Raw genomic sequence first — 144,179 nt, forward strand, 5'->3', positions numbered from 1 at the left:
GAGATGTTACCAGTGATGTCATGAGTGATGTCACTGAACATATCATGAGTGATGTAATATGTCACGTCATCGGCAGTGCATTGCGGGCGCGCAAGTTATAGTTAGCTGAACTAACTATAACGGGGGAGTTTCAATGGTTTTGTATGAGTGAAATGTCCAGCTAACTATAACGCCCCTGAAACCTATGGTTTTTTTCAGTGAATTTCTAAGGTTTTTTAAATGCTAAGTCCTAACTATAACGTGCCTGACACCTATGGCTTTTTCAGTGAATTTCATAGTTTTTGTTTTTTAATGTTTTTATTGGAAAAAAAACAGCGGCAGTTATGGCATTAATTATACAGTAATGTTAAGTTTCGATTATCCATGTTCATGCAATCTGATAACATTTAAGGCATCAGTTACGTACTACATTTCACATTTGTCTAGACAGGACCATTTGTGTACAGTCTTACTCGATCTCATCATTTTCTTCATCAGAACTATCAATATCATTCTCCGGCAGCAATTCGCATATATCCCCCCTGAAAGTATTCCAAAGTGTCCAGATTTTATTCCACTTACGCGGACTCCCCCTTGACGCATACACTGTTCGCTCTGTTACCATAATCAGGTCCATATTCCTGCACCGCAACGCTAGCGTGAGGGGATCTGCCGCACCCCTTTTTCTGTGCTATGTCTCTTTTTGCAATCATGAGGCCAAGTGTACCCCAGAGTTGACCATGACGAGTGAGATCAGTGGGGTCCCATATATTCAGAATACATTTACGGGGTTCAGGCAGGATGGAGATCTCCAGGATCTGTGAAATAGTGCGCAGGACCCGACGCCAGTATTCTACTATAACTGGACATTGCCACAGTGTATGGAAAAGTGTGCCCTCCTTCCCACAGCCCCTAAGGCAGAAGGGATGCGGTGCCCGTTGCATCTTGTGTAAGGAGGTTCTTATATAATATACACAATGTAGTATTTTAAGTTGGACCAGTCGGAATTTGGCAGATATGCCCACTTCTCTAGGGGAGGCCAGGGCCGTTAACCAATCCGTATCATCCATGTCTCCTATTTCATCTATCCATTTTCCCGGAGTCTAAGTGTGGAGTCGGGCATGTTGTTAATTAGCTTTCGGTACGTGAGGGATGTTGCACATTGTTGCATGAAGTCTGTGAGTAGACGGTCCTCTAGTGGCGAGGCTTCTGGGATGTCAGTGTCAGCTGGGAGTGCCGTTAATAAAGCATGTCTGATTTGCATGTATCTGTATGTTTCAGTCTGACCCAGGTCATATTGTTGTTGAAGTTGAGTAAAGGAAATCACTGTTCCCTTATCCCATAAGTCACCCACCGTGGAGATTCCAATATTGTCCCACTGCGTAAAACCTTTGCTATTTCTCAATTGTCCCAATGCCTTGGTGTCCCAGAGTGGGGTGAGTTTGGTGATAGTACCCTGCCACCCTAATTTCGCCTGTGCTTTATACCACAGCGCAACTGTTTGTTTTGTGGGCCCTATCAGTTTTGCAGCCAGACTTCTATCATATAGCGCCGGCAGCAAGTTATTTATGCCCAGTTGCCACCTATCGGCTTTGTATGCTGGATCATCTTGGGGTGCGTGAATCCAGTGATTGATGGTCCTGAGTTGTGCCGCCCAATAGTATAACTGCAGGTTCGGCAATGCAATCCCAACATCATACCAACTCCTATTAAGCTTAACTTGCGCTATACACGCCGGCAGGTTGCTCCAAAGGAGAGTCGAGACCTGCGCTGCGATTTGTCTAAAATATTGTGGCGGTATTGGGTATGGTGTGTTGTCAAGGGCATAAAGGAATCTCGGCAGGGCCATCATTTTATATAGTGCTGCTCTCCCCAACAGCGTTAGGGGCAGGGTCGCCCAGTGTTTAACATTGTGTTTCAGTCGCTCTAAAGGGGGCGCTAGATTTGTATCAAAGAAGTCTGTCGCGTCTCTTGTGATATGTATTCCCAAATACTTAAAGGAGTCTCCCGTAATTACAATCGGACAATCGGAGGGGAGTGACGGTTCTGGACCTTTTAGGATGTATAGAACCGATTTGGACCAGTTTAATGTGTATCCTGAAGTCCTCTCGTCTGTATTGCGAATCTGAAGGAGCTCTGGTACACTATTATCAGGGTCTGTAAGATATAGTAACATGTCGTCGGCATAGAGTGAGATGCGATCTTCCTATCCTGCCTTCCAGGTTATGCCTTTTAGCAACGGGGTCGCCCTTATTAAGGTCGCCAACGGTTCCAACGCCAATGCAAAAAGCAATGGCGATAACGGACAGCCCTGGCGTGTCCCTCTTCAAAGGTTTTTTAAATGCTAATTCCTAACTATAACTTGTCTGAAACCTATGGTTTTTCAGTGAATTTCAAAGGTTTTTTAAATGCTAATTCCTAACTATAACATGTCTGAAATCTATGTTTTTTTTCAGTGAGTTTCAAAGGTTTTGTAAATGACAATTTTTAAATGTATTAGTTGTTATTTTTATTTTTTTATACTGATTTTCTACATTTTTTATACAATTTATTTTTAGGGATTTTACTTTTATAAATTACATTATAATTACATTATACATTACATTACAAAATATACTTTCTCAAAATGAATTACTTTACTTAAACACTTTGCAAATAGGCAATCGTCTTCTAAGTACAGTAGTCGGTGGGGGCGTGGCTACGCAGGCGAACGAAATGGCCGCCTGACTGTAGAGCTCCGCCGGGCGAGAGAGGAACGGGGCCGTTCGCAAGAGATCCGGCGCTGCGCTGGGGTCGAAATATGCCTGCAACTGACCCCTAACGCCACCTGATGCAGCCTGCCTAGTCTGGAGGACAGGGGACAGCGAGAACGGGCGGAACAGCTGAGGGGTGCTGAGGCCGGCTGTGCCTCGCGGGCCGTTACTTCGCAGCGCCGGAGCGCCTGGTGAGTCCGCTTGTTTGCCTCCTCGTTGACCCCTTCGGCCTTGGGGTCGCTATTGTGCCCTCCCGGGTCCGCTGCTCGGCCCCGGTGGTGCCCGTTGGTAGGGGTGCGGCCCCTCGGTGCGCGACCGGCACTTGCGGCCTGGTCCGGCCTTGGGAGCCGGGGCCTCGATTTTCGGGGGCTGCCTGGGAAGTGCGGCGGCGAGCGGAGGGTGCGGACGGCGGGCTCCGGGGTTGGGGGAGGATTGGCGGGGGGTGTGTCCGGCGGGCTCCTAGGTGCTCTATGGACGGCAACACATCGCTGCATCCGGTGGGGGCCTGTCTCCTTTGCCCCCACCGTTAACGTGCACCCCAGACCCGCGTCTGTCCCCCTGCAGACCCAGGACTACATTCTCCTGATCTCCTGCTGCTGCGATTGGCCAGACATATCGGACGCCTGTGCACTTTACAATGCTGGCGCTGGCTGCATGACCTGCGAGCCTCTGCCCATCTGTGCTGCTGATACCTCGAGGCCCTGACTACCTGGTCCCCACACTGCGCCACCATTTGCTGCCTGCCTCGGCGAGGCCCTGGACCTGTCAGCTGCTGCTGTGTGATCGCCGCGTCCATTTGCTGACCCTACGTATTGCGCAGGGCCTCTGACGTTTGGCTCCAGCCAGTTTGATATCCCGATGACCTGTGTGCTTCTACCTTGGCGACTCTGAGGCTCCTGCGGTTCGTCTCAGCCCTGGTGCGGGGCAACATCGAGTACCCCTGATCCTCTGGTCCCGACCTGACCGCCTTGCTGTCGGGGTGCCCTGTCGCTGTGCTCGACTCTTTGGCTATCGCAGTTGTCGTGGGGTCCTGTGACACTGGTGATTTGCCCGCCATTACTTCCACCATGGTGAAAAAGGATGTTTCCCAGAAGAGACTTACCTTCAGCTCGGCGCCCCTCCGTACGTCTGCGGGTTCGCCAGCAGCTGAGGCGGACACCGGGGGCCAGGCGGCGGCGAAAGACACCGCTGGTATGGTCGCTGAAATGATGGGTGAGATGCGGGCTGGATTCAAGGCCCTGGACTCCCGCTTTGATACCCTCGAAAAGAAAATGGCGGACATGGGCGCGACGATTCAGCTGCACGATAGGCGTCTGGACCTGGCGGAATCCAGAGTTTCCGACATCGAGGATGGAGCTGCGTCGACGTTGAAAAGGTTGGAACGTGTGGAGAAGATCCTTAAAGACGTCGCAATCAAGAACGAGGATTTAGAAGCGCGCAGTAGGCGCAATAATACCCGAATAATTGGTGTGGCGGAGACGACAGCTACCGGACGCTTTGACACTTTTGTGGAACACCTCCTAATCGAACTATTTGGCCGAGACACGTTTACATCTGGCTTCGTGGTGGAACGCGCGCACAGATCACTGGGGCCCCGGCCTAACCCGGGCCTGCCGCCCCGACCCATTATAGCCAGGCTCATGAACTTCAGGGACAGAGACGCGGCACTGAAAGCTGCCAGGGAGGCGGGTGAAGTTCGGTGGCAGGGGGACGTGCTCTCTTTCTACCCAGACTTCACAGTCATGGTCCAAGATGCGCGCCGTAAGTACACTGGTGTCAAGGCTGCTTTGCGTAAACTGGGGCTCCGCTATGGGATGCTGTATCCTGCCAGGCTCCGAGTGGACGTGGATGGCCGGTTTCGCATTTTTGATTCCCCTGCGGAGGCACAGGAATTTTGTCGATCCTACAAAAACAGAGGGTCGCCTCGTACATCGGATGATGCACGACGGTCTCCGCCACACACTGACTCGCAGGCTAGTGCTGACCTGTTTACTGAAACCGGACAGGGTTGACTTATCTCCACCCCATCTTTTTCATTGCAGGCTATTTACCTCAGTATTCTGCATCTGTCAATGCTGTTACCTCTTTTTTGCAGTGCTTTCCATAATTGCTGAGAATTGAACGTTGCCCCGATTGTGGTTCTCGCATGGCGGAGCGTTGCCTACCCCCATGGCGCGAGCCGTACTGTACTTTTCTCTAACGTTGTCTTTATTTTACAGGTACATTGTTGGACAACTGTTATTGTATGTTGCTCTAGGTTATCTCCGTAAGGGTGGGAGAAGCCTCCTGGGACTTGAGGAGTGGCTGGGTGGTGGGTGGTTGGGATGGGTTGGTTTATGCTTTGGTTCTGTTGTTTGTGCACACGCACTGTTTTGCTATTTTGATGATGCCTGTTTTGCGGGAGAGTGGCGGCGGCTCTGCACGCACATGTTTTATTGTGATTACATCGAGTCTGAATGGCTAAGATAGGTCAGCAGTCTGGTCCTTCCAGACTTACCTTCATGTCTTGGAATGTCCGGGGTTTGAACGACACGAGGAAAAGACGGCAAGTTCTAAACTACGCAGCGCGACACGGGGTGGATGTATTGTTTCTGCAGGAGACGCACCTGGTGGGAGCTGACTCGTCCTCCTTTGCAAAGGGCTGGGGCACACACAGATTTTTTTCTAGCTATAGCAGATATGCGAGGGGGGTGGCGATCTTGATACACAGACGCGTCCCATTTGTGCTCTCAGATACTGTATTTGATGTAGATGGCAGGTATGTTGTGGTTATAGGGGTACTTCTGGGCTTCAAGGTCACCTTTGTTGGACTATATGGCCCCAATTCTGACTCCCCTACCTTCTTCCAGGGTCTCCAGGATGTTCTGCTGCGATTAGACACTGATATGATGATAATGGGGGGGGGCTTTAACCTGCTGATGTGCCCTGCCAGGGATAGCACCTCCTCTTCCCCAGATTGTAAGCCCCGTTCACGCGCTGTGCTGGCGGATATGTGCGCGCACTACCCACTGATTGACATTGAGGCCCGTTTGCACTCCAACACACCCACCTACACCCACCACTCGGGATATCACAACACTAGTACCCGAATAGACTATTGGCTCCTTTCCCCAGGGGTGGCCGGTTGGGTGAGAGACCATTCGACACTCCCACGCACGCTGTCTGATCACTCTCCCATAGTGCTGACCCTACTGATCCCCAGGTTGGGAGGGTATGAGAGGCAATGGCGCTTTCCTGGCAAGGCGTTATCTGATCCGGTTTTCAAGGAGGACGTTCGTACTGCCATAGAGGAATATTTTGAGTTAAACGAGGGCTCGGTGGACACTTGGGCTACATTGTGGGAGGGGTTCAAGGCCACTATTAGAGGGGTTTGCATCAACAAACATGTAGGGGCTTTGCGCGAGATCCGTGCTTCCCTGACCCGTATTGAGACGGACATTGCCGCACTGGACATGGACACGCTCACTGACACAGACGGTAGAGTGGAGGCGAAGAGGCTCGAACTGCTGCAAGAGTTCAGGGACACTGCAGACAGGGAACTGACATATCTCTGCACACAACACTCAGCTAGGCAATATGGCGAAGGTGACAGGCCTGGCAAGCTCCTGGCCCACTTGCTCCGTCCCCCCCGCCAGGCTTCATACATCTCTGACCTGGTAGATGATTTAGGTGTTCGTCATCAGACCACCCCTGACATTTGCGATGCCTTCCTATCCTACTACAAGGAATTGTACACCTCAGGCCTGACGGCTGACTGTCGCGACCCGGGCCCCTATATTAACGAAATCTCTATGGTGTTCCTAGAGAAACATATGCAGGAATTTTTGGCGATGCCTATCGAGCCGGACTGCGTTGTGGAAGCCATTGATGCATTAAAGGGCTCCTCGGCGCCGGGTCTGGATGGCTTTTCGGCCGACTTTTATAAGGCGTACAAGGAGGAACTGGTTCCTCGCCTCATCGAGGTGTATGCGGAGGCGCTCGAGACGGGGATTCTGCCGCCCACGCTGCGGGAGGCAGTTATCATCTTACTTCCTAAACCGGGTCGGGACCCCACTAGGTGTGGATCCTACAGGCCCCTTTCCCTACTTAATCTTGACTATAAGATTTTGGCGAAAGTCCTAGCCACTCGACTGTCTTTACTTATGGAATCTATCATTTCACCAGCCCAGTCTGGATTCGTCCCTCATAGATCCACCTCCTTCAATCTGCGGACACTGTTCTCTATACTTCACAGGATTGAGCCAGATACTCCGGCGGCTGCGGTGTTTTTGGACGCCGAGAAGGCATTTGACTCCTTAGAATGGTCGTTTTTTCTGTCCGTCATGCACCGAATGGGCATGCCGTCCCTGTTTGTCTCCACGGTCGAGCTGCTTTATACTGCCCCCAGAGCACGGCTACGCCTTAACGGCACGCTCTCTGATAGCTTCCCTCTTTCCCGGGGAACCCGACAGGGATGCCCCCTGTCCCCACTATTGTATATTCTGGCCATGGACCCCTTGGTACGACACTTTCAGGAGCGCCACTTGCATCGCGGGCTCCAGTTCCGGACGGGTCCGTTACTCATCTCCCTCTACGCAGATGACACCATCCTGTATGTCAGGTCTCCGGAGACCAACCTGTCGCCCTTGCTGCTTGAGGTGGAGCGCTTTGGGAAATATTCTGGCCTTCGCATTAATTGGCACAAGTCTGACATCTTCCCGCTCACCCCCTCCACTGCTCGCTGGGACTGCCCGTTCCCGCTTGAGTGGAATACTGATTCGGTGAAATATCTGGGTATCCACATTCATCTAGACACGGTATCCATGATACGTCTCAATTACGGACAGGCGTTGGACTTTCTGGAGGATAATATTACGCGCTGGATTCGCCTCCCTCTCTCGATGGCCGGCCGTATCGCCATAATCAAAATGATTATACTTCCCCGTTTTTTGTATTTATTTAATAACATACCGATCCCGCTCACTCAAATCTTTTTCGCCCAACTACGCTCTCTGTTGTTGCGATTAGTGTGGGGGGATAAGAACCCTCGAGTTTCTTGGCGCATTCTCACGCTGCCTTATGAACGGGGTGGCTTTGGAGTGCCAGACTTTTATATTTATTACCTAGTCGCGCAGTGCGCCTATGCGCATCCTTGGTTCCATCCGGACGCTCGGATCCCATATTTGAGACCTGAAGCGGACTTGGTCCTACCACTTACCCTTAACTCGATATTGCCCAAAGGCTTGCCCCGGGACCCACTTGACATACAAACTGTGTCCACTACATCGTGGGCCTGGATGCAGTTGCGTAGGCTGCTTCGGTTGGACGTGCTGTACTCCCCGGCTCTTCCATTACCTAACCCGCACTGGCTCCCCATCACCGCGGAAGCGGTGGTCCGCAGAACGTTGTCCAAATACCAACTCGCCACGATAGGGGATCTGTTCCCGGACGGTCATGTTTTTTCGGTGTCCGAGGATCCGCGATTTACGGACCGGACGTTTATGGATTCCTTTGTCCTGACTAGGGTGAGGTCCATGCTTAGAGCGCAGTTTCCCTCGTTCCCACTGCCGCCGGACGACATGGCAGCATTGACTTTCCTACTACAGTCACAAACAGGAGCCCACATGGTCTCCAGGTTGTATGGAATCTGTGTGGCGGCCCTTCCTGCTTCGGATGCGAAAGTTCGTGCGGCGTGGGAACTTGATCTGGGCGGCCCTATCACGGACGCCCAATGGGATGCCTGTTGCCGCTCCACTAAAGAAGTGTCTGTCAACAGTAGACATAAGCTAATACATTTAAAATTTTTGAGGCGCCTATACTTCACCCCGGCGCTGGCCCACAAAATCGACCCGGCCAGGCCTCATCACTGCCCTAAATGCAAGGCTCCACATGCCGATTTTGCACATCTCACATGGACCTGTCCAAAACTGCACACCTACTGGCTGCAGGTACACCACATCCTGGGCGACATTTTAGAATGCGAATTGCAACACAGGCCGGAAATTGCACTGCTTGGCTATGTCGCTGAGTTCCCCCGGACCACGCGCAGGCTTGCTGCAATCGGTTTCTTGCTGGCGAAAAGGGAAATTGCTTTACTTTGGGGGTCCAGGCGAATCCCTGATTCTAAGACTTGGATGCGCAGCCTTGCCCAATGCAACACCAATAGTGTGGAATATTCCACGCAGATCCCGACAGCTTCACGCCCGATCGACATCTGGGGCCCATATCGGCAGTATATTGGCAAGATTACACGGGCTACACACTCCCAAGCTGCTAGCTCTATTGTCCCAGAAGGGGTGGGTTAGGTGGTCTTGGTCAAACTGGCATGCGCTGCCTATTGCGTTCTACAAGGCTTAGCATATACACACTATTGGGATGGGGTGTGCGTGTGCTGCTGATTTTAGATAGTGTGCTGGTTGGGACCGAGTAGTTTCCCTCATCCGTTTCCTTGCACACTTTGCCTCGGCTGGAGTGGTTGCCTCACCCTGGTCTTTTCGTTTGTCGTTTTACCTGGCCTTGTCTGCCTATGCCAATGATACTGCCGTCATGCTTGTAAATGGATGTGTTGCTTGCCGCTCTCTCTATCACGCAGGCTCATTCGTTTTCGTTATGTTTGAAAATGATTATATCTCTTTGTGTCATCTTTCCACGTGTGCAATATTCCTTTAGAATTGGAAAAGTGAAAATAAGACTCTAGAATGTGTTCCAATGCTTGTAATGTCATTGGTCTAGTCCTCCATTTACTTCCTTTGTATAATGACCATTACTGTTTTCTTTGTACACAGTTTAATGTGTAATTGTATGCTTGCACGGACCAATCTGATGCTAATAAAGAGATTTAAAAAAAAAGTACAGTAGTCACAGTTGTTGTAATGCTCAACACAATTTCAGACACAATACAACATTGAGGTCAATGTGAATTTCTAGTTAAATGCAAATAGTTACTTTTTGGATTACTCTTTCCACAGGACTGGATCCTAGATTTAGTCCTGGGACATCTCCTGTAAAGAGTTGAGTAAAAGCGTTTTGGTTACATTAGTGATTTTTAAGGAATATTATTCTATTTTAAAAGTTGACACTTAAAAACTTTTTCACACAGAAACAACAATGTTATCCTATGGGAGGAAATTCACTTAGCAGGTAAGTAGTGTTAACGTTACCTTTTCTTACTCAGTGGTGGTTCCTGGATCCAGCACGGGTGCATCTCCTGTAAACAGTTGAAAGAATGCGTTTAAGTCAAACAGGCGATTTTTAAAGAATATTTTTAGTTTGTGAAAATAGACACTTAGAAACTTTTCTGGTGAAAACCAGAAAATAGATTCCCATGGAAGGAAATACAAGTTACTGGTAAGTATGGTTAGAATTACTTTTCAGGATCAGTAGTGGGCTGAAACATGCAGCACTGAGGTCTCTCCTGATAACAGGTGAGTAAATCGGAATTCGTAGTTCGGCTGATTTTAGAGGAATTTTTTAAAGTTCCAAAACTCCACACTTAAAAGAATTTCCAAGTGAAACCAGTCAATGTTAACCTATGGAAGGAAATTCAAGTTACTGTAAGTATGGTTAGAACTACTTATCAGGATAAGTAGTGAGCTGAAAGATGCAGCACTGAGGTATCTCCTGATAACAGGTGGGTAAATCAGAATTCGTAGTTCAACTGATTTTAGAGGAATTTTTTAAAGTTCAAAAACTCCACACTTAAAAGAATTTCCAAGTGAAACCAGTCAATGTTAGCCGATGGAAGGAAATTCAAGTTACTGTAAGTACGGTTAGAATGACTTTTCAGGATCAGTACTGGGCTATTTGGCCCTCAGGGACCATCAGTATTAAAAAAAAAATAATTCCCCAACTTAAAACATGCCACGGGGCGCGTTTGCACAGTGGTGAAGGAAAGGGGCGTGGCCGGAGGTGACATGTCTGCAAACACGCCCTGTGGCGCATTTAAAGTTGGGGAATTCATTCCTCCTCAATCCCGAGGGTCCCTGGGGGCCAACTAGCCCACCAGGTACCTCCAGTATGCGCCAGGGGGCTGCGTTGCAGAGAGGTGTTCAGAGGTCACGCCCCTTTTTACAACACTCTGCAACGCAGCTGCATGGCGCGTACTGGAGGTACCTGGTGGGCTAGTTGGCCCCCAGGGAACCTCAGGATTGACAAGGAATTAATTCCCCAACTTAAACCACGCCACAGGGTGTGTTTGCACACATGTGCACTCAGGCCCCGCCCCCTCCCTTCACCACTGTGCAAACACGCCCTGTGGCACGTTTTAAGTTGGGGGATTAACTCCCCTTGAATCTTGAGGGTGCCTGGGGCGCAACTAGCTCACCAGCTACCTCTAGTAAGCGCCACAGAGCTGCGTTGCAGAGTGTTGTAAAAAGGGGCGTGGCCTCAGAACACCACTCTGCAACGCAGACCCCATGCGCATTCTGGAGGTTCCTATTGGGCTAGTTGGCCCCCAGGGACCCACAGTATTCAAGGGGAATTCATTCCCCCTCTGCAAACGCACCAGGGGGCGCGTTTGCAGAGTGCTGCATGTAGGGGGCGTGGCCTCCGGCACGATGCCGGTGTTTTTCTTTTTAAGAAGGGGGTCTCTGTAGCTCCCCTTCTTTTTCTATTTTTTTGTGCCCTGGAGACCCCATCCCCCAGGGCTTGCCCCCTAAATTTTCCTCATGAGGCTTCTTTTAGCTCCGGGGACCCCATCCCCCGGGGCTCTGCCTCATTTTTAAAAAAACATTACTTGTGGAGGGGGCAGAGTGGCCCCCCTCCTGTGGCCACTTATGGCCCCGGGGAACCCATCCCCCGGGGCCAGCCTTTTTTTTTTTTTTTTCAATTTGGGGAGGGGGGGCACTTGGCCCCCTTCCCGGGCCACATCTGGCCCCGGGGACCCCATCCCCCGGGGCCTGGCCTCTCGTTGGGGACCGTGGGGGGAGCCAAATCCCCCCACGGTCCCTGCCGGCTCCCCGTGTCTTGTGGGAGCCGGCATTGCTTTTCTACATGGGGAGCAGCTAACATGCTGCTCCCCATGTAGAAAAGCAATAGTCCTTGGTAGAGAGAGCAGTTTGCTATGGTAGGGCGGGAGCCCCCAGGCTTCCGCCCTACCATAGTCAACTACAGTGTCCCGGGGGTGGGCACCCCGGGACACTGCAGGAGCCGGCCCTGAGGGGTGGCGGTCCCCAGGGCCAAAACAAGGCTCCAGGAGGGGGGCCACGCGGCCCCCCTCCCAACATTTAAAAGCCCCTGGGGCTGGGGGGGTCCATCACGGACCCCCCAATTTAAACATTTAGTGCCCCGGGAGGTGGCGGTCCCCGGGGCGTGTGGGGGGCTTGAGCCCCCCACACATGTTTTTTAATTTAATTTTTTTTTAAAAGAAGCCCCGGGGGGTGGCAGTCCCCTCTGGGCCCCCCATTATAAATAAATACATTGCCCCCGGGCTAATTGAAAAAAAAGCAGGCTTTGTTTATTTTTTCCCACAGGATACTTGTATCCTACGCGCATCCCACGATTTAAAAAAATAAAATATTTTTTTTGGGGCCTTGGGGGTCCTTGTGGGACCCCCTGAGCAGGCCTAGGGGGTCAGGGTGTTTTTACCCTGCCCCCTATGCGTCTTTTGCGCACTTGTTTTTAAGTTTTCTTTTGCCTCGGTTCTACCGAGACACAAGATGGCTGCCAACACTTCCTGGTTTGGAGTGTTGACAGACAGTTAACAGCCAATTAGCATGCAGCTTGTGCTAATAATGGTACTCGCATGATCCTCGGAGGATACGCGTACCATACGCGCCTATAGATATATCTATGATTTTACTTTTGATTTTCTCAGGAACTACTGCACGGATTTACACCATTTAACAAAAAGCGTGAATTGTGAACCAAACTCTACCTTTTTGCCAAATTTGGTGTAATTCCGTTCAGCAGTTCGGGCTGTAGCCGTGGCTAAATGTCCCTATGGAAAATTGCATGGGTAAAACACGTTTTGGGACCCCCCTTTTTTCTTGGGCCCCACATTTGACGAATCACCCCGAAACTTGCAGGATAGGAGAAGAGCAGAGCGCACCATATTCTTGGAGAATTTCGCAAAGATTCGTCAACCAAAGTTATTCCAAATAGAATGTTGCGGATTTCCTATGGAAACTAGGTCCTAACTATAACTACCTACTGGTGACCGCCAGTAGGTAATATATATACATATATACATATATACATACACACACATATACATATATACACACACATATACATATATACACACGTCGGGATTTCCCGAGGGACAGAATGGCGGCAGGATGATGGCTTATGGGAAAGGTAGTACTGTGCGCAAAGAAGTTGTGCCACTGGCGGGAACGAAGGCGCCACCCACACAAGGGGAAGGTACTTACCTGGGCTGCCGAATCCATGCCGCTCCCACCATGTTCTGCTCGCCGATCAGAGCGAAGCTGGCGTTACAAAGATCTGGACACAGACAGCACTGGTTGTTTCAAAAGGCATCCGAAGAAGGCTATTATTCCGAAATGCATCATGCCTGGTCAATAAAGCTGCAGTTTCCCTGCAAGCCTGTGTGTGTGCCTGTTTCTCCTGAATGAGGGGACTTGGTCGAGATAGATATATATATATACATCTCTATGTATGTATTACCTACTGGCGGCCGCCGTTAGGTAGTTATAGTTAGGAGCTTGTTTCTATTCCAAAAACATTTTTTCTTTTCCCCATAACTTTGGCGCCGGTTGATGAATCTTCGCGAAATTTTCAAAACTAGTGTGGTGGTCTGGTCAGCTCCTATCTTGAAAGTTTCGGGGTGATTCGGCAAGCAAGGGCCGAGTAAAAAGGGGGGGTCCCAAACTGAGTTTTCTCCATGTTAATTCCCGTAGGAAACGTTAGACACGGCTACAGCCCGTACTGCTGAACGGAATTACACCAAATTTGGCAGAAAGGTAGCCCTTATTTCAGAAAGAACTCTTTATGTTAAATGGTGTACATCCATTCAGTAGTTCCTGAGTAATTAAAAAAATAAAAGCCAAAAAATCAATTTCCCATAGGATACAGTTATAGCCGAAACTGCTGAACTGATTGACACCAAATTTGGAAAAAAGGTAGTGCTTGCTTCAGAAAGCATCCTTTTTTTTTTTAAATAGTGTCAATCCGTACAGTAGTTGCTGAGACAATCAAAAATAAAAGTGTTGATATTTAGAGGCACTGAAGATCTGCGCACCCTCCCGACCACAAGCTTTATGCTAATTGGCTGTCAACACTCCAAACCAGAAAGTGTTGGTAGTCATCTTATGACCTAGGTAGAACCGAAAACAGTAAAACAGACGCGCAAAACAAGAAAAGGGGGCAGGGTAGAAACACCCTTGGCCTGCTCAGGGGGTCCCACAAGGACCCCCAAGGCCCAAAAATGCATTTCTTTTTTTACAAATCGTCTGAATTTGAGTGCGCAAATCCGGCCGAGAAAAAAAAAACTAAGCGTGGCCTCCCGTGCTTTGTTGTATTAAAGCCCCCGGGTGGGCCAGGTCCCCGGGGCCATTAAAAAATATGTGGGAGGCCCCCAATCCACCCCACACTGTCCGGGGGACCGCCACTCCACGGGGCTTTTCCGAAATATTTGCGAGGGCACACGGCCCCCCACATCCCCGGGGACTGCCACCCCCGGGGCTTGTTTTATAATCTGGGGGGGGCTTGGAGGCCCCCCAAACCCCAGGGACCACCACCCCCGGGGCTTTTATTAATTGATTAGCAGGAGAACACGGCCCTTCTCCCCAAAGTAAAAAAAAAAACACAATTAAAAAAAAGGCTGGCCCCAGGGGATGGGGTCCCCGGGACCAATAGAGGCCTCAGGAGGGGGGCCACGAAGCCCCCCTCCTCGTATTTCTTTTTTTTTAAGTGGCCATGCCCCGGGGGATGGGGTCTCCGGGGCCTGAATTGGCCATGAGAGGGGGGCCACGTGGCCCCCTTCCAGTTCATTTTTTTTTAAATAGGGGTCAGGCCCTGGGGATGGGGTCCCCATGAGCCCACGGAAAAGGAAAAGGGGACCATGCAGCTCCCTTCTAAAAAAAAAAAAAAAAAGGACGGCGATCGTGCCAGAGGCCCTGCCTCCTCCCAGCAACACTCTGCAAACACGCCCTGTGGCGTGTTTTAAGTTGGGGAGTTAATTCACCTTCAATCATGTGGGCCCCTGGTGGCCAACTAGTCCACCAGGTACCTCCAGTAAGCTCCACAGGTCTGCGTTCAGAGAGGTGGTCCAGGCCACGCCCCTTTTCCCACCTCTCTACAATGCAGCTCTGTGGCGCTTACTGGAGGTACCTGGTTGGCGAGTTGAACCCCAGGGACCATCAGGATTGAAGGGGACCTTATCTCTCAACGTAAAACGGCCAGAGGGTGTGTTTGCACACGTCACCTCAGGTCCCCCCTTCCTTCACCACTGTGCAAATGCGCCCCGTAGAGCGTTTTAAGAGGTAGTTTTAATCCCCCTGCCCTATTATGTACTAGGGCCTTACAGAGGAGGTCAAGCTAATCACACTGGTACCCCAACGCATAGTGTTCCCTAGTGTATGTAGGTGTTTTCACTGTATTCTAAGTGTTTTTTAGCATAGCACTGGCTCTAGGCCTGGTTAGTCAGAGTCAGTTACCACCAGTACCCGTCTGAAAAAGTAGGATGATTTTGCAACAAGGCCTCTTTCCGCTCCTCTGTTGGTTCTTTCTGCACGTCTTGCTTCTTCCTGCACTGTTCTTCGTCTTTGTAGACTTCTGTTGCTTCTTTCTGCATTTCTCTTGCTTCTTTCTGTGCGTTTTTTCTTCTTTCTTCACATGTCCTACCTCTGTAGGCCTAGTTAGAAACTAGCATTTAAAAAACCTTTGAAATTCACTGAAAAAACCATAGGTAAAAGGCAGGTTATAGTTAGAAATTAGCATTTAAAAAATCTTTGAAATTCACTGAAAAAACCCTAGGTTTTAGGGAAAGTTATAGTTAGTTGGAAATTTCACTTGTACAAAACCATAGAAATTCCTCTGTTATAGTTAGTTCAGCTAACTATAACTCACGCCCCGCAAGGCACTGCTGATGACGTCACATATTACATCACTCATGACATGGTCAGTGACATTACGGATGACATCACTGATGACATCATCCATGTGGCAATTTGATGCAGCTTCTCACACCTTAATATAACCTTTAATACACCCACTCTAAATTATAGACCATTCTCAAAACCATAGACACTCCAACACCAATAACTACATACACACTCACTAATTCTCAGGTTTACATACACATCCACTCACTCACCCGTACAGTCACTCATACTTATGGTCACTGTTAGATCTGGGGGTCTCCAGTTGGCAATGGTATTCACCTTTGTCCAAATAGGGACCCTTACTTCTAAGTCAGCATAAGGGGATTACACTCCTTAATAACCCCTGCTCACCCCCTTGGTAGCTTGGCACGAGCAGACAGGCTTATCTCAGAGGCAGTGTGTTAAGCATTTGTGAATATACCCAGTAGTACAGTGAAAACACTACAGAAGGACACAACACAGTTTTTATAAAAATAAGTATTCTTTATATAGACTTAACACAAGACCACAAATGACAAAAATCCACAATGCTATACTTAAGATTGCTTAACGGTGATAAAATGTTGCTTAGTTCAAGTTGATGATAAATGCGACACAGTTCTCAACAAAGTACCTGGATGCGTAACACAAAGTGAACAAAAGGCTCGCAAAAGGGGAGATGTGTCGGTTCCGTTCTCCGGGGGAAATGATGTGTCCAGCCTCAATGCGTGCGCAGAGTAGGGGATGCATCATGATCCTTACCGGTGCTGGGTTGATGCGTAGGTTCTCTGCCTGCGGGCCCGTTGCGGTGCGCAAGATGGCGCCTCGATGCGATGCGATGATCCGGTTGCGATGTGAGAAGATGGCGCCCTTGACCCAGCGACGCAATGATTAGATGCCCTGGCAGGCTTGCGACAACTCTGAACTTTGAAGCCGTGGCAGGCCCTGCGACACGCTTCTCCGGTGATGCGATGGCGACTCTCTCAATGGCGTCACGCTTCTCCGGCGATGCGACAGTAGGCAGCTTTCACGAAGACACGCTTTCTGGGAGATGCGGCGGTGGCACGCTTCTCTGGCGGTGCGACGATTTCAGCTGTGACGGCGACACCCTTCTTCTCGATGTGTTGCGCTTCCAGCTCCCAGCGACACGTAAATGTCTGTAGATGGAATTCCCAGCAAGGAAATTCAGAGCGGAGCTGAGACTTCAGCAGGAGGCAAGCACAGTTCAACCCCGTGGAGAATATTCTGTAGATGATGAAAGTCCTTAAAAAGTTCCTTCTCCTTTTCTTGGCAATGAAGCAACCGATGCAGGCCAACCCAGCAAACAGCCCACTGGCAGAGGGGCAGTAAAACTCCTGCAGCTTCCTTGGGTCTTCTTCTTGGCAATCAGCGTACGTCCTACCTTATACTTACAATGCAACCTGCCCTTGGGCCTACCATAGGGGTGTCTAATATGAAGCAAAGGGAAGGTTTAGGGACTGGCAAGTGGATGCACTTGCCAAGTCGACATGGCAGTACTAGACTGTACACAGGCATTGCAATGGCAGGCCTGAGACACACTTTATAAGCTGCTTCTGTGGGTGGCACAACCAGTGCTGCAAGCCCACCCGCAGCATTTACTTTACAAGCCCTGGGCGCACATGGTGCACTGTACTAGGGGCTGGCAGGTAAATCAAATAACCCAATCATGGAATCACAAATTAGTACATCAATTGAACATAGGGCGCACTTGCACTGTGGCACTGAATACCAGTGGCACAGAGCCCAAAGCATATAACCAGCAAAAACATATCAAAACAGAGGAGGCAATCCGTCAAAAATGGAAGGGAGACTCACGCCAATGATGCCAGGTCTAACACGTGTCCCCTCCAGCTAAAATGTGGGGAGAACTACCCTTCCCCTTGGGAGTTCTCTTCACTAAGGTGGAGAAATCTGGACAGACCATCAGCATTGGCGTGTTCTGTACCAGGGCGGTGCTCCACCGTAAAGTCCATACCCTGTAGGGAAACAGACCACCTCAACAACTTTGGGTTCTCACCCCTCATCTGCATCAGCCATCTGAGGGGCCTGTGGTCGGTCTGAACCAGGAAGTGAGTCCCAAACCCGTATGGTCTCAACTTCTTCAGTGCCCAGACCACAGCAAATGCCGCACGCTCAATTGCACTCCACCTCTGTTCACGTGGAAGTAACCTCCTACTGATGAAGGGTATAGGTTGGTATAGGCCCTCTTCATTAATCTGTGCTAGAACAGCCCCCACACCATGCTCTGAAGCGTCTGTCTGAACAATGAATTCTTTCGAGAAGTTGGGCGCCTGAAGCACTGGTGCTGTGCACATGGCAGTCTTCAGGGCGTCAAAAGCCTTCTGACAGGTGTCAGTCCAGTTCACTTTCTTGGGCTGCTTCCTGGAAGTCAGGTCAGTCAAGGGTGCAACAATGTTGCCACACCCCTTGACAAACCTCCTGTAGTACCCCATGAGTCCTAAAAAGGCTCTCACCTGTGTCTGAGTCTTTGGGGGTTCCCATGCCAGGATGGTATCAATCTTAGGTTGTGGGGGCGCCACCTGGCCGCTCCCTACCTGGTGACCAAAGTACACCACAGAATCCTGCCCGATCTGGCACTTACTCGCCTTGATCGTGAGGCCTGCCTTGCGCAGTGCCATCAACACTTCCCAGAGGTGGTGCAGATGTTCTTCCCAACTGGCGCTGAACACTACAATGTCATCCAGGTAGGCGGCACTGAAATCCTCCAGTCCAGCCAACACCTGGTTGACCAACCTCTGAAAGGTGGCAGGGGCATTCTTCATCTCAAAAGGCATAACCCAAAATTGGTATTGCCCATCTGGTGTGGAGAATGCTGACCTCTCCTTAGCCCCATCAGTCAAGGCGATCTGCCAGTACCCAGACGTCAAATCAAACGTGCTGAGGTACCGTGCAGCCCCTAAGCGGCCAATGAGCTCAGAACTGAATCAGCTATGGAGATGGGGTGCACGTCAGTCCTTGTGACTGAATTGAGCCCTCGGTAGTCCACACAGAACCGGAGTTCAGGTGTGGCACTAGGCGCTGCAGCCTTTGGGACCAAAACCACTGGGCTGGCCCAAGGACTGCTAGAGGACTCAATCACCCCTAAAGAAAAATCTTGGAGACTTCCTCCTTGATGAAAGCCCTGACCTTGTCAGTCACTCTGTACGCCTTGTGCTTCACAGGAGGACTGTCTCCAGTGTCCACCTCATAGACGCACTACTCTGTGACACCAGGAACCAAGGAAAATAGATCAGAGAATTGCCCCAACAGTTGGTGACAATCTTGCTGCTGACCAGGGGTCAGTTTGGCAGAGAGACTGACACCATCCACTGACCCATCTTGCTCTGTTGCAGACCGGAGGTCAGGAAGAAAGCTTTGTCTCCTCCTCCATCCCATCAACTGTCGCTAGGAGCGCGCCCACTTCGACCTTTCTAAGTGGGGCTTTAGGCGGTTAGCATGCAGGACCCTCAAGGGGTTCCTGGGAGACTGCAAGTTCACCAGATAGGTGACATCACTCTTGCGCTCCACCACCTCATAGGGACCGGTCCACCTGTCCTGGAGCGCACCAGGCTCTACAGGGGCCATGACCCAAACTTTCTGTCCAGGTTGAAGCTCAATCAGAGTGGCATTCTGATCGTACAAACGCTTCATCTCTTCCTGGCTGGCTTCCAAATTCGCCTGAGCGAGATCTCTGAATCGCATAGTCTGGTTCCTGAAGGCCAGCATGTAACTATATACATCCTGGGGAGGTTTCCTGGGAGATTTCTCCCAGCCTTCCTGACCAGACTCAAAGGTCCTCTTACCGGATGGCCATACAAAAGTTCAAAGGGGCTGAACCCTAGGGACTTTTGTGGCACCTCACAGTAAGCAAACAGAAGGGATGGCAAGAGGACGTCTCACTTTCGCCTCATTGGTTCTTCAAGACCCATGATCATGCCTTTAAGGGTCCGGTTGAATCTTTCAACCAGCCTATTACCTTGTGGGTGGTAAGGAGTGATGAACTTGTAGGTAACACCACACTCCTTCCACAGAGACTTCATATAATTGGAAATGAAGTTTGTACCTCGGTCAGACACCACCTCTCTGGGGAACCCCACACGGGAGAAAATCCCTATCAGTGCACGTCCCACCATGGGTGCCGTCACTGTCCTGAGCGGAATGGCTTCCGGGTACCGAGTAACATGGTCCACCAAGAACAGGATAAACCTGTTGCCCATGGCTGTCTTGGGGTCCAGTGGCCCCACAATGTCAATGCCCACCCGTTTAAAGGGGGTACTGACTACAGGGAAAGGTTGGAGAGGGGCCTTGTGCCTCCTTCCACTTAAGTTTGACAGGTCCTACAATGAGTATCTGAACTCTTCCGTATCTGGGGCCAATAAAAGTGGGAGACAAGCCTTTCAAAGGTCTTGTTCTGCCCCAGATGTCCAGCTAAAGGAACGTCATGAGCCAAACCCAGTAGGAAGGCTCTGAAGCACTGGGGTACCACCAACACACAGGCTGACCCAGGCTCAGCAACCTTAGGCTCGCTATACAGGAGACCGTTCTCCCAGTAGATCCAATGTGATCCTGACTGATCACCTGCTGCATGGTTTGTGGCCTGTTGCCTCAAACCCACAAGAGAAGGGCACTTCTGCTGCTCTTCACGAAATTCCTCCCTGGAGGGACACCCTTCTTGCTGCCAATGGGTCAGCTCAGGTAGGTTCCCCAGTTCAGAAACTTGCTCCCCTGTAGGTTCCAGGGCATCCCCCTCAAGGTCTGCCTCCTCCGGGACCGTGGGAACAATCGGGGCTGGTTTCCCGCGCCCCTACCTCTTCTCTTTAAGGCAGGTCCTTGGGCTATGCTTTCAGGCTCCAGGGTCTCTTGAACACCCTTAGCTGCCATAGACCGAGTGGTCACACACACCCTCTCAGGCAGACCCAACATCTCTAAATAAGCCTTCTTCTCCACCTTCTCCCAAGGGGAGCTTTCCAAATCATTGCCTAACAGACATTCAACAGGCATTGCTGGCCTCACAGCTACTTGAAGAGTACCAGAGACCCCCCACTCAAAGGGAACTTGAGCCACCTTGCAATTACTCTCTTGTGTTGTCAGCGGCAACAACTGGGAAGAATGCATTGGGGACCACCTGCTCTTCAGACACGAAGTGACACTTGACAGCTGTCACACTGGCTCCGGTGTCTCTTAGAGTCTCCACTCTATGGCCATTGATGGTCACCCACTGCCTGTACTTCTTAGTGTTATCAGGCAGCTGAGGTTTGGTACCATCTCAGTCTCCGAATGAGACAAGGGACATTTCTGCAGGACCCCACCAACCTTGGGCACCCATCTCCTCCCCACCCAAGGCTACACTGGCCATCTGAGGGGGTGGTGCACGGGGTGGAACATACTGAACCTTTTGAGGGAACTGGGGATCATACCAACGGTGTCCCACCTGCTTACACTGAAAGCAGGTAAACGGCCCCCTATGAACAGGTTTACCCGTCGGGGTCCTGACTTCTTCTCAGGCGGAGGCTGGGAACCCTTACCTTGGTTCCCTTGGGAATTACTTTGGGGCCCTTTCTGGAACTCCCTCTGTTTACCCTTGTCCCCCCCCACCCTTCTGCTGAGGACCCTGCCCACCTTTGGCGGAGTCTCCCACAAGACCCTTGTGGACCCTGGTACTGACCCAGCAGTCCGCCTCTTTAGCAAGCTTTCTAGGGTTAGTTAACTTGCTTTCAATAAGGTGCTGGTGTAGCTCTGGAAAACAATTAGCAGACAAGTGCTCACTGGCAATCAAATCATAGAGCGCTTGAAAATTATCCACATTGCCTCCCCTAACCCAACCATCCATAGCTCTGCAAAAGAAAGATGCATATTCTACCCAAGTGGTTCCCTCCAGCTTCTTACAATTCCTGAACCACTGTCCATAGGGTTCTGGCGTCAATCCATACCTTGTCAACAGTGCTTCCTTCATGTGGGCATAAGACATCCTATTCTCACTGGGCAGGTCTAACAAAGTATCCCTCCCCTCAGTCACAAATCGGCCCCACAACCCAGCTCCCCAATCCTTCTTAGGGACCCTATGGGCCAAAATTGCTATCTTATAGGCTGCAAACCACTGCCCAATATATTCACTTTTATAGAAATCCTTGATGACATCCTTGGGAATATATACCCTGCCTTCTGAAGGCACAGATGGTGCGCTGCCACCAAAGGGATTGATTTCTAAGCCCTTGGCCTTGATCTCCAACTCCCTCAACATCCTCTCATGTTCCATTCTCATTCTCTCTCTTTCCAAGGACAACCTGTTATTCTCTGCTTCCCTCTGACTCTCCATCCTAAGTGTTGCCAACTCCAGCTTGAGTGCCCTATTTCTCTCCCTGTCTTCCAACTCTCTAGGGGACAGGTCTTTGGAAGAGATACTGCTGCCAGGTGGGGACGGTCCCCCTCCCCTGGCTGGAAACACTGGCCTATCCAGTTGCCCATTTGCATCCCCAACTGCCTCCACCACAAGATCAAGGGCATTTCTTGCTTCTACCCAGGTCCTCAGCGCCTTTTGGTAGTCATCCTTTTTTAGAAATGCCTGGTGTAGCAACTTTCAATTTCTTGCAGAGATGCTTGAGCTGTTTCAAAGTGTAGGTTTCCAAACTCTCTTCCTCAAATTCAAGGTCCATAGTTACAACAGATGCTGGTCTACTCATGGTAGTAAGAATTGGGAGTTTTCAGGAAAAAAAATAACATTCCAAGAAAAAAAAAGAAATTTGAGCAAAAAAGTATGTGGTCGTGTTTGGTCTGCACTCACTAGTAGTGTACACCAATCACTGTATATGAAGCACAAATGCAGGTCCAAATCCTCACCGCTGACCACCACTGTTCGATCTTGGGGTCTCCAGTTGGCAATGGGATTCACCTTTGTCCAAATAGGGACCCTTACTTCTAAGTCAGGATAAGGGGATTACACTCCTTAATAACCCCTGATCACCCCCTTGGTGGCTTGGCACAAGCAGACAGGCTTATCTCAGGGGCACTGTGTTAAGCATTTGTGAATATACACAGTAATACAGTGAAAACACTACAGATGGACAACACAGGTTTTATAAAAAAAATAAGTATTCTTTACATAGAATTAACACAAGACCACAAATGACAAAAATCCACAATACTATACTTAAGATTGCTTAACGGTGATAAAATGTTGATTAGTTCAAGTTGATGATAAATGCGACACAGTTCTCAAACAAAGTACCTGGATGCGTAACGCAAATTTATCAAAAGGCTTGCAAAAGGGGAGATGCGTCGGTTCCGTGATCCGGGGGAAATGATGCATCGTTCCTCAATGCTTGCACAGAGTAGAGGATGCGTTGTGATCCTTACCGGGGTGGGGTTGATGCGTAGGTTCTCGGCCTGCAGGCCCGTTGCGGTGTGCAAGATGGCGCCGCGATGCGATGATCCGGTTGTGATGTGTGAAGATGGCGCCGTTGACGCGGCGATGCGATGACGATGCATAGACGCCCTAACAGCCGTGCGTTGACTCTGTACTTTGGAGCAGCGACAGATCCTGCGACACGCTGCTCCGGTGATGCGAAGGCGACTCTCTCGATGGCGTCACACTTCTTCGGCGATGGGACAGCAGGCAGCTTTCACGAAGACACACTTTCTGGGAGATGCGGCAGCGGCACGCTTCTCCGGCGGTGCAACGATTTCAGCTGCGGTGGTGACACGCTTCTTCTCGATGCGTTGCGCTTCCAGCGACACGCAAATGTCTGTAGATGGAATTGCCAGCAAGGAAATTCAGAGGCGAGCTGGCGATGAAGTCTTTTGTCCCTGAGACTTCAGCAGGACGCAAGCACATTTCAAGCCCTTGGAGAATATTCTGTTGATGATGAAAGTCCTTAAAAAGATCCTTCTCCTTTCCTTGGCAATGAAACAACCACTGCAGGCCAACCCAGCAAACAGCCACTAGCAGAGGGGCAGTAAAACTCCTGCAGCTTCGTTGGTTCTTCTCCTTGGCAAAAGGTTTCTTGTTCCATAAGTGATCTAAAGTTCTTGGGAATAGGTCCCAATATTTATACCCCAAAATCCTTTGTTCTATGAAGGCAGAGAGGCCTCTGCCAAGACCAAACCAGTTCCTAAGCACTTTGTTTGCATGACTCCTTCCTTCCATTCACTGTGCAGGACAGAGACATCAGACGCCCCACAGGGGGTGGAGCCAGCACAGGGGAGGGAAGGCACAGCTCTGTAGCACTTTGTTGACAAGATTCCTTCTTTCCTTTCACAGTGCAGGGTAGAGACATTAGACAAGCCACAGGAGATGGAGCCAGCATTGTAGAGGGAAGGCCCAGCCCTATTTAGGTCCCAGGTGCAACTCCTCCCTCCCATCTAGATGCATATCTCTCTATTCACCACTGGGCTGCCCCAGCCTGTCTCCTGGAATCCCCCAGCCCTGTCACTCACAAACCCAGACAAGGAATACAAAACCTAGCTGAGGCAGGCCTGGACAGTTAGGCAAGAAAATACCTACTTCCTAAAAGTGGTATTTTCAAACACAGGATAATAAAACCAACTTTACTAAAAGATGTATTTTATCATTCTGATTTCAGGCATATTAAATTCGAAATTCTACCATGTTCCCTGAGCCAGTTAGGATTATAAGAATGTAATAATCTAACTGCCCATTCTAGCCTTTGGAGAACAAGTAGCCTTGCAATAGTGAAAAACGAAAATGGCTGTAATTCACTATTAGGACATGCTACACACATCAGAGTATGTCCTCACTTATACTTACAATGCACCCTGCCCTTGGGCCTACCATAGGGGTGTCTAAAATGAAGCAAAGGGAAAGTTTAGAGACTGAAAAGTGGGTGCACTTGCCAAGTCGACATGGCAGTACTAGACTATACACAGGCCATGCAATGGCAGTCCTGAGACACACTTTACAAGGTGCTTCTGTGTGTGGCACAACCAGTGCTGCAAGCCCACCAGCAGCATGTGATTTACAAGCCCTAGGCACACATGGTACACTGTACTAGGGACTGACAGGTATATCAAATAACCCAATTATGGAATCACCAATTAGTACATCAATTTAACATAGAGAGCACTTGCACTGTGGCACTGAATCGCAGTGGCACAGTGCCCAAAGCATATAACCAGCAAAAACATATCAAAACAGAGGAGGCAATCCGTCAAAAATGGAAGGGAGACTCACGCCAATGATGCCAGGTCTAACAGTCACTCAGTACAGGACTATCATATGCACTCATACACCTATATAGACACTCACACACCACCACTCATCCATAGAGGTACTCACACACCTAGTCAGTCAAGCAAATAATTAATCACGCTGCCATTTACTCACCTATACAGTTATACACACACCAGCTCAATTACTCATACAAATACTAGCACATTCTTACGCTCTTATACAATCTCTGATACAAGCACACACTCATCCACACAGCCAATCTCATTATCAGACACTCTCACTTATAGCCATTTATGTACTCCCAACACACATATATACTGCCTTTTACACATGTAGTTACTCACACATGGACCACTGAGATAAACATTCACTCACTAACACACCCATACACACACTCACCCACCCATACAGTCCATCACAGATGTACTCTTGAAACCATGCACCCAGTGAATCACCCACTCACACATCTATGCACAGTCACACACACCCCACCCACACAAACACTCAGGCAGCCATACAGATACTCAGACAACCAATCAATAACCCATATCGACACTCATGCAGCAATTCGCAAACCCATGCAGCCGCTTACACACCAACAGACAGATGGATACAGACATTCACACAGTTTAGTCACTAACCCATGCATTTAGTAAGAAACATTTAATCACTCACTTATAGAGTCAGTCACGCACCTACTAAATCATCCATTTAGACACTTATACATCCACTCATTCTTTAATATGCCGCTCCCTAAATATATTAAACATATTTAAACTTTACAGAAGCACATAGTCACTGGATGATGTCATTTGAGATGTCATCAGTGATGTCACTGACCATGTCATGAGTGATGTAATATGTGACGTCATTAGCAGTGCATTGCGGGGGCGCAAGTTATAGTTAGTTCAGCTAACTATAAGGGGGGGAATTTCTATGGTTTTGTACGAGTGAAATTTCCAACTAACTATAACTTTCCCTAAAACCTATGGTTTTTTCAGTGAACACACAAACACACGAACACACAAACAAACGAACACACACACACAAACACACAAACAAACGAACACACACACACACACACAGACACACACACACACAAAATGTGGGGGTGGGAGTCCAGGGGGGTATGACTTGCATGGATTAGATAAAGCTTTCTTACCCACAGTGCAATGCAAACCTCAAAATGTGCCTAAAATTGCACATTTCCCTTGCATTACTGTGACGTAATTTGTGAGCCTGGAGGGAGAGGCCAATCCCATCAAAATGGTTAGTGCCTATGCCCCTCCTGCACTGGTCTGCTCCACAATGACATGCCTTAGGGATCTGGTACAAGCCCTACCACACGGGACAACAACTATAGGGGAAATTTCAATTACATTATGGCAGACCAGAACTGGCAGGGGATTGTTGGGGCCGCGCAGAGGGCAGGGAGAAGTCTGCCGGGGTGGTCCTCTGGGTTGGGGCTCATTGACGCTTGGAGGTCATGGCACCCCTCGCGCTGGAAAGACACTTCGGCAGCGCATGGATCTTTATCCTGCATGGACTACCTCTTTCTCCTGGCACCCGATTTTCTACACACCACGGAGTCACATATATTGCCGCATGGGATATCTGACCACGCCCCAGTTATCCTGCAACTGGGTGCTCCGCCGGAGGGAGATAGGCTTGTCTGGCGCCTCAACACCTGGCTCCTTACAAAAGAGGCTTTCTTCTCCTATCTGTCAGATAAGCTGAAGGCATTTCTGGTCATCAGCTAAGGGACCGTGGCCTCTGAGGGGGGCGAGCAAGGCATCTATGCGGGGTCTAGCACACTCATACTCGGGCCAAGAACACAAGAAACTCGCAAGGATTGCGGCACTTGAATCCTCTCTATTATCCTTAGAACAGGGGGTACCTAACCAGCAGACTGAGGACGTGCGACACCACCTAGCACTTAAGAGGGCATCCTTGTGCCAATTATGCCTGAACGAGGCTCAGAAGTGCTGGATGGCCTCCACCCAAAGAGTATATGAGTGGGGAGACAAGTCTGGAAAGCTGCTTTATTGGCTAGCCACCAAAGATAATGCAACTAGAATAGTCCTCAGCATTCATGATGGAAGCAGGACAGTGCCAGAAAAGTCCCCCACAACTGCTTCTGCCCATTTTTAGGAGGATCTCAATGGGGAGCAGCCTAGCTGGGAGTGTGAATCAGACCCCTCCTCAAAAGTTCCCCCAAGTGACAGAGATCTCCTTGCCTAGACTATCAAAGGAGGACAGGATGGCTTGGACCAGCCCCTTAATATTGGAGGTAGTGGGTAGGGCGTTATCCGACCTCAACCTCAACTCAGGCAAAACATCGGGACTCAACGGCCTCCCAGTGGAGCACTACCGCAGCCTTCGAGCAGGAATCCTGCCCACCCCCCCATGCTAGACATGTATGCAGAGGCAGTTGCTAACGGATGCTTCCACCCAGATGTGAACATCATCGTCCTGGTGGGCTTGCATAATCTGGGCCGTCCTCAGGAGCCGTGTGCCTCATATCGCCCTATCTCCCCTATTAAAACTTAGGTGAAAATATGTGCTTGATTTGGTTCACCCGGACCAATGCGGATTCATTCCCCACTACAATACGCACCACTGCATTCAGAAAGTTCCAACTAGCTCTGGTGCGGGTGAAATACACAAGAAGAGTCACTGGTGCTTATGCTGCTCGATTTTGAGAAAGCATTTGACACCCTGCACTGGGTGTTCCTAGAGGAAACGCTGGCAAGGCTGGTGCTGGGCCCCCGGTTCAAGGCCGATGTCAAGGTAATATACAGAGCCCCAGATGCACAGGTGAAAATAAATGGAATAGTCTTCCACAGATACTCCATTAGAAGAGGCATACACCAGGGCTACCCATTATCACCCTTCCTCTTGGCATTTGCGCTTGAGCCCTAGGAACCTGGATCCGGTAAGGCGCCCAGATCTGGGGCCTTGATTGGGGAGGAGACAATGGAAGATGGGAGTGCACTATACGCAGACGTCCATCTGTTCCTCTCACGGGCCGCTGAAACGAGACCCCGGCTGATTAACATCCTGTCCGTTTTTGCCTCGGTTTAAGGATCAGCTGGGACAAATCCCTCTTGGTGCCCATCAGGGGAGACTGACTGGACGATATCTGGCATCCGGAAATTCCCATACGTCGCCTTAGCTTCTCGTATCTAGGAGTACACCTATCTTGGGTACCAAAGTTCACGTGAGACCTCAACCACAGCCCCTTGAAGCAGTGGCACAGGGAAGACATGACCTGGTAGAGCAAAATACCACTCAATCTGATGGGCAGGATCGCCTTATTTAAAATAATGAAACTCCCTTGGATGCTTTAAGTGCTACAAAATGTCCCCCTTCAGATTCCACAGATCTGGTTCACTGCACTGACTTCACTAGTGTCTCAATTCCTTTGGGCTCGCAGGCAACCTAGGGTTGCATTCAACAAGTCTGTCCGGGCCTCATACGATGGAGGTTTAGCCATGGCGGACATTCACCTGTTTTACTGGGCAACACAATAAACAACTGGCTCCAAGGTGGCCTTTCTGGCTTGGAGGGCAGCGCTGAACTGGACGGCCTGGGATCACAAACTTACCCTAGAGACTCCCCTGTGGGCAGACAGGTGGCCGGCATGGGTAGAATGGAAGGAGGGATTCCACAGCTGGGATCGCATTGGAATATCACATTTCGGTGATGTCTGGGCCAGGTCCGGTAGAAACGCATACTGAGTTCAATATGCATAAATCCCATTTTTTTTACCCTCAATATCTGCAGCTCCGTCATGCCAATGGCACATAGCAGGAAGCCCTTGGGGAAGTTCTTTTCATTGTCAGCCCTCAAACTTATCCTTATGGCGATGGTCCTTTCATGTTTAGATTATGGCAATGCACTATATAATGGTATCCCTAATTATGCTTTGCGCCGACTCCAGCTTGTACAAAACCAAGCGGCCCGTCTGGTCTTTGGTTTACCCAGATCCCAGCACATTACCCCTGCTCTGTGTTCCCTCCACTGGCTCCCAATTAAAGAGAGAGCTCTGTTTAAACTTGGCTGTCTCACCTTTCAAGCTCTGGCTGGAACAGCCCCGGCCTTTATGACATCTCTCATTCACCCTTATGTTCCCAGCAGACATTTGCGATCCGCCGCCCTCTCTCTCCTGGTGGTCCCCCGCTTTAGGAGGAAGAGGTCGGGAGGATGCAAGTTTGCTGTTCTTGCCCCGTCCTTTTGGAACTCCCTACCCTTACCCATTCGTTCCTCAGCTTCCTATATGGAGTTCCGAGGGAGACTTAAAACTTTTCTCTTCTTGCAGGCATTTCCAGCCTGAGCTAGTTTTGAGTGTGTAATCTGAATTTGAGCCACCCCACAGCGCCATGAAACCGCCCGGTATACGTGCGCTATACAAATATGTTTAAATTCAAATTCAAATTCAAGTTCTGGAATATAGTCCTCTTGAGACCTGGGTGGTCATAGGCCACTTGGGTAAAGAAGTCATCTCCCAGATCTAGAAGACCATAGTCACGCACTCAAACCCTCAATTGGACACTGAGCGAACAATGGAAAGAGTGAACTGGCCCTTTGGTTGAGGAGGATTGGCAAGATGCATGTATGGCTGTTTGTACCTTGGCAATCTCTTAGCAGCCCGCCTCATCCAATTTCAATACCTACACCAGGCCTACCTATCGCCTCTGGAAGGCTCTGGTTAGCCCATCATCCACTTGTCTATGCTGCCCAGAATCTAAGGGGGACTTCTACCACATGGTCTGGTCCTGTCCGATCCAGCACTTTTGGGCATGGATCTTCTCCATACTGTCTGTGGTGGTGGGTCAACGGCTCAAGTTTACCTCCAAGATCGCCCTACTAGATAACCTGAACAATATGGGTGGCCCTCAAGAAGACAGGGCATTGGTGGGCTGGGGACATTATTGGACAAAAGAGACACATAGCAACATTGGAGGTCCCCCACTGCACTCCCTATGACCAACTGGAGGAAGGGCATGGACTAGTGCCCAAAATTCGAGGAAATGATCTATGAGGCACATGGCTGACCCTGCAATGATGAACAAGTATGGGGCAAATGGAGGCCTACTATGGGCTGGACAGTACAGAGGAGTAGAGTGCTGGAGGCCAGGCTGGACACCGTAACATAGCGTCGGGCCAGAATGGGGGCCAATGAGGGTATGTGATTACGTTGTTGATCTGTTGAGAGGAAAGAATGCTTTGAAAAATTGTTCTTATCATTTTTTTTAAACTTCCGGAATCAGCAGAAATCCACAAAATTTCTAATACCCAGCAATCCCCCACTTGTCCCAAAAAAAGTTCTACCCCACTTGTGTAACTTGGCCTACTGCCCCCGACAGGCACAAATCAAACCATGGTCAAGGAGTCGCTCCGCGAGACTCCCATTGACCTGGTTTGATGCTTGCTGGTTATGTGCACTAGGCCCAGCCACACAAGTGGGGTAGTATTTTTATTGGAACAAGTGGGGAAATGGTAGGTGGTAGGCAATTTGTGGCTCCCTGCAGATTCCAGAACTTTCCATCACAGAAATGTGAGGAAATAGGTTTTTTAGTCAAAGTTTGAGGTTTACAAGACATTCTGGTGACAGCCACACAAATCACCCCATCCACGACTCCCCTAGGCGTCTACTTTTCAAAAACATACAGGTTTGTTAGATTTCCCTTGGTGCTGGCTCAGCTGGGTCCCAAAAATCCACAGCTACCCACTTTGCAAAACTCGGGTCATTTTGGAGTGGAGAAATGGGATGTATCAATTTTGCATTTTGGGCCGTGACCTGTCGCGGGCACCAGTTCTACCCACACAAGTGAGGTACCATTTTTATCATAAGACATGTGGGAGCATAGAATAGTAGGATATGTATTATTACCAATTGGATTTCACTTCCTTTGTGCCTTTCAAATGTAAGCCAGTTTGTAATAAATTAGACATTTTGAAAAATACCCTCTAAATCATATGCTCGCACTGGTACCCAAAAATATCAACTCTTTAGAATCAATCATTTTGCCAAAGTATGCCAGTCGACAAGGACCAAGGTATTAACACAGGATATTTAGATAATGGCTGAGAACTATTACCACAAGCTATATCACAACTCTTCTTTGTAAAATAGACATGAGCCAATTAAGTGTATGGTCTCTAACACCCATCAGTCACCACTCGGAACCGCCCATCATCATTTGGGGTTCTGTGGACCCACACACCACATTGTCTCCAACAGGACAGGGCCTAATGGATGATAACCGGTCCCTCCTGTGGGCAGGGTGGGGTCACCTTTTGTCAAAAGTAGTTGGTTATATGAGAGTGGCGTGGCTGACGGGGTGACTAGAAAAAATGCAGTGCAGAAAAAATGTGATACCAAATAGTGAGGATAAAGTAAATAAAATTGGCTAAGGAAGTTGAAAAACTAGTTTAATGGGGTACAGCTTCCAATGCCAATATTAAAAATAGCCAAGACAGAGATAAATTTATTACCTGTCTAGTAGTGGAACGTGGTCAACATGTTTCAGCAATTAGCAGCCAAGTGGCCTTGCTTTCTTCAGGACCTTGACATAACGACTACTGCTACTGCAAACAGAACCAAAGTGTAAAGGAATAGTGTTCTAAAAAAGTGAAACAACATTAGATACTGATATACAAGTCACCTGGACCTCCTAGGTGTACTGTCCCGTATCTTCTTACAGATTCGGTTGTTCACTAGAAAGAGTTTAAAAAGAATAGCATGAGTACATCACACACAGCCTGTCTCCAAACATCCCTGTTCAAATTATCATGAGTAAACTCCATCATTAATAAGGCCTGTAACGGAATTAAGGCCAATTGCACTGTTTATACTCGTGCCTCCCAGTGTTCATAGAACTTGAAGGTTTTCAAATTTCATATGGTACATCTTACCCGATTTGTAAGATGTGAAGACCTCACCCCACCTGGCTGTGGCTCAGTACATAAGTGAAGCACCACTCTGTTGAGGTGAATAAATGCAAGAATGAATCACCCACTACAAGCGTGTTGACACACAACATAGATTTCGCTCAAGATCTCCGTTTATAGATGGTGGAGATCACTACCTTCTATTCATTATGGTAATACGATGATGGTAACCGCAAGTATCGTTCTGAAAATCTCATGATCCTCCTCATTCGTATGAACTAGCCTGATGGAAAGAGCGGTACTAATATGCCTGTGTCAGCTCTCCGAGATGTAATTCTTTGAACCTTAATAATCGTATACTGCGCCTGGAAGCACCGGAGCACTTATACTGATGCATCATGACATCGACAGGGAGAATAATGCTATCATAGCTATGTAGGCCCATCGTATCTCCCTTTGTGTGCCCAGGATAACTACGCGCTTATACCAAATCGCTAGGATATCAGCAAAACCCTACCTGTCCGTCGGTACTCCAACGCGGCATCTGTGCCATCTGGGGAGGTGACGCCGGCTCACTAGATGTGAGTTTAAGTTAGAGTGTCCCTGATAGGCTGGATGCATCACATGGTAAGCGGCCTAGCCTAGCCATAGGTCGTGTATCAACCGGCAAAGGATCGAGTGCTGTGATTGGATGAGCACTCGATGCATTGCCCAATCAAAACCCGGTTGCTCGTGGCCATGGTTGCAATGGTAAACAAACACCGGCGAAATACTGGACAGGTGTAAACAAACACCGGCGAATTACTGGACCAGAACCTGCTCGACCGCAGGGTGATGTGGGGTCCTTAGTTCTTATAAAGGTCAACAATGGACAGCCTTGGTATGTCAAACCAAAGCGATCATTACCCCTTAATAAGTACGCTTGTTAAGGTAGAGTATGATGCTCCTAACAAAAGGTTACAGTGACCAGAGGAATCATATTGATCAACAGGACCAAATTGGTCATGCAGAAGAGTACTACTATACAACATATCGTCAAATAGCCGGGTTCTGACCTCACAACGAGGACCAGGGTATGTCGTCATTAAGCCCTCTGAGGTCAGTGCCAAGTTTCAGAACCCATTTCTGTTCCTTCACTAACAGATAATTACTCACATTGGTCACATGTGATGGAATGAACGGTTTCTCTAGAACCGTCAAATGAAAAGAAGTGGGTGAGTGATTTAAGTTAATGAAATGGGTAGTGAGTTTTGTAGCCTGCCGTTTACAGTTGATGGTACTCCTGTGTTCAGACAGCCTCACCTTGATTTTGCGAGTTGTCATCCCCACGTATCTGAGTCCGCAGGGGCAAGTGATCAAATAAATCAGTTTGTCACTGTTACAGTTGGTGAATTTTGTTTGTCTCCAAGGCCTAGATGTGCCGATGTCTATTTCAGTGGTTTTAGATGTCTGTGCACTTGATTGACAGGTACCACATGGATGGTGGCCAGACACCGGAGGCAAGTCCCACAGGGTGCCTACCAACCTGGGTGATTCCTCTCGCGGTCTGGTGTGGACCATTCTGTCCCTTAGGTTGGGTCCTCTCTTGAAGGCAAACAGCGGCTGTTGAATGGAATGGGGTCCCGAATTTAAAATAGACCAACGTCTCTTCACAGCTTTTTTGATGTTATTGGATAGTGTACCAAAAGTATGTACAAACGTGAGCCTCTCCAAGGGTTCCTTTGGAGTGGAGGGTTCCAGTAGTGCTGCTCGATTATTGTTACTCGCACGTTTCATAGCGCGGCGTACCAGACGGGGGGGATATCTTCTTTCCACTAGTTGATTTTTCAGGGCGGCTGAATGTGCTTCAAAGGCCGGACCGGTGGAGCAATTTCTTTGTACCCGTAGAAATTGCCCAAAGGGCAAGTTGTCCCATAACGACTTAGGATGATGGCTGTCGTACATCAGAAGGGAATTTCTAGACATGGGCTTCCTATACAGTTCAGACTGTAACCCGTCAGCAGTAGCTTTAATCAGGAGGTCGAGGAAAGCCAGACTGTCTCCACCAATCTCTATGGTGAAACGCAAGAAAGCATTTCTGCTGTTTAACCATCCAAGAAACTCCTGGCAACTAGATCTTGAGCCCCGCCACACCACCAATATATCATCGATGTATCGTTTCCAGGTTTTTATCTGGTCAATGTATGGGTTGGACTCATTCAGGATGTGTTGTTGCTCGAAGGAGTGTACATACAGGTTCGCCAGGCTGGGAGCATAAACGCTCCCCATGCTGGTGCCTGACACCTGTAAGTATGTACTTCCCTCGAACTTGAAAAAATTCTTCTTCATAGCCAAAGTGGCACAGGCCATGATAAAGTGAACCGGAGTGATGGTGTCCACCTCATTAGTATCAAGCAGTGAGTGGATAACTTCCAAGGTTTCATCCTGCGGAATGGAGGTGTATAAAGCCTCTACATCAAATGAGACCAAAAGGTCGGTCGTGGCATCAAAATCCAGGTTTGGTAGTAGACGTAAGACGTCGGTGGTGTCTTTTAAATACGTAGGCATCATCTGATGATGCCTACGTATTTAAAAGACACCACCGACGTCTTACGTCTTACGTCTAGTAGTCAAGTGTCATCGTAATCAGGGCCTGCATCATCTTTCTCCCAGCAGACTCTTATAGAAGAGGTAGAATTTTTTTTTCATGCGGAGCATGCTGTAACAGGAACCAGCAAGGGCCTGAATCTGCCGTTGGAAGGAGAGTGAGCAGTCAATTTTAATCTTCAAGTTCTTTACACAAGTTTGGGGGGAGCCTGGGTGCGGTATATCGCTCGGTCAGCAGGTTTCCACTAAATTATGAGTGACATCTAGGAAAATCACAATTTCGGTTTTAAAGGGATTGTACCTCAGATGGTGCACGTCCAGCAAATGGAACACCCTGGTGAGACACAGAGAGATAAGCTTCCCATCTAAGTCACTTCCCTTCTCAAGCTGTACATTATCTTAAGCAAAAGTCAAAGCAGCGATCTCTAGCTGGAAGAAAGGGCACAGGAACCACTGTCAGTGCTACGTTGATGAATTGATACTGTCAGCTACAGCCCCCACAATGTCTTTTAGCAACCAAGGCAAGGAGTCGCTCTAATCTCACTGAAGTACAACTGAGTGCCACTGTAATGATCGCCACGAAACATTAATAGTATTTTTTATTCCAATACTCTGTTCACTAAATATGTTCTTTCCTTTTTGCAATTATTTTCTATTCTTTCCAAACATACTGCCTAACTTTTCTGTTCACCTTTTGTACACCACGTTTTGCACCATAATATAAATTGTTCTTATTATACGATATCAAATTACGTTCTATGCAGTTATTGGCTAGTTGAGAAAATAAACTGCTTGATTCCTGAAAACGTCAAGAAATTCAGTTTCAGAAAATTTAAACTGCACACCAGTGTTCGTGAAAATAATTGCTGGAAATCCTTCTCTCGAAAATACATGGTGTACAAATCCAATGCTACTTCTAGTGTCCACCATATCAACCACGCGCATCTCAACACACGTTAAAAACATACCCACCAATGCTACGATGCACTTACTAATGCCATTTTCCCACGTGACGGTCCCTATAATGTATAAAGGGCATTTATGCAAGGAAAATTTGAATACCCCAATGAAGTTAACAGAGGTGTTAAAGCCTTCTGTGAATTCTGTGTCAGGACCAGAGGCGAGGATTATGCTTTACTTTCTTTATTCCTTTTTCCAGCAGTAACTTCAACTTTCAAAACAAAAAACTAAAGTTCCCATGATGCACTCCACAAGGGTCATGTCCAATCCACCAATAGGCAGCTTCAGAGGGATCCAAAGGTATGCACTTCCTTTCCAACCTCCTCTTTCCTTCCTGCTTTCCAGCAGATAAGTACATGTTAACTTTCTTTCTCTCCATTGCTTCACTAAGGTATTGGATTTATTGTGACCTCTTGTTAATGTTTGTGTTTATCTGTAGCGCTTTATCTGCGCGCTGTATTTTGGCTGTACCCAGGCCCGGTTCTAGCGGGTGGGCCGGGTAGGCCGGGCCCACCCAAACTTTGGCCTGGCCCACCCAAACATAAACCTTGGCCCTGGCAGTGACGTCAGCAAGGCCAGCAGAATATGGCCACTGCAAGTTAAAACTTCTTCGAACGTTATCTTTCTTTAGGAGTTGCGTGATTGGGCCTGGGCTCGCACCCCCAATCACGCATCTCCTATTAGGCAGGTGGGCTGTGTCCCCGCCCACTCGTGCAGGTACATTAGGGGCACGGCGAAAGGGACAAATCCTTTCTTGGAACTGGATTTGTGTACCGTCCTTCTGCGTGGATAATTAATTCTTTTCAGCTGGTGAAGAGGAGTTTGTTTTGCCGATTCGTTTTCCTGACCTCCCTGACCCCTTGAGCTGTTTGTTTATCCGATCCGGCTGTGACAGAGCTCGTAAGGAGCACTTAAGAGAATGTGTGGCTATTGTGTTTTTTAAATCTGTGAGAAAGACATTCTTAGAACGCCATGTATATTTCATTTACATGTGTGTTTAAATCGTTGGTATAATTCATAGGTGGTTCTGCAAGGATGCACGACAACTAAATGTCCAGATAACCTTGGGGATTGTTGATCTTGCTGGAGAGCGTTCTTTTTTTGGTTTGTAGTATTTAAATGCAATAGAACTGTAGTTAACGTGGATAGCTCAGTGGGTTACTGCCTTTGTCACAGAGATCCTTTGATTCAGAAGATACAATCCTAACATAAAACCGTGTGATCAAAGACGTGTATACAAACCAGAAAGGTATAATTAGATATTTTTTTTTGTATTGCTAGTTAGTTCGAATTTTCCCAGTATTTCATTATTCTAATGTTGCAATTCAGAGTTTGGGCAGATATAATTTCTAATCAGTAGAGCCAACCACTGGGGTATGCTTTAAATCCTGTGTTTGTGGTTCTCCATTCCCAACCTTCTTAATACATATTGCCCAGCAGCATGGATGAGATGTGATTCCTACACCTGGTAATCCTCATTAGCTTATGTGACATTCCCTATAGGCTGATTTGGATACTTTTATGAATCATTGTGTCTGCATAATGTGTGTGTGATGTACAGTACTGTGATACCCTACACTACGAGTAGCGCTATACAAGAAATAAAATGCATATGAGAGAGGGGCTATGGAATGATGATGGGCTCTGTTGGAGGGTGGCAATGAGGGAATGGGAGGGGGACATCATGAGGGGTGGAGATACGGAGAGATGGGAGGCACTGGTGGAGGTTGTTTGTGAGGGAGTCTGAAGAGGAGGTAATGGGGGAGGGGCTTTGGAGTGATGAGAGGCACTGGTGGAGGGTGGTAGGAAGGGCGTCTGAGGAGGAGGTCATAAGGGGGAGTTGCTTTGGAGTGATGAGGGGCACTGGTGGAGGGTATTTGTGTGGGAGTCTGAGGAGGTGGTCATGGGGAGGGGCTTTGGAGTGATGAGGGGCACTGGTGAAGGGTGGTAGGGAGGGAGTCTGAGGTGGAGGTCATGGGGAGGGGCTTTGGAGTGATGAGGGACACTGGTGGAGGGTGGTAGGGAGGGAGTCTGATGAGGAGGTCATGACTGAAAGGGGCTAAGGAGAGATGAAGTGCACTGTTGGAGGGTGGTAGTAAAGGTGTCTACCGAGTAAGAGGTCAGTGGTGGGACACCAATAAATTGGTCTTACTTTCAAATAAAGCTCCATGTACACACAGAAGCAATCCGTTGTATCATGCTGCCTGTTTGCAAGTACATATGATGTAATCTAGGGCTTGTAGGCTACATCCAGAAGCGACACATTGAGCCCGCAGTGGCCCACCCAAATGCGCCCTTGGCCCACCCAAACAAAAATTCCTGGAGCCGGGCCTGGCTGTACCACTCTTTCTATTACAGTTTCGGGTCCGCAGGAATGTTTGTCACGCTCCGCTCGCGGTCCTCCATTCCAGGCAGCGGTGCGGTGTTCTGTCAGATTCCTGAGGGGCGCGTGTCTGCGTCTTGTTGAGCCGTACTATCCGGTGGGATCAACGAGCGCTCGATATTTCTCCGTGCCCACACCAACTGTCTGGATCTCGCCTGGAAGCCCCGACGCCCGCACGATCAACGGGTCTGTATTTTTTTTGCTGCCTCATCTTGTGACGCCTGAGTTGCTGCAGGTCAGTATTCCATTGTTTCAACGCCCGTTCGGTAGGTCTGTACTGAAAGCGCAGTACGCGCGAGTACCAGCCGTGCGCAGGAGGCTTAGGGGGTGGGCCCAGGCGCGAGATACCCGGTTGAGACAAGAATGGTGAGTCGCCCCTTGAGGATTGGGAGTATCCTTAGCTCCTGGGGAGCACCCAAATTAGTGACCTTTGTCACGCCAAAAGTACTGGCCTTCACGGGCTGCATTTATTACAGGAAGTGCATAGAGCGCTTAGTGAGGTTTTTCACTAGGTGGAGCCAGTTGTCTACGTTGTACTGCACTTTCTCACCTATACCTTAAAACAATACTTCCTTGGTTAGCGCTGAGCGCCTTGGTTTTTCCTTTGGGAGCGCTGCAGCACCTTACTGTGCATTTTATCCTTGCCCAGTGGTAGTGCTCGCTTCATCTTCATGGAGGAGGACTATACAGAGGAGGAGTCTCTGCAGGTGCTGAATTTTGCGATGCTGTGGATGCCTCCATCCATCAGGCAGTGGCAGCTGCCATGGGTCACTTTGAGCGGTGTATAATGCAATGTGCATACGCCTGTCAGGCAAACTAGTCTCAGCGCGCACAGAAGCACAAAGGCACCCCAGGTATGGACACGGGGGCTTTTGAGAGCCTAAAAAAAGTCTTTCCTTGCTAGGACGGACGTAGGCCCGCAAGTCCCACTCCCAGAGTCCCTGGAGATTCCCAGCCCACAGGATGTTGGAAAGGAATCTTAGGGGGAGTCTGCAGACGAAGCAGGTCCCTCCAGGCCTTGGCGTCCTATTGGATCTCCCTCTGTTGACACGCCTGCTGGCACTGAGGTATCCTCAGTCATGTTAGTTCCAGAGGTCCTAATACACCCCAGGTCCTCAGAGTGTGAACCTTCTCCCAAGGTCTTTGCGTTTGTGGCCGGGCATCTCCGAAAACTCCTGGAGAAGAAGGGGAGGGCTTGCCTCAAGGCAGAATGCCCCCGTCCCGCCCTACCGGGCAAGGTGACAGTGACGCCTGAGGTGTATCCAAGGATGGCCACTTTCCTCCACAAATACATCAGGGATGTTATGTTATGTTATAGTTTTTGGTAAAGAGCAAACAGCTGCCCCAGCGAAGAGGCGTCCCGGCGCTAGAGGAAGACCACAGACCCTAGCCTAAGAGAAGAAGAAAAAGGGGAGAAAGATGGTCTAGAGAGAGGGGAACAGGTGAGTCTTAATGGCCTTCCGGAAGGTGGGTAGGCTTTCTAAGGAACGGATATTTTGTGGCAGGGCGTTCCAAAGCTTGGCTCCCAGAACCCTAAAGGAACGACCGCCAATGCGGCAGAGCTTTATGCGGGGGATGCTCAGATAGTGCTGGTTTGAGGATCGCAGATCCCGTCATGGCACGTAGGGAGAGAGGAGAGGTCGTAGCAGTGTTGGGCTTCCGAGTTTAAGGATTTTGAAGGTCATGATGAGGGCTTTGAACTGAATTGTGGAGTCGACGGGTAGCCAGTGCAATTTGCGAATAGTAGCTCTAACCGAGCATCTGCGGGGAAGGCCGACTAAGGCTCTTGCCGCAGAGTTTTGCACGCGTTGCAGTCGTGCTATCTCTCCTTTATTGGCACCCAGGAGGAGAACGTTGGCGTAGTCCAGGCGAGAGAGGATTGTCGCTTGGATAATGATTTGGCGGACCGTAGCATCAAAAAAGCCAAGTATGGGGCTAAGACTCCTCAGTAAGCCAACACAGGTGGCAGCCACTTTTTTGGTGTGGGTCTGATAGCTGAGTGAGGCATCCATCCAGACTCCTAGATTTTTGACTAGGGATTTGGGAGGTGGAATGGTCCCTAGAGACGAAGGCCACCAGTGCTCATTCTAGTGGCTGGTGTTTTTACCAAGGAGCAGCACTTCCGTTTTACCCGCGTTCAGCTGCAGGCAGTTGTCCGTCATCCATTGGGCAACAGCAGCAAGACCATCTCGGAATTTTGAGGCCGCGATGGAAGGGCCTTCCGTGAGAGTGATGGCCAGCTGTGGGTCATCAGCATACGACACCAGCGTCAGGTCCCACTCTTTGGCCACTGCTGCAAGTGGCTGCACGTACAGATTAAAAAGGGATCCCAAGAAGGGGATAGATAGATCATGGCGGTCCTGCCAAGATAAGTTATTAGACATTTCAGGACCACTTACTAAGATCCTGAAGCCAGCGGAAGAGGCCATTCTTGTGGGAACTCCTCTTTCCGCGGAGAGGGTTTCGAATTGGGCCCAACGTGCAATAGTGTTTTTTGGTAATGCCAATTGTAGCAGTCCTGCCAAGATTAGTTATTAGACATAATAGGACCACTTACTAAGATTTTGAAGCCAGCGGAAGAGGCCATTCTTGCGGGCACTCCTCTTTCCCCGGAGAGGGTTTCAAATTGGGCCCAACATGCAATAGTGGTTTTGCCAATTGTGCCCTCTCTACAGAGAGGAGCCACTCCTTCCTACTGAAGGAGGACCTTAAATTAGGGGATTTCGCTTCCTCAGAAGTGGGCGTGGTAGCACATTGGGGGCTCTTCGGAGAGCCCTTTGTCAAAGAGCTCTCCAAGATCCTAGCCACTTTCACCTCATTTGATAAAGCACAAGCCTCCTTTAAGGTGGTGTTTCACCCCAGAATTTTTGTCTGGTCCGGCCGTGGCAGAGCGTGCTCGACCGGACACTTCTATACCCAAGGCCCTCAGCGAGGAGGCAAGAAGGCCCTAGATCCAGGCAGATAGGAATTCTTCCAGTTGTGCAGAGGCTACCGAGGCGGGGTGGCAGAGGAGCTTCAAGAAGCCAGAACCTGGCCAATTCAGGTGAGCCTTTTCCTCACTTAAATGTTGGCGGCAGGTTAGCGGTTTTCGTTGACAATTGGAGATCTATCACCTCCGACGCATGGGTGTTGCAGACCATTCAAGGTTTCCCAGTAGAATTTTATGGCTCCCCTTTTCAAGAGTTTCGCCCCCGTCCGCTGGATTTTTGCACAGGATCAGGCTTCCCTCATAGATCAGGAGGTGGCAGATCTGCTGAAAAAAGGAGCGATTGTTCTGTAAAGCCTTCACCCGAGGGGTTTCCTCAGCAACATTTTCCTGGTGGACAAGACAGACGGAGGGCAGCGTCCGGTGATAAATCTAAGTGAGTTCAATAAGTGGTTGGTTTACCGCCTATTCAAGATCGTGGGCATCCATCTTTTGAGGGACCTCCTTCTATCCAACGACTGGATGGCCAGGTTGGATCTGAAGGACACGTACCTAGCGGTTCCTATTTTTTCACCGTATTGACAGTTCCTGCAATTTCAGTGGAGGGAGCAGGTTTACGAGTTTGCGTCCCTCCCTTCGGACTTTCTTCGGCTCGTGGTGCTACACCAGGGTCCTCAAACCAGTGGTGGAGACACTGAGGGCGAAAGGGCATCGTCTCATTATTTATCTGGATGATATTCTGCTCTTGGAACAATGTCCTATCCGCCTCTTGCGCTTGTTACAGGATACAGTGGATCTTCTTAAAAACCTTGGGTTTGTCATCAACGCCAAGAAGTCAATGTTGGAACCTTCCAGAAAGGGGACTTTCTTTGAGTTAGTCATAGATGCTGTAGACCCCACCCTGAGTCTACCCGGGAGGAAGCTGACCAACTTTTGCAGGGAACTCAGGAGAATGCAAGCTCGTCCCTCCACCTCGTTGAGGCAAATAGCTCTGTTGGTAGGGCTCCTCTCCTCGTTGATCCAGGCAATCTTTCCAGGGCCGCTTCACTACAGGGTGCTGCAATGCCTGAAAGCCACTCACCTGCGCAGAGGCCTTCAATATTCGGATCAGGTGCCGGTTACGGAAAAGGTGCGCACAGAGATGAGGTGGTGGCTAGAACACATGGAGGCCTGGAACAGGAGGCCATATTCGGCTGCAATCCAGACTTGGTAATAGAATTAGACGCCAGCAAGTCTGGATGGGGAGCGCGATGCGGGTACTCCTTTACAGGAGGAAAGTGGTCCGCCACAGAAAGCAACCTTCATATCAACTACCTGGAGTTGATGGAGGGTTCCTTCGCAATCTAATGTTGGACGAAGGACAAAATAGCTTGCAATGTCCTCCTGAAGATGGACAATGTCTCGGCGGTCCGTTACATCAATCATCTGGGGGGAACAAAGTCCAAGGCGCTAGCGGATCTAGCCAAAGATCTTTGGACTTTTTGCTTATCACACAACATTTCAGTGACAGCGGAATATCTCCCAGGGGCTTCCAATGTGATTTCAGATTGGGGCTCCAGAAGCTGGTCAGACATGAGCCTGTGGCAACTTCGCACATCAGTATTCCAGAGACTCCACCTTCTGTGGGGTCCGTTCACAGTAGATATTTTTGCGTCACATCTGCATCACCAGCTACCAAGGTTTTTCAGCTGGAAACCAGATCCTCTGGCAACAGATGCTTTCCTTCAAGATTAGTCGGGGGAAACAGGCTACGCTTTTCCCCCTTTTGTGATGATAATACAACTTACTACTCTCATACGCCGGCAACCCCCGAGATCAATTTATTCTGAAGGATCCCCAGAGCAATCCCCACCCGCTAGTCCAGCAGGGGCGAATGCCATTAGTGGCATGGCGGATTTCAGGCACCGTTGGGAGTCCCACACCTATCAAGAGAGGCTCAGGAACTTTTGGGAGCAGCGTGGGCGGACAGCACATGCAAGCGCTACAAGTCCGCATGGGCCAGATGGGTCAGTTGGTGTATACGGAACAACCACGATCCCAGGGGGTAGCGATCATGAATTTTTTGGCCTCCTTGGCGACCCAGGGTTTAACGCATCGTACCATTAACTCTTACAGATCAGCTATTTTGGCGGGTCATGTACCCATTCAGCTGATTTGCAGACTAATGAGAGGAATTCGCCTCACCTTGCCTCCGGAACCCCGGTATTCCTCTCAATGGCATATCATTAAAGTTCTTTACCTGTTCCAGCCTTGGCAACCTAACAAGTATCTGTCCTGTAAGGAACTGTTGGCTAAACTGGCCACGCTCCTATGTCAAGTGTTATGTCGTAGGGTTTCTGATGTTCGAGCCCTGGACATCTCGGGCAGTGGTAATGGCGGTGAACCTTGAAAAGGCTTTTAATTCTTTGAGATGGGGATTTTATGATTGAGGTAATGTGCGATATTGGGCTCAGTGACTGTTGGCTTAATTGGGTCAAACTCCTTTATACTTCCCCCTCAGCCAGTGTTCGGACGGGAGGTATAATCTCAGATTTGCAAGAAGTACACAGGGGAACCAGACATGGATGTCCCCTGTCCCCACTCCTGTTTCCTCTGGTAATGGAGCCTCTGGCCGTGCAGTTTAGAGGAGACTGATACGCTGGGCCTGACTCTAGATGGGAGAGAGTTCCTGATTTCTCTATACGCAGATGATAGCCCGCTATATTTGCAGAGAGCTGACCAAGGGATACGAGACGCCATGGACATCTTGAATGATTACGTTTCCCTAACTGGTTTGAAGGTAAATCACTCCAAGACCCACGTCTTCCCAATTCACCCTGTGGCCCCATGTCACTTGCAGGGGACACTAACTGCCAACCCCCCTGGTCCTTTAGATATCTAGGGATTCAAATATTCTTGAAGGTAACTTGAATCCGGCTCTTCAATCCCTTAAATCATCAGTGACATTTTGGCGCCCTCTTAGGCTCCCCACTATGTCAAGGGAGGCAGCGACACTCTATCACGGCCCCCATCCCAAATCAAATCCCTCAGCAATGTATCTATTTCTTTGAACCAGGTCCTTGGGATAATCACCGGCAGATTAGCAAAAAAATTAAGTAAACGCGACAACATGACGATTTTGGAAAGTGAGTGCCTCCATTGAAACTCTTGACCAGATTGTCCCGGTAAAGAAAATCAGGAAGCTGGGGAGACCCTCCGCCCCGTGCTACAATGAAACATTGAGGACCATAAAAAAGGAATGTAAACGGTAATGGAGGAAGGCATGTGCAGAGATAGACAAAGCCCTCTGGAAGGAGAAAATAGGCAATTATAAAAAGGAACTTGTGAATGCTAAGGCAGATTACTACGCCAAAACTATCCTGAAGGTGCCCATTTGCACTAGGGGTATATTCAAAATCGTGAAGGATATTGCTAGTCCCAAATGCACAAATAACAGCATTTCACCTAGTCAGGAGCTATGTAATAGCCTAGCCACATTCTTTGAGGACAAAATAAGAACAATTATAGAGGGGCTGGAAATTGATGATGCGGTCATATCTGGTGAGGTAGAGGGACGACAGTCAACTAGTAAGCAAAAGAGCTGGGAATGGGGGCTAAGCCGGATGATCAGGCACCAGCCTGGATCATTTTGAGCTTCCTTCTGAGGCAGAGTTTAATAAGATAGCCTCAGGAGTTTTTTCTGACTCTCCTTTGGACCCCATCCCTCCCAAAACTTGGAAGGAGTTGGGAGGTGAATTACTCCCAATACTTCGTCAGCTGTGCAATCAATCATTGAGCAGTGGACCGGTCCCAGTGAGCAGGAAACAAGCAATAATTACACTTCTGTTGAAAAAACTCACACTTGATCCAGAATGCCATGAAGAATTATAGACCTATATCCCCCCTCCCCATCCCAGCAAAGATCATAGAAAGTTTGGTTAGCAGGGCACTCTTCCAGTTCTTGTAGTGTAACAACAAGCTGGAGGATGTGCAGTTTGGGTTTTGCCCAGGCCATGGGACAGAGACAGCTCTGGTGACCGTCTTGAAAGTTCTTGAATGCGAGCAGACAGGGGACAATCGGCTATATGATTTTACTGGACCGGTCTGCCGCATTTGATACGGTCAACCACACAGTTCTAATGGCCAGGCTGAAAACAGTATGGGTGGGAGGAGTAGTACTGGATTGGTTTCGATCCTGACAACTAGACGACAGGCGGTGGCCCTCCCCCTTTATCGCTCGGATTGTACTGAGATTAGGCATGGGGTGCCCCAGGGCTCGGCAATCAGCCCACTACTGTTTAACACCTATATGAGCCCCCTGATCGTGATTATTAAGTCATACGGGGTCAGCTTGGTAAACTACGCTGACGACACACAGCTTGTTTTATCAGTGGTGGGAGACCAAGCGGTCTCGCTGGAAAAATGTCATGCTTGTATGCAAGAAACAGTGCACTGGCTGAAAAACAACTCCTTACAATTTAATTGTGAAAAAACAGATCTCTGCTGTGCAGCAGGTAAAGTCCCCTGTTCTCTCCTTCGGGATTCTGGCTCATCCCCACGGAGACACCCTTGCTACCCGTCACAACGAAACGCAATCTCGGGGTCAGTTTTAATGAAAAGCTGAACCTCGAAACCCAAGTCAAAAAAATTGGGGGAAGCAGTTGTTCGCTCATTAGGGTTCTCCGGAAGATTCTTCCGCTACTCCCATATCAGGTACGAGCACATGTAGTAAGGAGCGTCATTCTGAGTCGACTTGACTATGGGAATGCGCTACTGCTGGAAACCCCTGGGTACCTGATAGGGAGACTCCACAGAATCCAGATGGTGGCGGCTAAACTGGCACTACCTAGACCACGACTGTCATCCACATCCCTGGCGTTGGCAGAGCTACACTGGCTTCTGGTATTTCAGAGGATACAATTTAAATCACTTTGCATGGTCTTCAAGGCACTGCATGGGATGGGACAGATACCGCTGCAGTCTAAGTTCAACTGGTATAACCCCACCCGTAGCCTTCGGTCCTCCTCAACTAATCTGGTGAATATACCCAAGATTAAGAAAGTTAAATCAGGCGGAAATGCTTTTAGCTGTGCGGCAGCACGCCTTTGGAATAGTCTGCCAGTTGAGCTAAGACAGATGCAGATCTGATGAAGTTCAGAGGAAAAATTTAAACTTGCCTCTTCCATAGAGTACAGGCTTTTAGCCTAGCAACCTGCAAGCCCGGAAGCACGGTGATAGAGTATATGTACCGCAGCACCAGGATGCCCATAGGGTTACAGTGCGCTTTAAGTCTGAAATACAATACAATACAATACATAAGCAACAGTTGAGTGGTTTTCCTTGATACAGAGATCTATATTGCGGACAATCGAGTACATGGAGTAGTGTGGCTCACTGGTTAGAGGCGGCAGGCCTGAGAGCAGAAGTCAGCCTGGGACCGGGGTTCAATTCCCGACGCGGCAGGGTCGTGGACCTTGGTCAGCGGACTCGATAAATCTCGCTTCGGTGCTTACTCTAATCAGGGGTTCCACTCGGCAACTCTGGGCATTAGCTTGCCTAATCTCCACAACGGCCCCACCAATTCCGGGGATGCCTGGCTCCACCTTGGGGACTCCCAGCAAGGGACCATCCCACAGGGAAAGCCAGGACGGGTTCCCCAGAGTTATACAGCGCCGGGACGCCCCGTTGCTGGGGCAGCTGTGCGCTTTACAAGTATACTACATTTACATTTACATTTACATTTACATTCAATACTGCATTGCAAAACCACAGCATGCAGAGAGTTTCCACCAAACCACATTAATCCAAATCATTTCCAATGGAGAACTACTGAGAATCCGACGAATATGCCCCGAAGAACATGAATGGAAAAAACACAGTAAACGGACAATGTACAGTTTTAAGAAAAGATAATATAACAAAAACATATTGGCCTCTGGCTTTGAAAGGACAACAAAACAGTCAAGATGTGATCTAATAAAGGAAAAGATACAAAACAAAGATAAGTGTGATGATCAAATTCATTTAATCACTACCTTTTCCGCAGAATCAAATCAGTTGAAAAAATATTACGGAAAAACTGGAATATCTTATGTCTGGACCCCACCAGGTCATAAATTGTGGGAAAACATCAGAGTATTACTTACAGGAAAATCTTAAAGATGAACTGGTTCATAGCCACTTTAAAATGAGAAAACAGGATACGTAGCTGAAAACAGAGGGTTTCTACAAATGCTCAACCTTTAAAGTATGCCAGATTGTGCAAAATGTCAAGGAAATTCGCATGGCAATAAAAAGATGTGGAAAATCAATCAATTGATCAACTGCAAGAGCCAATATGTCATCTATATAATTGAGTGCCCCTGCTAACTCAAATACGTGAGGAGCACCATTTGCAAACTCAAAAAGCGCATTCTGGAACACGTGAGGAGGGTAACAGCAAATGGAGATCTCAGTTATGCTGTTGCCGAACACATGGAGAAATATCATGGAGGGGACTGGAAACAGTTAAAGTTTTACGCTGTGAAAATGGTCGAGCGCCATGTGAGAGGTGGCAATCGGTAACGTACCCTTAGACACAAAGAATCACGTCACATCTTAGCCTTCCGAACTCTAGCCCCTAATGGCCTAAATAAGGACGAAGACATGCACTCCCACCTATAATGCACCAGCAGGACATATAGTAAAAACTGAAAGCATGAAAGACATAGTATATAAATATATATATATATCTGTTCCTAGGTTTGCCCCTTTTATTCTACTTTCTTTCTTAGATTTTCTATTTTTGAATTTTCTGTTCCTTTATTCTTTTCTTAAATTTCTAAATTTATCGTTTATCTTTTTGCCTCACTTGAATATGGTGTTGAAATGTATGGAATAACATTTTATATGTGTGACAACAATTGTGTAAATTAAATTGTTAACTAGATAATCCTGTGTTAACTTAAAATGCAAGAACAAGAACAAAGTACTATGCTCACCAAGTGAGATAGAAGGAGATGCATTTTCCGATATAACTTGGTTAGAGTCCATGAGCATATGAAATATAGGCCCACTGGAGGGGAGGACTAAATTAACAAATTAACAAGCAGACATATATTAAATACATCTTAATGAAATGCATAAGGATAACATCGAATGAATCAGGTGAACATAATGCAAATCTAGTATTGTACATTTACAAAGTATGTTTGGGATTATCGCATTATATAAGACAATTACAAACTCAGGGTGGCACACTATAATCATTAAATTTGTTATTAATTCACGAATGTTTAATGGATTTTTGCACATATATTTGGACTACTATAACCAGAATGGAAAGCACACCTTACATATGATGTGACGTATCATCATGTGGTAATTGTTTAAATACAAGCCCATTGGTGGCGATCTGCACCTGTGATCAAGGTCTGCTGACAGATCGAAACGCCTAGGGGTGTTAGGCTTGTTACCTATGATTTTGTTGCCTTAAATAAATGAGGATTGGAATATAAGCTTACCCGTGAGTGCGTGTGGAATCCTTTTTGCAAAGAATACCCTGACACACACACACACATATATATATATGCAATTCGCCAACCGATTCGAGCACTCGCCCCAGCCCAGTTCCAAATGACGAAGGAGCAGACCCATAAGTAAGTGCTTAGTCAAGGTGCTTTATTTCATCCAGCAAGCCATATATACATTACCACACCTACATACACACATATACATACATATGTATATATACACACACACAGACACACACTTAATTGAAAAGTGTTTAAATAGAGAAATAGGTAACAGGGAGTAGAGTAGGATGTACATCATTTTCAGTGTTCATTACTTTCAGTTCCAATTCTTCACAAGGAAAGGCCGAACTGCAAAAAAGAGGAAAAGGCCTTTAGAAGAAGGAACTACTTGTCCAGGCTGTCTTTGTCCTGTTTCCCTTCCCCCCTTGTAGCATCTCTGCACTTAGCAATTTATCATAGAGGGCAGCTGGTGTTCTCGGAGGGGCTTTGGGAAAAAACATTGTTCTGCTCTTGTGCAAGTCTGATTTTGTCTACAGTTCTCGATATTGTCAGGTCTTCAGGGCCAAAATTAGCCTGGGTGGGCAAGCGAGCCCTCCTCCCCTACCCTACAAAATAAATGCCCCCCCAGGGGGTTTATAAAACAAACATGGGTGCCCACAATTTCAATTTTTTTATTTTGCAGTGGATCTCTGCAAATTTGCGTGCCTTTTTTTTTTTTTTTAAAGGACTCAAGACCGAGTCTTGAGTCCTGAGATGGCTGCCACCACTTCCTGGTTGAGGTGGCCAATTAGATCTCAGCTTAAGATTTTTCGGGACCTGCGGAGGGTCTGCATCCTTGAATATACAACATTGTTAGCATTAATTGCTGAAAAACTACCAAACAGATCACCGCAAATCTTTCCATGCGCAAACTAGTCAAACAGCAGCACTTTGTTTGGAAAGTTTTGTGGAGATTCGAACGAGGCCCAAGATATTGGCAACACAAAAAATGCATTTACTACGGAAACACGATCCAACTAGAACTACCCAGTGGGATAGATATATATACATATACACTGAAAAAAAACACAGGTTTCAGGAACGTTATAGTTAGGAGTTAACATTTTAAAAACCTTAGAAATTCATGGGAAAAAAACAGGTTATAGGAACATTATAGTTAGGCTGACATTTCACTTGTACAAAACCTGTGAAATTTAGTCGTTACAGTTAGCGGAGCAAACTAGAACTTGTGACCCCGCAATACACTGCTGATATCACATATTACATCACTCATGTTAAGGTCAGTGACATCACTGATGACATCATCCACATAAGCTGATGCACCTACTCACACCCCAATAAAACCCTTCATACACCCACTCCAAATTTGATTTTCAAAACCACAGACATACCATTACCAATACAGCCACTCATCTTAGCAGCTCCCTGGGGTAAAAAGCAATGCCGGTTCCTACAGGTTGCGGAAGCCGTCCGGGACGCGGGGGACCTCGAAACGCCGAAAGTGAACCCCAGTAAATACAGGAGGTCCGCCGTAATCTGGAGGAGGGAGACAACAGCCTGGGGTGATCCCGCCTTTCAGCAGCCAGTCGTCGAGATAGGGGAAAATTGGCGCCCCTGATCTGCACAGATGAGCTGCGACCACCGCCATCACCTTGGTGAACACCTGAGGGACGCTGGTGAGGCCAAAAGGTGAGCACGGTGAACCGAAAATGCTCGTGGCCTACTGAAAACCACAGATAGCGCCAATGGGCAGGCAGGACAGGGATGTGAAATAGGCACCATGCAAGTCCAACGCTACTGATGTAATAAAACCACTGGCAGAACCCATGGAGAAGATTCAACAGGTTCCACTATTTTCTTGGCTACAAGATCAGACAAAATTACCTTTAATTTATCACGATATGCTAATGGAACATTCCTGACCTTATGTCGTACAGGTATAGCCCCTTCCTTGAGAATGATGCGATGTTTAAAATTTTCAAATTTACCTAATTTGTCAGTAAAAATAGCAGAAAATTTGCTTTTTATTTGAAAGGTAAACTCATCAACCTCAGGAGATATAACATATACAGGTGGTGATGCATTGGGATCAAGTTTAATACCTAATTCATGTTTGTGAGGCCAACTAAGAATCGATGCACCTTTGGTAGCAACATAAAACTTACCCTTAATACTCCTACCTTTAAATGTGATGTCAGCCCACATAAAACCAACCAGATCAATCTTATGACCTGAGTAACCACCGGGTTGTACATCTGGTGGTGATAATTTCAAAGAACCCCAAAATTTGTTAAAAATTTCCTTGCCTATAATACTGTACCATGCGCAAGAGTCGATGAGCATGGAAATTTCTTCCCCATTAATCAAGATTATATCACTCGGAAAACCTTTACATTTGGTGTCACCAATACACAACAGGCTATTAATTCCAAGACCTTCAACAGGATCTGATTCTACATCAGTCAGTAAATTCACTTTTTGCGAAGACTTGCACATTTTATTAAAGTGACCTGGTCGTTTGCATTTAATGCATATTTTGTTCCATGCGGGACAACCTCTGTAGCTCCCTACATGATCGACACTTCCACACCTATAACAAATTACTTGGTTTCTTCTTTCAAAAAATGTAATATCCCTCCTAAAATTCTCTTTTTTGTTAGGAACAAATTGAGGTTTCTTAAAATTAGGAGATTCCTTCACTATTGAGACTTCAGGAATCACCACCTTGTTTTTTGCCTCTTGACCTCTGATCTCACTTACAAACAATTTGGATTGTTCGATACCTTTAGCAATATTTAACACAGCCTTAAGAGTAGTTTCAGTTCCCATCCACAAACGTTCCTGAATTTTCTTACTCTTAGTTCTCATCATAATTTGATCCCTAAGAACTTGTTCAAAATTTATCGTCTCAAAAGCACAAGAGCCAGCTAAAGTTCGCAATGCAGCTACATAGTTCTCAATTGACTCATCCGCTTTTTGTGCACGCAAATAGAATTTAAAGCGTTCCATTACAGTATGTATTTTCCTTCCAAACCTAGTGCTCATTTGTTTAACTACCACATCAAACACATTTATATCACCTGCACCCTCAATAGGAGGTAAGTTTTCTAATTCTTTAAGTCCTGCACCACCCAAACAATTTTTTAACAGCGCTAACTTCCTTTTGGGAGAACACCCGTCCTCTTCTACAACATCGACATGAGCCAAAAATGTTGGAAACCATAGATCCCATTCCATTTTGGGATCACCAGCTATTGGTAGAAAATGCGCAGGAGAAGCAATATTATTGGAAATTATAAAAATATCCTGCAAAATATTAGTACTTGAATAAATAAAAAATAAATTAAAAAAAACTAATATGTATAAGATATCAATAAAACAGCCTTAATGTGTAAAGAGTATCAATATCTTATAAAGAAATTTCATTACACATATGAGCAAATAAAATAATAAACTAAAATAATAGAGGTAGTCACCGTTGTCTATTTTTCAAGAAGTGAAGAAAACAGTGTTCAACAGTAGTAAGAAGAAATTATGTTCCGCTTCAAAATGCTATAATGTTCTTCATTTTCAAAACGCTGTGTAAATTGACCCCGGATACAGCCTTCGTGAAATGACCCAAAATGGCCGCCTTACATTGCACGCCGTTTCTGACCTTTGCGCAGCGTAGTGACAATAGGTAAAACGCAGCCTAAGCTTCCAAAGAGAAGATGACGTGTTCGGAGCTCGCACAAGAGAAGACGCGTTCCAGGCTGGCAGTGGAACTCCGACAGGTATTTCAAAGATGCATTTACCAGTAAGCAGGCAATTTCGACAAGCGTCTAATGAATTTAACTCCAAATGTTAAATTATAAATGCACGAGTGTCACAGTAAGGCGTATACAAATAGCAGGGTGATATTTTCGCAAATAAAACGCACAGTTCAAATTCCGGTTGACAAACACTTTCCCAATTTCATAAACAGAAAGGTAAATATCTCCCGCTGGTGCAATCAAAGCACGGCCAATAAAGAAAAGCAGGCGCTGGTGCAATCGATATACACTTAACACAAACAAATACCTTTTGGTATGCGTGAACGCTGTCTTCAACGCTTCCTCCAAATTTTCACTTCTTTATTTAAAAAAAAAAAAAAACACTTCCAGCAGATGATGTTCTTAAAGATAGATCCCAAAACGTCGCCAAAATTATGATGTAATCCAGGAGACAGAAGTGATTGTTGATAGGAGATTTATTGGAGAAGAACAGCTTGTACATCCACAATCATCAAGAGACAGACTCCCACTGCCCAACTCCCACATATGGAATGTAGAAGCATGTAAGAACCATAACAATTCTAATGGAACCAGAAAGGAGGAATACTCCAGCTACCATTTAGTCTTTTGGGTCCAGGGCATCACGAACCTTTCCTTCTTGAGGAAGTAGTTGAGGGCTTGCAGATATGGGACTAGAGGAACACCAGTGGGGTCAGGCTGCGAAAAAATGAGGCACATGGCCTAATAAAATTCTCGTAGTCACTATGGCAAGAATGACGCAGTCACGTGGAGCCAACTGATGCCACCTACCAGCGCGCAGGGGTATTACTCAAAGAAAAATCTTCAGGATTCAGTCTGACACATGAGAAGTAAGGAATCTGCAGCTAGATGTCTCTATCAGATACAAAAAAACTAACAATACATTCTCAAGTCCAGAGCTTAGGGTTTTCGATGGGCTAGAGTCCTCCAGGTATCAAAACCCAGTAGTGATTAAAAACAGCCATTGAAACGAGTCCCTGTATATTGGCCCTAAATCTTACAGGGGAAAACATTGATCGATCCAAAACAATGAATGTAAAAAACATTAAGGTAATCCAGATCAGCGATTTAGTTCCAGTTCATAGTTCACATTTACTTACTCTTGCATACCCTGAGTGTTTAGCTATTTACATGATACTGTTTTTTGTATTTTTCCTGTGTAGCATATCACTGTTTTATTGTGCATCCTTTGAACTAAGTTGCCTCCAGGGATTTATAAAAGCCATGCTTGGGAGGTCTGGAGTTGAAGGCAGTGAATTCAGGACGCATGGTCATTCTGTCTTTGGCTTTTGTTTGTAGTGCACAGCAGTGGTCAAATATTCCAGCTTAAATTGTGATTCTGTGCAAACATGTGTGAACTACTACAGCAACCCATCAGCAAATAACTTACCATGGTCCTTAACTCCTCGATCATCATGGCCCACTTTCCCCAGAAATGGAAACATGCCGACGTGAAGACGTTGCTGAAGAAACCTTCAGCGGACACTGGACTCATCTCCCTTCTCCCCTTACCAGCCAAGGTCATCGAGAAAGCTAACAACATCCAGCTAACCAGACACCTGGAAAACCACAACCTTCTACTCCCCACCCAAGCCGGCTTCAGAGCAAACCAAGGCACTGAGACATCTCAAATTTCAGCCATGGACGTTATCAGTATGCTGCTAGACCACAGAGAAACAGCAGCCCTCATCTTCCTCTACCTCTCGGCAGTCTTCGACACCATATCCCAACACACACTGATCAACAGACTGCCCCATATGATAATACAAGGACCACCCCCTAAGAGGATCGCTTCCTACTTCACAGGAAGGACGCAAAAGATCATCCCTCCCTACTTCTCAAGCCCTAAGAACATCACCCGCGGTGTACTGCATGGCTCATCCTTCTTCAACGTATAAATGTCACCCCTGGCCAACATCGTCAGGAGCCATGGACTCAACATCATCTCCTTTGCCGACAACACCCAACGCATCCTCTCCCTTACAAATGACCCAACGACTATCAAAGACCGGTTCCAAAAATGCATGAAGGATGTGGCAATCTGGATGAACAACAACTGTCTCAAACTCAACAAAGACAAGACAGAGGTTATCATCTTCGGGAAAGGCAAGGCAAGGACACCCTATAAAATAATGAATGGTGGCCACCTGAGCTGGGCCCTACCCTCAAACTCACCGTACACGCCAGCAACCTTGGCATCATCGACAGCCAGCTATCCATGAAGAAGCAGGTCAGTGCCGTCTCCTCCGCTTGCTTCCTCACCCTACAAATGTTCAGGAAGGTCTTCAGATGGCTCCCAGCCAACACCAGGAGAACTGTCACGCAAGCTCTTGTCACTAGCAGACTTGACTACAGCAACTCCTTCTACGTAGGAATCACCGGACAACTCTTGGGGAAACTTCAGACCATCCATAACACAGCAGTCTGACTCATCCTCGAGCTTCCCAAACGCACATCACACCTCACCGCAGGAAACTCCATTGGCTACTAGTTGCAATGAGATGCCTTGTAAGCTAGGCTGAGCAGCTTGAACTGACATTACACAATGAAGGACTGGCATACCTCAACAAACAAGTGAACTTCCACCAACCTACCATGGAACTCCGTTCCAGATCCCTCTCTCTAGCAGCTACCCAGCGCATCGGTCAGGCCAACAGCAGAAGCGCTCCTGCTCCCACCTGGCAGAGAAGACAAGAGTGCCTTGTTCCATTTGAGAAAGATTCAGGATTCACATTTTGTGCTTTCCATTTCAGATATGACCACGGGCCTTCTGTAGATTGTGGTAGGAGAAACTATAAAAACAAACTTACATTGATTTCCAATATTGTATCTCTCTGTCGGATCCACTGACAGAAGCTTAACCAGTTTGTCATGGGTCCCGGTGCAAGGAAGGAAAACGGGCCCCCAACCTGCAGTTTGAATTATAGAATACAACGCTAATCATAGGTCAGAGGGTTCCTCAGGCCTCTGTGCCCTGGTGCCAGGGCACCTGCTGCACCAATGAAAGCCCCAGCCCAGTGTGGTTGGTGTGACAGAGTTCTTACTTTCACAAATATTGTTTTCCCTTTGCACCTGATGCACAGCCCAACTGCCTCCTGCAGCTGCAAAATAAAAAAAATATGTACTATCAATTGAGCTGCCAACAGGCTCCAAGCCTACTATTGCTGTGGCCATGTAAAATGATACGTGCACACAAAATAGTAGTGACCAGCAAAAGAAGACCGGGTTTTTCGTCCTGTGTGCAAGGCAAAGGCCCACAAGATGAGTCCGTTAGTGGAGCGCAGTCCTGGAGTAAAGATGATACTCATCTTCAACAAGAACAGAAAAGAAAACATCTTTGGCCTTTTCCTGCCTGTTGTTAATTCCCTTTAGTGCAGGTCCAGGAAGCGCAACAGTGAGCCAGGTGATGCCAGACCTTAAAGGATATGTTTTGTTTGTCTAACTTGTTACAGTAAACGCTTTGCCGCTAGCTAAATTATGGGGCAAAATATAGTGCCCCAAAGAGACCCCATTCCGTAGCCCCTTTTAATTACTGCCAGACCCAACAGGGTCCAGCCCACCTAAAGCCCTGGCGTACATGTCTAACAGAGTGAACATAACAGGTGTGGTTAAGACTCTTTGAATACCACTGTGTAGTGTTTGAGTATAGGAGAGTAGTTACAGTTGTGGTTTCAAGGTGGTTTTATTAGGTAGTCAAGTACACAGCGACATCAGAGAGGATCAGGCATAAACTGCCAAAGCAGTGGACATTCCATTAAGAACCCTGGAATGCCCATAATGTAAAGTTCTACCTACAAGTGCCCATGAGGCACAATACAAGACACTACATTATCCTATTTCCTACAAAACAAAGGAAAAGAACCTTGGAGGAAAAGGAAGAAGGAATGCAAGGAAAAGAAGAGAAAAGAGAAAAGAAGAGATGAGAAAAACAGCAAGGGAAAAAAACAAAACATTCAAATCATGGAAACAGAAAACAGGAAACTGGAGAGCTACTTGAACCTGGCAGGAATCCTAGTCACCCGCAAACTCCTGCGAAGTCCAGGCAACAAGTTATCATCATTGCAACTGTTATCAATATTAATGGTATCAGAACAAGAACCAGGCACATGGTTATGATTGTCAGAATCAAGGTTCTCGCCAAAAACCTTAACAACTTTACAAACATTCCACCAATGACCGGTGTTAACCCGCACAGCATTGCCGCAGACCCTGTCAACAATTAAAGGTTCAGAGAATTTACTTCTTCCTTTGTTGACATGAACAGGATTCTTAATGCGAATAACATCACCAACACAAATATTATGCGGAACAGCCCTTTTTCTTTCATCAAAATAAACCTTTTGCTTTGCTTGTGCTTTGGTAACATTGTCCCTTACAAAACCATCAATACCATCCATGACATTCATTTTGACCCATTTGGACATCCAACCCGGACAAATTTTGGTAGACGGTTTTCTCCCCCTTAGAAGTTCAAACGGGGACACACCAGTTGAAGAATGTGCTGTGGTGCGATAGAACCATAACATGGAACGTACAGCATTCTCAAGCACACACTTGCTGGCAATGGCCCATTGCACACAATTGTTCAACACACGGTTCATTCTCTCAACAAGGCCATTGCCCTGGGGGTGGTAGAAAGAACTCTTCTTGTGAGAAACCCCACCTTGTCTAAGAAAACACTCAAATTCAGAACTAACGAACTGCACACCATTATCAGTCATAACAAACGAAGGAAAGCCTTCCCTAAGAAAAATATCCTTTAAAAAGAGAATAACATTAGCTGAGGAAGGTTCACTGATAAGCGCTTAGAGACCTCTGGGTTATAGTGCGCTATATAAATCAAATAAATAAATAAATAAAAATGATAAACCGAACTTCCGGCCACTTGGAGTAATAGTCAATGACAACAATGGCAAAACGTGACGAAGAGGGTAAGAGATTAAAAGGACCAACCAAATCAACACCAATCTTTTCCCATGCTCTCTCAGGAAGTTGAATAGGCTCCAAAGGAGGTGTTCTCACTTTGTGGCTCTTGTCTGAAGATTTACAAATAACACAGCCGTTAACTAAAGCATCCACGCACAAATCCATTTGCGGCCACCAAAACACATCCCGCAACCTACGTTTGGTGAACGTCCTCCCTAAATGTCCTTCATGCGCACCATCAATGAGACGTTTCCTTAAACTCTCAGGAGGGATGAGCCTTCCACACCGCAAAAGAACACCATCCTCAACTGTCAGTTCGTCAGCAACCTTTACAAAAGTCTGAAATTGTCCAGAGACATTTTTCTCCTTAGGCAACCCGATTTCAAATAGTCGATGACCTGAGCAAGTACTTTATCTCTCAACAACTCCCTTCTCCACTCAGCTTCATTGACAGCACACATTCCCTCAAGATCTAAGGCAGCAACAAAACAATCCTCCTGGTCGTCTTCCTTCTCAAAATCAGAGTCATTACCAGAAATAGGAAACCGCGAAAAATAATCAGCCCTGACATTCTTCGTACCTGGTAAGTAGACAATATCAAAATTGTACTGAAGCAACTTAGTAGACAGCCTAGCAATCCTCGGAGTATGCTCCTTAATCTTCTCACCAGATAAAATAGAGACCAAAGGACTGTGATCGGTACGTATCACAAAATGACTGCCCCAGAGAAAAGAGTTGAATTTCCTCACGGCCCACCAACAAGCTAAAAGCTCTTTCTCTATGACAGAGAAATTCATCTCTGTACCACGCAAAACTCTCGAAGCATACGCAATGGTGTTGTCAGCCTGACCACTCTTTTGAGTGAGCACAGCTCCAAGACCAAAACCACCAGCATCCACAGTCACAACACACTCTTTGTTAGGATCAAAAGCTTTAAGAATACTGTCACTCACTAACTGAGATTTGATCCATTGAAAAATTTCCTGACAATTCACGTCCCACGCAAATGGTACATTTTTTTTAACATATTTGTGAGTGGCTGAACCTTAGATGCATAATCTTTGATAAACCTAGAGTAGAACTCACTGAGTCCTATGAAAGATTTTAAACCAGCTTTATCAACCGGAGGAGAAGCATCCACAATGGCTTTTACCAGACCAGGACGTGGTTCTACCCCATTGTGTGAAACCACATGTCCAAGAAATTCAATTTTTTCCTTTAGGAAAACACACTTCTCACGTTTAAGAACAATACCTTTATCTTGCATAATACCCAAAACTTGATTCAAAGATTTATCATGATCCTCCTTGTTCTCGCCAAAAATTAAAACATCATCCTGGAAAACAATTACACCAGGGGTATTTTTAAACATTTGACTCATCATTCTTTGAAAAACTGCTGCTGCCGACGCGAGTCCGAACGGCATTCTGCAGTACTGAAAACTCCCAAAAGGAGAAACGAAAGCAGTCAAATGTCTAGAAGATTCACTCAACACCACCTGATGGTATGCAGAAGCTAAGTCCAACTTAGTGAACCATTTTGCGCCCCTGGTAAGAGACAACAAATCTGTAATTTTTGGCAAGGGGTGTGAGTCAATCCAGATGTTTTTATTGAGGCTGCGCAAATCAACATAGACGCGCAAATCACCATTCCTTTTCCTGGCGACAACAAGAGGAGACAACCACAAAGATGACTCAATAGGTTCAATGACCCCTTTCTTGCATAACTCGATCAATTCAGCTTCTAGACTATCCCTAACACTAAAAGGGACACCCCTGACTTTATGCTTAATGGGAATGGCTCCATCTTTCACTCTAATTTCGTGTTTGAAACCTTTGATCATACCAAGCTCCTTCCCAAAAACAGTAGGAAAACTGTGAGCTAAATTATCAATGTAGTCATCTGACTCTACTACAGCTAGATTTTCGATACAGTCATTAAATTCAGCCATACCAACTTGTTCTTTTGCGCCTGGCCTGAGAATCAACCGGAATAAACCCCCATGAAACCAACCCAAGATGTTCAACCCTTTAATTGAAACATATATCTTTCCATCCAAAAATGTTCCTGCCCCTGAATTGTAGGATGTCTTCAAAATAACCCAGTAAGGCTGTTCTGCGTCCTTCATATGAGACAGGAGCCCTATCAGGAGGCTCAAGTTTCCTCTCAGGCCAAGTTTCATCGAATAATTCTTGGGTGATCATAGTTACTCTTGCACCAGAGTCTACTATCAAAGAAATCTCTTTGTCTCCCACACCAAAATGTTCATAAGGATCAACACACTCGGAAGGATCCCCAGTGATGACTCCATCTTCTCGTACAGCTACAATTATTTCCTCATTATCACCTTGGATGTTATTAACGCACTCAGAATTTTCACGTACTGCAACAACCATATCTCTAAGGTCGTCCTGAATGCTGTTAATAGGGTCTGGACCTTTACCTGTACTGTCAAAAAACTCAGAAACATTTCCTACTCCAGCAACATTGTTTCTTTCCTGAGACTTATTGACAAAGTTTAAATTACCTTGCCTATTATTTTGACAAATCTTTGAAAAATGCCCATATTTCCCACAATTGCGACATATAGAACTCCTTGCAGGACAAAACTTGTTATTCTTATTATGTGAAGGATTGCCACATCTATAGCAAATATCACTCCTAGAAAAAGAATTTCTTTCAAAACGTTGGGAATTGGGAAAACTGTTTCTCTCGAAACGTTGACTGGGAAAATTTTTATTCTCCTTGTTTTCCTTAGCTCTAACTATAGATACTGTTTCTTCACTTTTCTTCTCAAGTTCCTTAACTTCTTTCTTAGATAGCTCAATACTCTTGGCAGTACGGATTGTCTCTTCAAGTGTAGGGTTTCCTAATGTAAGTAGTTTTTGCTGGATCGATTTGTCAGTGCATTTACATATATATTGGTCTCTGATTAATTGTTCTCTGAAACCTTCGAACTCGCATTCCGCACTCAATTGTCTTAGACTGGATACATAGGTTTCAACATCTTCGCCAGGCAGTTGCTCTCTTTTGAAGAATTTATGCCTTATCACAACAAGACTTGGTTTGACATCAAATCTTAACTCCAGTTTCATCCTTGTTTCAACGTATTCATCTACATCTTCTTCTGCGTTGTTCCTTACTAGAGGAGGCAAATGTTTGTAAATTTCTCTACCCTCAAAACCTAATGAATGCAATAGAAGACACTTCTTCCTCTCTGCGGGATATCTCGATGCGCCAATTGCACCCAAATAAGTTTCAAAAGCGTCAAACCACTTTTTCCAAGTTATTGGTGGATTTCCAGGCGTCTCCAGAAAAGGAGGGGGAGGAGAAACTGATTGCATGATGTACTGCTTTAACATGTGAATAAAGGACTAATCCCAAATTAATTTTTGTCGCTGTGTTAACATGAAAGAAATTTGGGACGAATTTCAACTTTATAGTCAGTTGTGCTGAGTTCCTCAACGACCAAAACTAAAGTTTACTGAATGGGTAAAAATAGAGAGTTTTTTTTTTTACTGAACAAAAATTTTGAAGGTCAGAAAATGGTGCAGATAGCGTTTGACAGTGCAGACCGCTGACGCGTGTGAAAAACAATTAATTGGTGTGACCGGAGACTGAAAAGACGTGCAGAAAGCGTTAGACAGTAGTCTTGGTAACCGACTCAGGATGAGCTTCGAAATGGCTGCCCACGACATCAATGACACGAAGCTACGTTGCCAACCAGCGTGAACCTTTTTCCAACTAGGCTTCCAGCAAAGGGAATAGACTGGCCTAAAATGGCCGACTGCTGCGTCGATAGCGTCACAACGCGCTGCCAACCATACGTGCCTTCTTCCCTGCCAATCACGCGGAATTCGTCAATTTCCTTTCAACGTCCCAGCGACACACAGCGTCTTCAAAATTTATAATAATAAAGTGGAGCACTTGTCTGCAATTTTCCCGTTTTTAACAGTCTTTGAGAGGAATCACCAGTCGTTCTCCGTCTACGCAGCTTAGAAGGGCGAAAGTGAAGCAGTTACGAGGTGAGACATCGGGTTCAGTTACTTCAGGAGCATCTTCGCCAACAATTTTGTAGTGTTTGAGTATAGGAGAGTAGTTACAGTTGTGGTTTCAAGGTGGTTTTATTAGGTAGTCAAGTACACAGCGACATCAGAGAGGATCAGGCATAAACTGCCAAAGCAGTGGACATTCCATTAAGAACCCTGGAATGCCCATAATGTAAAGTTCTACCTACAAGTGCCCATGAGGCACTATACAAGACACTACACACTGCTCCTTCCACAGGACACAGTAGTGTTTAATTTACAATCTCACAATTACAGAATTGAAACATTTTCAATATTAATTTTTTGGAACAAAATCATCGTTGTTACTGGTTCATGTTAATCAGCTAATGATCATTGATAAATCCAACAGTACTGGGGTGGTTTTAGGAGTTATGTCTGTTGCTGTGATACATATCTGAATGCAATAACAAAACTCGGAGAAGTACCAAAATACCTGAACTCCCAAATACTTAAAGTTATTTCCCGTGTATTTACTTATTTAGTTTTACCCTTCAATAGGGGAAAAATAATCATGAATTCTCTTTTCAATGCACTGGTAAAACGCTCCATAACATTTTTGTTTGTTTCATATGATGAATTTTACAAAAACGCCATATCAAGCTAATTGGCCATTACGAAACTTATAAAGTGTAACATCTTTTGGATGACAGAATAATCGAAAGTGAAGTAAAGAAGTACAGACATGCATACCGGCCCGTGTGCAGTAAACACATAGTATTCTTACCTTCAAAATTTATTATGCAGCTCTACAGCAATGGGCCATATAAAGACAGGAGCCACTAGCTTTCTTGACTCATTTTCCTACCAAGAACCTGCCGTTAGACGAGAGTTCCCGTATGCCTTCCGCCCCTATGCCGCTAAGCACTCCCAACAGTGAATGAAAGTGAGGCTTGAAAGGCACGACAATTCTGCTCAACTTCCGCCCTGTTGTTGGCGCCAGGACCTCCCACGCGTGGCCCATCACCTTTGCGATCCGTTGGAAACGTCACCCTGCGCACGTGCCTCACGTAAGAACACATGCGTGGGCAAAAGAACACTCTTCCGACCCCTGTGGTGAGACCAGTATTCCTTGCAGACCACACTTGGACGATACCCGACGCTCTGAAACGTAAAATGCCAACTAGGTGCAGTGATACTGATTTTAAATTTTGTGGGTCATCAGTAATTCTTTTCGAACTACACAAATTTGCCATGAGTTTGCAGATTTATTCAGCTGAAGATGATTACTATCTCTTATTTAGGGTGCATGTGTGTCATTCTTGTGAATAGGGTGACCAACTGGCATTGGTGCAAATTCAGGACGGTGAGTGTAAAAATCCAGGACAAAGGGTAGAAATTCAGGACACAAATTCAGGACAGGAGGTCAAAATTCAGGACAAAACTTCAGGACAATTGGATAAGTTTTACAGATACATCAGAGGTCGTGCAATAGTATATAAGTAAGCCCAACCATATCCAAACATGTTCTACCATTTGCAAACCTATCCATCATGTATGATTCCATCTATCCTTTCACTCATCCATCCCTTCACCCATCCTTTATCCATCCATCCACCCTTTCACCCTAGCCATCTGTACACTCATCCATCCACTCTTCTACCCATCCATTCATTCACTCATCCATCCAGCCATCCTTTCTCTTATTCAACTATCCACCCAGTCACTCATCCTTCCACCCATCCACCCTTTCAGTCATCCATCATCCTCCCTTTCTCTCTCCATCGTCCCTTTCACTTAGCAATCCTTCCTTTCATCCATCCACCCACCCATCCATCTACTCATCCACTCATGAATCCACCCATTGACCCTGTCACTCATCCATCCATTTATCCTTTCACTCCTTCACTCATCTATTCATCCTTTAGTCCACCTACCCTCCCTTTCACTCACTCATCCATCCTTACATCCACCCTTTCACTCATATGTCCATCCATTCAGCCTTGCACTTATCAATTCATCAATCCATCCATCATTTCACTCATCCATCCACCCACCCACTCACTCATCCACCTTTTCACTCATCCACCTTTTCACTCATCCATCCTTTCACTCATCCATCCACCCTTTTACCCATCCAGCTACCCTTTCACCCATACATCCAGCTATTTACCTTTTCTCCCTTCCATCCTTCCGCCACTCACTCATCAATCCATCCATCCTCTTTTATTATCCATCTATTCAATCATTCATTCATCCATTCACCCTTTCACTAATTCATCCACCCATCCCTTCACTTACTCACTCGCCCACATTTTCATATTAATTTTGAGCTGAGCCTTTTTGAGCTGCAGGAGCCATTCCTGGACTGGGACAGAAGCCACCCAGGGCAGAGACAGGATCCACCACAGGTGGTGGGGGGGGGGGGAAGAAAGGGGGACAGGAGCCATCACTGGGGTTAGTAGGGGGGTAGGAGGGGGAACAGGATCCACCAGGGTGGGCACAGGGTTGGGCATGCGATATTCTAGTAGCATCTTGGTCTCTTCCAGGGTGGGGTAGGGCTTGTCACCCCTTCCTGGGCAAGACAATGAGAAGTCGGTCTCTCTTTTCTAAATGTTACTTTTGCCATTCCCCACTGTGATGTACAGTACTTAAAGGAGATACTCCAAGAAAACTGATTTAACTGATTGTCCTCCTTACTTTGTTAATCAGTGTGGGTGCGATTGTGCCATTTCTTTATTTTATTACATTAAAGACTTCATGTTTGAAGAACCGAGATTTGTTTACAATTTAGTGACAGTAATTAAGCTCTGTGCTGTGAAGAGAACCCCGTGCTGCCTCGGTGTAATCCAGACCAGACCGGTTGTAGGATGTTGGGGGCCCTGGGCAGAAAGGGAATGTCTGACACAAATTGCAGAGACATGACGCATTCAGGGCTGTTTGCATCTGATAGATGCCCTGGGTCCTGAAGCTGCAGCCCCTCCCTCTCAGTCACCCTCAAGCACCTCTTAACAGCTCATCAAGGGCGGGAGGTGTGAGGGGTGGGGGTGGCAGCTTCAAGAGCAGGGGCATCTATTCAGATGCAAACAGCCCTGAATGCCTCATGTCAAGTCAAGAAGGGAGGTGAGTGGAAGCTGTGCCGGCTTTAGGGAGGTGCGACCGGAGCCCGGTTAAAATTACGGACAAATGGCGTCCGTTAAAGAATCCTTCACAGACAACGGACACATGGACGAAATTACGGACTGTCCGTGAAATTTACGGACGGTTGGTCACCCTACTTGTGAATGTTCTTGCACGGGGTGGGGGAGGGGTAGGGTGTGGGGGTAATAAACGACGGCATACGACCGAACAGAGTTAAGTAACTAAATAAATAAAACAAATTACATTGCGCGCGCTGCATTGTTTTATTTATTTAGATAGTTACTTAACTTCGTTCGACAGTATGCCATAGATTACTACCCTCCACCCGCCTCACCACCCCGCAGCACTCCCTCCAGCAGCCGCCACTTCGATATATTAGTAGTTTTGGCAAGTCTGCTGACGTCCACTGAATGGAAAGGGAAATGTTTACAATGCCAAATACGCATCTACAGCTATAAGCAGACAACAACCTTATTTGTTGTGGTAAGTTTAATTCAATTTTGGTTTCAGCCTGCACCAACAACGGGAATAAAAAATTTGCTAGCAGTCGCACCAAACATTTTCAATTCTATTAAGGACACAGAGGCGAGGATTATACTTTCCCTTTCTTTACTGGCAAATATACAGCAGCCAATAAAAACGTTTTTAACATATAAAGAAAAACAACATTTCCCAAGATGCCATGGTACTGCATTAATAACCAAAACAGCAAACAGTAACGACGCAGACCTAACTAGAGACTTCGCAGGTGATGACTTTAAAATACGCCTTCCAAGAAGACCAAAGCGATCCTTTATTCGCCTTTCTTTTCTGCACCTGAAATAGAACCCGTACTCGTAATAACTGTGATCAGTAATCGTCTCAGGGTGGGTAAAATATGTCAGTTATCAACAATAAAGGTACCTTGATCGGGATAATCCTCCCCTCTGTGTCCATAATAGAATTTTGAGGCCATAGCGTATCTTACGGAGTGTGCTCCAAACAATCCAGTGTCAATGCCTGCCTCTGTCATTATATATCCGAGCCACCTGGCAATAGTAGCAGAGGTAACAGGCTTAAAAGGTTTTTGTAAAGCAATCAACAATCTTGGAACAACCAACCGGTCTGATAGGTTGGCTAGATTCCTCATAAACTTTGAGACACTTCACTATGCTCAATTTATCATTCAAAGGAAAAGCATTGTAATCATTGGACCTCGAAAAGGTCTATGTCCATGCAGAAATTACAAATTACAGCCCCTCAGGAGAAAATATTTTACCATCTAAATCCAAGACTCTAACATCAGATATACATCGGCATGCAGATAAACAAAGAAGCATAGCTAATTTAGCAGACAGTTGTTTCCTGGAGAGCAAATCATTTCTAGGCCAATTATCAAATACATTTGGAACCTTAGAAACATCCCATAAAGAAGAATACTTAGCCTTTGGTGGGTTTGCCATACGGATTCCTTTTAATAGTTTACACACCACGGGGTGCATACCTAGCGGTCTCCCATCTATCTGCGCGTGTCCAGCCGAGATGGCCGATCGGAAATTGTTAACCGATCTATATGACAAGCCATCTGCAGCTTTCTTGGATAGAAAATGTACAAGTTATGGGAGGTCTGCCTCCATGGGATCCAGGTGTTTCTCCGAGCACCAACCCAACCATGCTCGCCGTGCTGAACCGTATCGTTTCCTAGTAGAGGGAGCCCAGGCCTGTTGGATGAAGCTTGAAGCCTCTTTTAAAATTCCTGGCAAGCCTCCAGGCTATCAGGGACAGCTTCCCAGAGAAAACTAGAGGGTGCAATTCTCCCTGTAGGCCATGGACCATCATCTGGGACCAAGGAAGGTGAAGAGGGAAGTTGCACGTCAGTTCCAGCAGAACTTGAAACCAGGGTTGGGCCTTCCATACCGCGTTGATTAGTACAATCTCCGCTCTCTGCAGAACAATTTGGTTCACTTCTCTGGGAATTAAGACAAATGGAGGAAATGCATAATTGAGTGTCTTCGACCAATCCTGCGTGAAGGCATCCATGGCTTCCACCAGGAAATCTGGTCCCCAACTGAAGAATGTCTCCATTTGACGATTTAGCCTGGAGGCAAAGAGGTCTATGTGATAAGGGCCCCAATTCGCTTGAGTCATTTGGAAGAGAGACGGATGGAGCTTCCAGTCACTGTAATCCTTCAAGTGAGAGGAGTTCCAATCCGCTATTGTGTTGTCTTGCCCCGGAAGATATTCCGCTATCACCATTATTTGGTGAGCCAGGCAGTAATGCCAAAAGTCCTTGGCGACCTCAGCTAACAATTAGGATCTCGTCCCCCCAGCTTGTTTATAAATATTACCGCAGAGGTGTTGTCCATCCTCAGGAGGATGCAACAAAATACCTTCCTGTGTGAGAGAGTGTGAATCGCAAATTATCCCACCAGGAGTTCGAGACAGTTGATGTGTAACAATAACTCCTTGAGAGACCACCTGCCCCCTTTCGCAATCTCCCCGCATCGTGCTCCCCAACCCGACTGGCAGGCATCGGATTCTATGACTACCTCCAGACGAGAACCGAAAATTACCTGGCCGTTCCACGCATCCACGTGGGCTAGCCACCATTTGATTTCTTCTCTGACTTCATCTGTGAGTGGAACTTGGTCTGAGTAAGAAAGACCCTTCTGCAGGTGTTGGAGTTTCAGACATTGAAGGGCCCGGTAATGTAACGGACCAAGAAAGATTGCTTGTATGGAAGAGGCTAAAAGGCCCACTAAACACGCAATCACCCATAGGGACATGACCTGTTTGGCTAGGGTTGTCTTCAATGCCTTCTTCAGATCTTTCAATTTGGACTTGGGCAACTGGAGTTGAACTGTCTGAGAACTGATTACAAAACCTTAGAACTCCAGTGATTGCACTGAGACCAGATCAGATTTCGTCTTGTTTATCACAAAACCCAGATTCTCTAGCAGGTGCATTGTCATCTGCTGATGTTGGAATGCTAAGGAGACAGAGGGAGCCATTATCAGAATGTCGCCCAGATAAACTATTAGACAAATACCCTGCTCCTTGAGGTGTGCGGTCACTGGCTTCATCAGCTTGGTAAAACACCAAAGAGCTGAAGAAAGACCGTAAGGCAGTACCAAACATTCCAGCCGTCTGCCTCGCCGTTGGAACTGCAAGAAGTGCCAGTGAAGGGGGAAGATCGGAACCGTTAGGTAGGCATCCTTGAGATCTAGACGGACCAACCAGTCTCCTTGCCTAAGAATGTCTGTTAGAAGGTATATACCCTCCATTTTGAAATGCCTGTAGAGGATGAACTGGTTGAAACTTTTCAGGTTTAGAACCAGTCTGTGTCCCCCGCCTCTCTTCTGAACTAGTAAGACATTGCTGCTGAAACCTTCTGGTTTGTTGTCAAAATAAGCTATTGTGCATTTCTCTAGACAGTCTCCTATTTCTTGATCTATAAAAATTACGTCTTGTTGGGAAAAAATAATGAGGAGGAGAAGTGTTTTGCATGGGGGTTTGAAAGAAATCTATGCGAAACCCCTGTACCATTTGCAAAACCCAAGCATCCTGTGTAATGACTGACCAATTGTCCCAGAAATGGTGAATGCGACCCCCCAGAGGACATAGAGATAGAGTCATTGTTCTTACCTGCTGTAATCTGGGGTTGAAAGTTTCCACTCTGTCCTCCACGGTGGTACCAGTGACGACTAAAGTGTCTCGTAGGGTAGAAAGTGCCGCCTCTGGTGCTGTCTTGGTACTCCCCTCTACCCCAACTGTATCCTCCTCTGGGAGGGCCCTTGGTATTGGCGTCCTGGCGAGCGACCCCTGCCTCGCCCGGCCTGACCTAAAAGGCCAGCCTGGAAGACCTTCTTAATATTTGATTGGGACTTATCCAGGGAGGTGAAGGTCCCGACGTACTTGGAGATGTCCTTGACGAACCTGTAACTGAAAATGAGTCCCTCCGCCAGGGAGCCTGCCTCAGCCCAAGCCAGTTTGATAAGGTTGCTGTCCATCCTCATGAGAAGGGACTTCCCACGCTCAGTAGAGATGGCACAGTTCGTGTTTCCCAGGAAACAAATGACGCGCTGTGTCCATCCTGCAAGGATCTCCGCTAGGGAGCCAGTGACGTCCAGGAGCTTATCCTGGCAACCGCGCCATGCACGGTCAATGCCCTTTTTGGGGTCCTTAATGACATTTTTTTTTAAAGTTAGCATGTTGGGATCGATGTCAGGCGTTTCCGCCACCTTATCCGAAACGTCCGGACGAGGACATTCGGACCTCAACCTACTCCGCACCTCCTTGTCAGAATTCCTCTTCAGGTTTTGATGTAAGTAATCTGCTACCTCCGGGGGCGGGGCCCAGTCCGAGGATCTTGGGTGGACGATGTCCTGTGGGTTAACATCGAACGGAGTAGTCGCTTGGAAGAATGAGGGAGTCGGCGGATTTAAGTGTGCCCTCTCTGTTTTCGTCTTCTTGGGGGATGCGGTATGCCCCGTAGAGTCTGTGTCAGTGCCCGTGTTGGTGTCCCGATATCGGGTCTGGATTTACAGAACGCTGATGGTCCCCAGAAGAGGATGGGGGTAACTTAGCCAGAGCCTGCGCCTGCAGCCAGATCGAGGACGTGGTCTTAGTTGAAACTTTTCCCCCCTGAGGTGGCCGCGGCTGTTCCAACTGACTCTTGGGGATGCATTCCATCCCTTTAGGCAAAGCTTTCAAGTTGCGCCATGATGGGCTTGAGGGCGCCGGCTAGCAATTTACTGACCGTCTGGGGAACTGCTGCCTCTACCGCCTTATTGACGGATTGCTGAACTGATGCTTCCAGGGCGTCAACCAGATTGTGCTTGAGGAGAGGACCTTGTTCTTCCTCAAAATATCCGTACTCGTCCTCCTCAAAATAGTCCCAGTCTTCCACCGCTAATTAATTTGCAGCGATCTAGACAATTTTTTAGCCAAGTCCCAAAAATTCCAAAGGTATTGGTCACGGGGGAGCAACCCTTAGTGCAAAATTGGTTCAACTGCTCCTCAGCCCCGCCTGTAGTCACTATTGTTTCGGCCCACCAGAGGGCGTCAGGGAGCCAATCTTATACACAACCTGCACCCGTCTTAGTTCCTTCCCTATTATGCAGCCCAGGATAGGTGTCTGTGCACACAGAGGCAATCGGGAAGGGAGCTGTGTGCAATTCCACTTTAAATTGGCGCGAAACAGGAAGAATCGTTACTAGGCGTCAGGAAGCCCAATTGGGCTACGCAACGTCCAGCTCCAAAAGCAAACGCGGGTCCGATCAGGGAAGGTGCCGCGGACCGCAACACTGACGTACGGTTAACTGGGGGAACAGCGAGCACGGAAACAGGCACTCCGTTGGGGGCGAGGAGTGAGCTGAAACTGCCCTAATCGCGCTCGCCACCACCCGATCACTGCAACGGGAAACATCATTAACAACGAAGGCAGTACTACACGTAACGTTTACAACGAGGCACTTACCACGTAAACGTCTTTCCAACGCGTATGCCTTCAACGATCGTATTTACCACGAAAAAAAAAACCGAAGGATTAAATAGGGGGGTTTGGGGGGGTCTCCCCCCCCATAAAAAAACGATCCCGCCGTGCCGAAAAAAACAGTGTCATAAGAGAGGAAGCGGAATAAACTTCCGCTTCCTCTTTATGACGTAAGAACGACGTGGCAAAGAAGATGAGGGGAAAACGAATTCCGTGGTAACGCATGCGTGGAAAAGGCATGCGTTGCAACGGAATTCGTGGTAACGACATATAACCCACTGCAACAATGTCTGCCAGCACACGCGCTGCCGCTGAGACACGGCTGAGGTAATCAGGCAATTCCTTGTCAATAATTGTCACATTTATCATTAATTAGACAATAATAATGAAGGAACACAATAATAAATGAGTACAACAATAAAAAATTTGTTAAAACAAAATCACTATAAAGTGTGTCATCAAGAATAATTATATTAAAGCACTTAACTCGGCTGCGAGCAGCAAAGAAAGAGGAAGTGTTCTAAGAAGAGCGTCATTTATATGGCTAGTCTCTTTGGTTATTGATGCAGTACCATGGCATCTTGGGAATGTCGTTTTTCTTTATATTTTAAAAACGTTTTTATTGGCTGCTGTATATTTTCCAGTAAAGAAAAGGAAAGCATAATCCGAAGCCTCCGGTCCTGTAATAGAATGGAGAACACCATGAACAGTTGAGCTAGGAGCCCCTCTCTACCTTCTCTAACCACCCCACACATTATTTCTTTGATATTCCTGTGGTCTTCTGTTCAACCATAAGGTGTTTTTGAGGATCCTTGCAAGACATATTTGGAGGCCTCAGTTTAGAACCGCTTCAATTTTTTACCCATTGTCATCTAATTCAAGCCTACTTGATGATAAAGAATACTGACTTATCTGGTAAACTTTCATACACGGGCGCATGAACATGTTGCTGATGGCTCAAGCTGCCAGCATCCGCTCGTGAAACAGTATAAAAAAATAGTTAACCAACTATTAACCAATAGCCAACGCCATCTCTTTTTGCTCTTTGATGTAGATTCTATTGTTGAGCAATGTTAATGTGGAATTTTGTGTCAACACCAGCCCGTGCCTCCAGAGTAACAGTGACTTGGAGGACATTTGGTGGCCTTGCACATAATATGTAATTCCTGTTGAAATTGTAGCTTTAGTTGCCGGATAATCATAATCACAAACCACCCCTTAACTGGTATCCTTATTGCAACAGAAAAAATCAAAGTAATGCTTCGAGAATATTCATCATTTCATCAGGTAACATCTGATATAATAATTTTCTCTTTAATTCTTTCCTTCTGCCTTGTCCGTGCTCTCTTGTTTTAATGTGGAAAGTGACCCCTAATGCTGTTGAGGAAGTGGAAAGCAGATAAAGGAAAGATAGCTAAATAGAAGTATACAGTGAGTGAGGTGATCTAAAGGGAGAGGAGAGATAAAGATGAGATACCTGAAAAATGATTGAGAGGTAGATAAAGAAAGAAGTTGGGAAATAAAGAGGTAGAAAGACAGGTAGGGTTTTAACATGAGGTAGAGAGAGCTTGAGGTAAGGACAATAAAATGTAGAGAGCGTTAGGGTGGTAGAGTATGCTGAAGGGCTATTTTGAGAGAGATGAGTTTGAAAGAAAGGTAATGAGATGGAGAGGTAAGGTACTGAGAAGTGATTCAAGATAGAGGGGCAAACTGATAAGCACAAACAAAAAAGTAGAGTGAAAGTTCGAGAGGGCTAAAGGGTAGAAAAAGAGATGAGATACAGAGAGAAAAGAGGGCAAGTAGAGATAGGAGGTAGAGAAAGAGGTGATATGTTTTATATTGCTAGCAAGAGAGTAAGGTAGATAATGTAAAATTTCCTAGCTTTCGTACTGGAAAGTTTCAGTTCTATTAAAGGACTTCGGGCGGAGATTATGCTCCTCCTGCCTTTATTTTAACTACATCAGCCTACAATAAGTAACAGAAAACTGCTTTTTCCAATAGGCACCGTGAAAGAAAATAAACAATTTCAGCCCATCATTACATAGAGTGCCCCATAATAAGTCATGTCCTTCCTTCAAGTTCCCTCGTTCTTCTTGCGACAGTAGCCCAAGGATCCAGTTATTTTATTCCAATTTAGAATTATACGAACCTGGAATAAAGAACATATATCAATAACCTCCTCTTCACTTCATCACAGAAAGGAACTAGACTGCAAGTGTCACCTTGCATAAGCACTAAAGTTAGAAAAACAACTACCTTTGAATCCATTGTAACCCAAAAGAAAATATGTAATTACTTGTACCGTTACGGAAGGAACCTGAATTCCTGATCAGATTATAGGATGTACAGATCCTTTGCAATTATTCAGGGTAGGGAAATGTTCTCAGAAACCTCCAATGGGGAGAATCCTCTCTTCCGTGTCCTTAATAGCATTGAAACTTTCCATTATGAAAGTCAGGAAATGTAACATTCTAGGTCTGGACCGGAGGCAAGGATTATGCTAGTCCAAAGCTTGTCCACCACCAACGATGTCATATTCAAGATTGGTTTAAAGTAGAATCTCCTGAACATGGAATCCGGAGACTAGTCAGCTGTATTGATTATGACTTCTAACCGGGCACCAAGAAAAAGTCTGAGGCATGGCTCCTCGTACTGAGTGGGCTCCAAGTTATGACACATCAATGCCTGCTTCTTGCATATTCCATCGTGTCCATCTAGCATTGGTTAGAGAGGAGACCGTTTGAAAGGTTTCTTAAGGAATATAAGGAGTTGTCACTTCCCAGGAGGCCTCCATCATATTTTCCTATGCCTTGCGGTAGAGTAGCACACACAATTTTGGGAAGTTGTCAAGGCTGGGTAAGACACCATTTTAGAGTTTCATTTGGTCCTTCTGGAGATGTACAAAGTGGCCCCTTCTGTCACTTACAATAGAGTGCTTGCAATGTTCAACACTCCGTCCATCATCCCCTTTGGTTTTGCTTTGTTCTCCCTAAGTTGGCAGGGCATGCCCAGACGTGGGTCCCTTGCTCACATTTTTTGTTTTTAAACAGATTTTATTTATCACAGGTCACATATATCGCATAGCTCCGTAACCCGGACACTGCAGCACACATCAATGAAATTACAATAATGCCGTAGACTTTTATACCCCCACCTCACCACCCCTCGATTGCGTATACGCCATCCCAACTAAAGGATTACATGACCAATAGAGCACACTGAGTCTGTCCAGCACCCCACAGATCGCCATCTTCATCCCAATTCAAATAGGTACAATGGATGCCTCTTCCGGCGGCGGGTCAAGCTCCAATCCCCTATAGTCCGCCCACCTTTTCCAAATTTTAAAATGCTTACGGGGGCATCCCCTGGCAAGAAAAATTGGCAGCTCAAGTCCCATGCAGAAGTCCATCCCAGATCGCCATGCAGCCAGCGGCGGAGCCCGAGTCGCCTTCCAAGCCCTGGCTATATCCCTCTTCGCCAGCGTGAGGCCCAGCAGTAACAGGTGGCGCTTATATCTATTGCCCCCAATACCCTCCAGAACATGCAACAATGCCAGTCTCGGCGTGTACAGAAGCTCCCAGGCCAACACCTCCGACAAACAGGAGAACATCCCGTCCAAAATGTATGCAGTGCAAGACAACCCCAGACTGTGTGTAGAAGTGTGCCCTCATGCGTCCCACATCGGAGACACTCAGGGGAGCCTATCATTCCCGCCCTCCACAGTCACACTCTGGTGAAATACACATGATGTGGGTATTTAAATTGTACTAACCGTAGGCGTGTGGATATGGCGGCCCCACGCGGACTCGCCAGAGCCTCTGCCCAGTCTTCTTCTTCAAGGTCGCCCACATCCCCCACTCATGCTGTCCGGAGGTGCTGTAGATCAGTAGAGCAATGATGGACTAACGTCTGGTATATGCGAGAGATCTTACGGTCTAGCAATTCACTCATGAACACCTTTGCCTCCAAGGGGCTAAATTCAGGAAGGGACTCCAGCCCCACTAGATGAGGTGACAGTGCGTGTCTGAATTGTAAATACGGTACAAAAGGGGGTGGTGATGGACGGAGCATCTGAACCAATCAAACACTCACACCCAGTCAAAAGATCTGGGTTTGATCCATCACCGTTCTTTAGCCCACTCTGCCACCCCAGTTCAGATATGGCTATATGCAAATCAGTCTGACCCTGTGCCTCATGGGAACAGTCCAGCCCGAACTGCCAAGCTATGCCTTCCCTGGACCGGAAACAAGCTTCCGAGGACCGGTTCCTGGAATTACAGCCGTCTTCAGCCCGGCTTGCTTGAATCCAGTGGCAAAGTGAGCAAGGGACTCACGTCTGAGCATACCCTGCCACACTTATGGCGGCCAAAGCGGTACAAAAGGGGGTGGTGATGGGCGGAGCATCTGAACCAATCAAACACTCACACCCAGTCAAAAGATCTGTGTTTGATCCATCACCGTTCTTTAGCCCACTCTGCCACCCCAGTTCAGACATGGCTATATGCAAATCAGTCTGACCCTGTGCCTCATGGGAACAGTCCAGCCCGAACTGCCAAGCCATGCCTTCCCTGGACCGGAAACAAGCTTCAGAGGACCGGTTTCTGGCATTACAGCCGTCTTCAGCCCGGCTTGCTTGAATCGAGTGGCAAAGTGAGCAAGGGACTCACGTCTGAGCATACCCTGCCACACTTATGGCGGCCAAAGCGGTACAAAAGGGGGTGGTGATGGACGGAGCATCTGAACCAACCAAACACTCACACCCAGTCAAAAGATCTGGGTTTGATCCATCACCGTTCGCCGTAAGTGTGGCAGGGTACCATTTTAAAAATAGCCGATCTACCGTAGATCGTTAGGGGCATGCGAGACCACGCCCTAAGATCCTCTCGCGTGTGGTCCCACACCAAGGCCAAGTTCCGCTCCCTAGAGACAATCGGTGAAGCCGAGAGATATACTCTCAGATACTTCATCCCCCCAGGTGCGGGCTGTAGATCGGAAGCCCAGTCCCCACCCCTGTACTGATCGTCTAGAACCCATAGTGTAGATTTGCTCAGGTTCATATAGAGCCCTGAGGTCTCGCCAAAGATCTGCAAAATTCGCAGCAAGCGCGGTCCCGACCTATCAATATCAGTGAGGAAGAACAGGACATCGCCGGCATACAACGCTATCTTCTCAACATCACCAGGAGCCCATCTGAAGCCTTTGAGCTGAGCATCAATGCGCACCCACGCCGCCAGCGGCTCCATAGCAAGCGCAAACAGATATGGGGAGAGGGGGCACCCCTGACGCGTGCCCTGTTGGATCTTAAAGGAGCGAGATATCGCCCCCCCACCCACACAGATGCTGTAAGATCTGTATAGAGCAGCCGCAAGTAAACCAAGAAACGTGGGCCAAAGTTAAGACGCTGCAATAATGCAAACAAATACACCCAACTCAGGGAATCAAACGCCCTATCCATATCCGCCAATAGTAAAGCCGCTGGCCCTCCAAGCTGTCTCCAGGCCGATGTTGCAACATGCGCTCGTCTGATGTTATTGCGGGTAGCCCTCTGAGGCATGAATCGAGCCTGGTTCGGATGTACCAAGTCCGTGATGTGTTGCCTGAGCCTGTTGGCCAGAGCCTTAGCCAACACCTTGGCCTCAATATTAAGGAGGGAGATAGGGCGATAGGACTTATGCCGCTCCGGAGGCCTCCCCGGCTTAAGAAATACCACTACCTCCGCATGCCTTCAGTCCGGAGGGAGCGAGCCACTTTCTTGAGCCTCCTCGATCACTGGTCTAAGTAGGGACTTAACTGCACAAAAAAGCGTAACAAAAAATTCACTCGGGAAGCCACTGGGACCCGCGCCTTTCCCGGGCGCAGCTCCCCCAAGGCTGTGCTTAATCCGTCATCTGACAGGGGTCGATCAAACCTCTCCCGCACCTCATCCGATACAGCCCGGGGGGAAAGATCGTCTATAAACTTTTGGATGGTCTCCTCTGGGAGATACTCCTGGGGTGCGTATAGGCCCTCATAATACGCTGCAAAGCGTGCAGCGATAGCCGAGGCCTTAACAATAGGCGCCCCCTCCAGATCGAGGATCCGAGGCAGCGGCTGGGCATGTAAGGAACCCTGACACAAGCGGTGGAGCATCTTGCTGGATTTAGCCCCCCATTGATACACCCGACTGCGCGTAGCCAGCCAGGCCTGACGCGCCTCATCCATTAGAATCACGGAGTATTGCTGTTGGGCCAATATTAACTGTCTCCTCGCCAAACCTCCATCAGCTTCCCGGCCCCTGCGATCTAACGCCTCAATATCGGCCTCCCGACGCACCAAGTCTCGCTGCCGCTCCCTCTTTGCCGCCACTCACCAAGAAATATCGACACCCCGCGTCGTCGGTTTCAAGGCCTCCCAAAGAGTTGCGGGAGAGTCCACGGACCGAGCATTAGCTACAAAACAGTCCGCTATGGCCTTAGTCAGGTGTTCCCTGTACTCCTTCCCTTGGAGGCGCCACCCCGACATACGCCACCGAAGCGGCTGCCGCCCCGGACCCAACTGGAGCATGAGCGCTACAGGCGAAAGATCGGATAGGGCCCTAGGCAGTATAGCAGTCAACAATACCCTATAGGCGAGTTCCCTGGGAACAAAGATATAATCTAGCCTGGAGAAGGAATCATGCACTGTGGAAAAATAAGTGTACTCCCTGCGAGGTCCATGCATATGTCGCCACACATCCACCCAGTCAAGCCCCATTGCCATGGAATGAAGTTTGGTAAGTGAACCTCCCACCAAGGGAATCCCCCCGCTCCTCCACCTGTTAAGCTCAGACTCCATCACATCATTCCAGTCTCCACCCACTATGGACAGGGTATCTGGCATGGTCCCCCACAGCATCAGGAGCCGTTCCACCAGAGACCACTGTAGTGGCGGCGGAGCATACACACTGCTAATCATCAATAGGTTGCCCCCAATCCTGCTCTGTATAACAACATATCTACCTTGTGTATCAGACCATATCTTCTCGTGTGTGTAGCAAACCCTACAAAATTGCAACACCCCGTGAGCCCCTTGTGAACCCGGAGTGATAGACCTGGTTAAATCCAAACCACTGTGACAAAGAGCCTTCGTGCCCATTAGGTGTGTTTCCTGAAGCAACAGCACGTCAGCCCCAGCTCTCTTAACATATCGCAAAATGGCCCCTCTCTTCACTTTGTCCAGCGCCCCGTGCACATTCCAACTAACTGCACGCAGGGAACCAGGGGCTACCCGCCCTCCTCCCCATGTGTCAGACATGATAGTGAGTACCTGTTCCTCCCACTGGTGCCACCCCGGCTCAGCGAACCTGAATCTTGGCTAGCAGACAGCACAAATACGCAATCAAGCAAACTCCCTAACTCCCAACCCCCCCAAACGCCTGGCACACCCCGTCCCGTCCACGACTACGTGAGCGGGATCCAGCCTGAAGTCAAACAGGCCTAAATGAGCGCCTAGACAATAAAGTCCTTTTTCCAACTGCTGCTTTACCGGCGACGCGCCCTTCTGGTGGAGAGCAGAGCTGGACCGGGATCGACGCCTGGAGCGGGACCTCCCACTGCCACCCTTCTGGCCCCGGGACCCCCCACGAGCCGCATCACTGGCAGAGGATTCAGAGTCCATGCCCGGTGGCGTATGGGGACGTGTCCGCACAGTTTCATCAGTCCATTTAAAGACTTCTTCCGGAGAGTCAAAGAACATTGTGCGGGACCGATAAATGTCCCTCAGCCTGGCGGGATACAGCAGCGCATATTGAAGCTTAAGGTCCCGAAGACGCGCTTTGGCCGCCAGGAAGGATTGTCGCTGCTGTTGCACCATGCGAGTGTAGTCTGGAAAAATAAGTATAGAGGCATTGTCACAAGTGAGGGAGGACTTAGCTCTGGCCTGTCGCAGGATAGTGTCCCGGTCCAGATAGTTAGGAAATTTAGCGATGATTGGCCTTGGGCAGGCACCCGGGGGGGCTTCTGCATGAGGGCACAGTGGGCCCGTTCTATGACAAAGCAACGGGAAAGCACATCAGAGGGGAGCCACCCCTCCAGCCACTGGGTCAGAAAGCGCTCCACGCTGTCTCCTTCGCATTCCTCCGGAAAACCTACAAAGCGCAGATTGTTTCGTCTGGCGCGCCCTTCCGCATCCTCGACCCGCAGGGCCAGACCCTTTTGTACCTTTTCCATAGCCGCGACTTTCTTCTTCATAGCTGTGACGTCATCCTCCACCTCTGAGTCGCGAGTCTCTGTTTCAGTAATGCACTCTATGGCATTCCGAAGGTCTTGTCGCAGCAGGGTGACATCGGACCCGACAGCCCCGATCTTGACATCCAGCATGTCTCGGGATTGGGTGATGGCCGCCATGAGCGCCGCATTATCAGGTTACTGACTCTGTGATCCCGCAGTCCCAGTAGCGAACCCCGCACCAGTGTACTTGTCGAGGGTGCCCTGTTTGGCACCGCCACCACCTCCTTTATCACGGGTCATCTTGGAGAATCGTGTCCCGACTAGTGCAAGGGTTACCCACTCCAGGGGCAATAGTACACTGCAGTACAGGGAGTAAGCAGGCCGTCCACCAGAACAGCAGTTTCCCCCCTGTGAACCTCAAGAAGGCTGTAGCTGTCTCTGGGATCTCAGGCCACTGGAAGGGCAACTCCACCTCGCTGCCGGAGGACAACCCCCTCCTTCCTACTCCGTGGCCCGCACTGACCACCGACTCCTACCAGCGGTCCTTCTCAACGCAGCTGTAGGGTGACCACCATCCAAGGAACACCACCAGGGCCCGGTCACACACACACCAGCATCGTAGCCCCGCGGCCTCCACCTCCTCCACCGCCGCGGACCGACAGGACCACCAGGCCCACCAGATCCAGGGCCACCGTCGCCTCAAGAGATCTTGTCCAGGGGAAGGGGGGGGGGGGAGTGGCGCTCTCACCACCGTGGCTCCCCCAACCCACAGCCCCACACCAGGATGGAATGGACTCACCGCTGCGGTCCCGGGCCGGGACAGACGGCCACCGTATCACACAGGGCACCACGGCCAGGTAAGTCGTCTCAGCTGGCAGCCCCTGCTAGGCACTCATCAGTGGGTCTCCAGGCGGCGTTGCTTCACGCCCTTCCTCGCCGCTGCCATTGAGAAGGAGAAGTCCGCCCCCGATGCCAGAAATGGGGGACCCACCGCGGTCCGACTGAGGGTGTAGCACAACAGCCGTCACGTCCTTCACGGCCTCCCGGCCCACTCAGGCGGACCCAGCCGGCCGGCCACCTCTCCACGTGTCCCCAGATGGCGTTGCTCAACTCCCCCTGCGCCACTCTCGTAGGGTAGGAGCGGGCCACCTCCAAAGTTCGGCTGCTGGAATTCACCGCCGCCGGCCCAGGATACTAAGAGGGCCGCCGCCCTCTACAGGGCCGCCCGGCCCAGGACAAAGTCTCTGCCTGCCGGCCGCTCCAATCCCGCCCTTCCCAGGGCTCCCTGGCAGTGTCGGCCAGCACAATCTGTGACCAAGCTCACCGCATCAAGGCAGGCCGCCCCCGGCTTCTGAAGATATGGAGCGCCGCGCTCCTCCGCCACACCAATTTCACTACGCCGGCCTCGGGAACCACACAGGCGGCCAAGCGCACCACGCAAGGCCCCGGCGCCTTCCTCGCCGTCACCCGCTAGGCCACCCCTCCACCTCGGGCTGCGCCGCCACACTTCACGGGCCACCAGCATTGTCGGAGGGTCACCCAGCTGTACAGCAGCACCTCCGATAGCCAGATGGTAATTTTAGGCGCCCAGGCAGGATATTTAAGCAGGACATATACAGGCTGGTTGGAGCAAACCTAAGGCACGACCGCCATTGTTGCCGGCCAAGCCACGCCCCGTCCCTTGCTCACTTTGCCACTGGATTCAAGCTAGCCTGGCTGATGAGGGCTGATTAGCCAGAAACCTGTCCCAGGATGCTTGTTTCCGGCCCAGAGAAGACATGGCTTGGCAGTTCGGGCTGAACTGTTCCCATGAGGCACAGGGTCAGACTGATTTGCATATGGGCATGTCTGAACTGGGTTGGCGGAGTGAGCTAAAGAATGATGATGGATTAAACCCAGATCAGTTAACTGGTGGTGAGTGCTTGCAATGTTCAACACTCCATCCATCATCCCATTTGGTTTTACTTCCAATACTCTACCTGGGATATCCAGAGCTCTAATGTCCAAAACTCTGTGTGTGGCAAGACACCAGACATAGCAGTATTGCCATTTTCCGGAGAGCTCCATGTGGGATAGATATTTATTGTTCTGCCATGACAGGAACACATTTAAAACTCTATTAATGTCCCATAAGGAAGAGTACCTCAGTTCCGGTGGACAGATAGCCAGATGCCCCTCATTAGCTTACTCACCATAGAATGCTCTCCTACTGGGCATCCCTGCCAGGGAATATGACCCACCGAAATAGCCGACCTGAAGGCATTGATTGTGCTGTAGGCCAGATCCTCGGGAGCTAGTGAAGACAGGAAGTTCATCTCTTGGACAATGCCAGACTTCATTTTTGTGGTTTTATATAGTGGGGATGTGTCCCAGATGCATTATAGCACTTCAGGATTAAGGTGCCAAAGTGCTACTGTGACAAAGAGGAACACTGCAAAATATATACAAAATATGATTACAAGTACAAAATGATATATATGAAGATACTGCATAGAGACACTTCAGATAAGGAAATGGCAAAGTAAATGTACTGTTCTGAAGCAGATAATTAAATATCCTAGCAAGCTGCATTCCCTCATTAGTCAAAAATTTGGTCACGGGACGTGAAGCAGAGGCCCGAATGTATGACACCCTGGTCTGCTCAAGATAATTTACCAAATAAAGCTCAAAAGAGGACGATAGAGCACAAATGGATGCAACAAAGTCAGAATAAAAAAAGAAACCAGGGAAAGAGACACAAGAGCAGACATAATTCAGACCTGTTTCAAAATGTGGCTCAGAAGGAGAAGTTTAAGATGCTTCTTGAACAAAGAAAGAGAAGTGGTTTAGAGAAGCGCCAGGGGAGTGAGTTCCAAATTCTATTTGCACTACCTGAAAAAGATTGGCTGATGGCGTGCTCTTTATTCCAAGCTATACGTTCAGGGGAGCAGAACTGACACTTCGTACGGACTGTCGGCTACCAGAGATTTTCAGGGTAGGCAAGAAGTGGAAGCTGCGTGCAAAATGTCATGAATAATAGATTCTTAGAAAGTGTTCTGGCTTCAATGCGCACATATTGAAGTGTTTGTAATTTGAGCGTCATGGTCTAATTTTTTGTTTCTGGAAACACAGCAAACCGGTGCATGCACACTGCCCGCAGAGTTTTGAGGTGCAATTTTGGTAAGCCTACTAAGAGAGAGTTGTGTCCTACTCGAGGCTTGCCAAAACGAAGGATTGAATTGTGCCATTGAGGTCTTTTTCAGGTGTGGCCTGTGGATTGCTGATAAGAGTCTCAGTTGGAGCTATGCACTCTTAAACATGACATTAACTTTAGATTGTAGGTTTAGTCTTTTGCCTAGATGGAAGCCCACTGTCTTTGCACGTGTCAGTGATAGTAGGATTAAAATACAGGATACTGCAGGAACCGATCTACTCTTTATCCACTCTCGCACAACATAAAACGTTTGAGCAAGGTGCTGAATATCTCTTGGTAATTAAATGTTCAGTTAAAGGTGTGTGTTGTTTTTTTATTGATAGTGTAAGAGCCCAGAATGTTTTTCTTTATTGAGCATTTCAAATTAACATCAACAATATATGCACATCACATTGGTCAAATGATAAGTGAAAAAATAAAGTTCGACCATCCTACCATCTTATCTAGAAATATAACATTCCATTTACAAATATTTCACATTATTATGTGTGCTTCCTTGAGACGGAGGGCACTAGTCATCAGGACACTCTAGGTATCAGATAGTACAGAGACATGTTTAAACTGACCTGTATGCTGAGCTGTATTTCAGTACCACTCATCACTCTCTATAGATGACAGGTAGACCCGATAGGGGGACCAGAAGTCTTTGGGGCGTGAGTTCAGGGGTTGTAACTGTGCATAGTCCTCTCCTACTTTCTCGCAACAACAAATACTCTCTAGCCATCCGTCTCCCACAGCACACTAGCCTCCAGGCTCCACGACGCCAGCATCCAAGGCAGAGCCTTAGACTGTATTCGACCTTTCCTCTCAGGCACAACACAAAGAATTAGACTCCTGCTCTTCCTCTCCGAACCGACAGAGATCAGATGCAGAGTATCCCAAGGATTCTCCCTCAGCCCCACACTCTTCAACGTCTACAGGGCCGCCCTCACAGCCATCATCAGAAACCACAGACTCAACATAGTCTCATACGCTGACGACACCAAGCTCATCTTCTCCCTCACCAAGGAACTCAACATTACTAGGCGTCCTCATCCTCGGCTCCACCTCCTCTGCATGGGACAACATCTGGTGCCCCCCCTCCCTTGGAAACCCACCCACCCTAACTGACTGTCCACGCAACATCTGCATCATACTCAACTTTTCACTCACCATGAAACGCTAGATCAACGCCGTGTCCTCCACATGCTTCAACACCCTCTGCATACTTTGCAAGACCTTCAAACGGACATTCCCCCCCGACTTGAACAATAGTACTGGACAAAGGGGTGCGACAGGGTTCGTCTTTCAGCCCGACACGTTTTAATATTTATGCGGCCCCCCCCCCATCCAAAGTGATAAGATTTTTCGGATTTGATGTAATCTCGTATGCAGATGACACACAATTTGTCATCACTATGGGGACCCAAACCCTGAATTCACCAAACTAAGATTCGGGAAATGTATGACTCAGGTTGCTCTTTGGATGTCAGCCTACTACCTGCAACTGAACACCAGTAAGATGGATATGTTGCTCTTTGGTAAAGCTCACTCCCTCTGGTCTAATGAGGTGTGCCCAGTGAGCTCGGGCCAATTCCTCTCCCCCCCCCCCTCCAAAAAAAGTAAAAAAACCTTTGTGTTTTAATTGATGCAAACTTGTCAATGAAAGAACATGTGAACTCAGTCTCTGGAACGTGTTTCGTTTTGATGCGTATGCTCAGGAAAGTCTTCCACTGGCTACCATTGCAGTCCAGGAGGTTCCTCATCCAAGCACACCTTGTGAGTCGCCTGGACAACAGTAATGCCTTAATGGTTGCAATGATCAAGGGTCTCTCTTTTCTAAGATTCAGATTATACAGAATATTGCTGCCTGCTTGGTCTGAAACCTCCCCTCTCGCTCTCCTTTGGAACTCACAATGAGATCTTTGCACTGGCTCCCTATAAGAAAGCATGACCTTTGGTCCACAGGTCTCTACATGGAAGTGGCCGGTGTTACTTGCAAAACAAGTTACAGCCCTACATTCTCACTCACAATCTTAGACCTAGGGAGCAACTGATACTTCACCCCGGTGTATCCTAATGGCCAGGTATGGGGGCCGCTCCTTTTCTTTTTTAGCCCCCCAACACTGGAATCAGCTACCATTGTATCTATGCTCCTACGTCAATCTAACCTCTTTCAAAAAATTATTAAAAACATGGCTCTTCAGTCCGTAAACTTTTAACTAATTCTAACCTGTGTCTGTGCTCGAGTGCTGAGAGACCCCTTTGGGGGGTGATTTGTGCGCTTAATAAATGTATTTAACATAACATTAATTCATTTACAGCTGCATGTGAAAAACCACTGCCCAGTATATCAGGGATCAAGTGATTTGACACTGTAGTTAAGAAGCAGCAGTAATTTGAAGGGCACTGTAAACAGAGTGAAAGTGAGGAAAGGTCACTTAAATACATGAATGAGTCAAATAGTAATGTGCACTTGCGCAATGACTTGGTAATAGTTGATGGAAGCAAGGGACTCATAAAAACAAAGAGTGAGTAGCGATTAGGGGGATAGAGCAAGCTTTACAGATGTGGTCCTAAATAACACCTATCTTGAATTAAGAAGTGCCCAGCTATAAAGTGAGGATGTCATTCGTGTAACAGAATAAGTCACTTTTGTAAAAGTATGCATGAGTTGAGTCTGACTGGCATGCAGCAGTGTGAGGTGGGGAAATCGGTCCTGAAGGAGAGTATGACATCTGCAGAGAAAGTCCTTTTTTTATAACTTCTTAGTAATAATTGACAATGTAGTGACATGGTGAAACGCTGATCTCAAACTAGGATCCTATAGTACAAGGACCCATTGACATTGACATTTTAGGTAATCTCATCAGTATAATACAGTTTGAAGAACAGAAATAGTTGGAAAGCTTTATGTCGCAAGCAAAGGACAGCATGTCCTAGGATAGTGACATCAAAGATAGCTTTAGGTAAAGTTAGAGGCGGCTCCTCCACGTGGGCAAAGGAGCGTCGCCTCACTGCTCTCTCTCTCTCAGTGCATGTAGCAGAAACATGAAATGGTATTTTAAATGCCATTTTATGTTTCTGCTTCTCTCATTGTGAGAAAGCAGAAGGCAGGGCTTGGTTTGGATCAGTCTTCTGGGCGCTGACTGTTTGGTCGGCCCCAGCCGACCAACCAGTCATGCACACTCTGCATTTTCTCTATGTAGGCTGCATGCAGCCTACATAGAGATGATGGCCTCCCCATAGACGCCTGTGAGGTCGGCGTCCCAGCCAATCACAACACTGCCATTGCAGTGTTGTAATTGTCTTAGGGGAGGGAGGCTGCCTGCTTCCTGTATGGAGAGGAGGGAGGAGACGCGACGCGGGACCGAAGGAAATGGTAAGTTTATAAATGTATTTTTTTTACATAAAATTACCCCCTGCGTGATCCCATCCCCCCCACGAGGCATGCTGGCTGCGACTGGATAAAGTTGGATTCGTGTGAAGATTAGAAGAGAGTTGGGTCAAGTAGAAGGATTTGCAGATGAAATTACCCATTATTGAACCAGATTTGTAACGCTAGAATGATTGAAGCAGCGGATATGTCACAGTGTTCTTCACGAATAAAGCAATGTGGCAGTTCGAGGTATGTCGACCTCTACAGGATTTGGTGGATTATCCTATACAAAAACAGAGAGGGGCCCCTTAATCCCAAAGGTGTAGGGCACCAAATAGACCAAGGTCAAAAAAGAGTTCCCCTTTGGTTTACTCTAGAAGCAGAAACAAACCACATACACTCCGAATTTTAGTCACATCACCAGAACATAACATCAACACCATCAAGGGTCAAGTGCTCAGTCAATACATAGGTATTTTATTGAAATATAAAAAACGAAAAACACAATAAGAACCAACAAGGACAGCTGTTTTCCGCAATGTTAAAAACTACACACATATATACAACATGCAAGAAAAATAGTTTCTAGTCATAAAAACAGGCTAACACATTAGACCAAAATTCATTTTAACACATTTTTTGCCAAAATATAACGATATTATCAAATGCCTTTTACAGTCTACAGTAAGCCTGTTGACAAAAGCGTTGACGTGGATGTTGCCGCTTGAACACCACCTTCTTCAAGGCAAAAGACGATATTTCCCAATAAACAATGTTTTGAGTCTGTACACAATCACATAGACAAAGACATAAGAACAGTTTAAAAACTGTTTACAAAAGAGAGACAGTTAACCAATGATTGGCTACTGAAAAACAATGTATTAACATTCTGGTGATATGCCACTTACTCCTCTAACCATACAATTATTTTATCAAGCAGAAGAGATCAGGGAAAAGTCCTTCCTCCAATCCCTCTCATTGATGCTTTAAACATACCCACTTCAATACCCAGAAAGATCTAGGCATTTTAGTCTCTTCACCTCGGTGAGGCCAATAAAAATACACATACCTGTTATACTTCCAGGATATGTGTCAATTCTCCACTGCAGTTATCCTTTAGTAATCAAATGTGGAAGGGCTGAAGAACCTCTCTTATTTGGGTAAATTCCCTAAAAGGTAATTTCAATCATAGCCATTTATATATATATGCTCCTCATTATAAAATATGCATTCCAAGATTGTTAAATGTGAAAGTGAAATCATTACCTCCAACTATAGGTATCCTTTGTTAAACAAATGTGATCGGTATAAGTAACCTCAATCTTGGTTACGCACCCCTATTGTTTCCATAAAATCCCTGAAATACAAAGTACAAATGTACTTCTCACTGGGGTGTTGTCAATAGAAACATTCCCTCATTATTCAATGCATAGTAAAAACATCATTACCTCTAAAACTAGTGTGCCAGAGGTTGGAGGAGACGAGGCCAATGAATACCTCTGCAAAGAGACATGAATATAATGTAATCCTATTCACCACTGATAACCCTTGTTCACAGCATGAAGTTTATTTAGTTTATATGGCCTATTAATTACCTTAGGATCCAATATGTGGCCTCAAATATAGACCCACTTTCCTTCTTTTTGTTGTGGGATTCCAGAATTTAAAATATATCCCTCAGTCCTGTGTTGCTCATCCGGACTATTCTTGTTTAGTCTAAAACAAAAGAACATCTTGCTCAAGCGATATCTATCCAGATTGCCCTACTATATTAATACTTATATTTATACTTAATCATATCCAGATATCACACTATTTTTCTCTTATCCACAAGTGCACTATTATGCTTCAAGTACGTTACACATGCCTAAAGTGTTATAAACACATGTGCATGTATGTTATAATAATTAAAAAGTGTTTTTTACACATGCATGCAGACATGTGTCAAAGCAATATCCATTATCCTGCCATACAAATGTCTTAAGCCTCTAAAGTATGTTAGGTAAAAACGCAGTTGATATTACGGTTGCCACGCTGCTACAGCGGCAGACAGAAAACTGAAAAGACACTTCTCCCGATACCCTAAGTGTCTGAGTGATATAATGTGCAAACGCGGAGACGCGACATAATCCATTTAGACCTCGCTACTACCATTTACAGAGATATCCATTATTAAATAATTGGTATATCTAAAAACTATTTAGTGCATAAAACAGAGACGCATCATCTTTAATTCGTTTACGCGTCTCCATATTGCCGCAGCCGTAGACGAGGCCCTTAACCAACACCCAACCAGACCACAGCTTATTCCTCCTTATCTTCTACCGGCGATTCCGGACATAAAACAGGGTCCACACCACCTCCGCACTTGTAGGGCTATTGTTTCCCATCCCTACCTCGGCCGGAATGTAACCAGTCATGCACACTCTGCATTTTCTCTATATAGGCTGCATGCAGTCTACATAAAGATGTTGGCCTCCCAATAGACGCCTGTGGGGTCCGCGTCCCAGCCAATCACAATGCTGCCATTGCAGTGTTGTGAATGTCTTTGGGGAGGGAGGCTGCCTGCTTCCTGTATGGAGAGGAGGTAGGAGACGGTAAGCTTGTATATGTATTTTTTTTAAATTAAATTGCCAGCCCCCCCCCCGCGTGATCTCATCCCCCCGTGAGTCATGCCGGCTTCGACTGGATAAAGTGGGATTTGTGTGAAGATTAGAAGAGAGTTGGGTCAAGTGGAAGGATTTCCAAATTAAATTACCCATTATTGAATCAGATTTGTATCGCTAGAATGATTGAAGCACCCGATTTGTCACAGTGGTCTTCATGAATAAAGCAATGTGGCGGGTTGAGGAATGTAGATCTCTACAGGATTTGGTGGATTTTCATCAAGTAATGAAGTTACACATTTGCAAAGGGTGATAATGCCAAATAATTTTTGTCTCCTGATCTTGGTGACGCATGCCCCCAGGTGATACTTCTATTTAAGCATAGGTATCTAACTACATTTATAACCCCTGCAGGGGTTTTTCAGTACTTACTACTTCTATGCAGGTGATTTGTTGACATCTTCAGAAGCTAATACTGTCATATTTTTATGACTGCTTTCCAGGTTGACATTTTGATATTTGCAAAGACAAGCATTAAGCATAATGCACAATCAGCAGGGGAATTCCTAGGTAAAGTCCCTGTATGTGAGTATTTGGGATTGTCCCTTAATGAGAAATGGAGTGGGGCGTTCAAATCAAGAAGGATTGTCTTAAACTGGCTCAAACAACAGGGGGGCTAGCGAACCAGCAGAGGAAGTGTGTACATACGTTCCTGGGGCGAGTGCTGGAAATATATAAGGCGCAAGTCAGAGAAGCTGCCCTATATGGGGCAGAACTATGGGGTCATCTTGGACGCCTCAGGGCAGCTATGTGCGCTCTATAAAACTAATTTCATTCATTCATCGGTCACCTGAACAACATGTTTAGACTGAAAACTCATTTCTTAGACAACTTTTGGAACTTCCCAAAAGTACCCCTAACCCCTCTCCGAATGGATCTTGGAGTTAGCCCAGTGGCACTGGAGATTGCCCTCCGACCTCTGCTATACTGGCGCCGCTTATGGAGCACCCCAGACTTATCTATGTACAGAGAGGAACTGAGGAAAGTGGCAGACCTCAATGGTGCAAGTAAAATATCTTGGCTCACTTACATCAAGAATTCCTTGCTATTCATTGGAATAGGAGATTTGTGGGATAGTGCTGAAGATAGATGCCTGTTAACACATAGTAAGGCTTTGATTAAGGATTTTAAGGACTACAATCTCAATCTTCTACGGAGGGGCCCCAGAACAGGCACACTTACAATATCTTTCCTAGAAGTCAAACTGCAATAAAGTTTAGAATCTAGCATAGATGATATACAGCCTCCTCTTGCCAGAAAACGTTATTTGCAGTTTAAGCACAGTGCACTTCCTTTATGTGCTGCTACTCACAAGTGGGGGGCAGTTCCACTAAAGATTGTCCGACCTGCAAAAATTGTACGGAGACAGACCTACATGTACTGTTTGTTTGCCCAACATATAAGGTAATAAGACATCGCTGGCTACGACAACTATGTAGGAACCTTGGAACCTCCCATTGCTCACAGGCCTATAAGATGCTAAAATATGACAGCAGTATGCCAATTGTTTTTTAGTGTACCGTTATCTGTTTTTAATGTGGTGTGTACGCCGATCAGTTTTAAAGAAAGAGCAAGTCCAAACTATCCACGCTATGTCTCCACCATGACCGGGGACTCTGCTTCTTAACTCAGCCTTCTTACTTATGAATTTGCATTACATGTCTGAGATACTCAGCCTTCCTAGGATATTCACTATACCTTTTAATCTTTTTAATGATCAAACCTTTTAACGTGTAACCATAATTTTTATACGGAAATAGCTGTATCGATTGTACTGTATTTTTATATGTTTTACCTGTGCTTTTATGGCCTTATCAGTGCGAAATAAAGTATCTCTTGACTTGATAATGTTATCTTGAGAAGAGGTTTGAGTATTTTGCAGGAAAGAGGCATCACGTTGCAGTTGGAGCAATTTTGAATGTTTAAGCATGAAACTTGAAGTACTTGAGGTGCAAGTTGAAGACGGAAGAGGCTAAACTGGAGAAGTGTCTAATTAAAGCCATGATGGATGTCCTAAATTCCAAATTTAGGGAGCAATTGTTCCCATTCCTAGGCCCGTGTAAATATTACTCAAATGTCTGTCTATTTTAAGACATCCATTGAGGATTTTATTTAATGATGTTGACATTACATGAGAAGGCCAGAAGAAGAGGATGTTGGAAAATCTAAATAGATAATAGCGTTGTATAGTAACATCCTGTTGTGTTGTGATACACTTGTGCTGTGCAACTACAGTTTACGACTGTGTGGTCTGTACTGCATGATCATTTGGGCTTAAGAGCCACTAAAAAGCTGGTGAGGAATACTTATTTGTGGGTGAAGATTCGATCTATCTGATAAGCACAGGAAATATAAGAATGTCCCACTGCATTTCTAGGTCCTTTTGATGTGTTATCAGCCTTCTGGCAGTATATGGTTGTGTTAGACGACTTTTTAGAGGACTGAAGCTGGTATTTTTTAACAGTAATAAAGGAATCCCTACTCGCCTCATAAAGCATGTGGAATTTCTTACTACCGTGGGCGGTGGAGCCTAAAAGAGAATCTTTGTATAGCCCTAAAGACTGTGTGGATTAATGGACAGAGTCCACAGAATATTTTTGTGAAGGATTGCACACTGCGATGTTGTGTGGATGTCAAGCTATGATTCTAAGGAAAACATTCTGGTATAAGAAACATATGCCAGTGACAAAAGTTGACCAGGGATGGTTGACGCGGTATAAGGAGTGCTGTGCGAGGGAAAGCGCTTGTGGAGCAAAAATCAGGTAGTGAATTTGCAGTTACAAAATCAGATTGAAATGCCTATGTGGTCACTTGAAAGATTTTTGAATTTCAAATTTGTCTTACATGATTTTTATGCGTTCACTTGCAAAGTTAGACTATGAAAGCTGGTTACTCTGAGTAAAAATTCATGCCTAGATTTACGAAAAATTCACGCAGTGCAGCACAGCAACTCACATTGTTGCACGGTGGTGCATGAAAGGAAGAGCAAAAAGAACAGTGTCATATGTACTAAGATATGGTGCTGCTTTCCTCTCTCCCTGAGCAGGCATACTTTAGGCTGCCATGCACCACCGCCTTGTGCCATAGTGTTAGGGTGTGTGCGATCTGTTAGCAATAGTTATTGTACAAGAAAGGGACCCTTCCAGTACAAAAACTATCCTTTAATGCTTTTTCTGCCTTTTATGTGTGCTGCTAAACAATGCAGCATGGATAAAGAATAAGAGAAATGAAAAATAATTCTTCTCATTACTCCTGCCTCTAGGAGGTGTAACATTTTGGTACAAATCCCTATCTACAAATATTTGTAGAAAATTATTTGCGTCAAAACCCCTGGATAGCTGCATGGAAACACCCATGTACTACACAGGGAACGCCCTCTTGATACAAATTAAGGCACAGAAGCACATAGCACAACTTTGAATTACTTTAGGAAACTATCCTATGCAAACCCAGATTTGTGTTAGATAGTAACTCCCAGCATAACACTTTTTGTTGAGCTTGTGCTACAAAAGTAATGCAGACTGTTGCGTAAGTTTCCCACCCACGGGTGACACGCGTGAACTTAGTTCAATACACCGGTGATGAATGTGACAGACAGGTTATTGTAGCCCCACAAAACACTATTCAATATGTAATTGACATGGTATTATTGCTTTTGGGTTACTAACAATCCTCTGAAGGGATAACAGTAACAAACCTTGTTTGGTTATTTAGTTTCGCACACACCGTACCAAGAAGAGTGAATACTCTTAAGTAAAAAGTACTTATTACTACTGGAATAATCTGTTTCTTAGTACATCTAAACACAGAATATTATAGACACAGCAGGAAGACACATTCTAAATAACAAGAATAAAATGAACATTTCTAGCATGTTTTTAAAATGTCATCTAAAACCTAACCCTCTAATGCTTACTTCTATGCGCTGTACGAGGAGAGCATGGAATGTTGAGCAACTTGCAGTCTAGAGTTTCTTAGCGAGAAGAGACGCAGTGCATACCTTGTTGACTGCAAAGGCTGTCTTTATCGGTAGAGGCGTGAAGACAGTGTTCCCTGTGAAGGGCAAAAACACGCTGCGGTAGCAGTCGGTTGTTCTTACTCCAGGATTCGGCTTAATCCGCTTCAGACGAGATGTAACTTTGCGATGTGTGCAGGCATTCAGTGAGACCGTCTCTGGCAGAATCTCAGTCTATAATCTGAGCGAAGGACCTCTACTGTCAAGTGGCAGTCCGTTTATTCTAAATCTTATCAGAAATTGGAATTTCTGACATAAGTGTTGGAATGTCTGCCATAGATTATGTGCATTAAGGTGTGCGTCCCTGGCATTTCCTTATGAACATATGAGGTGAAAGGACATTAGTTCAGACTACACTATTTTGGTTATATGTCTGTATGTTTTCTCATTTAACTATGTCATGGTGAAAAGTGGGCATTTGACCCAGATGAATTTTGCATCAAGTGTTGTACTTATGTCATCTATCCGATGGCTTGACGCTTTCACAGTGCTTGGAAAAATAAGGTCAGACAACATCTGTGTCTAATGGCAGACATAGCAATGATTCTGCATAAGTTAGGAAAGAAAGTGATTAAGAGTGAGAAGATAGTGACCTCCATTATCCGAGATGGAGTCAGGGCCTACCTAAGATGGAGTTGGACAGTAGTGGTTTTACTTTAAAACCTGGTGCAAAGCATTAGTATACCTGGCCTGCAATGTGCACGTGATGTGTTGGATTTATCTGACGCACTCGAAGCAGTTGATGTGCATTAAGAAATGAAAAAAGCACTTACTAAATCCATTGACTTGTGAGATTTCATTAGTAAGAGTAGCTGTTTCATTTGAAGGGTAGATGTGTAGTAATGGTGTTTTTTCTATTGTAATTCTGTTGTTGACATGTTATGTTGCATTTCTTGTTATCTTGCTGTTTGATTTGAGCTGTAGAGCATCCTGTAATATAGAAGCATGTCTTCGGATACACTTCAGTTGGCTCTTTCTCATTGCTTGGGCTTGTTTGCTGGCTGTCAGCTCCAATTTAAGTACTATTTTTTAGGTCCACTTCCTCATCTTTATATAAAATTGTACCACCTCTCTCCAAACCTACACTGCAGGCTGTATACCTTTTAATATTGTAAAACAATGCACAAGTGTGTAAACTATATCTCTTCTAGAGTCCTGGGTTGGTGCCTATAGCCAAGACATGTCCCATAAAACAGAAATCTGGCGGGTGTAAATAATGTTTTGTTCTACATGAAGCATTACCTTCTCAACCCTTCTTTGTCTCTGTTCGTACTTAATAAGGTGTGACATTTTCTCCCAACACACTATTTCACCCAGCTGAAAAAAACCTGTAAACCCTTCTACTCGTAGTCCTCCCCTTCAGGCCCTTTCATTTTTTTGAAAATTTGTTTATTCGCAGATCAAGTAGAGCATCAATGCGTTACAGTACACATAGAATAAATCATGCAAATGAGGGCATGCTCCTCGCTGTAATGTAATAACAACCATAATGTAAATTTTCTTATTTTGTTGTGTCGTGAGTAGCTAAACAGAACCCCCATAAACCTCCCACCCACCACCCTTGGTATACCCGCCCTCGGCATTCCTATTCGTAATTTAGGTAGTCAAGTGTCCATCGGCTGCTCCCTCACATAGCTCCTACTCGGTTGTACGTCCCATGCATTTAGGTAGAGGTATAATCAACACACATTACAAGTAGGTGGTTAACATATTTCAAGACGCACTCGGGAACATCGAGGCAAGCCAAAGTCTAGCAAGGGTAAGTGGCAGTTCAAGCAGTAGAGAGCGAAACTTCAGATCCCTCCTCCCCATCCATTTCAAAGGCTCCCAGTATGGTGAACCAATCCAGCGATATCGGCGTCTTTCTGTGGCCCCTACGTTCTTCACGCTGCAGTGCCTCGCCCTCTGCCTTACCCCATCGTATAACTTCTGCTTTCCATGTGTCTGGTTCTGGCGGTTTGGGTGATTTCCACCGCATTGTTATCGCGCGTTTCGCTAGTAGCAAGGCCATATCAGTGAAGCGTGTCGACACACTCCGTTTCCGCGTGTTCGGCCCTAACCCTAGTATTGTGTGTTCTAACGTGCGGGGTAATAAGGAAGACCCTGCTTTGGCGAGTGAGTCATGTATGTTCGTCCAGTAATAGCTCAGTTTTGGGCAGTTCCAGAACATGTGTATCAGTGTAGCGTCCTCAGCTCTGCATCTGGGGCAGGCATCAGTAGCGTCAGGGAACATAACATGTATGCGGTGTGGCGTTGGGTAAGCCCGGTGCAGTACCATCAGTTGAATGAACTTGAATTTCGGACTCCTGGCCACCCTTTTGGGAAATTGTAGAATCCGCTCCCATTCTTGCTCCCCAAGTGGCCGTCCTATGTCGCCTTCCCATTTGGTCCTAAGGGGTGTTAAGGGGATCGCCCTCTCAGATCTAACACCAGTAGTGAGCCATCTGGTGAGGTGACCACCCGCTCCCATGAGGTATTGCATGGATAATAGTGGGTTTGCGGGCGGCTCCTTGCCATCTCTCGCCCATTGCTCTGTCACAAATTGCCGTACGCTAGCATGTAAGAGGAATGAGCCTTCGGGGACGTTATACGTGGCCCTGAAGTCCTCAAAGGATAATATGTGTCCATCTGCGAATAGATCTCCAATGTGCATGACCCCTGCGTCATGCCATGAAGCTAGTTTGTGGGTTGTGAGCAGGCCGGATTCCAGTGGAATGCTGAGCAGCGGTGTTGTAGGGGCGTAGGAAGTCGTGGGGGATGTATACTTCACCGCCTTCCGCCAATAGCGAATGGCAAGGCGGAGAAGGGGGGGCATCTCTAGGCAGCTCCGAGTGGGGCAGAAGTAAGGTGTGGAGTTTCCCTTTGGACCGGTCATCCTCTGTCATGTCAATCTCATGTAGGTTTCTACCCGCCAGCCAGTAAGCCAACCATTGTAACTGATACGCGTAGTTATAGGCCCTAAAGTCCGGTGCTCCCATGCCCCCGGCCCCAGTGGTAAGCTGCAGTTTAGTCAGTCCAATGCGTCTCCGCCCCGATCCCCATATCAGCTCCGTCAGTAATGTGTCTAATGTTTTGAAAGTAGAGGCCGGGATCAGGAATGGCAAGTTAGTGAAATAATAAAGTAGTTGGGGAAGCACCACCATCTTTGAGATCGCTACTCTACCTGCCACCGACAACGGTAGCGACTGCCAGAACTGCACCTGTGATTTGAGTGATCGTATTGCCCTGTCCAGGTTGCCATGCAGCATTGCCTCCGCTCCCCTGTATATTTGGACCCCGAGGTAACGGAAGGTGATGTCCGCCATTTGGAAGGCGTATGGCGGATATGGCAATGGCGCGGACGGTTCAGTGTCAGTAAAGCAGTAACCTAAGGACTTGGATTCGCTTATCGCGAGACCTGATAGCAACCTATAAGTCTCAAAGAGAGTGGGGATAGGGTGCAAGTCTCCTTTCAAGTCACGGAGATACAGGATGATGTCATCAGCATAGGCCGACACCACATGCGTTCTTCCACCCCTTTGGATGCCCAGGTGGGGAGCCACTTTACGGAGCTTACAAAGCAACGGCTCTAGTGCTAGAATGAATAAGAGTGGAGAGAGTGGGCATCCTTGTCTGGTACCCTTCGCAATGGCTAAGGGTTCAGAGATGCATCCGGACGTCCGAACCCGCGCCGTCGGCTGGGAGTAAAGCAGTCTGACCCATGCAACATATTCTGGAGGCAAGCCGAATTTCTCGAAGGTGGCAAACATGAAATCCCATCGAAGGGAGTCGAAGGCCTGTTTGAGGTCTAGCGTGAAACAGCCCTCGGTGTTCCCGGTCACCTGGGCCGGTAACATCAGGTGGGCTAGCCTACGGAGATTCAAGGCCGTGCTCCTACCAGGAACAAACCCGCACTGGTCGGGGTGAATCAGTTGGGGAATGTATTGTGTCAGCCTAGTTGCCAGCACTTTGCTCAGTATTTTGTAATCAGTATTAAGGAGGGACAAGGGTCTGTAGTTAGCTAGGTGCATTCCGTCCCTGCCGGGCTTCAACAGGGAAGTTATCAGGGCCTGTAGGGAGGACGGTGGTAAGGAATCAGTCTGTAGTGCTTCGTGATAGATGGTCTGTAGTCGTGGGGCGAGGAGGTCAACAAACGTCTCGTAAAATTCTACAGGCAAGCCGTCTGTGCCAGGAGTTTTATTCCTCGGTAAGGCGTGTATTGCCTGTTTAATCTCTGTCGTGGTGATAGTACGTTTCAGGTCGTCCCGCTGTCGTTCTGTAAGCTACGGCATGTCCAGGCCCTCCATGAATGCCTCTAGTGCCGCGTGCGAGAGGGGTTGGTGTGGGCCGTACAATGTGGTGTAGAAGTCTGTGAAGGCCTTGTTGATTCCTAATTGAGTCGAGGCTGTGGAGCCGTCCTGGTCTGTAACAGAAAGGATTGGTAAGTGTGTCGGGGCGTCCCGTAGTATGCGGGCTAGCAGTGGGCCTGACCGGTCAGCCTGATTGTGCTGTCTGTTAGTATATTCCCGGTAGTCCAGTAGCCTAAGTTCTTCCAGGAGCTCAGCATGCCTTATGTGCGCTTCCTGTAATGGTGTAAAGTGGAGGTGTGTGCCTGATGCCTCTTTTTCTAGCAATGCCAGTTTACCCTCTACTTCCTTGAGGCCGTCTATTACCACCCTCTTCATGCCCACCCGTGTGGCCATTGCCTCCCCCCTTATGTAGACTTTGAATGTGTCCCACTCCAGTCGCCTGGAGCTAGCGGTGCCAGTGCTCGTGGCGAAGAAAGCCTCAATGGTGTCCGCCATGGATGATTTGAAGGCAACATCTTCTAACAGGTCCGTGGGCAGCCTCCACGTTGGTATAGGTGTCAGGAGTCTACCCCATTGCATCAGGGTTATGATCTGAGAATGTCTTACCCATGTGTTGCGTTGTGAGGATCGCCCCAAGTAAAGAGCGGGAGCAGAACACTCTGTCTATTCTGGTGTGCAGTTGGTGAGGTGGGGAGAAAAAGGTGTACTCTTTGTCTAGTAAGTGTTTGCTGCGCCATGCATCCGCTAAATCCCACCCGTCCGCCCATTGTGTCAGTGCGGCCGCCTGTTTCCTGCTGTCGGTGGCGTGTAAAGGTGGGTGTGACCTGTCCAACATAACATCAAGTACAGCATTAAAATCCCCTCCGATGATCCATTGGTAGCCCGCCCAGTCCGCCAGTACACCATTAAGGCTAGTTAAAAAGACCGATTGGCCCGAATTCGGGGCGTACACACAGCCAATTACAACAGTTACACCATCCAGCTCGCCCCGTACAAATACATATCTTCCCTCTTTGTCAATCCTCTGTTCCAGTGGTTTGAAGGGCACAGAATTACGAACCCATATAGCCGCCCCTCTTGAAAAAGCAGAGTAGGACGTAGCGAAAAGTTGGCCCCTCCATTTCTTTGACAGTTTCAAGTTCTCGGCACCACTTAAATGTGTCTCTTGTAGGCAGGCTATCACTACCCCTCTGCGGTTAAGTTGGGCCAGTATTCTGTGCCGCTTGTGGATCGAGCCCATGCCTCTCACGTTCCAGGTGCATATGTTATATAACTTAAGTGACCCCATGTCTGTGTGCTGCATAAGGAAGTGGCGCGTCTGTAGGTGAGCAAGCCGAGAGTACTCTGCGTTGGTGATAGAATGCCATTCTAAAAAACAACCCCTGAACTTTAAGGTCCCCAAGGAAACGGACTCGGGGTCCAAACCATGATACCCAACGTGGGTAACATTCTAACTTAACCATGTCCATTCGATGGGGGGTGTAGTCTATCCGATCCTGTTAAGTGCTGATCCGTGGTGATCCAGCAAGCCCTTAGCACATACAGCCCCCATGCCACCCACCCGCGTGTGGCTAAGCGTGCTGGTCATACATTACCAATCGTGCAGCGATCAAGGTGCCGTAGTCAAAATTCTGCAGTCATTTGTGCCGTGATCTTGGGGAAGAGCTGCAAGCTATCCGCTGACCCCGATACCTCTGTGCGCGTGTCCGAGTTGCTAGCCATGTCCCTTGCTGTGCCCGCATCGTGGGCGGCTAGTGCCGCCTCTGTCAGCTGTGTCACCTTCGTTTCGTCCAGTGAGCGGTTCGTCGCGTCTTGACCTTTCGGTGGGGTATGTGACGAGGGGCCTTGGCCAGTATCAGAGGTAGGGCGGCTACGGCTAGGTTGGTTCCGGCGGCCATTGCTGGCTCCATTGGCGAACGGGTCTAGTGATGTCGGGGGGGTGAGTGTGACTTCCATCCATTCTTCCGCTTCTTCTGGGGAATCCAAGAAGTGTGATCTGTTGCCGTGCAGGATCTTGAGGCGGGCTGGGAAGAGGAGCGCGTATTTCAGGTCTCGGTCGCGCAATTTGCGTTTGACACCCAGGAAGGTGGATCTGGCCTGCTGTACCGCTGGTGTGAAGTCCGGGTACACCGATATGGTCTTGTCTTCATATAGGATAGGCGCTTTCTCCCTTGCCGCGCGTAATACTGTGTCACGGTCTTTATAGTGAAGGAGGCGTGCGATCAGAGGGCGCGGCGGTGCTCCTGGCTGAGGGGGTTTCGAAGGCATCCTGTGTGCTCTCTCCACGCTGTATAGGGCAGTAAGATCTTGCGGGCCTACCATCTGTTTGAGCCAGTCTTCCACGAATTGGGTGGGGTTCCTCCCTTCGCTCCGCTCTGGAATGCCCAAAATCCGGACGTTGTTGCGGCGGGCCCCTTCAGGCCCTTTCATAGTACAACGGACCGAAAAGTAGGCAGAGACCCAAATCATATCCAGTGTTTTTGTTTGTTCTTGCAGACTGTGCTATGTGGCCCTGGCTAAGCCGGGATGCCTTCCTGTACTGTTCTGCACTCCTCTCTGATTGCCCTTCTTTACCACTGTCTCGCTCCTTTGTGCTTGGTTGGTTGGGACCTGCTTGGGCGCAGGTGTTTCCCTTTGTGTATCCTGCTGGGCTTCGTGGGGTGCAGTGGGGTGTTTTGTTTGAGCTTCGATTCTGGTTTACATGTTTCCATGTCTTCTCCTTGGTTAGTTTGATGTACATCATCTCTTGCCACCCTGGCAAGCTTGGTCTTGCCTTCTCCCTTTTCTTTGGTGGTTTGGTTGTGGTTCTTGAATTCCCTCCCCTACCTTTGATTGTTTTTGTTGTCTTCCATGTTTTTTCAGTAGTGGTTGGCCTGGAGTTTTCCCATCTGCTTCCCACTGGGTTTGGAGAGACTCCCACATCCGCAGAAACAGAACCGGCAGGAGAGCTTTCTCCTACATCGCAGCCAAAACCTGGAACAAGCTCCCCGTGAACATCAGACGCTCCCGACCCTGCACATGCTCAGGAAGGACCTCAAGACCTGGCTCTTCGACTGATCCGGAGCCACTCCCCCTCCCCCCCCCCCAGCGCCTTGAGACCCTCTCGGGTGAGTAGCGCGCTATATAAACCCCTGATTGATTGATTGATTGAGAGTAGCCCCAATTTGGGCAGGAGTTCTGCTAACTTACTCACCTTTGGCCTTGGAAGGCTTGTGGCTGTCTTTGGGCTGCTGTTCCTCTCCTTGCGATGCCTTCCTGGCCCTTTTGGTACTTGTAGAGGTGGGCTTCTGCTTGGCATTATTGGTGGAGGCGGCTCCTCTGCCATTTGAGTCTGTTGGTTAATGAGTGTCTCTTGGTTGGCTCTATATTGCTGATCCTTGGGTCCGCCCTCTTTAGCTTGCGTTTCCTGGATTCTAGCTCTACATGGCATGGGTTGGATTACCCCGTTCGAGTTCTGCCTGGTGTGGGGGGCAGTCTGTGGCTTTTTTCTCCGCTGCGTTTCTTTTGGTGCTGCTGTGCCCCTTATTCTTCGGGCATCTTGTTTTGCTGAGAGTTTACCTACACCTTGTTGTGTCATCAATACTCAGTGTCTTGGGGTGTCAGAATGTGATTTGGGTGTCTGCCTCATTTACGGTCCTTGGTATTGGATAATGGGCTCTGAAAAGGAGGGCATAGATTATGGTATTCGGGTTCGTGCGGGGAGGTGGACTCACCTGATTTACTAAATACTTGGAATAACAAGGGTAATATGTGTAATACATGTTACTGGTAAGTAATAAGCACATTAACTCAGTGTGTTACCCACACAAGAGATCTGTGTGCAAACTATTATGCTCAAAACTCATGGCATTTGCTCAGCCTGTTAATCTTCTGATGGCAATCGAAATAGAGCTGTTGCAATAAAGGTAACAGCACTTCCAAGGTGCATGCCCCAAGCCTTTAGAAATGTAGAAGTTCTATGAGAATCCTTTGCATATATTATCTGCCTGAGTTGCACTTATGGATGCAAAGAACTGTTTTCTCTTTCAAGTACATCAGCAAAATCTCAGTGCAAAGATTAGAGTTAGTGGCAGGAAAGTGAGTGGAAAAATACTTGGAACACCCACAAATATGTCCTCGTGATTTGCACTTACAGTACTCACAAACATTTTGCATGCCGCTTCGAACCTACAAACCACATGTAAAACCACTTATGTTAAAGGCAAGAGTAAGTATGTTTGTGCAGTGAAAAAGTGGCTGAACACCTCAAAACCTCATGATGGTGTGGGGAAAGTTGTCCTTCCTTTGGAAAGAATAATGTATTGTGGGATGCAAAAAGAGGGAACCTTTTTTCTATGCCAGCGCACAAGTATGCTTCAGGCCCCTCTGCAGCTTGTCCGACCTCACCCGAGTCTTCCAGAGTATAACTGGAGGACTGGTGAAGATCTATGAACTGGGTAATTTTCTACTCGCCTTTTTCCTGGTGGCGAATATCCACTAAATAGGAAATCAAAATGTTTGTTAATTGGGACCATGTTAGTTCTATGCACCACCAAACCACCCAGATGCTGCATGCACCCTACAAATACCTGTATCATCGAATTCCAACCTATAGAGTATTCTGGGGAAAGGCTGCTAACTATAGCTGAATAATGATGATGCACACTCTGGTTCCGCAGCCCAATGGGCGCAGTGGACTTGGAGCCCACTCAAGAATGTGCATGTCCCAGTGGGACTAATTCACCCTTTTATTCTTCTGATGTCAATGAAGTGAGTACTGCTGACTCTTTAATAGATCGGATTTGGAAGCCCTGAGAGACAACTGAGCGTATGGTGGATCTGATATAAATGCCATTTACCGTTCTTACGACAAACTAAAGAACATTTCATTAAAAAATGCCATATCTTGACAGCACATCAACTTATGGGGGCCTACTCACAAAGTCATTTTGGCATACGTAAAGAAATACTGTGGTACTTTACATACACGGCTTTGAGAATTAGCCCCAAAACATCTAAAATGGGAACATTCATATACAGTTTGTTCAACTATATACGACTGTGCCCTCTTTTCACCTGTGGTGATAGAGGATTGGACGTTAAGGCACTTATTCACAAAGGCATGTAATAGTATAAATGAATATTCCTATAGTACTTCTGTAGGGGATCGATTCCAGGGGCTAAACTTTGCAATATAAATCCTGCAACTTATGATTCATCTTTACGCCCACCTGTGGAGCCTTGTTGATGAAAATATGGTTGGCTAATATGCTCATACATGGCAAATATATGTGAAGAATGAGGTTGCAGAAAAGTACATACTTTTTTGAATGCATCTTTATCGGGTTTCATCACACTAGTTTGATACTTTTATAGGTTTTTGTAACACTGTTTTATATGTGCTTTTATGGTTGTTTTATTATAATCGAATAAAGCTTATTGAATTGAATTGATAGTTGATGATAGAATTTGTGTGCAGAAAATGTATAGCATTAAGACGTTACTCAATAACGCCAAACGATCCAACAGTTGAGAAGAACACATTGCGCCCGAGGGGACCAGGAACCCAGCAAAAGAAAACACATATGTACAACCTTTGTCAACCTTACTAAGAACCCAGTGAGTTAACTAATAACCTGTGATGGCTTGGATGGTACTGTGGGGCTACATGGAGAAGGAGGAACGTCTGGTGCAGGTGGAGGGCAGCTGTAAAGGATTAATGCATTAGTTGACAGACAGATGTGAATGGTTGATGTCTAGCATGCTGTATGACGTATAGTCTGGTCACCGCACGCATGGCGCCGCCATGCCTGAGGAGGGCCTGTAGTAGAGGGGACGTCAAAGGAGCAATGTTAGTCTCTTACCAAGTGTGATACAGTAAACTATAGAGGGCCAAATAGAGGTGAAAGTTCCCTTGGGAGCAAGTTATTGGTTTCCACCATATCTACAAACGGTTGCAGTATGCCCTCTGTGAATATGTCTCCCCATGTAGGGAGTCCCACTGCCATCCAGGGGCGCACATCATGAGAAGAACATAAACTCGCCCACAATGGGAGTTCTGATGCTTATGGAATCGGGCCGGTGTGCAGTGCTGTGTAGGTTTTCCTGCAGGTCTTTGCTTTCCTTATCAGTATTTTTCCTCTGTATTAAAACCCAACAAGCATATCAGTATGTCAGTCGAACAAGAGTCCTAAAGCCACCTTCCCAACTCCAAAGTACAGACTCCACCCTGCCAGCACGTCGGCTACTGTAAGTTGGCCGCGTCGTAATAATATTGGTAATTTGGGGCTCCTGGGCCTCCCTCAGAAAGTAGAGTGCATAGTTTGGTAATCCCTGCTCTCCACCTACGAGAGCTCCAAATGTCAATAAAGAGCGTAGCTCCCTAAAGAAAACTCTACCCAGCAGGACTGGGCATGCCAAGAAAAAATACAGCGGGGTGGAAGCACTAGAATGTTTCAGATTGCTGTTTGCCCCAAAGGCGAGAGTGGTAAACTTGCCCAGAATGGAATCGATGCCCTAATTACGGACAGTGCCCTACTGAAGTTGCCATCCATTAAATCCTTCACGTGATACCCCCAGACCTCGAGGTATTTAACAGGATTGAAACATCGAGGGACAGATAGGGAGTGGCAATCTTTGAACCTCAGTCATCTCAGTAAGGGGGTTTAAACACAATTTGTTCCACTTCATCTTGAAACCCGAGATCTTCCTAAACTCCTCCAATAAGACAATATGGTGTTGTAACGTCAGTTCCTTCTCCCTGAGATAAATTAAGGCATTTGCATACAATGATGTTATGTGCTGTCAGCCATTCATTAGGATCTTCCAATCAGACCTCGAGGCATTAGTATACAAGCCAGGGGTTTCATGGCCAAGGCAAATATAATACGTGAAAAGGGCCAGTCCTGTCTTGTGCCCCGCCTAATAGAAATAGGATCCGGGATCGTTCCACCTGTGTTCATCCTGGCTGCTGGGTCAGTGTTTAGCCGGTATATCCACAAGAGAAACTTGGGTCCAATCCCCATTGTGCTGAGCACCTCCATAAGGTAGGACCTCCCTAAAGTATCGAAGGCCTTCTCAATGTCGAGTGAGGCTATCCAAGGATGAGTCCTATAGGTGCGCGCCCCGTTCATTAACATAAACAGACAACGTAAATTTAACCCCTTGCATGCTGATGACGGCCCCCGGCCGTCATGAATCACGGTGGGCGTGTGCTGATAACGGCTGGGGGCCGTCATGATCCCGCCCACTCTTCAAAACGGGCGCATGGCGCGAAAATTCATGCCGCATACAAGGGGTTAAGAAAGGGTTCTTCCCAGAGAAGAAGTCATTTTGATCAAGATTAATCAATGATTGCGCCATTGGAACCAGGCAGTTAGCTAAGGCCTTTCCAGGATCTTGTAGCCCAGATTCAAAAGTGATAGTGGGCAGTAAGAGCCTACTAAGAGTGTGTCCCTGTCAGGTTTAGGAAGGACCACCAACACAGATTCCCTCATTGATTGTTGAAGTAAACCCTTAACCCTAGCTAATTCATAGACCTTTAACAGTCTAGCGGTCAGGTGTCGTACATATGTGACAAAGAATTCCATCGGCCAGCCATCTGTGCCAGGGGTCGTGCCTAGCACCATTTGTCGGATTGCTTATGCTACCTCCTATGGGGAGAGTGGAGCCTCAAGATCCACATGCTTGGCCTCCTGCAATTTCAGTAGGTTTAGGTTATGTAAGAACCCCCAAATGGTGTGCAATTCTATGTCTCACGCAGTGCATATAGTGTAGCCTAGTAAGTATGAAACATCTGATTGATTGCCTCTAGGGTAATAACTATATCCCCTTGCGGTGTTCTCAATGCCAAAACTGGACTTCTGGGAGAGTCCAGCCGGAGTAGTCAGGCTGTGTCTCCCCACCTTGTCCCCCTCTGCATGTTGGCGTAACATGTATTCTTTGTAATGCAGGAGCCCAACTTTATGTAGAACTATGTGTGAGTTTTACTAGCACAAACAAGCCGCAACAGTTCTGTCCAGAGGGATGCACAGTTCTAAGGTGCGCATTGCCTGCTTCAGCTTCTGCAAGTCCCTACAGAGTGTGGGTTTGGAACCATACATTGTCTTAATGGCGTGTCCCCTTAAGACTACTGAAAAGTGTCCCATTCTATGAGTATATAAGTAGCAGTTCCCGTATTGTCGTGAAAATAATTCTTCAGGCTTCCACCGGAGTGGCATTAAATGCCGCGCCGCGTAGAACCTCAACTGGGAGATGCTACGAAGGTATAGGGGAACACCTTTATCCCCAATTTAGAGTGAGTAGTAGGAGATTATGGTCTTATAACATGTGACCCACCTTTGGCCCCCTGCACTAGAGTTACAATAGAATAAGTCGATTCTGGTGTGCACATCATGTAACCCTGAGAAGTATGAATATTCTCTCTTCAGTGGGTGGAGTAGCTTCCATATATCCTCTACTTCTGTGAGGGAGGCCCATTGATGTAAGTGTTTAGCAAGCACAAGGGATTGGGAGCCTGATACCAGCTATAATGGTCTCTCGAAAGTTGTGTCAGCCACACAATGTAGTCCCCACTCCAGTGGCGTAGCGCGCGGGGGGGGGGTGGACCGCCCCAGGCGGCAATGTTTTGGAGGCAGCGGCCGCGCGGCACTTGTGGCCCATTGCGGCGGCCTTTATGATTTATTTGGGGACACTCACTGTCTGACACTTTGTCACTCAGTGTCCCAGCCCCCAAATAAATTATAAAGACCGCAGCAACGGGCCACCAGCCAAACTCACCGGCTTGCGACTGCTGCCTGCCTGCCTTCAGCGCACGCACGCTGCACGCACGTTGCACGCACCACCAATAGTGGTGGAGGTGTGGTGCGAGTCGCGACCGGGTCTCCCCGAGGTCATGCAGTCTCTCCTCTTCTGGGCAATGCCAACCTCCAGCACACAGACACGGGCTAAAACAGGCTGGAGGCCGGGATTACGGGTATTTTACATTTACACTGTGGGACTCCTGCTAATTTCCTAAAAATCAGCCCCTTATAGTGTGGCAGTCAAGTAGGTATTATATCATTATTGTTTCACTAGTAACTCTTCAAAGTTAGTCAATGATGCAAAAGCAATCCGAATATTGTGAGACACAAAAATGGGCTTGAAGAAAAAGCAATTTAAAAACGAGTACTTTGCCATCAATCTAATAATCTGTGAGCATGATTCACAGTCAGTAGTTTACAGGGTATTTACAAAAGGTGATCTTGCAGTTGTAATTCCATTCACTCATACACAATATTACCTGACAACAGTGTAATAATTTCCATGTCTAAATCCTGCTACAGGGTCACAAAGGACACAAACCTGCAAAGTTTTGAAACACCCACAAACTCTTGAGTTTCTTCATACTCACAAACCTTTTGAGACCCTTTCCTGCCCGTGGTGGGAATGGGAAGGAATTGGCGAGATTCAACATTGTGAGTTCTTAAAAGAGATAAATCTACAACGATACACAGGAGTACACCTGCTGGTGTGGATTCATGTATTATTTAAGGAATTGAGCTATGCGCCTCCACCTTATCAGCATAGCTAGTGCAGATAAGCAATTACTCCTTACATATGAATGTGAATGCTTGATCACGCATTAAATAAAGTTTGTATGGTTTAGCAATTACTGCTTAAATCTGTATGTGATTTTTAAATAAGAACATAACGCATAGGGAAGCCCAAACCCAAACAGCGTTCATACAAAATTTCAGGCAGCCAAGCTAAAGTATCACAGACAATTGTTATTTCAACTGACCAGGGATCATGCTAGAAAGGTGTCAGTTGGAGCAGTGGCTAAAACATGTCAATGTCGGGCTGGTATATATACATTTTCTCCCAATACCAGTCAATGTGAGGAGATCAACAGCATCTCATTGTTTTTAGCAGCCAATTTGTTTCAGTAAAAACATATTTAGCATTCAGGTTTTTCTCCAAGGTAGCACCGGACAGCCCTGAAGGAAATATTGCACTCATATCCATACATACTAACTCTCTATTCTTCTCACAAAACCCTCCTATCCTTTGACAGGTTTGAAAACAAGGCTGCACTTACTAAAATTTGCAATGTGCAACATGACGTGTCATGGTTGCCGGTGTTAACATGGCCCAATGAAGCTATCAGCAGACCCAACGCTAGGTAAAACTTTTAAACAGGAGACACGTTTTCTAGCTGACACATGGTGAATACAAAGCGATACAAAAGGGGGATGATGGACGGAGCGTTTGAGAAAATCAAGCACTCACCCCCAGTCAACTGATCTGGGTTTAATCCATCACCATTCTTTAGCCCACTCAGCCACCCCATTTCAGACATGGCTATATGCAAATCAGTCTGACCCTGTGCCTCATGGGAACAGTCCAGCCCGAACTGCCAAGCCATGTCTTCCATGGACCGGAAACAAGCATCCTGGGACAGGTTTCGGATTCATAATCCTCATCAGCCAGGCTATCTTGAATCCAGTGGCCAAGTGAGCAAGGGACTCATGTCTGAGCATACCCTGCCACACTTAGGGCGAACAAAGCGATACAAAAGGGGGATGATGGACGGAGCGTTTGAGCAAATCAAACACTCACCCCCAGTCAACTGATCTGGGTTTAATCCATCACCATTCTTTAGCCCACTCAGCCACCCCATTTCAGACATGGCTATATGCAAATCAGTCTGACCCTGTGCCTCATGGGAACAGTCCAGCCCGAACTGCCAAGCCATGTCTTCCATGGACCGGAAACAAGCATCCTGGGACCGGTTTCGGATTAATAATCCTCATCAGCCAGGCTATCTTGAATCCAGTGGCCAAGTGAGCAAGGGACTCACGTCTGAGCATACCCTGCCACACTTAGGGCGAACAAAGCGATACAAAAGGGGGATGATGGACGGAGCGTTTGAGCAAATCAAACACTCACCCCCAGTCAACTGATCTGGGTTTAATCCATCACCATTCTTTAGCCCACTCAGCCACCCCATTTCAGACATGGCTATATGCAAATCAGTCTGACCCTGTGCCTCATGGGAACAGTCCAGCCCGAACTGCCAAGCCATGTCTTCCATGGACCGGAAACAAGCATCCTGGGACCGGTTTCGGATTCATAATCCTCATCAGCCAGGCTATCTTGAATCCAGTGGCCAAGTGAGCAAGGGACTCACGTCTGAGCATACCCTGCCACACTTAGGGCGAACAAAGCGATACAAAAGGGGGATGATGGACGGAGCGTTTGAGCAAATCAAACACTCACCCCCAGTCAACTGATCTGGGTTTAATCCATCACCATTCTTTAGCCCACTCAGCCACCCCATTTCAGACATGGCTATATGCAAATCAGTCTGACCCTGTGCCTCATGGGAACAGTCCAGCCCGAACTGCCAAGCCATGTCTTCCATGGACCGGAAACAAGCATCCTGGGACCGGTTTCGGATTCATAATCCTCATCAGCCAGGCTATCTTGAATCCAGTGGCCAAGTGAGCAAGGGACTCATGTCTGAGCATACCCTGCCACACTTAGGGCGAACAAAGCGATACAAAAGGGGGATGATGGACGGAGCGTTTGAGCAAATCAAACACTCACCCCCAGTCAACTGATCTGGGTTTAATCCATCACCATTCTTTAGCCCACTCAGCCACCCCATTTCAGACATGGCTATATGCAAATCAGTCTGACCCTGTGCCTCATGGGAACAGTCCAGCCCGAACTGCCAAGCCATGTCTTCCATGGACCGGAAACAAGCATCCTGGGACCGGTTTCGGATTCATAATCCTCATCAGCCAGGCTATCTTGAATCCAGTGGCCAAGTGAGCAAGGGACTCATGTCTGAGCATACCCTGCCACACTTAGGGCGAACAAAGCGATACAAAAGGGGGATGATGGACGGAGCGTTTGAGCAAATCAAACACTCACCCCCAGTCAACTGATCTGGGTTTAATCCATCACCATTCTTTAGCCCACTCAGCCACCCCATTTCAGACATGGCTATATGCAAATCAGTCTGACCCTGTGCCTCATGGGAACAGTCCAGCCCGAACTGCCAAGCCATGTCTTCCATGGACCGGAAACAAGCATCCTGGGACCGGTTTCGGATTAATAATCCTCATCAGCCAGGCTATCTTGAATCCAGTGGCCAAGTGAGGAAGGGACTCACGTCTGAGCATACCCTGCCACACTTAGGGCGAACAAAGCGATACAAAAGGGGGATGATGGACGGAGCGTTTGAGCAAATCAAACACTCACCCCCAGTCAACTGATCTGGGTTTAATCCATCACCATTCTTTAGCCCACTCAGCCACCCCATTTCAGACATGGCTATATGCAAATCAGTCTGACCCTGTGCCTCATGGGAACAGTCCAGCCCGAACTGCCAAGCCATGTCTTCCATGGACCGGAAACAAGCATCCTGGGACCGGTTTCGGATTCATAATCCTCATCAGCCAGGCTATCTTGAATCCAGTGGCCAAGTGAGCAAGGGACTCACGTCTGAGCATACCCTGCCACACTTAGGGCGAACAAAGCGATACAAAAGGGGGATGATGGACGGAGCGTTTGAGCAAATCAAACACTCACCCCCAGTCAACTGATCTGGGTTTAATCCATCACCATTCTTTAGCCCACTCAGCCACCCCATTTTAGACATGGCTATATGCAAATCAGTCTGACCCTGTGCCTCATGGGAACAGTCCAGCCCGAACTGCCAAGCCATGTCTTCCATGGACCGGAAACAAGCATCCTGGGACCGGTTTCGGATTCATAATCCTCATCAGCCAGGCTATCTTGAATCCAGTGGCCAAGTGAGCAAGGGACTCACGTCTGAGCATACCCTGCCACACTTAGGGCGAACAAAGCGATACAAAAGGGGGATGATGGACGATGATGGACGGAGCGTTTGAGCAAATCAAACACTCACCCCCAGTCAACTGATCTGGGTTTAATCCATCACCATTCTTTAGCCCACTCAGCCACCACATGGTGAATACAAACATAAATGTGTAGTATTGATAGTTACATACACTTCTCTCCACCAGCATATTGAGTATAATATAACACTAGCAGCCCGCCCCAGCGTTGCCTGGGGCAGAAAGGGGCTGGGGGCAGTACACCCGCTCCCGCCCCGACCTCCTCCTGCACCGACTCCCTCCCGCCCGACTCACTTGCGCCCCCCTTCCGCCCCGACTCACTCGCGCCCCCCTCCCGCCCGACTCACTCGCGCTCCGACATTTTCATTTACTGCTGCCTCCTTCTTGCCTCCCCCTGCATCACACAGTCTCACTTTCCCTTTCCTTACCTGTGCCGCCGCTCCTCACTGCACAGCCGCTCGTCACTGCACGGCCCTCCTCCTTCGTCGTCATCACGCACGTCGCGTCGCGGCCAGCGCTAGGTCCCGGCTGGCGCTACTTTCAGGGGACTACTTTGTTTACAAACTTAATTTTTTTAATTTACTTTTTTTTTAAATTTATATAGCCTATGTCCATCCACACACCCTGACATTTTCATAGATATATCGGGTGTGTAGATGGCTCTGTGGTTCCCGAGTTTACCTGGCCAAAAGGTGCAAGTTCTCTCTTTATAATAGTAGTATAGATAATAGAGTATGTTTTCACAGCCCACCATTTGTCGTGAGGAAACACTTCAATCTTCTCTGCTCTTCATCACCACACTTCAAGTAGTTCTCTCGTGTTACCTCGCTCCTGACTTTCTTTTGGGCTTTTTCCAATTCTGTCTCTTGTCCTTCAGCCTTTCTTCCTTCAGGCCCCTCAGTTGCTTTTCTCCATTAACTTAGTGATCCTTGATTCCAACTCAGAGGCTTTTTGCCTTAAGGTTTGTACCTCATTTGGGGCTATTTCACTTCCTGCTAGGCGCTACCCATTGCCTGTGGCAGCATGGCTACTGGATGGGGTCGCACCTACCTGTTGCAGACTAAGCGCCACATCCAATTGTTTATAGCGGGCACAATTAGGTTGTAGCTAAAGGCAGTGTGAGTTTCTCTCAGTGGGGCAGTATGGTGTTCAGTGGGGGATAGGATGTGGCACTATGGCCAGAGCTGTCAAATTGGGAACTGGGAACCAGGTTCAGCCTTCATGACCAGTCCACCAGACCACTCTACTGAGGGAGCATATTCCCATGCTTGACCATAGAAGGCCCCAGTAGACCTTAGAAGGCTTGATGTCTTAGCACAAGCAGGTGTACCCTAGTGGTGTCAATTGTGGGTTAACCTTGAAGGCCTGTCCACCACAATCCATACTGAAGTTCATTTCCAATCTTCTGGGCAGGCCTACGAAGCAGAACACCCTAGAGCAACGGTGATCCAGTTACAGTGACTCTGTCACTGAGGTCACATGTACCTTGAGCAGGTTAGGGTGGTGCAAACGGTGTTACCGCACTGGGTATCTATTTCGGGTGGGCGCGTAGTGTTTGCAAGTATATTATGGTTTTAAAAAGACTTGCATCCTCCTTCCTGGCCTCCAGCAATTTTCAGAAACAATAAAAATGTCATGATAACTTTGGTGATTAATGTTCTTCCTAGAGAGAGATTGGAGTTTTGTCTAGGGGAAGGGTTGACGACTGGAAAGGTAGCACAGAGGGTTAATGTGCCTGCTGCAAAGATCATGTGCCATGCAGATCACAAAGTGCACTGCTTTAATGGGGGGGACCATGATGAATGGTCATTTAATGTCAGCTGTAGATGATGGATCCCTGAACAGTGTCATGTATGTGCATGTTTGCATTGTGCTGAGGGGATTACCAGGTAATTGTTCACGCAGCTCTCTGATGGATGTCACATGCTGTTTTTCTGAGTCCCCAGACAGATCATGCAGTCTGTGTCTTCTCTTTTGTTCTGCCAGTCACTGGTGTATTCAACTGTGTAGTCTTGGACCGTGTCCTGTATGTGCATGTAACTTGCATGATCGAGGTAACTATTAGCGGCGATACTACTTGTCTCTCGGACCTCTTTCAAGTGCTTGCTGTCCTTTTTCCCCAGCATCCCCCCCCAGGGGCGGCAATCTGAGGGATAGCCCCGGGTGCCACAAGCTCTAGCTACGCCTCTGTCCCACTCCAGATACTTGATGCAAGTACAATCGTAAGTAGGGCCGGAGAGATGGTGTCGAAGGAGGCTGCTTGATTTGTGTTTGGTGCATAGATTGCCACTATTGACAATGGTGCACCATCCATAACTCCTTCAAGCCCAACATATCTGCCTTTGGGGTCCACCCCTGAATGCTGAATCAAAAGAGGAACACTGTGAGCCATCCATATTAGTACTCCCTTAGCATATCTAGAATATGTGGTTCCCACTACTGTACCCCTCCATCTCCTCTGGAGTCTAAGCACCTCACCTCAGTCATCTTCTTGTTGTGTTTAGGGCGCACCATCAGGGGCCATGCAAGGATGCACGTTTTGTGGTGTCGTCCTTGGGGGGGGGGAGGGGGGGGGTTTCACTCGCCCCGAAGGTGAGCAAATCATGGCCTGGCAACCAGGGACCACTTGTACAGCACAGCCACTAGAAGAACGCCGCCCTGCTAATGTTCAGATTGTTTCCCATGACTACCTTGTAGGGGCGGGGGTAGTAAGTGATGTCGGCCCAAGAGGTCACAAGGTTCGCCAAAGCCCCTGTCGGTCCCCAGGATCCAGAATGACTGCGGAAACATCGTGAGGGGCTCTGGCTGGATCCACTACAGGATACTTTTCGGTAAGTCGGTAAGCCGAGCTCGTGAAAACATGGCTGTTCTGGGTGCCATCTTGGCCATACCCAACAGAAAATGACATACTTACTCATCATCTCGGTTTCTAAAATAAAAATAAATAAATGCCTCTAAAGACCACAACTCTGCTTTCAATAAAGAATCCAACTAATAGTAAATCAACACAATAGGGAGAGCAAGCTTTCAGATCTCCTGTGTGAGATACAAAATGTAAAGATCCTCCTCAGACAGTAAGTTCCGAAACGGTAGTATTTTAAAACAAGTGGTCTCATATAATGACACTGGTGAGCGTGTTTAAAACAGACGCAAACAGTATTTGCAACCATTTAACACTAGCCTCAGTAATTGCACTTGTTCATCATTTGCACCTGCATGTGCATTCATCTTTTAGTTGTTGGTAAATGCAAGTGCAGATTGGCAAAAATTCGGTAGTGACACGTGCGAAGTAGCCACAAATATTTTCAGTTCTTTTGCGTCGATATACATATCCAGGGGCAAAACCTGGAAAAACTGCGGAAGAGTATTTGGCTCCTGTTTTTGGCCAGGCTGCTAATGACCACCAAAGCTTAGCTCTTTTGTCATTCACAGTAGAATAGTGACACGTTTTAAAATTAATATTACAGCGAAGATAGTACATTTGTCATCTGAGTCAGTACCATGTTGCAGTGCACACTGCCTCTATTTTTCTTTTTCTTTTGTTTCCTATTTTGAAAAACACAAGAAGGTCATGTGAGAGGACTTCTGATTCACAAGCTCTTTCTAAAAGCCACAGATCTCTCCATCAAAGTTTACTCTTACCATTTGAGTAGTTTTCAAACTTTCAGGGATTCACAGAAATACCCGGGAAAAGCAAACATATGCAAAACGTCTTTGTATTGAGCTTTTTTGGACAATGCAGGTACAACAGGGTGAAAGGTACTTACCATGAAGAGATGTACCAGCTAGAATTTTGAATAAAACATACAAGGAGCAGAAATAGAGATGCATAAAATGTAGCAATGATTGATAGCTGGGTTTAGTACAACATGTGAAGTTAAAAAATACATTTAACTAAGTACTGAGCGATAATTAGGCATAATTCAAATTATGGATTGGTAGAACGTGTGTAATGTAGCATTGTGTGTGGATAATTAAATATAATACAATGTATTGAGTGAAAGAAGGCATAGAACAGAGCACTGAGTGATACCTTGGTGTAAGGTAAAGTTCTGCATAAATGAAGGACTGTACAATAGTTATGAGTGATGATTTGCTAAGATAAGACAAACTACTCATTGCAGTAAGGCATATAGGGGTATATTCACAAGAATGTGTGCTAACTGCCGCAAGAGTAGCGTAACGCAACTTTCAACATCGCAGCCTATCGCGGGAAAATAACCCTGTGACAACGTGAAATTCACAACAAGGTGGTAGCATACGATAGCCTGCCGAAACCGCGGAAAATGTCCGTGTTACAACCACCTCGATGGAGACAAAACCACAAACCACAATACCAAAAAACCTGCGATGGGCAAAAGTGCGATGAGGAAATCAGCGATAAGCAGCACCAGACCTGCAACACACACCTGGCAGGTGGGAAAAATCAACATAAACGTAGAAAAAACACCCAAACAAACTGACCAACACCCAAGCACCATGGAGGCAGCCGGAGCAGGCGCAAAGGGTGAGCGCAACCCCACAAGCCCCCCGGATGACCAGCCTGGGACCTCGGGGACAGGGAAGGTCAAGGACGAGAAGAAGAGGAAGACGAAGTTCAGTCCGCAGGCGAACAAGATGATAGTCACGGAAGTGATGGAACACCATCAACAACTGTTCGTCACCTCCAACGTGTCATTGGGCACCAAAAATGGGATATGGCGGGACATCGTGGACAAGGTGAATGCTGTCGAGGAGCACTAAAAGATAATGGACGAGGTCAAGAGGTGATGGAATGACAACAAGCGTAAGACCAAGGAGAAACTCTCCGCCAACCAGAAGGCAGCAACACAGACTGGAGGGGGGGCCCAGCACCCCAGCTCGTGCTCGATGACATGGAGGAGCTGGTGTCAACAGTCATCAGTTTGGTGACTGTGGCCAGAGTCGGATATCAGACACTGTTCTACAGGACACAACACAACTGCAACAGGGTGAGTGACCACCAGGTACTGGGGGACGCGTGGAGATGGGCACAAAGGCACACATGCACAATCAAGCAGAGCACAGTGCACACCCACAATGACTCTGGGTCCTCGCCCAGATCTACAGACTGTCACAATGTACAATGCCATGCTGTCTGAATGTCAACATGTACCATGCAGCTACATACATGTGTGCCCATTGTAATACACCACCTCCCCTTCACATCGCAGAGGCACCGTCAACACCTCCTGCAGAGCAGTCCCAGCCACTCTTCACTGATTTCGAGGATGATAACACCAGCATCGATACCCAAACCATCCAGCCCAGCTGTATCAAAGAGACCCCACACACTACCCAAACCATCCAGCAGGAGGCACCCACAGCCCTGGCACTCTCCCAAGACCCCCAGGAACAACACATGGCCTTCCAACGCCGTGTGCTGGAGTGCCAGAGGGAGACAGCTGAGCAGGTGCGGTTGGGTTTCGGCATCATGGCATCATGGCAACCAAACTTGACGCCATCCATGGGTGTCTAGGCCCGCTCCATGGTCTCCAAAGAGCCCTGACTGACATCGCTAGAGTCATGACGTGGAGAAGAACACCTGCCCGCTCAGAGTGGCTCCAGCGATACCAGCCGTGAGCTGGCACACATGCGGAGGCTCATGGATGACATGGTGCGGATGGAGGCGGAAAGGATGGCAGTGACCGCTGCACATCAGGGGAATGTAGCTGGGATCTATCATGCCCTGCAGATCCTCATCATGGCATTGCGGCCACAGGGCGTGGCGATGATGAATGCTGCTGCCCCAACACAATCCACATCTCCGCCCCCTGGTGTGTCAGTGCCTCCCAGTGCAGCAGGCATATCCACTCCAGCACCTGATGTGCCAGTGGGACACAGTGCGGCCAACAATTCTTCTCCGGCCCCTGATGGGTCAGTGACACACAGTGCCGCAGCTGGTACAGCAACACCCACAGGTGGGGCAGAGTACTCATCCGGGGACGAGGACGTGGATGGGCCTGTGATCAGAAGGACTCAGTAGCATTCATTTCCGCCACCTGGCCTGTTTCTGCTTGGTCCCACACATGGCCTCATGACCTTCCACTGACCCCTAATTCACTCAGATGCACTCACCTTGGATAGCGACATGGACTGCCACATCCTGTTTAATGACCAATGAAACTGACGACCAGACTGCAGACTGTACCCTTCCTCTTCCGTAGACTTGTCATCCCGGATGGACTCTGGCTGACCTGATTGTGTAGTGTGCTCGGCTCTGCCCTGTACCGCTCCAGCTGCAGAGCTGCCCTGGATGTGCAATAAACACCCAGTGACGCACTGCTGTGTCATGCCTTTCATCATTCATGTATGTATGTGTGGATGAATGTAGGGACAGTGATTCCCCTTGCGTCAATGATGCTCATCCTGTGGGATGCCAGTCAGAGGGTGCTTTTTGTAACGTGTCTCGTGGACACCACAACAGGGACACACGTATCAGCCACTTCCTTGTCCAAACATGGACTGAACCACGCCCAAAGCCCACGAGTCATTGTTGTAAGCCCTGAGCAGGCCAGACCACTCTGTTAAGGCTCCGAGGGGGGGTCTCATTGCTACGCGTCGCAGGCATACTCACTAGTGGTGTGCAGGTCACTGGCCTAGTTATTAGTATGTCGCAGCCACTCCCTGAGGGAAGGTATGCACGCACACCACACCCATCCATCACAGGCCATGTGACTCTGTCAACATAAGGGGCCGATAACGTCACATTCCCCTATGCCGGTGGTGACTGGATGACGGATGCTCCACGGTTCTCAATCATAAAGGGCCCATGAGTTGTTGCACACAGTGTTTGTGGCACACGGAGCATTGCGGCCAGCACGGGCCTACCACCACGTGGCGCTGACTGGGGTTGAACAGGGTTAGTGGCACACGGAGCAGTGCGGCCGGCACAGGCACCCCGTCACAGGACGGTGACTTTGGGTACACTGAGTCAGTGGCACCTTAAGCTGCTGAGCGGGTGTGCAGCCTGCAATGATGCCCTATACCGACGGTCCGGACAGCTCAGGTTTTGTGTGCCCCGATGGACCACAGTGTATGCCAGAGCCAGCGGGCTGCGCGGGCCTACCGCCACGTGGCCTTGCTTCCAGGATTACAAGTTAGTGGTACCCATTGGGCTGAGCAGGTGTGCAGCCTGCGATGGTGCTGGGTGCACTGGTATGTCCTATGCTATGGAGTAATCAAGACCCAGCACCAGACGTGAGACCCGGCGACCTGGGCAGCATGGCTGCATGGTGTGCAGGGTGCCATGTCCGCGGGCCCAGGGCTTGTGACTTGCAGCGGCACATGGTTGGACCTCCTGTCTACACGCAGGTGGCAGAAGGTGAGCAGTGAGGTCTGGGTGTGCATGGGCGGGCATGCTCCGATGGGCGGCGGGAGGGGCTGGTATACCTCTACCTGGGTGTGTCTGGGCGGGTGGGCGATGTTGTCTTGTGCAAGTGTGTATACTGTGCCAGTCATGTATCTAGACTCTGTTTCAGATGAAGGCTCTGACTCTGATGTGTGACCTGGTGTACTGCTATACATACCGGCAAGTGGTTGGAGACACACCGGTAGCAGCAGGTGAGCAGAGTGGCCTGGGTGCGCAGGGGCGGCACTCTTTTTTTCTCTCTCTCCCCTTCTCTTCTTCTCTCTTTCTCTCTCCCCCTCTCTTCTTCTCTTTCTCTCCCTCTTCCTCTCTCTCTCTCCTTCACTCTCTCTCTGTCCTTTGATGTGCGCAGGACAAACCTTCTCCTCATGTTTTTTGTCTTGCAGGCTGTCACCTACAGATTATCCGAGGGGAGCGGCTATGTGTCTTCATTTCATTTCAGTGTTCATTTCAATAAAGTTTCGTTGGTTGCTTCAAAAGTGAATGTGTGATGCTCATTTCTATGACGACACATGCATGTCACCAGTTGTGATTGTGGGACATTTTGTTCCTGTGTAGGTGTAGCTGATGTGGCATGTCTTTGGTCGGGGATGCAAGGGAGAGGTTGTCCTGTGTGTGGTGTTGGTGGGTGCTGTGGCCCTCTTGGGTGTCCGTGCTGCATGTTCAGTTGGTCTATGGCATCTGTTTGTCTTCTGGTGTGGCTCTGGGCTCTGCTCCCTTTTGTGGTGCAGGCTGTGGTCTGACTTTACACCAGGTCAGAGCAGGTGTTAATTTCCTGCTGCTAATGCGCCTTTTCGCGCGTTTTGTGATCTTATCAGGCTGGTCGTTGACAATGTTGCGGAGTGATGTTGTTATTAGCGATAGTTGCCGAAGTCATGCGTGGCGATGTTTGTTGTGGATGCTAACGCAGGAACTGTGGTGCTGTGGGCTGTTTGTACCAGCTTGTGAATGGGGAGGTACATTTATCACCTGTGCTAAAGTGCCCTTAATTTGGCGATAGCTCCTTGTGAATATGCCCCATAATGTACTGAGCAATAATTATGTATAATACAAAGGTCTGAGTGAAAGAAGCAATATAACTGTAGTTATCACTGAGTGATAACCATGCATAGTATAATACAAAATAATGACTGAAAAAGGTATATGAATGTACTGGATGATAACTAGATATTATACAACCTACAGTCATACAACAGAGTACTGAATTATAACTTGGTGAGTGAAACAAAGCATTTAACTTCGTACTGAGTAATAATTAGGTAAATACAAGGCACTGAGTGACAGAAAGCGTATAATATAGCACTGAGTGATAACTAATTATAATATAAAGTACTGAGTGAAAGCGGGCAATAGAGGAGTAAATACAGGCAGGGAATTTACAGGTAGGGTTCTCGCCATCCAAGTTTATTACATTAGGTAATAGGTAGTCTGTCTTTGGGCTATCTTAGCAAAGTGAGCTGTGGAAAAATGTGTTCACAACATGTGAGAATAATAAGAGAAGTTGGGTACAGATATCTATGGAATAAATGCACTACTTTGAACTAAGTGTTGTGTGAGGGTCCCTTTGAAAATGCAACACTGTGTGTTCTTATTGGTGTCAATGGAACAACAGAATGTTGGTGAGTTGCCATATAATTATTCGTTTAGACTTGATCTCTCTTTATGCAGCAGACACTTAAAAGTATTAAATATGGTTAAAATATATGGTTAAAATTATTAAAATGCATGAGCACAATCATATTTCTTTTTCTCTAACGGTGCAATGTCTTGCTGTGCAGAAATCAGTTTTCTTGCATGCCCCCACAACCCCGCCCCAGAAAAAGTAAGTGTCTTTTAGGAACGTGTCCATTCCATTTTCACTCTTAATCTTGCCTTTTTAAAGAGTCTATTTTCTTGTGCAAGTAGGGCTGAAAAACATTGAGAAAGTTTGTGTACACCCTCAAATGTCTGGTTCTGTGAATGTTCAGTCTTACCAATGACCACCACTCTATTGCTTGCCTGCAAACACACATGTTCCCACCCCTAACTTTTAATCCACAATTGTGAAGAATCCCTCCTATACCTGCAGATTTTTCATATTTCCAAGTTTCACCTAGCAGCAAATATAACAGCAGGTAGTGACTGTGGGAAATGGGAACCGAGAAGTGCGCCTGTACGACAGCATGTAACCATGGACAACCGTGGTTTGGCCATGTTAAACCAACGTTTAACTTGCAGTAGAGATGTACCATGAACAAATTCACATTTTGATTATTTAAACTTCAGAATATGTCAAAACATCCAGTTCTCCATGACACTGGACATGATACAAAGATGACATGTTAAAATTGATTTGTTTCTTCGTCATTCTGGTGGTCAAATTCCTGAACTTCTCTACATGAGCTCATCGGCTTCATAAGATGATAAAAGGTTTTAGTGGAAAGACAAAGCACGGGGGCATCCCACACAGCTTGAGAAGGCTGAGCTTGGAGCATCTTGTCTGAATGCCATAGGTTTGTCAAGGAGAAAAGATAGAAATACTCCAAGACCAAAACAATAACCCAGTTGACATGCCTAGAATAATGGTCCATGTTCAGTTATGTTGAAGAAACTGGAATCGCATTTCTTGATTGATCACTTCATCGGACACTGATAACACCCCAGAATCTCCAACCTGCAGCAAACTGGATGTGGTCCGTCGGCTTAAACTGCCAACCATGGTGCTGGAAACCAGGGATCGAGGCTCGAGGTCGCACCCACATCCTGTGATTCTGGGCAAATCACTTAACCTCCCCGCGCCTGAATTTGTAATGTAAATACGGTGCTCATGTAAAGCGCTCCAATACATTCGGGTCGAGTTTGCGCCATATAAAATATGCAACAAAAAAAAGACCCTAGTGTCCCATTTATTTATTATGAACATGATGTGGATTCCACACCCTCCCACTAATACACCATCTTTATTTTAGATTTTTTTTAAACCACACGGAACGTTAATGTTTAACTGCATAATGCATTAGTAATTGCCAAGAGATCATACAGTAAGCACATTAAAACATAGCAAAATGTGGTACAAATTTTGTGTTTTTGTTACTCATCATTAAAAAGTCTATTGCATTCTATTCATTTTTTTTTTTTAAACTTGTTTTTATTGTTGCATCATCAAGCATGAAAACAGAATGAATCATCTGCTGGCGTGGCGTCAACATTCAGCCGCGGTCAGCAATTCGCGCAACTTTTCGGCATATAAACCTAAGCAATTTGGCATTTCATCCACTGAACATCACAGACCACTCGAACAAGTATTCAGGCTAGGATACAGGAAATAAACTCCGCATGGGAGAAAGGAGATGAACAGTAGACATGTGAGTCCCCGCCATGGGGGTCGTTGGATCAGGGCCTGTATAGTTCGCATAGTGGTGGTGCCAGGTAACTGGGGGGACAGAACTGTGGAGGGGAGCATAGAGGCGGTAGCAAGAGCATAGCAGGAGGAGACGGGTGTCGGGCGATGGGTAGCAAAGGGGTCCACAGTATTCGCTCACAGTGAGGTAGAGCGGCCAGAGGGTGGAGTCGTCCCGTGCACGGAGGCAGCGGGACGGTCGGCATGGGGTGGGGGCGTTGTCGACGAGGGGGTGTGGAGTACCGGGCTCCGGCACAGGCAAAGAGGGCAGCAGTCAGGGATTATGGGCTCACTCGAGTGGGCGGGAGGGGGGGGGAGGGGGTAGGCGTAGGCGGGTCATCAGCGCGCAAGGACTGCCGGAAGCTATGGAGGAGCATGCCCCATTCCATAGAAATGGGATGTTTACGCGCACCCTTGGCCTCCTCCTCCCGGAGGACATCTTCCTCGGCCGCCGCCCACTTACAGACTGCCCCTGTCCATGCCGCTATGGGGGGACCTTCCGGGGATCGCCAATGCATAGCTATACATCTGTTCGCCAATAGTAGCGCTAAGGACTCAAAGCGTCTGTGTGTCGGGACCCGTTTAGAGATGTGAAAAATACCCAGTGCGCTGGATTCCCAGGAGGCTAGGGTTGGGAGGCCTGTGAGATCTGTCAGCGTGTCGTGTACCGTCCGCCACAGGGATTGGAGGCCAGGGCAGCTCCAAAACATGTGGCGGACGTCTGCATCGGGGGAATGACATCTGGGGCATAGGAATTGTGTCGTGGGATAAAACCGTTGCAGTCGCGCCGGTGTGAGGTAAGCCCTGTGTATGTAGTATTGGATGTTTTTGAAACGGGCGTTCCTAGAGACTCGTTTCGGGGCCTCAAGCGCCTTGGTCCATTCCAAATCATGTAATGCGCGTCCGATGTCTTCCTCCCCTGTGGCCCGTAGGGTCGTCAGGGGGGCGTACGAGAGTTCTCTGATCGATTTATAGAGCCAGGTGACTAAGTGGCGTCCCATACCCATACGCAAGATAGTGTGTATAACTGGATGCGTGTCTGGTTCGCCGGCCCAAAGATTATGGTAAGGACGGAAACCCTCAAGCAGCTGTCGGTATTTGAGGAATTGACCTGGGGGAGTGCGAACTCAGCGACTAGCCGGTCGAACGACTTCAGCTGACCCTCCTCAAAGAGCGACTCCATGTCCGTGATGCCGCAGTGTGTCCATTCCGCAAGCATAGGAGCCGAGAAATAGAATTCCCGTCTGGGGCAGCCAACCAGCGGTAGTGACGGGGAGTACGGAATCCTCCCGGGGGATATCCGGTGAATCCGCATTATGCACCGACGCGCTATCGCGACTTGGAGGGGATATGTTCGTCGTGGTTTGGTGCCTGGGAGGAGAAGACGGATAAGCTCCGGGTTCGTGATTCTGCCGGTCGGGGTGCAGGCCTCCCGGGTATGTCGGTCCGCCGTCCTATTCGACAGCCATTGGAGCTGCGCCACCAGGAAATAGGACTCAAAGGAGGGCGCTCCCAGCCCACCCTGTGTCGTGGGGAGTTGGAGGGTTTTCAGGGCCACTGTGTGTCGACCCGAGCCCCAAATAAGGGTGCCCAAGAGAGAGTTGAGGTCCCGGAAAAAGGACCCAGGTGGCACCACTGGTAGGTTGGTAAAATGATAGAGGAGCCGGGGAAGCATTACCATTTTAGCCAGGGCTATCCGCCCCATCGGGGCGAGCGGGAGCTTGGTCCAGAAGGCAACAGTCGGGCGAAGGCTAGCTAGCGTTCTACGGTGATTACCGTCGAAGATGTCGGTCGGAGAGTGATACAGGCGGACACCGAGGTATCGGGGGGCCTCCGCGGACCATGCGAGTCTATGGGTCCCCAGCTCAACGTCCCGGGGTGGCAATTCCGGGTGGAAGGGGTAGATCGTGGATTTGTCCCAATTCACTCGGAGTCCCGAGGCATCTGCAAATTCAGCGAGCGCCACCCCTATGGGGGTAAGATCAATTTCGATGTCCCGGACATAGATGAGGAGGTCATCTGCGTACATTGAGACGCAGTGCGTGACGTCCGCAAGCGGGATGCCCCAGTGAATTCCCTCCTGACGCAGTCTGATCGCCAGCGGTTCGACGGCTAGGGCGAAAAGAAGAGGTGACAGGGGGCACCCTTGTCTGGTGCCTCGCCGGACCTCAAATGCAGGTGAAATGTGTTTCCCAATCCTGACACGTGTTGTTTGATCGGTGTATAGAAGGCGTGTGTATGCTGTGAGTATCGGGCCAACGTTGAGATGGCGTAGGACCGAGAAAAGGTACGGCCAGGTGAGGGTGTCGAACGCCTTCTCTAGATCTAAGATGAGGCAGGCGGCGCGAGGGAATCTATCCCGCACCTGGTCCTGGACATGGAAGACCCGGCGGATGTTCTGTGAGGTGCTTCTCCCAGGAACGAAGCCGCATTGGTCAGGGTGGATCAGTGGACATATGACCTGGGCGTATCTGTCAGCCAGTATCTTCCCGAGGACCTTACAGTCCGCTGATAGGAGCGTGATGGGGCGATACGAACCCATGTGGTGTGGGTCTCTGTGAGGTTTGGGGAAGGTGACGATCACCGATTCTCGCAATGAACAGGGCAGCACTCCTAGATCAAGGGCCGTTGCAAACACCTGAGCCAGGCGAGGGACCATTAGGGGGGGAAACGTCAAGTAGTATTCTAGCGGGAAGCCGCCCAGGCCTGGGGCTTTATTACGAGACAGGGCTCGCAATCCTTGGGTGATATCTGAGGGTGCTATTTTAGCGTCGAGCGTATGCTTGTCAGCATCCGATATCGTGGGCAGCGACAGTGGATCGAGGAAGTGGTCCACAAACGACGGAGAGAACTGTGTCAGGGCCCCGTAAACCTGTGCGTAATAGCGTTGGAACGCCAGGAGGATCTCTGCTTGAGATCGCACAAGCACCCCCTCCAGGTTGATGATGTCCGTGATCGGTTTGATCTCGGTGTCTTGCCTCGCCATCCAGGCCAGCAGCGCTCCCGTTTTGTCCCTGTCTATGTGGACTCTGGCGGCATAGGCCCTGAAATTATATTTCCTGAGATCAGCACAGGCCGCCTGGTATGTTGACTGCGCCTTAGCTGTGAACGCGGCGTGCTCTTCCGAGTCATCGGTTTGTTTAGTGAGTGCAGCTAGACGCTGTTCCGTGGTTGAGAGTGTCTGTTCCAATGTGCGGCGAACCCCTGCGATCTGTTTGATGCATTCCCCCCGCGCCACCACCTTGAACGCATCCCGTTCCACTAGTGCCGATGTTGCTGTGTTCGCATTGTGTGAAAAGTATTCTTGTATGCTATTTTTGTGTGAGTCCCTGAACACCTGATCTGTCAAACAGTCCGTAGGGAGTGGCCAAGTGGGGACGGGAAGGTGTGGGGGGCGCCAGGTCAGGCGCAGTATGTGGGCGTCATGGTCCAAGATGATCCGACCCAGGTAGTCCGAAGAGATTAGTTTAGGGAGGATCGGTGCAGAGCATAAGAATCTGTCCAGGCGGACCCGGAGGCTGTGGGGTATCGAGTGGAATGAGTATATGCGGGCATGGGGATATAAGTGTCGCCAAGCGTCAGTAAGCGCCCAGTGCGTGGTCCACGCTCTGAATAGCTCCGCCTGGCGGGGGATTGGGGAACGCGCAGGGGGGGGGTGTGAACGGTCCAAAGAAGGGTCCAACGTGCAGTTGTAGTCACCCCCCAAGACCCACGGGACTGTAGTGAATTGGGTCAATACTCCTGTAAGGTGATCCCAAAATGTATCCTGCTCAGTGTTAGGGGCGCAAATGCTACCCAGGAGGATCCCCTGTCCGTCTAAGAGCCCCTCTAGTAGTGCATATCTGCCTTCCTTGTCCACCACCCGTCTAAGTGCTCGGAAGGGGGTTCCTGGCCTAACCCATATTAAGGCGCCGCGCGCAAATGCTGAGTATGTCGTGGCACAAAAGGTCTCCCGCCATTTGGCCTGTAACCGGCCTAATTCAGTAGCATTAATATGTGTCTCTTGAAGAAGAGCAATATTAGCTGACATTCGCTTTATATAGGAGTAGACAGAGTAACGTTTACTGGGCGTGTGGAGGCCCCGTACATTGAGTGTGAGGACATTAACGTCCGAACGTGGAGCCATCATTACTAAGGGACTGTGCTTGCGAACGGGGCCCCCCTGTAGTAGTCCCCGAGGGCAGTGTGGTCGTGTGTCTCTTGTGTGCTCCTGCGCACCATGCTTCCAAAGGTACGGTGGGGGAACTGTCGGGAGTAAAAACAGGTAGAACCAAGGGTGGGAAACAGTCCCAATACAGGGGATATATCACCGGGGGCGGCATATCCAAACCAATGTCCCACTAGGGGAGAAATATAACAGAATTCTGCGGGGTGGCAGCATGTGTTACCGCTGGGCTTGTGTGCGGATCGGGCTTTTGTAGGAGATGTGCCTATCGCGCGCGAGCGCACACAGTTAATCAATTATGCAGCATCGGCTCACAAACAGCACATAGAGCGACCAAGAAAAGAGTATACATCAGTAGTTGTTGTTAGTCCGCTCTTCAGGAAGGTGCGCCAGGTTGTCCAACCAGGGTAACGTCCACCATGTGTGCGACAATGAGAGGGGAAGAGATTGGGCCAAACCCCGACATTTTGCCATCGCTGTCTCGGTCTTTCTCAGGGGTGAACAGATGCGGTTGGCGTTCAAGGTCCGGTGCAAGGGGAGAGAGGTGTAGATCTGTCACTGCTTTCAAAGCGTCTCGCCTCTCCCGCATGATTTGCGTAAGGTCGGGTGAGCCCGAGGGGGAGGAAGCTTGGCTTTTGGACGAGCCCGCCTGGGTAAGTTTCGTGCCTTGTCTCCTGGATCGACGTGAATTGCTGGTGTGTTCCCGTTGGGGCCTGGCTTTGGGGATCAGCGGACAGTGGAACTCAGCCCAGTCCTGTGCCTCATCCGCAGTGGTGAAGAATAGGGCCTTTCCTTTGTGTAACACCTTGAGGCGAGCCGGGAATAGTAGGGAGTATTGGATATCGTTCGCGTGGAGGCGTCTTTTAACATCCAGAAAGGTGGACCTCTGCTGTTGGACTTCTGGGGCATAGTCTGGGAACACCATGACCTGTTGGTCTTCCACCTGCAGGGGACCCGCTGCCCGGGCCACTCGAAGTACTGCATCGCGGTCTCGGAAGTGTAGTTACTTGGCCAGCATGGGGCGAGGAGGGAGACCCGGCTTAGGTTTCCGGGCGGGGACCCTGTGGGCGCTTTCAATAGAGAAGAATGCCGAGTGCTCCGACTCGGGGGTGAAAGAACTGGTCCATGACTCCATGTAGGTCAGGGGGTCTGAGTTCTCAATTCCCTCCGGCAGTCCCAGGACGCGGATGTTGCATCGTCTCGAGCGCCCCTCCAAATCAACCGCACGTTCCTCGAGGGCCGCCATGCGGCGTAAGACTTCCTGCATGTCCGTTGCCTGAGTTTTCACCTTGGGTTGCAGCGCGGCCACAATCAGCTCCCCTTCCTTCACTCTATCCGCCAGCTTACGATGGTCATCGCGAATCAGGCTGATGTCTGTCGTCAGGACACCCAATCGTTCCTCCATCGAGAGTCGGGACAGTTCAATAGCTGCCAGCACCTGGTCCAGTTTCGCCGACAGTGTGGGGTCAGTATGTGGGGTGTTGACTTGCGTCCAGGCCCGCGTCTGCGGCATGTTCTCAGGGGCCGTTTCAGGGACGGCGGTCACCTGCTGGCCTCTCGGTTTCCCCATGGGGCCGTTGGGAAGGGTCCTGTACCGCCGTGTATTTAGGGGGACAGCGGGCCGCCGGATATCAGTGCGCCGGGGCAGACAACAACCCTGTAGGGGTTGGTTACGTAGCTGACGTTGGTACGGGGATGGTCAGGGGGTCCACCCGTGTAGTGATCACGCCCCAGTGGCGCGTCGAGCAGCAGAAGAGTGTCAATAGCGAAGATTACTGGAGCCTAGACGTGGTCAAGCAGCTCCGTGCACCCGGTAGTCCAGAAGCTCGGGGGAGATGAAAACCACGAGGGCCCAGATCTGGAGTGGGCCGGTGGTCCGCAGCCCCTGGTGGCGTCATTGGGGTGGTAAGGGGTTAAGTGCACATCCGTGGGTACAGATGGACTGGGAGGTGTACCCCTTCGTCAGGTCTCTTCTGAGGCAGGGGCCCCTCGTCGCCTACGGTGATGCTGTGTGGGGGCGGCAGAGTCCCGCCCATCCGTCCGGTACACAGAGTGGTCAATGCACCGATGTCGGGCCAGGGGTCTAGTGGCAAGGCCCCAGGGGTCCTGGTGTGGTGGAGGGTCGTCCTCGGTGTGGCAGGGCGGCCGCCGCTGATCTGAAGGTGCCGCTGCTCTTAAAGTGGGAAACTCTATCATAGGGTTTCAATCTGAAAAAAATGGTTATTATGAATATAGCATAAACACCTGCTTTATGAATTGCAACATATGAGTTTTTAATAATTCTTTTTCAATCGTAGTGATTGAGTGGACGAGGGAGAAGCACCAAGCCTCCCCATGTGAAGCACTCCATACTGAGGATACCGCAGAAACGCCAGACTTAGAAGTATACAGCTATCTTCGGCACGAGGGTCGGCAAAACTAAAGACTAAAGGAGACTGAGGCGCCTTCAGCCACAGCGGTCCCTCCGCGCATTTCAAAGTTGAGTCTCAACCTTTCTGGAAGTGGAGCTTTGACCAACGAGGCAAGTGACAATATTGGTCCTGAGGACAACCCCGGTAATTGGCGGGGTTTGAAACGCGTCGACCAACCCGGTCTCGGGTCATTTAAACATTTATTCACAAACGGAGCTTTTGTGAATAGCGAGAGATTACTTTTCTCTATTTATTTACAACTTTGTTGATTACAAAAGAACTATACATTGAATGACAACGAGAAGGATTTTTTCCATATTACATGTTTAAAGGATTATTGACACCGAGACCATTGTTTGTATGTATGTAGGTTTGAATGTTTGTATGACTGATTGGCCAAGAGTGTTTGAATTGTCCAAATTGGTAAAGCGTTTATTTGTGGCGTTAACTCTTTTGTATATATTTTGTATATATTATGTATATAAATAATTTTGTATTCTCATGCACGAAATAAGTTTGTGTTTAAACATTGAAGGATTGAAAAAGAATTATTAAAAACTCATATGTTGCAATTCATAAAACAGGTGGTTATGCTATATTCATAATAACCATTTTTTTCAGATTGAAACCCTAGGATAGAGGTTCTTAGCACTGGCAGTTGTTTTGTTTTGATGATCTAAGTTTGGCTCAGCCTTGCTGAGTTTAGAGTCAAGGCCCTTTGTGTTTTTTGGCTCTTAAAGTGGGGACATGGCAGCACACATCGAGCCCGGTGCTGGGGTCCCCTCAGGCGCCATGTTGGAGTCAGGCATTACGGTCCGGAGGGTCGCCTCCGGGTCCAGGGATGTTTTGGTCCTTCCGCCCGGGGGATGGAGGGGCAGGCGTCCCCCGATGAGCCCCGGAAGGTGCGGGGGGCCGCTGGGGCACCGGAGCCAGATTCCCGGGGTGGGGGGGGGCTGCAGGCACTCACCGCCCAGAGGAATCGCGGTTGTCCGCAGGGTCTGACGCCGTGGAGCAAACACAGTCAAGCCGTGGAGGCAGGCGGGGTCGGCGTGGAGGTTGAGTCTGACTCCCGTCTAGGACAAGGCGCGGGCAATGTGGGGCCTCGGGGCTGCGGCCGCCATCTTGCGCCCGAGCGATGAGCTCCGGCAGGGAGCCTGGTTGCGTCTTCACCACACGGGGCCGGCCACGTCCCGCGGCTCGGATCTCCTTGGCGGCCGGTCGGCCGCACCGTTCAGGGCTTCCGATCTGGTGATTCAGGCATACAGTGGCGCCGGCCTCAGCGGAGCGGAGCCGCGACCGCCATTTTGCAACTCGGCGCGCGGCTCCGGCGGGAGGCGTCACTGGGGATTCCGCACGGCAGCGCGGTCCGCACCGTACCAGGAGGGTGCCGCTGGATGTGGGGGCACCCCGGGTGCCGAATGTGGAAGTTGAGGCTCCCGGCGATCACTGGAACAGGGCAGGATGCTAGCCCGATCGCGGAGCCTCAGCAGAACACAGCCGCCATCGTGGCTTGCTAAGCCACGCCCCCAAGTCTATTGCATTCTATTCATGACATAAATTCTGTGGTTTATTTTAAAGGCCTGGATTGGGTAAAAGCACTTCTAGATTTTTTTTAACAGAACTCAACCCTTCGTGGAATGGAAGAGAGGAAGAACATTCACTGTTTATGCAGCATGAGCCTTGGAAGTTTAAAACACAGTTCCTCTAGGGTCAAGTGTGGGTCATGACCAGAAAGTTGATTTCTTTTTTTTCTTCAATTCCCTTCAGATAAACCCTTACTACCCAAATACCGTCAGTAGTTTGTAACTCTATTAAATACAGTGCTCTATTGCTTTCTAACTAGGTTTATACTATACAAGGACCAGTACTTACACTGTAGAAAGAAGTACTTGAGCAGAAGCAAACCGATGTGGAAATGAAAAGCTTTGGCTGCAGCAAGATTGTGTTTGTGATGCTGGTGATAAGCAGTAATCCTGAAAGGTTGCAAGGTCTCTTAATGGCAGCTTTTTCTTTCCTAAGAGCATTTCACACCCATTTCGAAGAAAAAGCAGAAAGGTCCACAGCAATGAATGCAGTTGAATTCTGGTAGAAAAGGTCATTAACATCACCAAAAAGGGAATGAATGGCAGGAATAGCAGTAACTTGTCAGTCAGAATTTCAAAAGTGACATTTTGAAATGTTTTTGAAGAGATTACAATTATTAGCTTTAGTTTGGGATTCAAATGAAGAAAACAGGTCAAAACAAATGGCAACAATCAGAATCACCCACTTCAACATTTGAGGAGTAAGAAGCTGTGTTATGTGAAATATTAAAGGGTGAACGATCACCTTTGAGAAAAAAATGTAAAACTTGGAAAACGTCGCCAACTTTTTTACATTTTTAGATTTTATTCCTTTACTTAAAATCTTTTGCAAATTTTTCACCTTTGCTTGAGACACACATTTGCCACCACCACTAGCCCTCTCGTAATGAGGTGGTCTGAAATGTTCTGTCAGAATTTGACGGTTGTTTATTGGTCGAGAGCATTGTAGGCATAAAAGAGTTCTGCTTTTCAGTAATTGGTATGCCATATTAAATATTTACTGTAAATATTAGTGGAGTGGAAAATGGAGTTGTTTGACAATGTCTGGCAACCTATGTCTACATAAAATAAATTATTGTTTTACAAGGATGAAAACTCAAATCCAGTTAATCAACAATCATTATATCATTCATACAAATAGCACAAAATAACTAGTTGGTCCTAAAACAAACTACAAACATCATTAGTCACGACCAGAATCACCTAGTACAAAGTTAGTTTCCAGTATTTCATAAATTGTAACCATTAAAATAAACATAACCTTCTGCATCAGTGTAGCATGTATAGAAAATGGAAAATGTAATATATACAGCCCACCAAACATTATTCAAGCATAAATTACATTCGATAAATAAACAACTAGAAAACACCAATATACAATCACAAATTTGATCAATACGTTTAATTGCTAATGTTAGGTATCACACAACGATAAACATTCTATTAGATACCCCCAAATAAAAGAACTTAATTATCTTCTAAGTTGTTCTTATACTATTGATAAATAAATCAGTTTTTTAAAGACACCTTCTAATGTCCAATGGCTGATTTCATATTGGATAAATTCCATGGCTTCCTGAATTCAGTAGAGCCAATGTGCTGGACTCATTCGTTGTTTGGGTTTAAAGGATCGTTTAGATATCCCTGCTGTCCAAGGGGAAAGAATACCTTGAGACCACTGGTCAACATGTCTTTGAAAGCATCAGTAATCCCTAAAAACTCAAAAAGCATGTCACAGACTCACAGGCGTGAAGAGGTCAAGGCCAGTCTCTCCCTTTCCCCCTTGGGGGTCGACTCACTCACTTTAACAATGTCATGGATGGTGACAGAAATCCAGGCTGAAGGGACAAGGAGGTGAGGGAACAGGAGAGAGACTCCCACAGATTAGTAGTTGAAAGAGCTAGACTGAATTCCTTAGGGATAGTGACTAGGGTCCAAACTTTTCTAGATTTAGGTCTCCAGTGGATGAAAGAATGCACATTACTAAGAGTACATATCACAGATGGGAAGTAAGACATAGAGATACAATGAATTGGACTTATCCGTTACCAGCAGATGGTGCACTGTAACTAGACCCCGGTGTACAACAAAACCAACACAAGAGCCAACGATGAAAATCACTGCAATGGTGGAAGACTGAACGAGAGATGCAAAGTAAACAAACAAGTAACAAGACAGATAAAATGTCAGCAGAAGAGGGTTCAAGGAGAAAGTGCGGAACCAAACAAGTGAAGTGAAACCAAAGATAAGAAATTAGTCAAGCTGGGTGCAAAGTAATGCGAATAGCGAGGAATCATAACAACCAATGTTGCCAGACAAGGGAGCTCAGTGTAAGTCAGGCCTAAACACTTTATCTGGCACTGTTGACTTCAAAGTGTGTCTGAGTGTTCTGGCCCTCTAGTGGCTAGGGTTGCAACTCTGACTCTGGGAAATGTAGTTTTGAATGTTAAACAGTGTAATTTCCACTGTCCTCTGTGTCATCTCTTCCATGCTTGCCTTCTCTTTAGCCATACTTCGTCTTGAGAGCTCTTAATAGCCTGTTTATAATCACAGACAGTTATTAAGGACTCCTTCTAAACTCTGTAAAGACATATTTGAGGTTAAGTTTCTCTGTGTATTTAAAAAGAAATATATGTTATTGATTTTCCTAACTTTGACATAGCCCAAAACAGCTACTTTTCACTGTGAGGTTATTGAAATTAATCCTTTTGTGAGGTGTTCTCTTACATTATTAAGCTAGTAGGGGAACTGGTGATCCAGACTTTCCAGACTAAGTTGTTACATTAAACATGCTTTATCTGCTGGTACATTATAAGTAGTCTTACCTAGTTAAAGCTTATAAAAAACCGAGGTTCATTCATAAAAAGTGGCTAATCTCTGTTAATTACTGGAGTATGAGTTAATTGTGCTGGGGCAATAGATATGGTAGCTGGGGACAATAAAATAGACAACACTGAAGGTGAATGATAGCATTTTTGAATTAATATCAGCTAATGCTACTGTTGGCCTCATTGCATTCCATCATTTTTAGCTCATATGTGCTAGTACAGACAAGGACCTATATATGTCAATCTGTCGTGTCACCGCAGCAAGTAAGTATCCAAGCCGAACTGTCAGATCAGTTTTCATCCAAACAGGAACAAAAGCAACCCCAGACTGGCTTCAGCAAAACCTGGCATTGACAAAGACTCTGATGAGGGTCGGGAAGAAGAGGCAAAGTAAAACAAAGCGGCACTAAAGACTGCAGGTCGCTCATACAATGCAATTTAATTTAGCACAACACCTGTAGCCCTTTAAAATGATTCATAAATTGGCACTGTGTTTCGCGTTGCATTGCATAAATGTACACACAAAACTTTATAAGTAAGCGGTAGTATTCAATTTTCAAGAATATGTGAGGATTACATCCAGCCATTTACCCATTTTATCAGCACTGTTCACTGGAAGAAGAGAAACCTCTAATAGAACCAGAACCAGTATTTCAAGATTTGGGACTGAGCTGAGTTTTGACAATTACTCTGTAATAAATAGGGTATTGAAAGAATGTGATAAAAGACTATCTAAACAACATTCAGTACTGCAGTTTATCAGCTTACATCAAGGTTTTAAAGAACACTGAGGAACCTGAATGTAATGTAAAGGCCTGCAGTTAATATATTGAGTGCAGGATTTGAGCATGCGAGCCACTGGTACCTCCTTAAAATTTGCGCAAAGCTCAGCAAAAAGGTAAAAAACTCTGCGAGCATGCAGAGTTCCGCGAACACCCGGAATTGCTTGTTCCACCCGTTCGCAATGCTTTTTTCCTGTTCGCGAATGCTGTTTGCGTGCTCGAAGGGAAATATCTCGCGAACATGCATTTTGAAAGCGCGAACAAGCAAAAAATTCTGCGAAGCCGCGGGTCGCTGTATTTTTGACAATTCCGCGTTCTCGAAGGAACGCGAAATTACCCAAATTCCGCAAGCGGAACGGAATTTACTGCCCAGGCCTAGTTATAACACATTTAGGCTGGCAACATTAATCTGTTAACCAGCAGAGGACTAAAGCAGTGGCAGCTCTATAGACCATTATCAGGCCCTTAACAGAAGCTTTGTAGTCTAGAAGCCTAGTCAAGTTTTTCTTTGAAGATAGTTTTAGCATGCCGCGTTAAACAGTTTTTAGACTTTCTGGCCTATTAGGAGGTTTAAAATAGTGAATGAGATGTAGTAGATGACAGTGGAGATGAGAAGACGCAGGAAGAATCTGGGTGCATAATATCAAGAACGGATCACTGACATAATATCGATAACATAAATATCGATGTAGGAAAATATCGAGTTAAAAATATAGAATACAAAAATATCGAATTCCTATCTCCAAACAGGTAAGTGCAAAAATATCGAATCAAAAATATTGTTGTAAAAAATATAGATAGTCAAAATATCGAATTTTTTAAATGTCTTAAAAGTAATAGAAAAATAATTAAATATTAAATATAATTAACTTAAACAAACTTAAAATACTTAAATAACCTTAACATTAATTAATAATTAATTTAAGTTACAAATAAATAAACATACAATTTAATTTTTAAATACATACATATATATAAACATAATATTAATAAAAAATATACAATATTTTTATCATAGGTTAGCGGGACAGTAAAATTTACTATTACCACTCCACTGAGTGCAACAGTAGAGAAAGCGTTGGATAGCGTAGGGGTAAAAATTACTATTCCCACTCCAGTGAGTGCAACAGTAGGGAAAGCGTTGGATAGCGGGAAGGTAAAAATTACTATTCCCACTCCAAAGAGTGCAACAGTAGGGAAAGCGTTGGATAGCGTAGGGATAAAAATTACTATTCCCACTCCAGTGAGTGCAACAGTAGGGAAAGCGTTGGATAGCGGGAAGGTAAAAATTACTATTCCCACTCCAGGGAGTGCAACAGTAGGGAAAGCGTTGGATAGCGTAGGGGTAAAAATTACTATTCCCACTCCAAGGAGGGCAACAGTAGGAAAAGCGTTGGATAGCGGTAGTGTAAGAATTAATATTCCCACTCCAGTGAGTGCAACAGTAGGGAAAGCGTTGGATAGCATAGGGGTTAAAATTACTATTCCCACTCCAGTGAGTGCAACAGTAGGGAAAACGTTGGATAGCGGGAGGGTAAAAATTACTATTCCCACTCCAGAGAGTGCAACAGTAGGGAAAGTGTTGGATAGCGTAGGGGTAAAAATTACTATTCCCACTCCAGAGAGTGCAACAGTAGGGAAAGCGTTGGATAGCGTAGGGGTAAAAATTACTAGTCCCACTCCAGGGAGTGCAACAGTAGGGAAAGCGTTGGATAGCGGGAGTAAAAATTACTATTCCTACTCCAGACAGTGCAACAGTAGGGAAAGCGTTGGATAGCGTAGAGGTAAAAATGACTATTCCCACTCCAGTGAGTGCAACAGTAGGGAAAACATTGGATAGCGTAGGGGTAAAAATTACTATTCCCACTCCAGGGAGGGCAACAGTAGGAAAAGCGTTGGATAGCGGGAGTGTAAAAATTACTATTCCCACTCCAAAGAGTGCAACGGTAGGGAAAGCGTTGGATAGCGTATGGGTAAAAATTAGTATTCCCACTCCAGTGAGTGCAACAGTAGGGAAAGCGTTGGATAGGGAGAAGGTAAAAATTACTATTCCCACTCCAGAGAGTGCAACAGTACAGAAAGGGTTGGATAGTGAAGGGGTAAAAATGAGTATTCCCACTCCAGAGAGTGCAACAGTAGAGAAAGCGTTGGATAGCGGGAGGGTAAAAATGACTATTCCCACTCCAGAGAGTGCAACAGTAGGGAAAGTGTTGGATAGCGTAGGGGTAAAAAAATACTATTCCCACTCCAGAGAGTGCAACAGTAGGAAAAGCGTTTATTAGCGTATGGGTAACACAATACTATTCCCACTCCAGGGAGTGCAACAGTAGGGTAAGCGTTGGATAGCGTAGGGGTAAAAATTACTATTCCCACTCCAGTGAGTGCAACAGTAGGGAAAGTGTTGGATAGCGTAGGGGTAAAAATTACTATTCCCACTCCAGGGAGGGCAACAGTAGGGAAAGCATTGCATAGCGGGAGTGTAAAAATTACTATTCCCACTCCAAGGAGAGCACCAGTAGGGAAATTAAATACTTCATATATGATTACAAATAAATTATAAATATTTATACCAATTACAAATTCATTAAAATGAATTACCAATTCAATATAAGATAATAATTAATCAATTAAAAATAATTAAAAAAATTAATTACTAAAAATAATTATCTATTACTACAAATTAATGACCAATAACAATTAATTAATTAACAATTGTAAAATAATTAACAATTAATTCAAAATAAATAACAATTAATAAATTAAAACCCACAACCTGCTACAGAAAATAAATTAATAAAATGAACATAATTATCAATTAATCAATTAATAAAAATTAATTACCAATTATATTTTAATTAATTACCAATTAAAAATTAATTAACAATTAATTCAAAATAAATACCAATAAATAAATTTAAAAAAATTAATTAATTACAACTAAATTACTTCCCACCCTATTCCCCTATAAACCCACAACCCGCTCCAGAATTATAGTACACAAAAATTAAATACCATAAAATTAATTAAATAAAATAAATTATAAAATAAAAATACACTTTTAACACATATACTAACATAAAAAACACTTACATATTATTAAAAAATAAATATTCACTTACTTACCTAAAATTCGATATTTTTGTTGTCTATATTCTGTCAATTGATATTCTTGTTGTCTATATTCTGTCCATTCGATATTGTGTCCATTCTATATTTTGGATTCGATATTACCGCTATTCTATTCGATATTTTTGTAGTCTATATTCTGTCCATTCGATATTTTGCCCATTCTATATTTTTAACTCGATATTTTGACCATTCTATATATTTTACAAGATATTATGACTGTATACCATCAAGAACAAGCGATAAAATTATCGCTGCTTTATCGACAGGAAACTGTCGCTAAAGCGGCGATAATGGGCTTGATAATATGTCCTTGTGAATTCCCATAGCAGCCCAGGTTAACAGCAGAACCTGGGCTGCTATGGGAATTCACAAGGACATATTATCAAGCCCATTATCGCCGCTTTAGCGGCAGTCTCCTGCCGATAAAGCAGCGATAATTGTATCGCCTGTTCTTGATAATATGCCCCCTCGTGTCTCCATCCACTCCCTAGCAAGACCACAAATGGAAGTGCCAAACCAGAGGTTCAAGTGTAAGCCCGAAAGATTTTGAAGCAACTTGCCCAACTTCTTAATGCATAACCTAGAGTAGGCTTGGGCACTGTTAATGTTGTCATGAGGGTAAAATATGTTATAATACAATAAGGGAAACTGCTGTGCATAAAGTCCCTCATTTGGCTGGCTTGTCTGCCCTTTCTGAGCCTGTCTGCTTCCTTATCAGATCACCCTTCATCCTTAATCTTTGCAAAACTCCTTACTCAAGCCCTTCCAAAATCCTTTAACCAACAGCACTCTTTTACAATTCTCTTCACCCAAGTGCTCGACTGTCCAGTCACGTTCAGCGCCCACCTCCTATCAGACCCTTGTGTTCTCCTTGTGCGTGTCTTCATATACTTCATGTATGTCTTCCTGTTCAGTTTGCCTGCCTCTTCTCTCACCCAACTCCATGCCTGTTTTAGGGTCTACCTTACTGCTACTTTTTTCCTCATTCGAGGCCCTTCCTGTTTCTGTATATTTCCCCACTTCCCACCCAGTCACCATCCTCCTTCCTGTTCTCCAATTCCATGCCGTTTTCACCCTTCCTACCTATCGACCATATTCCATGTGGTTGGTGTTGCGAATTATCAGACACACGAAGCAGCTGTCCTACACAGCAGGATTTATTAGGATTAGCTCAGCATTACCAACAGTACAGCATCTGGTCAGCACTGAACTTTTCAGATCCTGTCCTGACTAGAAGCTGTTACCATTCTCTGCATACGTAGAATTCTATGCTAACACAAATGAAGGACTAACAAATAATGCAGTCCATAACACATCTTCACCCCCCCTGAAATTTGTGCATACAAAATAAAATACAGCAATACAGTGAGGCGATGACAAAAAGGATACAAACGTGTTAGTCAACGGTGATAAAAATAAGAGACGTTCAATTACGTCCATGGGATATAGGAGGAGTACTTGCACAATAACGTAGACTTAACCCACTTTAATGCATGCCATAGTCCTCAGAATGGGCCAGTCTTTGTCTCGACCTTGAAATGCAAAAATCCCTTTCCAGGCAGCGACATCGGGCAGTAAATACTGGTTACAACCTGAAGTGTATACTTTACTAACTTTGACATATTCCAGGTACTGCCAGAATCTACAGTAACAGCATTATTATTTATGGCCACATCCTTGAAATGACCCAGGTACTTAGTTACTCCCTTCTTTTCCCATCATGTTGTTTTCACCAATACTCTGTCACCAACATTCCACTTCCTGTACTTAGTGGCACACTTAGCATCATACCTCTCCTTGTATTCTGTTGATACCTCTTCCCATCATGCTCACCTTCACCTCCCCTTACATTGTTGGGTTCAACCAAGCAGGATTCAATGTTGATGTTGCAACTTTCCCTTTCAGAAACTCAAATGATGATTTAAAAGTCCCTCTATCAGGAGAAGTGCGTTGAGCTCACCATGTTCCTCTCAAAATATCTTTGAGAGGAAACCTCAACTCCACCGCCCTCTGAACACATGGTTTCACCACTCGAGATATCTTTGAGAAGAAACCTCAACTCCACCGCCCTCTGAACACATGGTTTCACCACTCAAGATATCTTTGAGAGAAAACCTCATCTCCACCGCCCGCTGAACACATGGTTTCACCACTCGAGATATCTTTGAGAGAAAACCTCAACTCCACCGCCCTCTGAACACATGGTTTCACCACTCAAGATATCTTTGAGAGAAAACCTCATCTCCACCGCCCGCTGAACACATGGTTTCACCACTCGAGATATCTTTGAGAGAAAACCTCAACTCCACCGCCCTCTGAACACATGGTTTCACCACTCGAGATATCTTTGAGAGGAAACCTGAACTCCACCGACCTCTGAACACATGGTTTCACCACTCAAGATATATTTGAGAGAAAACCTCAACTCCACCGCCCGCTGAACACATGGTTTCACCACTCGAGATACCTTTGAGAGAAAACCTCAACTCCACCGCCCTCTGAACACATGGTTTCACCAGTCGCTTCATTCGATCAGCTTACCTCGAGGTGTATATGAAGCTGACTTTTGTTGAAGGATTCCAAAGACTATCACATCTATAGCACTTATCCGTAGATACCTGGACTCTTTGCACATTTGATTCACATTCTTAGTGTAGGGCAGGTTCAGCTTTTACATATACACTGCTCTGTGCTCTGGTTGTACTTCCAGAATGTGCTTGATACTCTCTCAATTCCCTAACCCAACTGGACCTTTTTTCCATTCCCTCTACAGTAACAATGGCCTTAATGGAGGGATTTTTAGGCAATAACCTCTCGCACCAACTAATCTCTAATTAGTGAGTGAGTCAGTTCGACAAATGTGCATGTGCGTGCTAGAGTTTTAAGTGAAGGAATTTAGTTGCCAACTTTCTATGTGGTTTCCTGGGTTCTGGTTAAAAAAAAAGTATGATTCTCCAGAACAACATTTATAGGCGGTCTAAAGTATTGTTCAAGCATTTTCACAGACATTTCACATGGATGTGTGACGTTACAACGCATACTTTTACCACGCATACCTTTACAACGCGGTATTTACAACGAATACCGTTACAACGCAAAGCGCTTTGAGGGGCTGGATAGTGGTAAGTATAATTTTCTATTCCAACTCCAGTCCCCGTGGACACTAGGGAAGGTGTTGGATAGAAAATTAAACTTATTCCCTATCCTAGAGCGCCCCCCAGCGCAATGCGTTGTAATGGTATGCGTGGTAATGCCTGCGTTGTAATGGTAGTGCGTTGTAAAAAATTCGTTGTAAACGTTACATACCATTTCACATACGTAGGTTCTCTATCACCATTACCAATTGGTATTTCGGTAATATTCATGAATATTGTAACCTTATATTCCTAAATTGTGTAGCAAGATGGTTTGTTGTCTACTTGCAGAAATGTTTTCCCCTCCAATAGCCACCAGGTATGAATCAGAAAGTGTTATCCAATGTTTTCAGGGAAGAACGAGATCAGCTTTTTTCCAATAAAAAGGAAGGAGGCTGAGCCATGTTGCTTCTAGACATTTTGTATAATGAAGTAATAGTATAATCAGTTACAGTAATGCAAAGTATTTTCGTTTAATCAACAATTTACCTTTGTTTTGTGATGTCCTCAATGTGATACGTTCATGTAGTAAAAATCTGCAACACAAGGTAAATTGTGGCTCTGTGTTGCAGGTCTCTTACTTTAGGATTGCCGTCACATCTATAACACATGAAATTCATGTTGAAGTTGCCGGGTAGTCGCACTAAATTATCCATCCAGCAAATTTCCTAGTTTAAGATGTCTACCACGTGTAAGACCTAATCATGTAACGCCCACACATGGATTGCATGTTGTACGTACTCAGGAGGTTGATGCGCCCCAGAGAACTTGCGCATGAGACAAGAATGCCCCGTTCTAAGGCACTCATGGTCCAAGTTACTTGAGCAGGTGGTCGAGTAAGGGAACACTTATATTGTGAAGAGAAACAAGTACAAATACACTTTAGTGATAGTGTCCTTAAATTTTAACATTTTTAAATCTACATATCTAGTAGACATCAGGAGGTAAAGATGTCCCTCTGAAGATCAATTAAACACTGTGGCATAAACTGCTGATTAATTACCGCACTACAAATTTGACACTCATGCAGATTCAGGGGAATTTGTGTTGAAATTTGCCTGTTCCCAATCGGGCACAACTCATCGCCAGTGTTGCAAAGTATCAAAACCGAAGCAGCCTTCCTACATGGCAGAATTTATTAGGATTAGCTCAGCATCATGGACAGCACATCTCAGACCAGCCTCTGGTCAGCAACTAAACTCTTCAGAATCTGTCCTGATTACAAGCCGTCAACATTCTCTGCATATGTAGAATTTTATGATAACACAAAATGAAGGACCAACAACACAGTCCATAACCACAGCTCTTGCCCATTCTCCATGGCTCTGACAACTCTTCTTTTTGATGGTGATGTTCCTCCTGGTGCCTGGTCTCTCTCTTCACACCCTTCGTTCCTTCACCCTCTCGTTGCTCCAGTCCATATTCTTTTGCCTTCCATCTCCCAATTTTTGCCTGCCTGCCCCTTCCAACTCATGAAATAGCAGTCATATGTAGATCTATAATTTGGAAGTCTGATAAAGTTAAACAGTACACAGACTTCCTTGTCAATTCAGTGGCCTATGGTGGTAACTTGGCAGGACTAAGTGGCTGGGGAATAGACAGGCTCTGCCACTGACCAAATCATGCAGGGTACTGTTGCAAACAAAGTTCATAGCCATAGTGTAGATTATAAGAAGGTTTATTAGAACTTAGTTACAAGTAGGTAAGTAGATAGCATCCTTGCTGCTCAGCCCATGTCTTCAACTGACTCTCAATCCAGCAAAAACACTCTCAACATTCTACATGTCCTCACACACTGGCTGTTCTGCAGGGACTTGGAACGTTGGGAAGGATGCATTAAGTTACAACATAACCCAGGACCAATGAATATTTACGCAGCACACGTGAGATGATAAAGTTACTTGCCTAGCTCCTGGCATGGGATGTGATTGAGTAATGTGTGGCCATGCCACACTTGGCAGGCCAGGAGATGGATGTGGTGCTATTGACTGAAAAACTGCAAAATTATGTGTTGCTAAAAGGGATGTTTACAGTTCGTCTGGTTCTGATTTATCTGAGTGTGAAAAACCCAAAACCTTTAAACCTTTTTTGAGGCAGGTGCTTTGCAAACCTCTGGATTTTCCCGTCAGGAAGCTCTGTCTGGCATACTGCTGGTTATAGGCATTTCCCTGTTTTGGGGGGATTTTTGTGCAGTCTTATATAGCGCAAACTCAGCCCAAGGTAATTGGTGCATTTACATGAGTGCCAGTTAAATTACTCAAGGTCTTATTTGTGGTTTTAGGCTTGGAGAGATTATGTTATTTTCCCAGAACCATTGGATGTTGACCCAATGCCGGGATTCAAACTTGGTGCCCCAGATCCAGAGTCGGCATATCTGGCCATAGTGCCACATCCCCTTACCTAGTTCCACTGCTAGGCTGCTGTGGCCCAGGCCTACCAGTGATGTGGTACCTAGGACTTCAACAGAAGAATAAGTGGGCAAGCATGCATGTTCACCTCTTTATGGCTACCAGATCTGTGAATCCGTTTGGGAATGGGAAGGGCTGCTACCAATAATCTTGTTATGTGGTTGCCTCAAGTTCTGGCATATCACCAAGTCTGGTACATGCCATGCCAGATTAGAATCACACACCGTGCATTCCTTTCCCTCTGCAAGCACTTCATTTTCATGAATGCACTCTAGTTTATGGAAGCCAAAGTTACAAGGAAATGGGGTAACCTGGGAGGACAGGCATGAGTAACAATTCTTGGCTTTGATGGACAATTCTGGGCAGTGATGGACAATTCTGGGCAGTGATGGACAATTCTGGGCAGTGATGGACAATTCTGGGCAGCGATGGACAATTCTTGGCAGTGATGGACAATTCTTGGCAGTGATGGACAATTCTGTGCAGTGATGGACAATTCTGTGCAGTGATGGACAATTCTGGGCAGTGATGGACAATTCTTGGCAGTGAGGGACAATTATGGGCAGTGATGGACAATTCTGGGTAGTGATCTAACATATTGTGCTATACATCCTGTATGTTTGGTAGCTGGTAGGGGTACACCCTGTATGTTTGGGAGCTGGTACGGGTACTATATTTATGTTCATTCTTTGATGTGTGTGGTGTGACCCTAGACCCCTTCTGGGTAGTCTGAGGGGCAGATGTTCTCCTGAGAGGGATCCTCTTCATATTTCCCCAGTGGTGGTGCAATCCTCACCAACCATGTAGCTTCACCAGAAAGGGAGTTTTGTACTTTTTCTCTTTGGGGCCGGTGGAGCTTTGTTCTGCATGATAGTCACGCCAGCTCAAACTCCAGGTGGAGGCAATAAATATGCTATATGTCTGGAGAGGGCATGTAGTAACCAATACACCTGGGAACCAGGGATGTTAAGGAAGCTACAGCTGTAGTAAGGAGATGTTCATGTGTTGGATTAATCATTGCTGGTCAACAGAATATGGAAACTGACAAGTAGCTTTTAGAACCTTCTCTTAGTTTTCTTTTGTAGTCTGTGGAATATAAGTTGAAGTACCCAGTGTTTTGAAGCACTGTGTGAATGGGTGTTTGAATGAGCAACTTTTACAAAACAAGACTGTCAATGGTCTCTACAGCTAATATGGATGAAGACAAAAAGAGAATCTGTATCTACCTAAGGAGTGTGTACAACAAAAAGAAAAATGAATCCCATCAGCCCACCCATATGGCAGAGCATCATCATCTGGGATAAGGTCAGAGGTGATCCGGTTGAGAAGTGACACACCTATTGGTATTGTGTGCTTCTCCAAACCAAAAGGACCAACAGTGATGAATCATACCAAAGGCTAAAAGTATGTAATGGTGTGGGTTGTCAATTGCAGTGAAAAAAATTATTTTATGTGAAAAAAGTGAAATATAAAATTGGCTACCATGACCCAAGGAAAATTTTATTAGGTGAAGTCATGGTGTCAATATTAAAACTAAGTGTGAGGCAGTTTGAAATTATAACTGTCTATTAAGGATGATATCTGGTCAACATGTTTCAGCTATTGTAGGGAATATTGGACCTACTGAGCTTTCAGCAGGACCTCTTAAACACTACTGCAATGAAGCTTATATAAGAATCGAAAATTAAGACATATAAGTGATAACATACATCCTACCGTACGTTGGTATTCCATACGGGGTTTGAATGAGCAGGCAGGCCCAACCACACATGCAAAAGAATACTTCTTTATACACAGACTCAAAATTGGGAAGGAGATGAAGTTAACATCCTAGCAGCATTTTTACTATTCATGTTTTCCTGGGAAGAGGCCTGGTTGTCATCTCTCATAACATAAATCACCAGTGACAAGAAGTGTTCCAGGCCTTGCATCATGCAAGGAGGAAGCAGCACGTCTTTGATTCTCGTTCCTGGAGTGTGTTGAGAGGTTTCCCCACATATTTACTTGTCCAGCAGGGGTATCTCCATGGGTGTTGCAGAGTGCTAATTGCAGGAGGCGGTTATCATACTGCAAAGGTATGAGAGATGTCAAAACAAGGGGTTATTTTACTTTTGTCAAAACAAGGGGTTCTTCTACCTTTGCCTCCCATTTCAGCTGAAGGCCATTCTCCTGGGACAGTAGGAATGACTAGCTCAATGTTTATGCTTATTTTCGATGGTCACCAACCCAGTACTCACTGCTTGAAGTTCCCAATCCAATGTGGTGTAAGTCTTTTTGTCTTGTGATATAATTTCCTGCCTAGATCAGAGTTAAGGAGACTTAAGCTAGAGAAGGGTGTGTCACAACTCATTCATTGCCCAGATTTGTTGTCTACGTCAACTCTTTCTCCATGATTTGTAGCTCCATTTGTTTGCAGCAGCATTCCTCTGCATTTTCTCTTCTGGACAACCTTATGCTTGGCTCTTTCCTAACCCTATTTTCAGAGTGTTATTTGACTGCCTTGCTGTACGAATCTACATCAACTACCAACAGCAAACGCGAATTACCAATATTTCCAATTAGGCATTTTCCTGCTGTTTGTGGCTTTTACCTCCTACCTGGGACCCTCTAAAAGAGGTACCTAGCACATTCAAAGTACATATATATCACTGTGAACAGAGGCGCCATAGCTACTGAGAGGAGTTTCCCTTTCTTTAGGTAATCAAGAGGACAACTAGAGAGACTGTCACAGTGCCAATTCCTTGGCACTGGGACCCAGATGTGGCTCTGAGGAGTACAACAACCCTGTGGTAGGGATCAACTTGTAAACCTGATTCAAGCAGTGGCGGCTACTCCCGGACAGCAGTAGTGGGGCTGGGGGACGGGGCTTAAAGAAACCAAAAATCACTTACCTTCCGGCCGGCCAGCCGCCACCTCTCCTCCGTCCTCTTCCTTCTGGGTGAACCGGGCGCAGGAAGCAACCAGGCTCCCCTATGCCAATTACAACGCTGTCACCATGAGAGCAGCGTTGTGATTGGTCTGAGCGCCGTGGTCCGGCGCTCAGACAGGGACTGGGAGCCTGGGCATGTTCTCCACCGAGGCTGTACAATACAGCCAGTGGAGCACATGCAAAGTGTGCATGACTGTTTGGTCGGCCCAAGATGGCCCCCCCACCGATCCCCCAGAAATCATCCCAAATAGCTATTAAAACAACCACCAACCATACCCACACATTTGGCACGGCTCTCGTTATAATACAAAGACTTACTCGAACCATCCCCTTCCCGTTCCTCTCAAATATCTGAATGCTTCTTTGCCCATCTCACTCCCTCGCCATGCCACATTTACTGACATCTGGGACCACTTCATACCTCAAAGCAGAGATCAAACACAATGATCCCTCTTTCATTACTAGGAATCTTGAGAACTCCTGACGGCTTCTAGCGATCCAGACGACCTGCTAGACCTGAACAATGGTTGTATAGAAAAGGTTTGGGCTCATATGAAGGCATGTGCTTCTCCTTAAAGTGAGAAATTAAAGAAATCCCCCACCAGTGGATATTTGTGGAACAATTCAACGTTTACTTATCAGATACAAAGTGCTCAGCCTTAAATGTGTAAATGAATATTACATAATTTATTTTAGAGCGTTATGCAAATAACATTTGAAACAACAGATTTGGGAGAAAATATGGTTTTCTTTGAGGTAAAAAATGTAATTATTACTGAATGGCCACTTCATTCGTGATTGCATGAGTAAAAATGTGAAGTAACAATAAAAAAAGCACATGTATCCTTGATATTACTACCCATAGAATTTGACTAGCATCTGATGAGGGAGCAAGTTATTGCGATTGCTTGAGGGCATCCTATTAATGCAGTCAAAGACACCTAATGCAGCCCAGAAAAGGCTTTTATAGCAGTTCATTTTTATCTCTTTGTTTCGCTTATTGTTTTGATTCCCACAGTATTTTAGGATACATCGCTCATCCGAGAGATGTCAACACGTTTCGACTCCTGTGGTAGATTTGTGAAGTCTCCAGTACCTGGACTGTGGGACTTTACTACTGAGCCTTTACTTATCTGTGGTGTCACCTGACATTTTCAGCCTTGTATTTTGTAGTTTGTTGTTTGACTTTATAGGTAACTCTATTGAATTATCCCACCAGTAAACCATTTGTTTGAATTCTCAGCCAAGTATAATGAATATTGCATTAGAAAATGCAATGTGTAATGCAGATTACCAAGTAGAGTACTCTTCAGAGCAGCCATACATTGTACAAATCTGCTCCTTCCCACCTCCACCTCCATCTGATTGAAATGTTCACCTACCTCAACAGCCTCCACATCAACAAAACTGATGTCTTACTCAACATAGGCTCTTCAGTAATACCAACCCACCAACCTCTACACCTACATATCTCCATCAGATTATCCTCTGTCCTCTCTTAGCACTCCTTCTGCTGATTGCCTTAATTATAAAAGGCAGTGACATACTCTTGTCTCCATTTTCAAAGCCATGTCCTGTGAACATTTCTCACCTTACCAAGACATCATTACCCCTACCTCCTACCAGGTAGATACCATCCTTCCTGCAAACTGGTCAAATCGACCTGAAATGAGCCTGGGCTCTTTTAACTGCACCAACTACTGCCCCGTTATCCACCTTTACTTCCTTAGAAAGGTGTAGAAAAAGTTGTGATGAACCATTCAGACTCAATACGATGGTCTATCATTAATAAATTGCAACCCATATTATTACAGATGAATGAAATATTTTCATTTATCCTGTTGTGTTAACGTTGTTTCGCCCTGTGTTGTTATAAAGGATCATCATCAGAACAAGTGGAAATAAAAAGGGCAAGATGGTCCCTCTGAATATGTGGAAGCATTT

This window comes from Lissotriton helveticus, chromosome 4_1, assembly GCF_964261635.1.
Source record: "Lissotriton helveticus chromosome 4_1, aLisHel1.1, whole genome shotgun sequence".
Lineage (NCBI taxonomy): Eukaryota > Metazoa > Chordata > Amphibia > Caudata > Salamandridae > Lissotriton > Lissotriton helveticus.